Source organism: Cydia amplana, chromosome Z, assembly GCF_948474715.1.
Source record: "Cydia amplana chromosome Z, ilCydAmpl1.1, whole genome shotgun sequence".
Classification (NCBI taxonomy): Eukaryota; Metazoa; Arthropoda; class Insecta; order Lepidoptera; family Tortricidae; genus Cydia; species Cydia amplana.
In genome coordinates this window covers 21,375,796-21,519,974 of record NC_086096.1, presented here as the reverse complement: position 1 = coordinate 21,519,974, position 144,179 = coordinate 21,375,796, and the positions used below count along the sequence as shown (strand labels likewise).

Here is a 144,179-nt window from a genome sequence, read left to right as displayed (position 1 = left end):
GTCAGTTATTATCGACGGTTTTACAAAGTACGTTTTACTCGAATATACCCAGTCCCTAGATGCGACGTGTGCCGTGAGAGCCTTGCGGAAGGCTGTCTCATTATTTGGAGCACCGAAAAGAGTCATAGCTGATCAGGGGCGGTGCTACATTAGTTCGAGCTTTAAAGAATTTTGTAATGAGCACAACATTGAACTGCACCTGATAGCGACCGGCTCTTCTCGGGCTAATGGACAGGTCGAGCGTGTCATGCGCACCCTAAAAAGTCTCCTTACCATTATAGAAAACGATTCCAATAAGGTGTGGCGAGAGGAGCTTGACAACGTGCAACTAGCATTGAACAGTACACGTTCAAGAACAACAGGATATACCCCAACTGAACTCATGTTTGGCATAAGCGCCCAATCACTAGGCCTTTCTAAAACATGTCCCAATATAAAGCCTCCCCAACGCGCTAACTTAAACGAAATTCGAAATGAAGCCGCGCGTAGTATCCAAAAAGCAGCCCTAGCTGACGCCGACCGTTTCAACCGCGGTAGGGCACAAGTAAAAGCATTTTCGAAAGGAGATTACGTCTTCATTAAGTGTAGTGAGCGAAATCAAACTAAGTTATCCAGAAAATTCCGCGGACCCTTTGTTATCACGAAAGTGCTAGAAAACGACAGGTATGAGTTGAGGGCTATCACTGGCGGTAATCGTGTCTACAAATATTCGCACGAAAATCTGCGCTTAGTGCCGAAGGGTTTCGAGGGTTTGGTTGAAATTGCTAATAATTTAATAGACAACGAGGAGGCCGAGACGGCGGTTAATAGGGAACAAGTAGACCATGACGATAGCGACAGTGATACACTCTCGGTGGGTAGTGATCGCACCATGACCGCCGGCTCAGACACCCTTTCTGATTCAGATAATGAAGATCGATTAGTCATCCCTAATAAGGAAGGGCGCGCAAATGAAAGTAAGTCCGATAAAATTGAGTAGTCTTTATTAGGATCTTGTACATAACTTGCAGTCTGTATTAGTTATAGATATAGACAGGGATATTGAGGTTAGTCAGTAAATGAGCTGCCGAATATGGGCCATTAGTATTGGTACCGGCAGCAAAGGCCGTGTATGCCTGTGCCATAATCTTATCAGCGTTGGTGGGCGGTCGAAGAGGCTTTAGATGCCTGGTCCGCGTCACAAGTGTGTTTTCAAGGCTGGTCGGAAGGGCTTCACACGCCCGGTCCATGCTTCATGATGATGGTGGCTAGTCGAAGGGGCCTAGCATGCCCGGTCTACGCCGCAGGTAATGGCAGGCTGTTCGAAGGGGCCCAGTACGCCCGGTTCACGCCTTGTGTTGATGTGTGTCAGTCGAAAGGGCCTCAGCATGCCCGGGCTACTTAGTAAGTAAAAGTAGGTTGGTCGAAAGGGCCGTGAGCGCCCGGTCCACACCTAAGAGTTTAACTATGTGCTGGGATGATCATAAATGGGCGTAAGTAGGCTTACTATACCTGAGTTTGATATTAGCAACTTATGGACCACGCATTCGCATTATCAGTCAGGAGTGGTCGAGCGAACAAATATTGAAGCCATGTCTTTTCTTGCAGATGCTCCACTTGGTGACTAATCGCACGAGGGCGTGCGACGGTCAGGGTTGGCCGTGACGGCGCATCAAGAGAATTGGCTTGATGGCGCTAGTATCGCGTGTTTGATTTCGGAACGAAACGTGACAGCTGTCAAAGTGACGTAACACCGAGCGCTGGGGTGGCGGCCATGTTGATTAGAGTGACAGTTATGATTCGGAGGTCGCCATGTTGCGCTCGCGCCTCACGTGCTACGGTGGAACGCCATATTAATTCTAATCGAAAGTAATCTATGTCAAATACTGTGTTGCAAGTGTAATTTAATTCTAAATCCGATTATACGTTTGAGAAGCTATTCGGAACAACTTTTATTTCGACAAACCTGGTCTCCTGGCCCGAATACCCGCCAAAATGGATTCCTTGAATAAAGGTGTACAGAACGATCACAATTATGCTTCTTTATGTATAAATCGAATGTTATATTATTTTACTATAAAAAACAATGTTTTATTTCAATGACATTCTGTGCGTAGAGGTATGTATGTTTCGGTGATTATAAGAATTATGTCCACACAATAATCGTGCAAAGCAGAGACTGCATTATTTCTTTACGGTATAAGCGGTAAGGAAAAACTCATTGGTATCCTGGCTCGTACCAATGAGTTTTTCGGAACTTATGTACGAAATATCATTTGATATTTACCACTAGCTTTTCGGTGAAGGAGGAAACATCGTGAGGAAACCTGCATACTCGTAGTGCATACATTTGCGAAGAAATTCAAAGCTGTGTGTGAAGTCCCCAATCCGCATTGGGCTAGCGTTGAGATTATTGTCTATACAGGGTGGTCCAAACCGTGACGTCCAAAAATCGTGGGCTATCATAATGTACCCCATATGTATGTTAGCCGATTTTTCGTACTTTTCAAGTTATGATTTTTTAAGCTTTTAACTTTTCCTATGTAGGTAATATTCTCCGACCGTCCTTAGTCTGGGACCGGTCTGAAAACCAGCGCCGGGCACCTAGGCCCGGCACACGCTGAGACTGGAACCCTTTACCTAATACAAAGACTCGGAATAATAAACCAACAGGAACCGCCATTAACAGGCGTTCCCCTCTGCCAAAAGTCGGCGGCCGCCGGTCAAGGAGGTTATATAAAACTAGTTGCCATACGTCATACGCCATTCAGCAAACGTCAGTCTAAGCGGAATGTTAGGAGCAGAAAATGCCGAATTGTAGCGTTTTCTCCTGTAAAAACCGATCGGACGCATCTAACGTACTTAAAGAACACGTTTCTTTTCATATGTAAGTACTATTACATGTAAATATTATCAAATAGTGCACTAATTTAGCAAAAAACTAATAAACATTGTCAATCTGAAAGTGATACCACTTCATGGTACTAGATCAAATTTAGGGTAATATTTAAAGAAGACTTTCTAAATATTCATTAGGTATACCTAACTTCTAATTTGCGCTGCTTATTATTATATAATTTATATAACACATTATTTTTCTATAACACCTTATTTTTATATCAACATAATCCATTCAATGAAATAAATAGTATAAATCATAAATAACGTGATATTACCGATATAGGGTCATTGTGCTAGTTTCCGTCCATGCTCTAGTCTCTAGTTTTCGTCCACATGACAGATTAGCAAATAACATAATATTTGATATTTAATTTGCTACTTGCCTAATCCATTTTTTATGTAGATAGATACTCGTATATTGTCTCGACATTAAGGATTGCATTAAGTCCAAATTTGTGCAGCAATGTAGATTTATATTCAATTTCGTCAAGTGGACGAAAACTAGAGCTGGACGAAAACTAACGCACCTACCCTACTACTGTTTGAAAATTCATTTTTCTCTTAGTTTCTATCGTATATTTTTTATTTGACATGTCCAATATTTGTATTGCATTTTATTTATTTTAAGGTATTTACTGCCGTCATTTTCCATAAATAGGCACTTTTAATTTATTACTCTGGTATCACTCTACCATAGTTAGCGATGGGACACCATAAAAACCAATATCGATAAAATCTATATTGAACATTATAAATATATTGTTATTTTGATTTATTTTTTTAGATTTCCAAAAGATGCAATAAATTTTAAACATAAGTAATTTTCAGCTTATCAAGCCATCGAAAACCTAAAAATATTGCAATATTAGTCACGTTTTAAAGATCTAAGAACTAGCGTTATGTTCAATTAGAATTATTTTTAATAGGTGACGATGATCCTTATGTCATAATGCAGGCGTGCGATGGCCAAGTCATTATACGTATTACAAATTAAAGATAATTATCTTATTGATACGGTTTTAACACCCCCTGGCACTGATTAAAATAACCGACTTGGTTTCACATTAGCATTACATCTCAACACTTTTTTGTAGTAGAAGCGTTGCGAGATTTGCACTTTCTTACATGTAATGTTTTTGATGGTTATAATTGACTAAAGCAGACAGTTAAAATTCAGTCAATAAAATATCGACAATATTATCGACAAGTCCCTCGCACTTCTACGTTTACTTAGAACTGACATCATCTCGTTCACGGACAGGGTTGTCTGTGTTTGTTCTTGTATTTGTGTGAATATAGTTTATGCTAGTGTTTGATAATTTTGTCGTGTGCGTGTGTAGCGACGCGTGCAAAAAATGCATTAGTGTTTACATTATTTGTGTGCGTTCCTCGCCCCCCGCGCCGAAAACGGCAGAATTTTTCACATAGAAATTAGTGCGTGTCACCACTCCATATTGGATTATTCCTCCGAGTACAAAGATCTTCTCACTTTTGTTTTGTATATGATAACAACTGTTTTATTTTATTATGTAAGTAATTCTAACTCTGTCTCTGCCACTCATCTGACTCATCTGTCTGAGACATGGTGCCTCTACAAAACAGACATAAAGAAACTGGACACTTACCACCTGAGGTGTCTGCGGTCTATACTCAGGATCAGGTGGCAGGACCATGTTCCCAACTCCGAGGTCCTGCGTCGTTCCGGAATGTATGGCATGGAGGCCATTCTAATGCAGCGGCAGCTCGGATGGTGTGGGCACGTCCTTCGAATGGATGACCACCGCTTGCCTAAGGCTATCCTCTACTCTGAGTTGGCAGTGGGTAAGCGGAAGCACGGTGGTCAGCACCTGCGCTACAAGGACGTCCTCAAACGGCATCTGAGTGCTTGCGCCATCGACCCTGAGCGTTGGGAGGAGCTTGCTGGAAGAAGGTCATCTTGGCGTTCTACCATCCATAACGGTGTCAAAATGTTTGAGGATAACCGCCTCACAAGCCTAGACACAAAACGCCAGTCACGGAAAGAGAGACCTAAGCCCTCCTACGTGTACACGCTCAACGCAGCTGGCCAACTTTATTGTCACACGTGCAATAGAGTATTTAAGACCAAGTTCGGCCTGGCCAGCCACATAAGGGCTCACGCTAGACAACGTCCATGATGTTTATTTGGGGTCGCCGTCATCGAAAACGATGAGGAGGACTATATATAATTCTAACTCTATTTTATGTTCATGTATGTGGCAATAAACAATTCTTATTCTTATTCTATTCTTATTCTTATTCCTATGAAATTCCGGGGTTCCCATACAGAGTGGCTGAAAAATAACTGCATTCCGTTGCCAGGGAGGTGTTGGGATTATACTGAGCAACTTTTATTATGGGACCAACCCCGAAATCGCGAAAAAAAATTGGCTTTTTATACATTTTGGCTAGTCCATTTTCTATGGAAGGGTTGGCCCCATTGTAAAAGTTGCTCAGTATAATCCCAAAACCTCCCTGGCAACGGAAATGCAGTTATTTTTTAGCCACTCTGTATGGGAACCCCGGAATTTCATATGAAAAGTTAAAAGTAAAAAAAAATCATAACTCGATAACTACGAAAAATCGGCTAACATACATGGGGTATATTCTGATAGCCCACGACGTGAGGAATCTAAAAAAAAATTTTTGGACGTCAAGGTTTGGACCACCCTGTATATAGGCTGAATTATTATTATTATTTATAGGCGGTACGGTACCGTTATTATTTATCAATACCGCTTCGTTTTGAAGGTACTATACCTGTTGAAATATAAAGTACGGTACCGGTATAAAATTACAGCAGGTACAACAATTTTTTATAGGTGTACAGTCAGCTGCAGAGAAAAGGTACCACCCCTGCATACAATCTTCTATGCAGGGGTGACCTGCAGCTGACTGTACCTAAACCATCACTGACCGAGCGTAGGCGAAGGTCTCCGTTTCAGCTTGGGCAAAAATACTTTCGTTTGTTCGAATGTTCTCCTTTGCATATCACATTTCTCAAATATCTCGAGAAAATTTGTAAGCAGGTTCGGTAGTTGGATATAATTACTCGGTATCTTTTTTTTTATAAGTTCTAATAGGCAGAGATTGTCATAAAGGACTTAAGCGACAGTAGGGTCTGTGGTACTTAAGACCATTGTGATTATTCGTAGTGTCCGACCGAAGATTCGGTTTCGGTTTCGGTTTCGGCCAGTTTCGGCCATAAAATCATGTTTCGGCCGTAGTTTCGGTTTCGGTAAAAAACGGCCGAATCTTTCGGCCTGGCCGAAACATACGAAATAGTACTTCGTATTATGAAACTAAACTATGTGACAAAGACCAAAAGTTGGGGAGCAAGTAGGACAACAATATTTATATATACAGAAATTTGTGTTTCGGTCGGACACTAATTATTAGGTACTTACTGATTACGCTGCGCCGCGTGGAACGTGAGGTGCGTTGGGGTAAGTACATACAAATCATTCAAGAAAAAAATCCCTTTTAAGATCACTCGTGTGTCTGCCCCTAATAGACTAATTCATTTGAAATTTGGTACACATTTTTCACATATGACAAAGAGTCGGTGATCCAAAGATGGACTAGTAACGTAAATAAATAAACTTTTAACTTTGCGGCCATTTTTTTTGTATCGTGTGATATATCAGATATTAAATTGTAAGATATTTACTAATAATAAGCATTGGTCACGTAAATTATTTTTAGTCTTTTTTTGCAAGTATGAATGATATAGAACATTATTTCAATTATTTTTAAAATTAAGCCTATCCAAAGGCGACTTGGAAGATGTGTCATGGGGATCTATATTCGTTGGGTGAAAAACAAGTTTTTTTGTCTAATTATCGTTTAAAACACAATCGATCGGCAATAACGCGGGCACATAAAACAAAAAACTTCTTTTTTTCACTCATAAAACTCCTTAAACCTAATAAGAGCTAAACAAAAACAAGTGCGAGTCGGACTCGCATTCTAAGGGTTCCGTATATTAAGTCCGTCTCACGCTTGACTGAACATTTCTTATAGATTTTCCTGACATATATAGGTAAAGAACTACTTTGTGTATTTTTTTCAAAATTTTAGATCCAGTTGTTTCGGAGAAAGTGGGCGGAGAATGATCATTTTTTGCCTATTTTCATGAATAACTGCTGAACTATTAATCCTAAAATGATAAAAAAAATATATCTTTGAGATTCTTACAATGAGCTCTTTTATTTGATATGTAACACTATATAGTTTAAAAAACATATTTTTTAATTTTTTCATTTACCCCCCCCAAAAATGGCTACCGTATTTCAAATTCTCTAAAATACATTTTATTTACGTTACACGTCCATCTTTGGGTCACAAATTTACATTTGTGTGCCAAATTTACATATGTGTGCCAAATTTCAACTGAATTGGTCCAGTAGTTTCGGAGAAAATAGACTGTGACAGACGGACGGACAGACAGACAGACGCACGAAGAATTATATGTATATGCACTTATCCCAACGCACCTCTCGTTCTACGCTGCGCGGGGTTCATTGCCGCTCCTACCGCCGTAAGTGTAAGTACAACTACATCATCAAGGCTACGATCGAAGATAATCAGATCAGCACTGAAATAATAGCGGTGGAATGCCAGTATAATATTTAATTATTTATTTTAATTTTATAAATTTAATAGCAAAATAAATAGCGAATATACGATACTCGTACAAGTAAATCTGTAAAGATCTTAGGGGTACATCAGCCGACATATATTATTAAATTTTATTTTGTCGGCCTTAATTAAATTTCCACCCTGCCGAAACTTTATTTATTTAAATTTTTAATTGAATTGATTTTTCGCCTTATGAATAACCGTATAGAGTAGTAAATAACATTTTACATCTGACTTAATGACATCTGGGTTTATTCGGTTTAACTTTACAAAACGCGTATCTCGACAAAGCCATAATATGCAGAAAATAGTTAACAATCAAATGAATTAAATTAGAATTTAAATACGTCACGTGTGACATGAACAGACAAGGAGAGCAAGATTTAATGTATTGTTTCTCTTTCTTCTTTCAATGGAACGTTTTTACAGTTTCTGTTCCTCAAAAGAGGTCAGTGGTTAACACTAAACTCAAAACGCTATCTTAAAAAAACTTGATGGGTCAATGACCTGTCCCAGTAAAGTGAGGTAGTGTGCGTGAAGTGCGCTTGTGTGTGAAATGGGGTAAATTGACAGAATCTGAAAATTTACCCACCTCTACCGTCACCTTAAGAAATAGGGACAAACTCCACCAACGACTCAAAGGGGATCCAGAGAATTGTATTATTAGAATCACTTACAAAAGATACAGAAACACATGCAACCGTATGCTACAAAACCTAAAACGAGCGTATCATAGATCTTTGATTAAGGAACACAGTAGAAATGTAAAAAAACAGTGGGCTATAATAAAAGACATTTGCAATTTTAATAGGACTGATAGGAATGAGATGCATCTTTTAGCGTTGAAATCCTCACCACAAGAATCTCTAAATCATGTGAATAGTTACTTTACCAACATTGGCAAAGAGTTAGCGACTAATATTATAACAGGCTCTCGGATACCTGAGTCTAATCGAGTTAAGACTTTGCCGGCATATACTACTCCGTTAAGTTCAATGGCGTTATTACCAACTGATGTGCTAGAAGTAAAGGCTACAATTTTATCACTAAAAAATACTCACTCTTCTGGATGGGACGGAATATCTTCTTACTTTCTAAAATTGTCACTTAATACTCTTGCCCTTCCTATAACAATTATATGCAACCTTTGCTTTAAGACAGGCAACTTTCCAAAGGCTATGAAAAAGTCAATAGTTGTACCTATTTTTAAGTCTGGAGACAGAGACAGCATCGAAAACTACAGGCCTATTTCACTATTACCCACAATAGCTAAAATTTTGGAAAAAATCATTAACAAAAGACTAAAAAATTACCTTGAAAATAATGATCTATTAAGTTCTAACCAACATGGATTCAGAGAGCGTAAGTCGACTACTGATGCTGCACAACAACTAACATCATTTCTTGTAGACAAGCTTGATAGAAATAAAAAGGCAACAGGCATATTTTTAGACTTGAAAAAAGCCTTCGACACTGTCTCTGTCCCACTACTTATTAAAAAGCTAGAAAATAAAGGTATACGTGGTTTACCACTGCAACTTTTCCAGGACTACTTGACCGATCGGACTCAGGCAGTAAGAGTGGGAGACCGATATAGCACAGAAGAACCTATTAATTATGATGTGCCTCAGGGCAGTGTCCTTGGGCCAACGCTCTTTCTCGTATACATAGACGATCTCTGTAGACTTAAACTCACCAATGCACAAATAATAACTTTTGCTGACGATACTGTTATATTGTTTTACGGAGAATCGTGGCCAGAAGTTAATAATATTGCTCAAACTGGTTTCGATTTAGTCACACACTGGCTAAATCAAAACTTACTCACGCTTAACTTAAGTAAAACTAAGCTCATCAATTTCAGTATAAGAGACAAATATCGACCTGCAGAGGATACGATATCCATCAAGGCTCATGTAGACTGTGATAGGAATAGGATCTGTGACTGCCATGTGATCACTGAGACTACATCAATAAGGTATCTAGGCTTACAGGTAGATAAAAACCTACGCTGGCAAGAACATATTAACAGTCTTACTAACAGAGTACGAAAAATGATCTACATTTTTAAAACATTGAGACATGTGTGTGACCAGAGACTTTTAATCTCAATCTATTATGCACTGTGCCAGTCCGTCATATGTTATTGCATCAATATTTGGGGAGGTGCAACTAAAACAACCATGCTTAAGCTAGAGAGATCTCTCTAAATTGCGATCGCAAAGGGCGGTATTAAAAGTCATGTTATTTAAAAAATTTCTTTACCCAACTACATCTATTTACAATGACTCCTGTGTTCTAACAGTAAGGCAATTGTTTATTAAACACTTGCTTCTGACGCAAACAAAAATCAACCAGACTTCAACATCGCAAAGAAGAAATGACATTGTATACGCGGTTCCTAAATGCAAAACCATGTTTGCTAGGAGATTCATAACTGTTCTAGGTCCAACTATTTACAACAAAGTAGGTAAATAAAAAGATAAATTTACGACAACTTACAACATATTCCTGTAAATTGATGTTGGAAAAATACATGAAATCATTGAACTATGAAAACACGGAACAATTAATTACTAAGTAAATGGCCAGACAGACACACATACACACACCCAAACATGCACACAAAAACACACACACACACACACAAAACACACCCACATGTCCGGTTACGCACTCATGCACACATAAAACAGACAGACATACTCATACTAACAAACCTACACATACTCATTTAGTTAAATAATTGGAAGAGTCAATAATAGCAAATAAATAAATAATAGCATAATTATTATTAAGTTGTTATTAAAATAGTAAGTTAATACTATAATTTATCTTATAAGTTTAATCGGCTAACTTTGCATATACTACTTGTTTACTAGTTATCCGCACTGCTGCGTTGCGGCGAAGAGTCGTATGTTAGTGCTAGTCCTTAGTGACATGTGTCCTTCTGCCTCGTTGCGACTGTTGCGAGCGAATTAACTGTTCGTTACTTCCAACAGATTATTTTCTATTGTGTTTAACTTTAACTTACCCACATATCTAACGATAAGAAAAATCAGGTTATAATAGTTACCTACTCATAATAATTAAACATGTAAACAACGACAAGGGGAATCCTGTTCCACCGTGATACAGTTTTTACTAGTACGGGGATCAGAGGACGCTTACTCAATGTTTCATTGCATTTACCTTAAAAACTTATGTGCACAAGTTATTTACGTACAATGATAAGATCATCTTGTATCACTTATTATTTGTAAGCAGATATGAGCTAAATGATGCTAAATAAAGTTATTTTATTTTTTATTTTATTTTTATTCCATATTGTGACCAAAACTTGACCTAACTAGTTTTTTAGTTTCTATTTTAGCAATTGATCTATAAAAAACATTTTTAATTTTTAGTCATATTGCTTTTTTTGGACAATTTATTTCATTCGTTTCTATGAAAAGCTATCTTTATAATACCTACTATAAGACAATTTTATACTATTTATGTTGTACATATTTATACTGTAAGCTATTATTTACATCTACTGGTTTATCTATAGGACAACATTGTTAGGGGCCTATTTCTCGAACGATATTAGTCTAATATCGTCCGAAAAATAGGCCCTAGGAGGTGAGCGTCTGGTCAAATTGGCCTGTTCAGGCGCATATTATTTTTTTATAAAAATAGTTAAAATACTGAATAACAAGAAACTCGAATACATGCTGAATTATACAAAATTATAATAGGTAGGTACTTAAACGCGTTGTAACATATAGAAAAAATCTTAAGTTGCTTAACAGTTCATTTATTGGTGCCACTACCAGCGTTTTTATTATTTCACTAATTCATACGAACCAAGTAGGTTATAAGTAAAATGTGGTTTTCCATCACAGAAACTTATGCTTCAAGTGCAAAAATATCATTTTATCTGAAATTCCAGCAGAAATTCTGATAGAAAGGTCCTTACTGCACATAAAGCGTAAAGACCCTTCTCTAATGGAAAGCCACAAATACTTGTTAAAAGTCCAGGTATATATGAGTTTAATAATTTAAAAAATAATTAATTTAATAGCTGTTTAAAATAGTTTTACACAATTTTCAATTGTGGCTGAATGCTCTTCGATGCCTAACCGGTCAAAAGTTTGGTAAGAATCACGTTTTTTTTTCGGGCAATAATTAGTGTAAAAAATTAAGAGAATCAGATAAATTTAAAGTAAAACTTGTTTGTAGACTAATATATGCCAAACATCTGACACTATTATATTATATAGCTATATTAAAATCTATGAATAGATAATTACAATAATTTAGTAGTTACATATGACTAGATAAGTTTTGCAATACACAAATATGAAACAAAGAGTTGGCCTATTATTTAAACTTTTAAAACTATATTTCTATAGACAATGCTTGGCGGGAAAACATTTACTCTTTTTACATTTGCTTATTATAGTCTGGAGTTAAATGAAACACAAGTCGTCTCCTTCACGATTTTCGTAGACATCTCTTCTAAATACCTAAAACTGGTATGGATGTGTTCCTCGTGGTCTCTAGAATACGAATTGACCGGTTTTAGTTTATGGAGAGGGGGACGTGTCGATAAAAAGGGGGGGAATGTGGGCGGCCGACCAGCATTGATATTTGTTCACATCTTGAGTCCTATGGGACCGATCGGTTCGTTTCAGGTGTCGTTTGAAAGAGTATTAGAAGGGCGGCCAGGGGGCCTCCAACACTAATCGATGTGACTGGACAGTATACTACTGACAAGTGGTATGGTTGTGTTCGGTAGAGTGTACTGAGTACGAAATAGGGACTTGTCACTTTCTAAGACTGTGGGGGGGTTAACTGTGACGTCACAAAGATGGCGGTCCCGGGTTTCAAATTTTAGATAATTACTCGGCAAGTTATTATCCGAATTTGAAAAATGAGGTGTCCTATGAAAGCTGATGAAATGTAGAATAAAACATGCTATGTAACTAAAAGTATAATATCATTAATTATTTTTTTATTTACAAAAATCCGAAAACATAACATGTGTGTTTTTTTTGTAGCCCAAAAAACACAATGACAACGGCCACTTAGGTGAAAATTGTGTCATGTAAATCATTTAGGTACATTTATAAGCTATATGTTACTTCTTGATTTTTGTGAATCGGATAATAAATAAGCAAACTACGATGATTTTACCACGGGCGCGGCGTATCTCGCGGCGCGCGTTCGCGTACTTATAGGCGCGGGCGCGACTGAGGACGCTGACGACGCTGTACTGTATAGTGTAGGTATATCAAAAACTACCTACTTAACATTTTTAAACAAATGATATATCATATGAAAGATATTTAAATAACCAATAAAACGTGGTTATAAACTGGTGACTGTCATTTAAAAAAGAAGTATCTATATAGAATTAAACAAACAATAAAAATACAAAAAGTAGTCACTTCACTATAATTAGTAACAGTAATCTGTTATCGAAAATAATATACGAACCAAATAAATTTTATTATTTAAGCATAAATAGCCAGGCAAGCGACATCTCTATGACTTAGAATACCTACTGTTTGATAAGTTTTTACGCACTAGCAAATGTTTCTGTTATGCACTAGCAAAAATCATAATAATGTTTGTTTTTATTATTACCTACTTGGCTAAAATTAGTACAACTACTTGTATACATGTCATTAAAAGTCCACACTACAATGGTAATACTTAAAAAAACCTATCTATTTATTAACCACAACCATACCACAACTGAATAATGTTTGCGTTTGTTTTTTTTTTGTGTTTTTCCCAAATAACAGACATAAGTATTTTAGCTATTATTTAATAGTACATTATTGTTGAGGCTCGGAAGTAGCCGTCCGGTCGAGTCATATATACTGCTTTTCACAAAAATGGTGCAAGAAATATAGTTACCTACCTCTATAAATATAAGTATTAGAAATATTCTACAGAAGCAACGTTCTTACGTATATATATGTCGCAATCAAATTGTAAGATACGGCATTTTACAAATGGCGTCGTCATTTTACAAACGGGAAACGTTATACAAATTGCCGAAATCAACATTTTGTAAAATATCTTAGGACATGAACAGCACCGTTTGCAATTTACCGCGGCCTTTTGGTCGAATTAGTTCTTTAATTTACCACGCGTGGTGCTTCACATCAAAATTATGAAAAACGCTGCCCAGGGTGTCCATTAAATCTGGAGTTCGTCGAACTTATTCGCGGAGCGGGGGGTGTGGAAGCTTTTGGATCTGGGTGGCTTCGGCTTGCTGGTCGCCTTATTATGGCGACCAGCTTCAGTTGTTCGCCTCGCTCGTTCCCGCGCTCCGTCACAGGGGGCGAGGGCTGGTTTTCCTTCACGCTTTCGATTTCGCAATTGCTCTCTGGAGAAAAGGCAGACAAGACTACGTGGACAGTGGGGTGCTCTAATTCGGTTTTGGGTGACCTTGTGATTTTGGTGGACGTGATGGTGGTTTGGTATAAAAGTAAATATAAATTGATAAAACAACAAACCATGGTCACCCTCAGACAACCATCACGTTTACGTTGACACTTTTGAGCACATTAATAATTTGCCTTCGCCAATTTGCATAACGTTTCACGTTTGTAAAATGCCGAATCTTACAATTTGACTGCGACATATACCTACTTATGTAAGAACGTTTCTTCTGTAGAATATTTTTATTACTTATATTCAAGGCCTCTGCCCACTACACCGTATCATACCATGACCGTGCTGTGAACGTATCAGACACGGAATGTAACGCGATACGGACTACTATGCCCACTACACCGTGTCACATTTTTTCATATCCGTACATAACGGGTTTAGTGCCCGTAGTAACTGCGTATCATCCCCATAGCATCCGTCTATAATCGCCGTAGCATCCGCGTTTCATCCCGCGCGTTTTATTCGCGAGAGCCAGAGTCGTCAGAAAGAGCGAGCACCGTTCTGGCAACGTTGCGTGCCATGCACGTAGCGTTTCAGCACCGGCAAAATATCCTCGCCGACAATTTTTGACGCTGGTCGGTGACGGAACGGGCTAGTCGGCAAAGTCTCATACTTTTAAATACAAAGAATATTTTTTGCCTAACACGATCCTACTGTGGTCATGGTATGATACGGTGCAGTGGGCAGAGACCTTTATTAAGAATATCGGCCGGAAGACTTACTTATAGTTATGTACAACGCTTAATATTCACTTACCATCTAGTCGCTCAAATAAATCCCGTGATGACAAATCAAGTCACTTTTTGCGTCAAAACGCCGTACCTAAACTGTTTCGTCACATTACTTAGATTAGCTACCTTTTCTTGCTTGGCAAATAATACAACGAAATCAATCGACACTCATTCGTAAAAATAAACTTTTAAACAGTCTCAAACATCATTATGTCACATAAAAATCCTCAAATTTAGGAATAATACGATAAAACAAACGCAAACATTAGGTATTCAGTTGTGGTTATACTTACCGACATTTTGGGAATAGGTAAGTAGATAGGTTTTTTACGTATTACCAATGTAGTGTGGACTTTTTAGAACTGTATACAAGTCATTTTAGCCAAGTAATAATAAAAAGTAAGATTATTATGACAAAAACACTAGATAACAATCACTAGTTTATAACCACGTTTTATTGGTTATTTAAATATCTTTCATATGATATATCATTTGTTTAAAAATGTTAAGTAGTTTTTGATCTACCTACACTATACAGTACATCGTCCTCAGTCGCGCCCGCGCCTATAAGTACGCGAACGCGCGCCGCGAGATACGCCGCGCCGACGGTAAAATCATCGTAGTTTGCTTATTTATTATCCGATTCACAAAAATCAAGAAGTAACATATAGCTTATAAATGTACCTAAATGATTTACATGACACAATTTTCATCTAAGTGGCCGCTGTCATTGTGTTTTTTGGGCTACAAAAAAAAGACAAATGTTATGTTTTCGGATTTTTGTAAATAAAAAAATAATTAATGAAATTACACTTTTAGTTACATAGCATGTTTTATTCTATATTTCATCAGCTTTCATAGGACACCTCATTTTTCAAAATCGAATAACAACTTGCCGAGTAATTATCTAAAATTTGAAACCCGGGACCGCCATCTTTGTGACGTCACAGGTAACCCCTCCACAGTCTTAGAAAGTGACAAGTCCCTATTTTGTACTCAGTACACTCTACCGAACACAACCATACCACTTGTCAGTAGTATACTGTCCAGTCACATCGATTAGTGTTGGAGGCCCCCTGGCCGCCCTTCTAGTATTATATAACCAAGTAATGATGAATTTTGTTCAGCATGGGTCACTACGCACCGTCACGTAAATGGCGGGCGACCGACCTCAACTGTTCATTGTTTCTCGGGTTCTATTTTACTGATCAATTGGTGATGGATACCATTAGAAAGAATGTTAAATGTACAATAATTGGTTTCTAATAACCGTAATCATAACTGTAGTCATTTACAATATAATTGAAAATATATGATTTTTACCGTGCATGGACATAAGTACTGGTAAAACATGCTTCTAACTCAATAGATTATAACATTACCGCAATAAATATTTTCAAAATATACGGGAATTTTTATGAGCTATCCTAAAATATAAGTTTTATTGCTGTATAATGTTGTATAACTAAGTAATCATGAATTTTGTTCAGCATGGGTACTGTACACCGTCACGTAAATGGAGCCCGGCCATCGTTGAGTTTTCATTATATTTCGGGTTCTATTTTTCTGATACATGGTGGATACCATTTGCAAGCATATTAAATTTTCTGTGAATACTCGATTGTTTGAAATCTGAGGCCCAAAATAACCATTTTAAAAATATTAAAGAAAATGTTTAATTTTTACCTTAGAGATTTGCTTAGTGATTGAAATAATTTGAGAAAGAGATAATGTAGTAAATATAGCGTGATTTTTTTAGAATTAACTTTCCAAAAATATTGTTTAGTTATCGTACAACTATAAACATATATGTAGGTATGCCAGGACCAATTTCGCCAAGCAAGCAAACACACGGCGCGGCGAGCGCCTGGTAGACCAGCAGCATTCTATTATTGTTTGACAGTACATTTTATAATGTAGGTATCGAAAATGATACAATATCGATATAAATGATGGTTTGTTTGTTTTGTTTTTTTATCACAGGAAACTTAAGTATATTTTGACTCTTTTGACAAAAGCCCAGTTCTAGGTTCATAACATCGTTAAGTTCGTAGCTTTCATGTTTGTTAACCACTGCATATGAAGTACTTAATATCTGTGTTGTTATTTGACTCACGCGTCTACACGTAAAACGTTTTCAAACCCACTCCGTAGTTAATAATTTAAAATCACCTTTTTAGTGAGATCTGAGGCTTGTGGCGTTAAAGAGATATTTGTCGCCGCACGCTCCAGGATGCAAAATAAGTGACTACTATTTGAGTAGCAGCGTATGTCCACATAATAACTATCCGTGAAGTCCGGTTTTAAGTATAGTAATAGTAAGATAAGGTCAATATTGAGTAAACTATCTATATTATATTTATTTACTATTTTATTTTACGGTCTAATTTATAGTTTTTGCTTACCTATTGATTCATTGGCGTTTGGCATTGTAGTTTTAGCTTGTAAGTATGACTCTATTGACATTTATAAGATGTACTACGGTATTTAAATCACGCTCGTCTGTAACTACATGATCTTAGATCTATAATAGCGACACATAACTTCTCTGTTCGACTGTAAGTCATACAAGAGAGTTAAGTAGCGATTGCGATATAAAAAGCTATAAGTAGAAGGCTTTATCACACGTTTAGAACCTTAAGTGCAAATTGCAGATTATTACTCATATAGATGTTAAGGTTGTTCAATTCACTTTGAGCTATATAAGCTATAATACTAGCAGCTTAACATGCAATATAGCGCCCAAAACAGCTACTGTAGATCTTAAATCTTTAGATGAACCTTTTAAACACTTTTATCTCACCAGAGCCTGTAAACTGTAAACTAAGACTATAGATGTAGCTATTCTAGAGCCAGGCTGTCTTTAGGTAAGAAAATAGGTGCTAAGTGTCGCCTAATTGTTTGTTGGGATTTATATGACGGTGCGCAGTGACCCATGCTGAACAAAATTCATTATTACTTGGTTATATAATATCTTACACCAATAAATCTTATGTTTTTGGAAAGCTAATGAAATGTCTCGTATATTTTGTAAATACATTAATTGCGATAAAGTTATAATTTATTAAGTTGGCATGTTTTAGCAGTACTTATGTGCATGCACGGTAAAAAAATCATGTTTTCAATTATTTTGAAAATGACTAAAGTTATGACTACAGTTATTGAAAATCAATTATAGTACGTTTAATATTCTTTCAAATGGTATCTATCACGAACTGATCAATAAAATAAAACCCGAGAAATAATGAAAAGTTGACGCCGCCGATCGCCTGCCATTTACGTGACGGCGCTTAGTGACCCATGCTGAACAAAATTCGTAATTACTTGGTTATATAATATCATACACCAATAAAACTTATATTTTTGGAAAGCTAATGAAATTTCACGTACATTTTGTAAGAATATTATTGGAGTAAAGTTATAATTTATTGAGTTAGACGCATATTTTATCAGTACTTATGCCATCCATGCACGGTAAAAAAATCAAATATTTTGTAAATTACTAAAGTTATGACTACGGCTATTAGAAATCATTTATTGTACGTTTAATAACCTTTCAAATGGTACCTATCAGCAATTGATCAATAAAATAGAACCCGAGAAATAATGAAAAGTTTACGTCGGTCGCCCGCCATTTACGTGACGGTGCGTAGTGACCCATGCTGAACAAAATTCGTTATTAATTGGTTATATAATATCATACGCCAATAAAACTTATGTTTTTGGTAAGCTAATGAAATGTCTCGTATATTTTGTAATAAAATAATTGCGGTATTGTTGTAATTTATTGAGTTAGGCGCATATTTAATCAGTACTTATGCCATCCATGCACGGTATAAAATGAAATATTTTAAAATATTTTGTAAACGACTACAGTTATGACTACGGTTATTATGAAACAATAATAGCACGTTTAATACTCTTTCAAACGACACCTCACACGAACCGATCGGTCCCATAGGACTCAAGATGTGAACAAATATCAATAATAGGCCGGTTACTAAACTTTAAATTGTTCGAGAGCATCACATTATATCCTACAGTATATTTGTGTTTGGAATATAATAGAACACTATTTTGTGAATGTATGTGTAAAGTAATCTCTAAAAAATATATTGAGATTTTTGGAAAAAAAAATTTTAAAAATTTAGTTTTTAAAAAGATGTAAACATCAAATTCTACAGTAGCGATTTTTTGTTCAAAAGGCATAACTAAATATTTTACACTGTAAGTAAAATATGCACCACTTTTTTAGTGGTGCATACGTCACGAGCAATAAAAATGTTTGAAATAAATAATTACAATACAACATTAATTAAACACTTGGTGATTTTCCACTATATTGTTACGCCAATTATTCTACTCAATCTAATAAAATAAAAAACCAGGGGATTTTATTTTTACTATTTTTTAAACAATTATAACGTATTTTACCCCACGCGCATTAATTCTACAGTATATTTTTTTAATACACCATACAGCCTGTAATTAATGTTATCACAACGTCAAAGAATCTCCTATTAATACAATGAGCTTTTGTCACAATTGTAAAAATGGCTATCGTTAAATTATTTAAATGATCGGCGCGGGGCGGGAGGGGAAGCGATGGCGATACCTCAAGGCCGCACGGCCGCAAAGCAACGGATTGGATAGGATGAAGGTATCTTAGGGCGGTTACAGAGTAGCGTTTTATACGAGCGTACGCGTACAGTCACCAGCAATTAAATGTCTGCTAGTGCACGAAAATACTAACGACCTTTTTTCCTACGTCCAGTTGACCTAAGTTTAAAATGTATAAATTGCGAAACTTGTAACGACATGTGTCCCACGTTTAGCTGACCTAAGTTTAAAAAGTCTACCGTACCGCGAAGAAATTCAAAGGTGTATGTGAAGTCCCCAATCCGCATTGGGCTAGCGTGGGGACTACCGTACGAAACTGATAATTTTATTTAACATCACGATTTTTGGTCGTTCATGAACTGTCAAAAGTGACGTTTCTTCAAATAAAAACGTCACTTTTGACACTTGCATGGATGGGATATGTCAGTGTCAAACAAGTGACTAAAGTGACGTTTTTTTTAGAAACGTCACTTGACACTTGTATGGATGGGATATGTCAGGGTCAAACAAGTGAGAAAGGTGACGTGTTTTTAAGAAACGTCACTCTTCACACTTGTATGGATGGGATATGTCAGTGTCAAACAAGTGACAAAAGATACTTTTTTTTTTAAAGAAACGTCACTTTTGACATGTATGGATGGGCTATGGCAGTGTCAAACAAGTGACAAAAGTGACGTTTTTGAAGGAAGGTCACTCTTGACACTTGTATGGATGGGATATGTCAGTGTCAAACAAGTGACAAAAGTGACGTTTTTTATGAAACGCCACTATTGACACTTGTATGGATGGGATATATCGGTGTCAAACAAGTGACAAAAGTGACTTTTTTTTAAAGAAACGTCACTTTTACATGTATGGATGGGATATGTCAGTGTCAAACAAGTGACAAAAGTGACTTTTTTTAAAGAAACGTCACTTTTGACATGTATGGATGGGCTATGTCAGTGTCAAACAAGTGACAAAAGTGACGTTTTTAAAGAAACGTCACTCTTGACACTTGTATGGATGGGATATGTCAGGGTCAAACAAGTGAGAAAAGTGACGTTTGTTTTTAAGAAACGTCACTTTTGACACTTGTATTGATGGGATATGTCGGTGTCAAACAAGTGACAAAAGTGACTTTTTTTAAAGAAACGTCACTTTTGACATGTATGGATGGCATATGTCAGTGTCAAACAAGTGACAAAAGTGACGTTTTTGAAGAAACGTCACTCTTAACACTTGTATGGATGGGATATGTCAGTGTCAAACAAGTGACAAAAGTGACGTTTTTTATGAAACGCCACTATTGACGCTTATATGGATGGGATATGTCAGTGTCAAACAAGTGACTAAAGTGACGTTTTTTTAAGATACGTCACTTTTGACACTTGTATTGATGGGCTATGTCAGTGTCAAACAAGTGACAAAAGTGACGTTTTTTTTTAAGAATCGTCACTTTTGACACTTGTTGACACTGATATATCCGATCCATATCGTTTCTATAACTAATATTTGACGTATCTCAACTGACCTAAGTTTAAAATGTATAAATTGTGAAATTTCTAACGACATGTGTCCCACGTTTAGCTGACCTAAGTTTAAAAAGTCTACTGTACCGCGAAGACATTCAAAGGTGTATGTGGAGTCCCCAATCCGCACTAGGCTAGCGTGGGAACTACCGTACGAAACTGATAATTTTATTTAATATCACGATTTTTGGTCGTTCATGAACTGTCAAAAGTGACGTTTCTTCAAACAAAAACGTCACTTTTGACACTTGTATGGATGGGATATGTCAGTGTCAAATAAGTAACTAAAGTGACGTTTCTTCAAAAACGTTACTTTTGACATGTATGGATGGGCTATGTCAGTGTCAAACAAGTGACAAAAGTGACGTTTTTGAAGAAACGTCACTCTCGACATTGACACTTGTATGGATGGGATATGTCAGGTCAGGGTCAAACAAGTGACAAAAGTGACGTTTTTGAAGAAACGTCACTTAACACTTGTATGGATGGGATATGTCAGGGTCAAACAAGTGAGAAAGGTGACGTTTTTTTAAGAAACGTCACTTTTGACACTTGTATGGATGGGATATGTCGGTGTCAAACAAGTGACAAAATTGACGTTTTTTATGAAACGTCACTATTGACACTTGTATGGATGGGATATGTCAGGGTCAAACAAGTGAAAATGTGACGTTTTTTTACGAAACGTCACTCTTGACACTTGTATGGATGGGATATGTCAGTGTCAAAAAAGTGACAAAAGTGACTTTTTTTTAAAGAAACGTCACTTTTGACATGTATGGATGGGCTATGTTAGTGTCAAACAAGTGACAAAAGTGACGTTTTTGAAGAAACGTCACTCTTGACACTTGTATGGATGGGATATGTCAGGGTCAAACAAGTGAAAATGTGACGTTTTTTTAAGAAACGTCACTCTTGACACTTGTATGGATGGGATATGTCAGGGTCAAACAAGTGAGAAAGCTGAATTTTTTTTAAGAAACGTCACTAATACACTTGTATGGATGGGATTGTCGGTGTCAAACAAGTGACAAAAGTGACGTTTTTTATTAAACGTCACTATTGACACTTGTATGGATGGGATATGTCAGTGTCAAACAAATGACAAAAGTGACGTTTTTGAAGAAACGTCACTTTTGACATGTATGGATGGGCTATGGCAGTGTCAAACAAGTGACAAAAGTGACGTTTTTGAAGAAACGTCACTTTTGACATGTATGGATGGGCTATGTCAGGGTCAAACAAGTGAGAAAGGTGACGTTTTTTTTTATAAATATTGACTTTCAAAGTATTGTCATTAGGCTTTTTGAACGTAGCTATTTTGAGCGTAGCAATTTTAAAAGTATTGGTCTCAAATTAATTGTTATTTATTTTGATTTCTCGCAAAGCACTTGTTATTTTTCCAATATTTTTTTGATAACACGTGTTAAATAAATAGATAATTGTAGAAATATAAAATTTTCGAGTGTAGGATGAATAAACATATTTTTTAAGCATAAAATAAAAAATAAAAAATCATAATAAATAGATCTCACGGTATCCGAGTGGTGCAAATTTCCATATCAATTGAGATTAATATTATGACCTAATCATCAAATTTTCGAATTGTGTAGGAATTTTTAAGTTACATTTATATCGATTATTTAAAAAAAACTATAGATTGAGCTTACTGTACACAGCTCACAGGAAACCCTCGGGATTTCTTTGTTATTAATCATGAACTAACTTAAGACATATAATTGATACATTATCCCGACTGTATGACTTAGTCTGTATAGTGTTCTAGATATTGACCCTAGGGTCATTAATTTCATGAAGAGCTCAATTACGGTACTGGAGATAATCGTATCGTGGGCATCTGTAAACCCTAAATATTGATTAGAAAAAGCTTTCGAAACTGTACGAATTAATGCAAGCAAAATTTTTTCTTCCCCCGCCTATAATGGTCGGCCGCCATCTTTGCCCCCCTTTTTTTCGACCCGTCCCCCACTCCATAAACTAAAACCGGTCATTTCGTATTCTAGAGATCACGAGGAACACATCCATACCAGTTTTAGGTATTTAGAAGAGATGTCGACGACTTTTCTCAAAACAGGCCGATTTCCACCTGTCTATTAAATAATAGATAATACATATAGCTAGCTATACAACTCGTGCTAGAAACCAGTAGGGCTAAGATGGCCAGCTCTTTATCATTTGTCACCATGGCTGTCACGTTCTAACAAATACGTAGGTGCGAAAGTGACCCATGGCATGACAGGTGATAAAAATGCGACCATGATAGCTGGTCTGAAGGTGAATGTCCGACGCATTCGAAACATGTGCTAAATGTCACAAATGCTTCAATAATGAATTCAACCGTTTGATTTTCAGTACAAATTCAATTGCTTATAATACATTTTCATTCAATGAAGTAAAGTATTCGATTCGATTCGATCTGATTTCTACATAAAAAACTAAAAATACTGAAATTTCTGTTGCAATTTATGAGTCAAGACTTAATGCAAAACGCTTTGATAGTAATAGGGGAACAGTCTCTAGGTTTAGTAGTGGTTCACTACCTAAGTTATACTATTACCTACTTGTATATTAGTATACGGTGGAGCTAAAAAATTGAATTTATAAATCCTATTTGATGTCTAAGTAGCCAAGTAGCCAGTACATGAGCTACTTCAATACCAAATTATTCCGTCTTTTTTATTTTCGGAGTAAAGACTGAAATACCTACCTTTGTGTCCGCGGGTTTTATAGCCCCACCATTACTTACCTACACTAAATAAGAATAAATTAATTTAATTTCTACAGAAGACTAGCCATTGTTTTATATTATTCAAACTTAAAATCCAAGATAGTTTCCCGCCTACTTTCTTTTTCTTCTGGTTCTCACTACAGTCCGAACTGGCTCTTTCTCTTTATCCATTGATTCAGGTTCGGTGTTATAGTTTAATGACGATCCTTTGCCATTCAATGGTTTGCTTGAAAGGTAATCTTCATCGCTGCTGCTAGTAGTGTCATCATCCGGATTGCCGTGGCTCTATAAAAAGTAAAGTCTTTTGTCAAATATTTCACGTAATTGAGACGATTGTAATTATCCTTATTTAACTGAGGCTTTTTGTTTTATGGTCTAGTCTTCGGTCTATGGTACTTAACATTGTCTCTATTTGATATAGGTGACGTTATTTACTATTTTTATTTAGGGAGTTTATCATTTGTGTCATGAATGAACATACCTAATTATATTCATATATTTGTTAAATTGAAATATTGTTTAGAGCTACCAAGTCATAATAACTGGCAAGTATGATAAGGTATGGTTGTAGAAAACAATTATTCGTGTAATTTTCGCGTCCGATAAAATCAAGATGCCAAACTTCCATAGTACTTAAACCTTTTCACATGTGATAAAAACTATCTAATATCTGTATCATCAGATCATCACTATCATCTATATATGTAAATTATACTATCCTCATGGCAAATTTCATCCAAATCGGTCCAGCAGTTTAAGCGTGAATAGGTAACAGACTGACAGGCAGCGTTACGTTACTTTGGAATTTATTGCATGATAGTAGGGGATGAGATATACATATAATCATGTAAGGTTGTTCAATTTTACGTTAGTAATAAATTTAGGTGACCATATAATTTGATTTTTTGATTTAAATTCATGTGACATACAAGTATGATTAATGAAAAGATAATGGATCGCGGAATAAAATCTATGAATAAATAGTTAAACAATAATTTAGTACAGAGGTTATACTATACTTGGTCAACCAGATCTTGACAGTAGAAAAAGGCGGCAAATTTGAAAAATGTAGGCGCGAAGGGATATCGTCCCATAGAAAATTTGAATTTCGCGCCTTTTTTTACTGACAAGATTTGGTTGACCAGCTATAGATAAGTTTTGCAATAGACAAATATGAAACAAACAGTTGACCTATCATTTATACTCTTTAAAACTACTATATTTCCATAGACAATGTTTTGCGGGAAAACATTTATAGCTGGTCAAGCAGATCTTGTAAGTAAAAAAAGGCACGTAATTCAAATTTTCTACAGGACGATATCCCTTCGTACCTACATTTTTCAAATTTTCCGCCTTTTTCTACTGACAAGATCTGCTTGACCAGCTATATGTACGTTCTTTTTAACCCCTCCCCTCCCCTTGCACAATTAATGGACAACCATTACAATACTTAGTTATAATGAACCTTTTCTCACCTGTGGTGGAATAGATTTACTACAAGCTGGCTGATTTAGCCACTTTCGACAGGCAGGCATAGCAGCAACTCTTGCTTGCAGTTCCTCTTGTCTACCCTCTTTGAGCATTGCCAGGTATTGCAGGAGTAATGTCGCGACTTCTGTAATTATAGTATCAAGTTCTTCTATTACAAAGCTAAGTTTACAATGGAAATATGATTAGCCACTTTTTAATCTACCTGATGCCTAAACCCGCGCAGCAAGAAGATGTTACAATTCCTCGCCAGTCTGCCTGTGACCACGAACGTAACGTCACGTTCGAAACGTCAGGCCATATATATAAACGTAAGTCTTACGCGATTAAGTTCCGTGTTAGTTATAAAAGTATGAGTACCATGTTAGTTATATCAGTATATCTTTTATTTGTATGGCAATCTGGATTCCCCAAGTGGGATCCAAATTTGCAGATCATTGGTTATCATTTGTTTATTTATACATACTTTTCCTACTCTAGCATTGTAATCTGTCAGTTAAACTACAGTAAAACCCGCTTAATACGATCACGTTTAAAACGATTTCCCGCATAATACGCCAATTTACGCCGGTCCCTGCAACTTGAGGCCTTTTTTCATAAATTTTTTCACGGTTAATACGACTCGCGTCCCGCTTAATACGCCATCTAAAATTATATATTACTTATCCGTCCCGTTACGCACCATTTGCACGTTTGTGTTTTTGACATAACCGTCGTATTGTTATGCAATAAGTCGTTAGGCAAAATTTTTAATGTGTTTATTACCAACCTCAGGTTTTTTGTTTCGTCTAATATCTTTTGACCGAGTTTTATCTAAAGACCGAGAAAGGTAGAAAGATATGGAGGAGGCCTATACCCGACAGGGGTCCTTAATATAGTAAAATAAACAACAATATTATTAGAAAACTTATATTATGCAAACTCATCATCATCATCATCATCATCCTGGCGTCAATCCCAGCTGTGCCCCCGCGCGGGGCGCGAGGACCCAGGGTCCGCCTTCCGACTCCTTCATGTTATATTATGCAAACTATTTAAGGAAAAATAAAAGGCTTAAATAAAAAGAAAAAAAAAAAAATCTTTTGTCGGGTCCTTATCGGCGTGAGAATGCGATGCCATCTGCTTGACCGTTATGCACCACGGAGTGCAAGCTATCGCTCCTAAATTTATTTGCAGTCAGTTACTCCACGACTTTCTAGTTGAGCCTATCGTTAGTGTTCCTAGATTATTTAACCGCGTGTGAACTTATAAATACCTGTCTACACTTAGATTTTATTCGCTCATTATCACCGTTATCCTCCTGACACCTGGCGTCCTTCACAAAGTGCTAAATAAATCGTACTCTAAAGGCCGACCATTTTTGAACTTCTTATATCGACAATGGACCGACCTACAGGTATTTAGCCTCAATTCCCGAGTGTTTGTTTTTTCCCGCTAAAAAATTATTTATCACGTGATTGCTCGCAGCCAATGAAATTTAAGCAATGGCGATAGTTTGTCCTTGAAGTTCGATAGAGATATCCTACCTATTGGCCGCCATTTTTGTAACGCGTGTTCAGGAGTTTTGAACAATGGCGGCACGTGGCCGACGCAGTAAGTAAAACTTAAAATATTTTTGTTAAATTCACTTGTTTTAATGTAGGGTTGTTATAGAATAGCAAATTAGTAAACATTTTTTTGAAATTACGAACTTTTGTGTGGTAATAAAGAATAATAAAGTAAATAAATCGTCGTAAAAATATTAAACCTATAGAAAGGCACATCGTTCGTAGTTTATGTTTTAAGTTTGTGAAATTGATCTTACGTAAATCACTTTCGGTACTTATACCTAAAGTAGTGAATATATTATTTTCAGCGTTACGAGACCGCGATATTACAGAACTTCTTAATAACTCCGAATTGGAAGATTCGAGTGAAGATGAAGATTTCACTGAGGAGGTACACGCTTTCATAAATGACTCTCGATCTTCAGCTGAGGAAGACTTGAGCGACAGCGACAGTTACGACAGCGATGATGGCAATGTACCAAGAGGTCGAGGTCGTTCTCGTAGCCTCGGTAGAGCTACTGGTCGTCGAGGTCGGGGCAGACGACGTTCTGGATGTCGGGTTCGTACACGTGGTGGCACTCGCAGTCAAGGTCCAAGTCGGCCACAAGATGTTGCTTCATGGAAACGAGATAAGTTCGACGTTGATTTGCCAGGTTTGTCCTCACCAGCTTACTATCCATCAAACATCAACGAGTATGTGGAAGAATACCTGGATGATTATTTAATTACAAACATATTTTATTTAATGAAAATGTTAATTATAGTAAGGCACTTGCAATTACATTGCTCTTGTTCGCAATTAAAGATTTCAGCTAGATACCACTTAGAGATGTTAAGTTTTTGACTGACTATATTCATAAAAATAAAAAATATGATTGTTTATACTTAATGTGTAACATTACATTAAATTTTCTTAAAATGTTAAATAATTTGTTTCATTTTATACACGTAACCTACTTATGCCTTAATGACCTAAAGTCCTTTATAAAGGACAAAAAATACCAAAACAAAAATATGCTCAATGTCTTAATCCAATAATATTAAAACGCCTTTGTTTTAGTGAAAACTCGGGAAACACATTAGTTTAGGTTTTATTCAACATGCGAGGTCTCGGACTTTCCAACAGAAATAGTTTAATGCCTTGTAAAGTACATTCGGTCATAGTGACACGTTATTTCAGTTAAATGCTCGGTGTCAGGAGGTTATTATAGTTTTTTTTGTTCACGTTTAATACGATTTCCCGTTTAAGACGCTTTTTTGGCTAGGTCCCCTCAGAATCGTCTTAAGCGGGTTCTACTGTACTTATATTGAAAAGCCCCTTTAGTATATACAAAATGTTTCGCTTATGTATTGCCTTACAGCTGGCAGAAGCTTTGTGACCCCCCAAGCTCACAACCACAGCTTGAAAAATACTGCTGTACAGCCTGTACATAATCATGTATCCAGATTTTTATACAACTTTATGCCACAATTTTTTTATAGGAGGTATAGAATGTGAATTCTGCCACCATTTAAATATGAAAATTATGTTATTTCCAGGGGTCGGACAAAAAGTGCCGATGACGTAAAAATGACGTAATCTTGCACACAGGTGATGTTTGAGTTTGTATTTAAACTTCCGTGTGACATGTAGTAACAAAGTAGTATTAATGAAGTAACAAAATAATCGTAAATAAATCCATGGAATTGATAATACAGGTGGTAGGGTGATGTAGTGAATAAAATAAATTTCTTCGTTGGTATATCTTGATTACAGCAAGAGCAGTATACGTGTTTGTCACGTACCTCCAAAAACGGAAAATTGCCACAATATTCGAGTACAGATGACATTTTAGAGCGTTTTCTTATACATTAGTAAATATACATTTTAGCTAAATATAATCGTGAAGATACAATAGCTAAACAATAACGAAGTCAATTTATTGTTCATCTGATTGACAATGTGTCAGTCAAAAATGTACTTACTCATTTCAAGTGGCGATATCGTTTAAGGGGACGGTATATGACGTTTTCGATTTAGAGCTCACTTTGTGCAATCAATTTGTTCAAGAAATGTTTAATAACTGCATTAAATTATACGTAAATTTGTTCACGAAGAAGCCGTGTACCGGCTCTTTACGGCATAATATTTTTTATTTGCTGTAATTCTCTACAAATCGACACTAAAAGTATCCAAAAATCAAAATATGGAGTTCCGTTTGAGCAACACGCATTACAGTTTTGCCTTTAACAGTAATTGAGTTGTTGTGTGATTTTGAAAGCTAAATAACTAAACTAGCAAATTATTATCTACTTATATTTTTACTCACAAATACAACACAGAAATTCAATCCCAAATGTAAACTTTCGTACAATTTCCATACATTGACGACATCACTCAAAATTCTTCTTCGAGTCAGATGGCCGCTGGCCTTGGATCGAAGAAGACGTGTACATCGTCGTAGCTCGTTTTTGACATTATTTAGACATTTCATCATATACGCATACGAAAATGTATACCAGTAGATAAATTGTATTTCAAAAAATAGGGTAAATAAATTTATTTAAAATTTGATTTGTTGTTATTTACAGGTCGTAACGATCGAAAACAGCAGTAAACTATCCTAAAACAATACGATTACAATTGAATTTAAGTAACTTGTTCCTTCAAAACCCGCTTAAAATGAAAAAAGTTTAAAGACTCGTTTTACTGATTGGGATTGATTTTCATTATGCTGGTATCAATTTTGCGTCATTAAAAAAAAGTATATGACTTCTGTACGTCAATGACATTTGATGTCAATTGTAATCTTGTATTTACGTTAGAGAATATTATATATTCATTTAAATATTAGGTACTTACCTATTAATACGAAGCGTAATTCGTTTAATACCTGAAAGTCTTAGTGTCTACACCTACTTTGTTGCCGTTCGTTCCGTCTATATGTGTGCGATTACGTGCTGTTCTCAATAATCAAGAAACAAGCCATAATCTTCAAGAATAAAATAACAGCAAGACCAGCATTTAGTACTAACTAGTTTTTGCGGATTTGGAGACAAGAGATGAAGCTTACAGGCTAATACCGCTGCGGTCTGGTTATTGTTATGTGTATATATCGAGTATTATATAAATTTACTATAAAATAACAATGTTTTATTTCAATGACATTATGTGCGTAGGTATGTATGTTTCGGTGATTATAAGAATTTTGTCCACACAATAATTGTGCAAAGCAGAGACTGCATCATGCTTTCTTTACGGTATAAGCGGTATGGTACCGTTATTATTTATCAATACCGGTTCGTTTTGAAGGTAAAACTATACCGGTTGAAATACAAAGTACGGTACCGGTATAAAATTACAGCAGGGACAACCATTTTTATAGGTGTACAGTCAGCTGCAGAGAAAAGGTACGACCAGATAGATGCAGGGGTGGTACCTTTTCTCTGCAGCTAGCTGTACCTAAACCATCATTGACCGAGCGTTGGCGAAGGTCTCCGTTTCAACTTGGGCAAAAATGCTTTCGTATGTCCGAATTCTTCTCCTTTGCATATCACATTTCTCAACTGATTCTCGTGAAAATTCGGTAGTCCGATATAATTATTCGGTTTCTTTTTTTTTTGAAGAATTTAAAATAGGCAGAAATTGTCATAAAGGACTTACGCGCCAGTAGGGTCTGTGACACTTAAGACCACTGCGATTATTAGGTACTTACTGGCCCCTATTTCACCACGACCACGGTGACAGGTGCGACAGTTGTCGACATCACTGTTGCTGACGTCACAGGCCTCCATAGGCTACGGTAACCGCTTACCATCGGACGGGCGATGTGCTTGTTTGCCACCAACATTTTAATAAATAAATAAACTCCATTATATTGCCACTAAAAAATTCTTATTTTGCGAAGCTAATGACAATTGTCACAAGAAACACGGCAACTGTATCGAAATTGCGACACAGAACTCATTTCCTGTCAAGACTTACCGAAAATTCTTTGAAAAATCTTGTGACAATTGTCACAAGATTTTTTCGCGAGAGAAATGTCTGTTTTATCCGATATAATAAAGTTTTTTTTTTTAAATAATAGGTACAATGACGGTGGCAAACACGAATACGGCCCGCCCGATGGTAAGCGGTAACTGTATTATTAAATTGTACAACGGGACTTAATCGCGTATCTAAGTTTTAAGATTTACCTCCGACGTTTCGAGGACGGCGTTGTCCCCGTGGTCTCGGAGAAGACTGGCTTAAGTTGACATCAGCATCTTCTAACCGCGCGAGTTTTTCGAACTACCCGCACTTGGTCTTGTTTATCCGCTTGAACGTTTTGCGGTTCCGTTGTACAATTTAATAATGTGTAAAAATCGTGAAAGTTTAAATCAGTGTTAGCGGTAACTGTAGTCCATGGATGCCTATGGCGTCAATAACAGTGATGTTTTTGTCGTACCTGTCACCGTGGTGAAATAGGGGCCAGATTACGCCGCGCCGCGTGGAACGTGAGGTGCATTGGGGTAAATGCATACCATTCACTCAAGGAAAATAATCTCCCTTATAAGATCACTCGTGTGTCTGCCATTTTGTTAAAGCCAATTTTCACCGTAACTACTGGACTAGTTCAATTGAAATTTAGTACACATATGTCAAGTAAGGAAGTAGTAAGTCGGTGATCCGAAGATGAGTAACGTAAATAAATGAACTTTTAACTTTGCGGCGATTTTTGGTATCATGTGACATATCAGATATAATACATAATTATAAGTAGGTGAGCAAAAATGTACCATAACCTAACTCAGAATTGTATCACATAAATACATATACAATAATCTTTAATAGAAAAAAACCGACTTCTCTAACTACTAGCCTAACCCACTTAACGGCGCTTATACTTTATTTGGTAATATGTACCTATACATTTTATGGTAATCATAGTGTTTTTTTAGTTTAAGTATCATAGTGGTTTTCCGGATCAAGATCCGGGTCCGGGTCCGGATCCGAGTCCGGCTCCGAGTCCGAGTACAGGTCCGAGTCCGAAGTCCGGGGCCCAGTCCAAGTCAAAATCGAAATTCAAAATCACTAAACGTGTAGGTACTATGCGTCGTTGAAGAGTTCTGTTCTGATCATCATCAGCAGTTCCACTTCATCAAATCCCACAGTTTTTAATGTAAATGCTTGATTTTCTGATGAAAATATATAAAATTCTATACATATGCCTTTAAAATTTGAGGAGTTCCCTCGATTCCTCATGGATCCCATCATCAGAACCGGGTTTTGACAAAAACGGGACCAATCTGTATGCATATACATACAATCAAAAAAAAATTTTCAAAATCGGTCCAGTAATGACGGAGATATGGAGTAACAAACATAAAAAAAAAAAAAATAATAATAATAAAAAATAAAAAAACAACCGAATTAATAACCTCCTCCTTTTAGATTTGGAAGTCGGTTAAAAAATAGTTCAACGCCAAAAGATTAATGGAAGACCTATGTCCTATAATAGGTGAGTTGGTCTTAAACAAAAAATATGCAATAAAAATGTGTAACTGTGGAACCCATAGTGAATCCTACTCGTACATGATCGGTTTTTATATTATGTACCTATAAGATATTTTCTACTTTATACTTTATAAGTGTACCTACATAATATTTACTTATAAGCAGTTGTCACGTAAAATATTTGTAGATTTTTTTGGAAGTATGTGTCACATCATCATCATCTTCCTCGCGTTGTCCCGGCATTTTGACACGGCTCATGGGAGCCTGGGGTCCGCTTGGTAATTAATCCCATAAATTGGCGTGGGCACTAATTTTTATGAAAGCGACTGCCATCTGACCTTCCAACCCATAGGGGGTAAACTAGGCTCTTATTGGGATTAGTCCGGTTTTCTCACGATGTTTTCCTTCACCGAAAAGCGACTGGTAAATATCAAATGATATTTCGTACATAAGTTCCGAAAAACTCATTGGTACGAGCCGGAATTGCAATTCGCACGCTCTTACCGCTAGGCCTCCAGCGATTTTTTTGAAGTATGTATAGCACAAAAAAAAAGACATTTAAGGTAGGTAATTAAAATACGGTATAAACATTATTGGAGAAGACTTGGAGGAAGTGTCATAGGGATCTACATTCGATGCGTGGAAAACAAGTTCTTTTGTCTAATTATAATCCATCGGCAATCACGCGAGCGCATAAAACGAAAATCATTTTTTTTTCACTCCCTAAAACTCCCTTAACCTAATAACAGTAAAACAAAAAATAAAATATAGAGGGTTACCAACCAGCCAAAGAATTATAAGTAGATATATGCACTTATCCCAACGCACCTCACGTTCTACTCTGCACGGGGTTCATTGCCGCTCCTACCGCCGTAAGTAACTATCAACACCTACATTATCAAGGCTACGATCGAAGATAATCGCTTCAGCACTGAAATAATACCGGTGGAATACCGGTATAATATTTTTTATTTTAATTGTATTAATTTAATAGTGAAACAAAAGGCGAATATACCACATAAAAGTAAATCGGTAAAGATATTAGGGGTACATTAGTCAACACTGTTTCCATATATTTTCAAATTTTATTTTGTCCGCCTTAATTAAATTTTGCACCCTGCCGGAACTTTATTTATTTAAATTCTCATTTAATTGATTTTGAGCCTTATGAAAAGTCGTATAGAGTAGTAAATAAAATTTTACATCTGACTTAATGACATCTGGTTTTATTCGGTTTAACTTTAGAAAACGCGTATCTCGACAAAGCCATAATGTAGAAAATTGTCAACAACCAAATGAATTATTAGAATTTAAATACGTCACGTGTGACATGAACAGACAAGGAAAGCAAGATTAAATGTATTGTTTCTCTTTCTTCTTTCAATGGAACGCTTTTCCTAAAAGGAGGCCACTAAACTCAAAACGCTATGTTAAAAAAAAACTTGATGGGTCAGTGACCTGTCCCAGTAAAGTGAGGTGGTGTGCGTGAAGTGCGCTTGTGTGTGAAATGGGGTAAATTGACAGAATCTGAAAATTTACCCACCTCTACCGTCACCTTAATAAAGAGGTTGATAAATGATAAGTGATAATTGTTTATGAAAATCAAAAATACTATTTGAAATCATCCTATAAGTGGTTTGACGTCATCCGCACTTTATGTCCGACCCCTGGTTATTTCACTATGGTAGAAATCATATTATATGCACCTGTACGTGTCTAGGCATGATCCTACATGTCTATCTATTGGCTCCTCTACACGATGCATTTATGCGTTAGAGGGAGCAAGTGATATTGCTATCTCATTCTACCGCATGGCTGCATCCCTTGGAGTGGCCAGCGCTGGCCCATCGTGTAGAGGAGCCATATGTGATCTGATCTGCTTCAACAAAAATAAATAAAATCCACATTCTAAGGCCTCTCATTATGTTCCAGTTGCATAAACTACTATATTGCTCTGTACTTGCATTTTAGTAACAAGTTAGTTTAGTTCAAGAAGTCCAAGACAAGTATAGATGAATGAAACATTACAAATAAACTCAAGTGCTACCTTTGGGTGAATTATCATGACAGACAGTTTCGAACTCTTCGTCCATCAAGTCTTCCAACACTTCAGTAACATTTTCAATATCTACTATGTTTTCGACGCAGTACCGGGCGACATAAACTGACATGAGTTGGGCAGTCTGAAATAGAGAAGTCATAAACATTAATTCAATATTTTTTTCCAAAAATGATGTATAAATCACGTAATCAATTAAAAAACCTTTTCACCACCCGGTGCACCCATGCCCTGTTCTACTGCCAACTGTAATGCTGTCCAATTGTTCAATACGAGATCTACAAGTGGTTTAAACTGGTCATACAACATATTAGAAAAATTTAATAAGATTCATATAATAATAAATATTTTTATTAGAATGTATCTTATACTGTATTGTATTTTATTAATATAAACAAAATATAATAATAATAGAGAGATAAGACATCAATAACATGTATGTGAATGTGACTGACAGTAGTGACAGTGACACTGACGTCACTGACCATTCAGTGACAGTCTGAAAGTCGTAACACACTATCGCACTGCACCGCGACCTTTATACGTGAGAGCGAAAAAGAGATCTGGGGGCACGGGAGTGCCCCCGCCAAGTCGAGCTATCTATTTCTCGCTCTTACTTATGGGCGGGACATGGACGCGACCATAGATTAGTATATGTTATAGCTAGTCAACCAAATCTTGTCAGTAAAAAAAGGCGCGAAATTCAAATTTTCTATGGGACGATATCCCTTCGCGCCTACATTTTTCAAATTTGCCGCCTTTTTCTACTGTCGAGATCTGGTTGACCAAGTATATTACTGTAATAGATAAGAAACTCTCGGACATTTCACGTTCAAGTCTCTGCTAGTGCTGCCCCTAGCGGACCTGCTCTCAACTAATGAGACTGTATATACAGTAACACGCAAACATGTACACACAGATACGCACACATACATATACCTGTGGGCTCTTTACTTACAGGTAGAATCTGTGCGGAAAGAGAAGAGTCGTGGAATGTATGGGGCCATACATTCTACGACTCCTCTCTTTCCGCACAGCCTCTAACAATTTTATTATTGGAACTGATTTATGTAGTAATCTTTGTCGACCGTTGCATTTTCACAGGAAACTGACAAACCAAAGAAAGTCTGCAGCGCTAGATTAAAAGTAGTTTTTAAAAATCGGTATGCGACAACACCACAGAAAATGGATTAAATAGTCTTGATACTTGTGAAATTTCTACCATATTTACCGTCTATGAAAAAATTAAGCTGTGTGCACAGCTTAATTTTTATGGTAAAATAAATTTCATTCCAACAATAGATGTCACTATTAATATGTAGACATATACTAATATTGATAAATAATATTGGGAGAATGTGACATTTGGCTTCATCAAAATTAATAAGCTTTTGTAATATCCGCGACGGCGGTAAATAGGTACAGAGGGCCTACCGCGAACACCGAAGTTCTCAATATGCGAGCATCTTTCTCTTTTACTCCCATTAAGGCGTAATTAGATTGACAGAGAAATTGCCCGCAATTTGCGAACTAAAGTTTTCGGAAAAACGAAATAAACCATTAAAACAATAAACATATATTAAAAATTAATTTTAGCTTTAACTAGTAGGTACCCATGCCGTGAGCATAAGCATGGAGGTTGTGGGTTCGAGCTCAAAACCCGGCTAGTACCAATGAGTTTCTCGAAATGTTAGAGGAAGTTCATAAGTATGCCTATACCTATTAGGTGTGTTCAATTTGCTGTGAAACCTTTGTCTAAACCAATATTATATTATCTATCTTAATACTTCACCATATGTACCTACATATGGTGAAGTATTAAGATGTTTCATTCCACTTACCCGTCATCAACTCCAAATTTTGTAAACATTGTCGTTTTTTAGCTTGAATCGCCTCGTGCTGACTTTTTACAAGTGTAAAATTATTCGTCATGCGGAAAAGTAACTTCCGCACGCCGGTTTTGTAAGGTTTCACCATGTTTATTCCGTTCATCACAAAACACAATGAATATTTAAACGATTTTGACAAACACATACCATAGTGCATGACGTTTACTGACTGCTTATAGTCCGTCAACCAAATCTTGTCAGTAGCAATGTAAAGCAAACTAAAGTAGGGCAACACTCAAAGAGCAGTATTGCGCTAAGAAAAGCAGCAATGTACATCGAACCAACAGTTTTTTTTTCCGCTGAGCGCGCCCTGCGTACGTCAATTTAAATTGTCACTCGCGGTTTATTGAAAAAAATTGAAACATGGACGGACAATTTAAAAGCGATGTTAAAACAATGTTAATCAAAATGATGAACAAATTTGAAGATATCAAAAACAACTGCTTATATTCTCTTTGTTCCCTATCTATGTCTTCTAAGTTTACTAAAATAAAATCATATCAAAATGCAGATAATTAGATAGTGCATATATTTGTTATTTACAATATAATATGCCACTTGTTAATGTAAATTAGTGTACTGTTCTGGATGAATATGACATACCTGTGTAATTTTTTTGATTGGTATATATTGTACAATATACATATTAAAAATAAAACAACTGATATTTGGGTGTTTATTTAATTTAAAGGTAAATAAGATAAGGGTCACTTTTCGACTTGGTTGCGTTGTACACGTACATAAACCGCCATAGGTAAGTATTGTCTGAAAAGATACTACCTACTACGAACGCCTTATATTGGGCAAGATTTAATCCTGCAACAAACATGTATGGATTAGGTAGATATTGCGAAAGAACGGCGATATAATCAAGGCTCTTAATACTGTTTAAAAGGTTTACCTTTGTAAATAGTCACAACTGATTGCTGAAAATATTAGACATGTGGGCCTATGGACGGTTTCCAGGACACAATTTATGGTCTTGTTGGATAGATTTAGGCATACGTTTTAATTTTATTTATGCCTTTTAACCCTAAAACAAAAAAACTGAACATAATCTTAAAAGTTCGAAAGAGTTCTTCCAATACTTGTCATAACCTCAATTTTTAGTAATGTTTACCATCAACGCCAACAAGCATGATTGTACATTGTAGGCCCCTTAGCTTTGCTTATTCTTATTTAATGTATTGGTATTTAATGGTGACAGCAGAAATATCTCTTGAAACAGAAACGATTCAGAATGAAAACCAAATGAAAATAAATAAGGTGACGGCTGTCGTTCACGATCCACATTCCACAGATAAAACACAGATGACACGCGTTTTGGAATTATTTGAACACAGTGTTGCTAACCCGCGATTTTTCAAATTTGCCGCCTTTTACTACTGACAAGATTTGGTTGACGGACTTTAAAAACATTGCCATATGTAGTTTTTTAATTCGATGTCAAATTATTGCGCTGCAGACTTTCTTTGGTTTGTCTTCTATTTTCTATGCCTCAACGTTGGTAACAAGTACGTTCCTAAGTTATCATCTTTGAGTATATAGCCTAAGGAGATGTGATAACGTAAACTCTTCGAACAAATTTTTTCGCCACTTTTAGCGGGGGGCGAGGTAAACACCTACAGCACACGACCAAAAGATAAGTAACTCAACAGACACAGATTTTGCTGTTGCGACAAACGCACACTACAAAAAAGTTCAACACATCAAAAATTACACGCACACAAACAGAGTTTTCACATAACTATGCAGCATACATACGAACATGATAGTGATGGGACACATCTGAAGAATGAGTCAAATCAGTTTGATGAATGAACTGAATTGTCTTATATCTACTACTATTTATTATAAAATTGTAAAAGTGAAAATTCTGTACATTGAAGATATTAGGTAACCAATAAAATGATTGTTTGTATGTATGGCTGTCTGTATTTATGTGTCTTTGTGTCTTAGCCAGCACGCACAGCTAAACTGTGGAATGAACTGTCGCCCGCAGGTTTTCCGGGCTGATACCAGGGGGGTGTCACTCCGCAGTTTAGGTACATTTGGCCGGCGCGCCCATCGGACAGACGTATGGCAGTGGGCTGCCGCTCGGCGTGCACGATAGTCGTGTCACGTGGCGCTCGCGCAATATTGAAAATACACAATGGCTTCGAAACTTACTTCCGTGAGAATCAGACATACTATCTCCGGATAAAAAATGTATGTTTACATAATCAAAGCTTGTAATTCCGACATATTTATCTTAAAAATAATGAATCGGTGGGTATAAAGTCTATTTTTTTATTCGGTAGACTAAAATGACATTTCATAGTATGAACATCATGTGTCATTTCCATACCCCGCAACGGAGCTAGCAAAACCGTAGCATATGACAGTTTTGTGTCAGGGTTGGCGATTCTGATGAACCATTTTGCTCTAACTTTATTGTATGTAAGATTAATAAAATTGATCGAGAACCTTGTTGACCCTCTTCCGATATAACCCGGTTTAATTTACTGTCAAAATAATATAAATTAACAGGTCAATGTCAATATTAGATGCGTTTCAATGTATCTGTTATTTTGTTTATAAAATCACGTTTTTTACGCATTTCTTTCAAATATTACCATGGAATTTTCACTGCTTAAAAATATTGGTGTGTTTGAAAACAAAGAAAAAATATTTTTTGTACTTTAGTTTATGCGTAGTAGTGATAACCCTGACGTACAACTGCTACAGATTTGCTAGCTCGGTTGCGAGGTATGGTCATTTCATACTATGAAATGTCATTTTAGTCTACCGAATAAAAAAATAGACTTTAGGTATAAAAACTTGTCAAGTGATAACCCCGTGCCGACACTCACAGCTCGGTCATAAAACTGCGGCGCGGAAAGGAGATTCACGGTTCGTGCGCGGTTATAAGTTTCAATTTTGCTTGCAGGCAGCGATATAGGTGTAATTTTATACCTAAATCTGACTTTTGTGAAAGAGTGAATTTTCTGTACGGTAGTACTATTAGTTATTCTGTGCTGATACATAGGTAAAGATATCGTCCCATAGAAAATTTGAATTTCGCGTCTTTTTTTACTGACATTATTTGCTTGATCAGCTATATTAAACAAACTGCAGTGATTGAATGAATGAATGATTCATTCAATCATTCAAATGTTGAGTCGCTTTTTTGACTTTGTCACATCCCTTAAGACCGATTCGTCCCCGTACCACTGTATTCATGTTTACATTTTTCTGTCGTTTATGTATCGCAACGGTTTTTTCTTTAAATGGAGATTGTACTTCAATATACATTTTCTCAAAAATGGACGGCAAAGTCGACGTTGCCGGTTAAAAAATAGGTCGCGAAATGCGTAGTTTATGGTCATTCAAAAAATTAAAAAGTTAAAAACATTGCAGTCTCGATTTCGGGACTGCAATGTCGCATACAAATTCCATTATTTAACAAGTTCCAAACTTTTTAAAACTTTAAATGGCCATATCAAATGAAGGCATAGGTCCCTTAAACAGCCAAACAGATGATCAGCACTTATTATTATAAAGCCTATAACAGACTATCGCACCGCACCGCAGAAACAGAAACAGATATCTCTTTCTCGCTCTCGCTTATGGGTGCGACGCTCCAAGGTCGCGGTGCGGTGCGATAGTCTGTTATAGGCTTAATGTTGGTGCCGCGACTATTTAGGCGTCTCAAATAGGTTGGCGTACTTTCAGCAGAAAAATACACTTCTTTTTTTTTTAAAGGCGGCAAGCAAATTTTTTTAATGGTTGTATTTTTTTCTGTGAAAATTAGAACGTTGCTTCTGTAAGTTCTGTAAAATATTTCTATTTCTTGCACCATTTTTGAGAAAAGCACTATATATGACTCGGCTGGAAGGCTACTTGCTGGCTTCGGATTCAATTAAACGGACTCCCAAGGTCGTCCGTTTAAAACGAATCCTCAGCCTGCAAGTAGCTACTTCCGAACCTCGACAATAATGTACTATTAATAGTTAGTATAAATACTTATATATGATAGGAAACGCGATCTTGTTGCGAATTTGAGCTATCAGATCGCCTTTTACACGATAATACTGCACAAGTCATCATTTTTTAAGAGAAACGTCTCGCGACACGGAACGATGTAAAATGGCGGTGAAGCGACTTCAAGTAGTTTTATATAACGTGTTTGAACAGTTGACCAATGTACTTTGCCGGAGGGGGTCGCCCGTGTATCACATCTCCTTAGGCTATATACTCAAAGGTTATCATATAATCATAGATAGTATGGGATGTCGATGGGCTGACCAAAGAGTATTAAATCACTACGTTTTAAGAGTCGGCACTCTCGAACAAGCCTTAAACCGAATTAAGAACGTACATTGTGCCAATACACCAAATACATGTCAATACTGCCAACACAAAAAAAAAACAACGCTAGGGCTCGACACTTCCGGTACCTACTGTTTATCGATATCGATAAATGTGCGATACGTGCTGTTGTACTGTACTACTGTAAAAGTAAATTTTGAGAATCAGGTGGATTAATAAAATAAATGCAATATATAAAAATAATTTTATTTTACATAATAAAGATAAGATACAGATAGTTTTATATTTACGTAGGCATATTACAATACGCTTATAAACGTAAATAAAGCTACAATCTACTTTTAGAGCACTCCTGCAAACACTGAGTCTTGCCTGTGAAGGCTGTGAACTCCAACTTCCCACAAAGGGAAAAAGCTGTCAGGCTTATTTACATTCACTTGTAGATATTCAGAGGTTGGAGTTTCATTCAGCCTTTGTATAGGTAAATATTCCAAATCCTTATTGCCTGTTACCTTTACCCATAATCGACATCTGAAATAAAGGGATTATCGATAAGTTGTTCGCACACTATTCGTGTCTTAGGTTACCTAGTTTTTTATAAGAAGAATCTATTCACAGAATATTTTCGTTTTAATCAAGGATTGTAAACGATAAAAACTACTCCAAACTAATTAAATTAGTATCTGGTAACGACTCAAAATGAAAATATCGCATAAAAAAATCAGTTTACCGACCTGTTCGGATCAAGTGGAAATCTGGCCAAAATATTTCAGAAGTAAGTTTCCTTACACGCCTGACCCCACAAACTTCACATTTTCTTAAAGATTTGCCCCCCCATTTAAATAAAAGCTAAAGTTATTTAGTCTAAACACAAAAATAAACACGTAACATAACCGCTTTCACGACAATTTAAAATGACGGTAGACATTTTACCGATCATACCAACCTAAAGAAAAGTAGGTATAATACCTCTATGTTTGAAAGCAAGTATGGTATGTGCTACCAAAATGCAACAGCAGTCATTTTAATTCGATAAGATTATTTTCTATGCCTCAACGTTGGTGACAAGTACGTTCCTAAGTTATCATAGTATGGGGTGTCGATGGCAGTGTTGCCAGATCTACTGATTAAGCAGTAAATCTATCTGATTTTAAAAATATCTACTGATCTACTGCTTTTTACTGGTGAGCTACTGATTTTTCGAAAACGAGGGGTAAAATTTATAAAACCATCATAAGACCTGTCGTCATGTATGGATGGAGTGTTGGGCTCTAAAGGTGACGGATGAGAAGAGATTGCATGTAGCGGAAATGAGAATGTTAAGATGGATGTGTGGTGTGACAAGAATGGATAGGATATAAGGAATGGTATATAAGAGGAAGCCTGAAAGTTGCACCCATAGTAGAAAAAGTAAAAGCGAATCGCCTAGCGTGGTATGGGTATGTGATGCGGAGGGATGAAAGTCATGTGACGAGAAAGGTATTACCATGGTATTACGAATGAATGTGGAGAAAATTAACGGGAGAGGAAAACCGAGGAAAAGATGGATGGACTGAGTCATGTGACGAGAAAGGTATTACGAATGAATGTGGAGGGAATTAACGGGAGAGGAAAACCGAGGAAAAGGTGGCTGGACTGTGTGAGAGATGATATGAAACGAACGCAAGTGAATGATGAAATGACGATGACGGGCGAGAGAGAGGTATGGAAGAAAAAAACATGCTGCGCCGACCCCAAATGAATGGGATAAGGGCAAGCGAATGATGAGTAGAAAAAAAACTTGTGCTCATTTATTAATTATAATAACAAAAGTAAGAGACAGAATGATACTTTTCATTTTACTGTTACTGACAATTTGATTTGCCAGCTATACTCAATTACTCAATCACGCCCAGTTTGTCAGCAGAAAAAGGAAAAATAAAACAAATTTTCTATGGGAGGTTGGTGTCTGAGGGTCTACCGCAAATCACGTTCGACGTGTTACCTCCCTGTCACACTTACGTACGAATTTACAAGTGCGACAGAGAGGCAACACGTCGAACGTGGTTCGCGGTAGGCCGTCAGGTCAGAGCATTTTTTTTTTCAATTTTACCTATTGCAGACATCACTTTTTAAATCTACTGCTTTTTTCCCCTATCTACTGCTAAAACGATTTTTTTTCTACTGAATATTGTAGATTTCATCTGGCAACACTTGTCGATGGGCTGGGGCTGACTGTCAGCTTCTGCTAAACTATCATGTGCTAATTGTGCTAGTTATAAAATACATACGGAGGATTTTTTTTACGTTTAATCTTATGATTAAGATGAGTTTTGGTTGCTAAAAAATCAGTACAGTTGGTATTTGTCAGTAATTTCTAATTAATTCAATGCCATTATCCGTACGGCAACGAAGTATTCTCAATAAAAATGGCGCTAAAAGAACCACTAGTTTTAAAGGAAAGAGCTCGTCAAAAGTCAGTGAGGGGTATGTTTTCGACTTATATAATAGAAATAGAAAATAGAAATAGAAAAACTTTATTTGGTGTAAAACATAAAACTTAACCTATAATACATCTTATTCTAATATATTTTAACACCAAAATGGATGCCACTCAGCATATGCCGATGTCTAAGATACTTAGCCATGGCGCTGGTTTTCAGGGCAACCAGGGAATTATACTACAATCAGCGTCTAATGTTACAATAAGTATATTAGGCCGAACTTGTTTGCCGTGCAGGCTCTACCAGGAAACAACTAGGAAAAAAGTCTGATAATGAGTTATCAAAGACTTTTTGCAGATGATGGCAGCTCTTGCTACATGCGGCAAAATATATTGCCACCTCCCTTATACTATAATATACTATAGTATCTAAGCCTTAGATACTATAGTGTGTGGCAATGTATAGGAACTGTGTGCATGAAATGGTCTATCACGTAGTTGCCCAAATAGGGAACTTAAACTTCATGTTAACACTCCGCGCCCAGTGTATCCCATTGTGTTTCTAAGTTTGGTTTTTGTTTATGGTTTTACAGAGATGTGCTAGTTGTAAATGCTCCCTCAGATCTAAGAAGTATTGCATATCCTGGAGGTGCTGTCGTTTTAGTATTGTTACTCTCAGCTCGTTTACTCTCATCATATTATGGCCATATAGCAGACTGTGATGAAACATACAATTATTGGGAACCTTTGCATTATCTTGGTAAGTGATTTCATGGAACAACTTTTGTGTACTCATATTAAAACTGTATCAAATTCATTAATTTCATGTCTTAGTTTCATTTGAGTGAAATTTAGCAATAGATTGAAAAGTGTTGCACCCATATGGACAAAAAGCATAAAAATTGTACATGGGTAGGTTAGGTTAGGTTAGCATTAATTGAGTCTTAATTTATCCACAGTTCTGTGATTCCACTGTGTTACGAAAATTAACCATATGTATTTTATTGTATTTATTTAATTCAGTGTTTTTCAAAGTGTGGGTTGCGACCCCCAGGGGGGTCGCGGCACTTGCCCAAGGGGGTCGCGAAGTTCAGCTTTGAGAGAAACCTATGGAAAGCAATTTCATTTTTTAAACTTAAAAATAATGCAATCCTTTAAAATTTAAATTTAAAGTTTAAAGGTTGTTAATGTTCATATTAATAAAACAAATCATTATTAGATAGGTAAACTGTATTTTAACAGTAAAGGTTTAACTGTATTCAGTGTAAAGTATGAGGTTGTTTCATTCTGACTCTTAATTTGTCAAACCGCGGTTCCTGCCGCGACACGCAGACGATTAAATCATTTTCCAAATACAATCTATTTATTCCTTTTTTTGGTTTTGATATCAACCATTGATGAAAACGTCTGCTCGCATAAATATGAAGTAGCAAATGGGATCTAAACTTTAAGGGCTTTTTTTGCTCGATGGGGATATTTAGCCAAAACGCATATGTAACTGAGTGAATGATAGAAAGGTGTGTTCCAAACACTGGTCTGTGTTTCCAAATTTGTTATAGGTACTAGATAGAAAAACGTAGAAACGGGGTTTGGGGGTCGCGAAAAAATTTTAGTGGTCATAAAGGGCCGTGACACCATAAAGTTTGGAAAACACTGATTTAATTAATCTGCAAGTTTTAGCAAATGATGCATATAACTTAAATCTAGTTTATTTTCATAACACAATAGAATCAATTTATTGGCTAATTACAGTTGATATTTAAAAAAATATGGTAAATTGAAGTAAGAGACTGGTGGAGGTTAAAGAATTGGCTACAGGGACTCCACACGAAATACTGCAGCCTTATTAAGTCTAAAGCGAGGCAAGACTAGCAAGAACTTGCATGCAATTTATGTTACACTGCCAACTACTAAGGTAAAACTGCATTCAAAAGTTAAGTCAGATACCACAATGTAAAGAAAATTGCATGCATATTCTTACTAGTCTAAACCTTGCTTAAGTGGCAAAAAAATTGTTTAAATGATTAGAAGATCACAGTCTTAACAAAAGTGCAGTTAGTAGTAAAAGCTTGTAACTAAAATGAAATTTCAACATAAACTTACTGTTTTTACCCTACCATTGGCCACATAAACTCCATTATCAATGTTGCATATCATTGAAAATCAGGGTTAGCACAGCATCTACAACTTCTTCTTCCTCAATTCCTCATACTGAGGGTCTCGAACACATGAGGTCTTTATTTCATGCACCAAGGCTCTCCATTCTGCACAATTTTCCGCCTTCCAGATAATAGGCCCCTGTGTAGATCCCTGGCAGGCCTTCTTTAGTGTCCACCCAGCGGGTTGGAGGATGTTCACTACCCGGTCCTCCATCCACCATGTCAAACATCATGCCAATCTACTACTACTGAAGGGGAATATGTTTTTAATGAACTGTTAATATTGGTAACGGGGTTTGTTTACTGTGCAAAGATAGATAGAAAACAGTAATAACATATACTAATCTATGGATAGATGTGTAATTCTGCAATATTTTTTTTACAGTTTATGGAAATGGATTGCAGACGTGGGAATACAGTCCAGCCTTTGCGATCAGATCATATATGCCATTGTGGTTATTTGCCATACCTGCAAAAATACTAGCTGTATTTATGAGTCCTGTAAAAATATTTTATGTGTTACGAGCAGTACTTGCTAGCTTGAGTGCCGTTGCAGAGCTGATGTTTTACAAGTGAGTACCTGTACTCTTCATATTAACCTCTTTATTTTATTTTTAAATATATTTTTAGGGTTTTGGGTACGGGAATTATATTGTGCATTTATAACTTTGTTCATTGTGAAATAGTTACCAAACTATGGATGTATGGATATAAACATGCCCAATTTTCAAAGTCAGCGTTTTTTAACAAAGAAATAGGGTGCAACTTAAGGTGACATAGGTTCAGTTCAGAGTAGGTACAGTAAAATGTAGTTTAAGTGGAAACTTCAACTCTGTTTCGCAATACATATCTTTACTTTTTATTTATTTTTAACGTTATTCTCTATGGTTCTATCCTTAGGGGCTCGATACACTATTTAACACATTCATTACCACCCAGCCAAACAAGACATCCGCGCCAGGCCTCAAAAATTTCTTCATAGTACCACGATCCCGATTATCGGGTCGTCCGGCTTGGGAACGAACCGGATCCACCGAAATTTCAAATTTTATGATTTTATCATATCTTTTATTATATTGAAAAGAAATTTCGAAATCATAAAATACCCGATAGTCGGGTTTTCGGCACTGAATGTGAAAAAAAAACTAAATGAAATAATTTTCAAAATTGCTTTCTTGGGGTTGGATATGAGGATATCCCGTATCATTCGTAATATATTGTACAAAAAAAATCAGCCATATTGTATCTGGAGGAGCCCAAACTTGGTATGTTTTGAAAATTATTTTTGTTTTTTTTTTAATGGCTGAAATGTAATGATGTGGTAACACGACATGGTCATAATATGTTGCAGAGCGATATGCCACGAGTACGGCGTGCACGTGGGGCGGGTGTGGCTGGGCCTCACGCTGCCGGCGGCGGGCTGCTTCGCCAGCTGCGCCGCCATGCTGCCGTCGGCGTGGAGCTCCGCGCTCACGGCGGCCGCGCTCGCCTGCTGGTGGCGGCGGCGGTACCCTGCCGCAGTCATGTTCACGGCTGCCACTTCCTTACTAAGTGAGTGCTATATATGGGCCGGAATAAGAGTCGATATATTACTAGGTCGCTGGTCGCACTCAAATGGCTTCATTACGATACTTATTTTTAGGGTTTTTTATATTAGAAAGAACTATGCAGTAGTAGTGTAGTTCTATATCAGGTACAGTCACCACACGGGAATGTTGAGCCACTTGTCACTGTTCTTAATATAGTCGCGTAATGCAAATCGGGACCCGAATTCGTACGATGAGGACATCGGGATAACTCTGCAGTTACGACTTTTGTCGAACGCTGTTGACCAATGACGCTGACGTTGCTACAGTTACGTTATAAATTTGAAAATTATTTTTATCAATATTCTCGATTATTGTAATCTTAAAAAAAACATCAAAACGATTACATCGTTTTATTTCTCTATATCTTATCTTATAACTTTAAACGAGTAATTCTTGTATATGTATTTATTTATTTATATGATATATATTTCGGGAATCTCGGAAACGGTTCTGATTTCGATGAAATTTGCTATATGGGGGTTTTTGGGGGCGAAAAATCAATCTAGCTAGGTTTTATCTCTGGGAAAACGCGCATTTCATCAGTTTTTATATGTTTTCAGAGCAAAGCTCGGTCTTCCAGATATTATGACACAAAGCTAAAAACTTATTGCGAAAAAACTCTACCTAATAACTAGTATATGCACCATCGCTGTCTATCACAGCTTGAAGACGCGAAGGCATGGATGCGACCAATTGACCGCAATATTTAGTCCCCAGAAAGCTTTCCCAAACTTGTTGACAATGATTTTGAACAGCCTTTCTTGATCGCTCATTGCGGTTTTCCCATCTTTGGATTTGGATCATTAAGCCCCATAGATTCTCAATGGGGTTAAGATGTGCAGATTTAGCAGGCCATGGTATGACGGTTATTTCGTGTCGACGTTGATCGAACCAATATTTTACAATTCGAGCCCTGTGTATCGTGCAGTTGTCGTGTACGAACTCAAAATGGGATAGTTCTTCCTCGGGATACACTGTTCTAAGTTCTAACGCAGGGAAGCATGTTTTCCTGTAATGGAAGGTAAAGCAACTAGCTCGCCAACACTGTCAGCGTCAGCACTCATCCATCCCCAAAAATTAGCACTGATGCGACCTGACTCCCAGATTGTTAAAACGTGGTTTTCCGTATAACGTGTATTATCATACCGCCATAGATGTAATCGACCTTGGTCGCACGATTTAAACGATTTCTCATCGCAAAATATTGTTGAACTCAAATCAAAATGTCGATACTGTCGGGCAAAATTTAATTGTGCAACTCTAGGAGCTGCCGTTGAAGCAATTTTATATGCGGGACGTCTTTGGTGAAGATTCATAGAATGTATATGCTTTCGTATGGTATTGGGGTGACAATTTAAGCGGTCTGCGAAATAGTTGGTAGATAAAACCTCATTTTCTTCGTAGCTCTGTCGCATCTCATTAGGTACGTCGTTCGTTTGAGATGGTCAAAACACCATGATTCCCTTGACGTTGATCAATTACGACTCTTTCTACGGCATTATTTCGCTGAAACAAACCCACAAATTGACAGTATTTCGCTGAAAAGGAATTTGGAGTCTGTGCGGAAAGAGAAGAGTCGTGGAATGTATGGAGCCCAATACATTCCACGACTCTTCTCTTTCCGAACAGACTATAAAAGTTAGACACGGAGTAATAAAGGAAAGTGGTTAGAAATTATTAGGTGTTTTGTAGATTAACATTATACATGCACATTTAACTCTTGCTGATGCAAAAAATATAATTTGATGCCTAGTTTCGTCGCTTATCGCCGGCGGCATATTGTTTATTATTTTGCTAGTAGTTATCTACTTATTTCAGTAATACATTTTATAGTGACACAACATTGACCATTGTCGGATTCTTTTTTCAATCTTAGAATTTCAGTCATAAACTCTCAATCTCAAGTATTTAATAAAGATCTCATAGCTCTGACAGATTTTAAGATAATCTATAGAAAATATTGTAAGTTAGTAATAAAGGTTATCTATCGCAATATTTACACAAAGGTTATATAGTTGGTTAAACCATTTATCAGTTAATAACAACCAAAAAAACTATACTCATCCTTTTCTTTTGGGTGCTATTTAATTAAGAACAGTGATAACTGTGGGGGATAATCCTATCACTATTTAGCAGAGATATTTAGCACAGTTAAACCACGAAAGTGTATATCAAAAGTATATTCAGACTTTACATGAGGACTGTTATTGATCGATATTCGTGCTGGGCCCATACCATAACCACTGTGAGGGATAATCCTATCACTATTTAGCAGAGATATATAGCACAGTTAAACTACGAAAGTGTATATTGACTGTTATTGATCGACTGACATACAAAAAGTAAACAAATAATTCGTAGAACCGTTGCTATACAAATTATGAAATTGACAGAGTTGCATCTACTGCCAGTACTAATGACCCTTAAAATAGGCGCAACTACATTCTATAAATATCGCATTAACATACAATTTCAATAACAAGTGGCTCAATAATCCCGTGTGGTGGCTGTACTATAAGTAAAATTTTGAAGTAAATTGGGAGAATTAATGATGCTACTTTTGATTATACTAGTATTATTTGTATCTCCGTTTTAAAACTCTTGGGTCTTTCGAGCCCGGATATAAATGATCGAGGCGAATGAGGCGTGCGTGGGGATATAGATCCAACACGTAGAGGCTATTTGGAGAGATTTGATGTCATGTAGAACGCCTGCTGGAACCCATTCACGGGTACATCAACGTGAACCGGTTTCAGCAGGCATTGGAAGCTATTGTAGAGAATATGGACAGAGTACTGGTCTATGGTTTAAGTTTGGGTGGAAAAAAGACTGGGCTATTGCAATGAAGTCCGGACACCTGCCATAACATTGCTCGCACAAGTTATCGAGGCAGGCGATGACTCGCCACTCGTTCGATGGGCACCTAAGTAATGCGCCATCGTAAAGCCGGCCAGGCGCAACTCCGGCGTGAGCGGCTCAGGGGTGTCGAGAGATGTGTTGCGCTTTCTCCGAAGTTACTCGCGGCGTTATGCCCTTTAACACTTCCCCCACCCCTAGAGCATATAGCTCTAACGACTCCTCTCTGGACGGCCAATTAACGCAAGCCAGGCCGGAGACGGAGACCCTGACTGACTCTCTGGAGCACTCGGGTCCGTGGGGTCGTTACTCCCCAACATCTCGCCACAAGCTGCCCTGCAGACCAAGTGTTATTATTATTATACCGCGTAGAAGGTACAATAAATCCTCATGCTTACTTCTGAGAAAATGTCTTTCAAATTTTACTAATAATGGTTTTTGAAATGCAATGCGAATTATGGTAAAACTTATATTTGTATGGAGTGAGCATTCTAGGCTTACTTGTTTTTCTGTCCAGGTAAGACAGGTCATTTTTGCGCTTTTAATTTGGGACTTTCATTTTTATCTATAGGAGTTCAAAACACGAATTGGCTTTGTATTCAAGTGTAAAAAATATGGGTGCATACAACTAACTCAAAAATATGTCCCGTCTTAATTCGCTGACATTAAGAGCTACCTACGGGACATATTTTTAGGGTTCCGTAGCCAAATGGCAAAAAAGGGAACCCTTATAGATTCGTCATGTCTGTCTGTCTGTCTGTCCGTCTGTCTGTCCGTCCGTATGTCACAGCCACTTTTCTCCGAAACTATAAGAACTATACTGTTGAAACTTGGTAAGTAGATGTATTCTGTAAACCGCATTAAGATTTTCACACAAAAATATAAAAAAAACAATAAATTTTTGGGGTTCCGCATACTTCGAACTGAAACTCAAAAATTTTTTTTTCATCAAACCCATACGTGTGGGGTATCTATGGATAGGTCTTCAAAAATGATATTGAGGTTTCTAATATCATTTTTTTCTAAACTGAATAGTTTGCGCGAGAGACACTTCCAAAGTGGTAAAATGTGTGTCCCCCCCCCTGTAACTTCTAAAATAAGAGAATGATAAAACTAAAAAAAATATATGATGTACATTACCATGTAAACTTCCACCGAAAATTGGTTTGAACGAGATCTAGTAAGTAGTTTTTTTTTATACGTCATAAATCGCCTAAATACGGAACCCTTCATGGGCGAGTCCGACTCGCACTTGGCCGCTTTTTGAGTATGATAAGTGCACCCATATTTTTACACTTGACTGTACTTGTACAAGTAAGCTATACGTATGCAGAATGAAATTTGGACTAAGTTCAATGTCAAATTAAATTAAAATAAAACGTGGTTGTTTTTTATACTTACATATTTATAATTCATATTTTTTTAACCCCCGACGTAAAAAGAGGGGTGTTATATGTTTGACGCCAATGTCTGTCTGTCTGTGTGTCTGTCTGTTTGTCTTTGGCATCGTAGCTCTCCAACGGGTGGGCCGATTTCGATGCGTTTTTTTACGTGTAAGCGAATTTTCTTGCGGTGGTTCTTAGCGATGTTTCATAGAAATCGATCCAGCAGTTTAAAGAGTATAATCTCTTTTCCCAAATTGTGGAAGACATTTTTGGCATAAAATGGAATTGGATTTTGTTGGCATATAGTGTATGGGTTTTTATTTTATTTTTTATTTAATAGTTATACTCGTAAATAACAACAAAATGCAAAAACAATTTCACTGCAATGCGATGTGCTTATGCTTATGGCTGTTTTTGGTACTTTTTCCATCCCTGTCGTAAACACAGATATTACATGGCATTTTATTTAGTTTTAGTTCCAAGTTTATCTTACTTAGGATTGTTTTTAGGAAATTTCGTATGCTGGACATGTTTTACGTTCTCGTCAGTTGGACCTTCGGTGTTCTCAAAATAGTAGTTGCCACCAATTTTCATTGGCCACCATTTTCATTTTATAATGGGTTTTTAAAATTTATTACATATATGTGGATGCCGAAAAAAAAATGTACAGCGCAAACACAGTCATCAACGGCACTTCGACCCACTAAGTTCAAAGAATGGGCTGCACAAGGAACGTATATGGCCAACGGATTAACTTCTTTAATTTTTTGTTGCATACCATTGTAGCGACCAGACATATTAGCAGCATTGTCGTAAGATTACCCTCTGCACTTAGCAAAATCTTAATTACACTGTTTTGTGAGATACTCCAGAGTTTGTTTTGCTAACTCTATGCCAGTATGCCTTTTTTGCAGATTAATGAACGTTAAAAAACGGTCAATTGGTTGGCCGTTATATAAATAACGAATAACGACGCTAAGTTGGTCAGTGTGCGTTAGATCTGGCGTAGACTCAACGGATATACTATACTATCCGGATTTTTTAATTTGTGATATAATTTAGCTGTGAACTGTCTCAACCATTGTGTTAATTAATTCTTCGCAAATGGTTTTTGACAAATATGAAACGTTGCCTTTACCTGCGTTCCCATATTTGTGTGTTTAGCCAAAAATGGGTAGAATTGGCTAATTAGTTCCAGTAAACCCAGAAATTGCCGGTATGAGGTGAGCCGAATTTTTCTTCTGTCTGTACCTCGGTACGCTAAACCACGTTCAGCCAAGGTACATATAACGGCGACCACTCGCTCCAGTACAAGCTCCCAGTAGTGAATCCCTTCGTTTAATTGGTTTTCAAACCCTTTTTTAGGGTTCCGTAGCCAAATGGCAAAAAACGGAACCCTTATAGATTCGTCATGTCTGTCTGTCTGTCCGTCTGTCCGTCTGTCTGTCCGTCCGTATGTCACAGCCACTTTTCTCCGAAACTATAAGAACTATACTGTTGAAACTTGGTAAGTAGATGTATTCTGTGAACCGCATTAAGATTTTCACACAAAAATAGAAAAAAAACAATAATTTTTTGGGGTTCCCCATACTTCGAACTGAAACTCAAAATTTTTTTTTTCATCAAACCCATACTTGTGGGGTATCTATGGATAGGTCTTCAAAAATGATATTGAGGTTCCTAATATCATTTTTTTCTAAACTGAATAGTTTGCGCGAGAGACACTTCCAAAGTGGTAAAATGTGTGCCCCCCCCCCTGTAACTTCTAAAATAAGAGAATGATAAAACTAAAAAAAATATATGATGTACATTATCATGTAAACTTCCACCGAAAATTGGTTTGAACGAGATCTAGTAAGTAGTTTTTTTTTATACGTTATAAATCGCCTAAATACGGAACCCTTCATGGGCGAGTCCGACTCGCACTTGGCCGCTTTTTTAAACCTACATTTTGCCTACTATGGGAATATAGTTCAGATCCGGAAACCGCTACCAACTTTTTATGTTGTTGGGCATGGTATTGGATCTCCAAAACTGCCGGGAGACAGCGGCGCCGGCCATGACGTCATCAAAATGACTCCCACCTCCTTGCGAATATTGCATATATATATATATATATATATATATAATATATATAATATATATATGTATGTATATATATTCGCGAATTTCTTCTCGATTTACGATAACTTTAAAAGAAAGAATCTAATACCCACGAAACTTACAATGTTGATTGACAGATATATGAACGTTAAATCAACTACTTAAATATATTTTAGCATTATACTTACATAAAACTTTGTCTACATTTTAATCCGCAAACGTTCTGGAGGATGATGCTTCATCCTTAGGTACTTTATTTGTTAAGTTACTCTTCTCTTACTGAATTACGAGTTATTACTGTTAGTAGTAGTTTATGCAACTGATACATAATGAGATGAGAGGTATTAAAACACGAGTGGGGTTTTAATGCCTAATTATGTACAGTTGCATACACTACTTTATCTACACACATATCATAAGTACTCTAAGATGGGTTCAGAAGCTGTAGGGAAATGACCTATTATCTATAGATTATAGATATTAAAATAATACAATAAAAAATAAATGTTAACAAATACAGAAACTAATTAATTATTGTAATATTTGTAATTGATATTTACATTGGAACAATGGGATATATTTAATGGTCGTGGTTGTATTTCAGTTTGAAGTTGTAGAGCTTGATGGCATGTTTATATTTATGATTTCTTTATTTTGAATTGAATTTAGTATCTGGTTTGACACGTTACCCTTATTTTTCATTGAATCGTCAATATACCCTTCGGCAACTCCAGTGGACCTCCAGCCCCCGTGGCGTTTTAAACTTGTTATGTCACCGCCTGCATCTACCAGCAAAGTGGCCGATGTCCTGCGGAAGCAGTGTACATACATATCAGGATCTGGAAGAATCAAATAATTTGCTATGGTTTTTCCCAACGCTTTAAACTTATTGATGCCAATATTTTGGTTAGTGCATTTTCCATCTGAGTAATTTATAAAACAATTGGATGTTGAGCAAGTTTTCGGACGCAATTCCATGTATTTTTTACACAGGTCACAGTAATTTCCAGTTACTGTGAAAGTACGGTCCGTTTTTGTTTTTGTATTGCGGACAGTTACTAAAATGGTTTTATCAAAAATTTGGACATCACTAAACTGTAGATTATAAAGTTCTTGTCGGCGGCAAGCACCCATAACTCCAAATATTAGTGCCACCTGAAACAATATCAAAGTGTCATTAAATCTCAATGTGCTATGGTGACCAAAAAAGTTCGTGCGGTTTTTATGGTAAAAATCAAAGTCTTGTAGATTTATTTATAAAACAATTTATTCATTTATATAAGCACCCTCGCATTCTACAATTCTTTCCCAACGAGATACAAGTTTATATATCCCGTCCTTGTAAAAGCTTTTATTTTTTGAAGCGAAAAAATTGGCAACCTCCTCTTCGATCTCAACTTGATTTCGAAATTTTTTATCTATCATATGATTATCTAAAGCCAAGAAAAGGTGAAAATCCGTTGGAGACATATCAGGAGAATACGGAGGGTGGGGTAGTAACTCCCATTTTAAATCATTAATTTTTTCCAGAGTGAGCTTGGCAACGTGTGGCCTAGCGTTATCTTGCAAAAATATTACTTTACTCCGGTTAACTAGTCCAGGCTGCTTCTGAAGTAACGATTTGTGTACTTGCTCAAGCTGCATCGAGTAGAGTTTAGCAGTAATAGTTTGACCCTCGGGAAGAAACTCGTAATGTATTATACCCGCAGCAGTCCACCATAGCATGATCTTCCGGAATGAATTGGGGTCTTCGATATATGTGGTACTGGTTGGTTTGGGGACAACCAATGGTGGGTTCGTTTTGTATTATTGTACATAATCCATTTTTCATCAGCTGTAAGCAGACTCCAAAAACGGCTCAGTTTTATAGCGCGAAAGCATTGCTGAACAAACTGATACTCGATGACACCTGTGTTCGTTTGATAATTCATGAGGGACCCATTTACTTAACTTCCATGATTTACATGGAATGGATTACAATGAAGTGCAACCGAATTGTTTCATTACTAACACCAAACATTTGCGAAAGTTCCTGGCAAGTTAACTAAGTGTTGTTTTCAATGGCAGCCCGTAATTCTTGATTGTCAATAACAGAGGGTCTTCCCGAACGAGGTAAATCTTCAAGCGACTCGTCACCAGACAAGAACTTTTTAAACCACTTATGTGCAGTACGTTCTGATACTGCATCTTCACCGAATGCCGTACATAATTTACGAGATGCCTCTGCAGCCTTGGTGCCGAGTTTAAATTCGTAGAGCAAACAAGTCTGAATCACATTAGTATTAACTGACATTTTAGACAAAAATAATTTACTTATGAAAAGCGTGTTAACCTTTTGGCCGCCGGACCTAGTCTGCAAAGACGCTCACTCACACGCCAGAGTAAATTTTAAGTAAACAATTAATAAAAAGTTTAGGGATTGCAAATAGTGATATCGATATTTACAATTTATGGTAAAAATCTTCTCAAATTGGCTTTGTTCTTAACCAACTTTAATTTATTTCGAAAATGCCAAAAAATTACATATTTTTTACACACGACAATGTTAAAAATAAAGGTCTTTATTATTAAAAACAACCACTAAACAATATCGATTCATGACGTAATATCACCGCACTAGGCTATACGAGAAGTCTTGAATACAAGACAACGGCGCGCATGGACTGCCCGCAGTGCTGACCGACGAGGACTGTTTCCGCGCGGATTAAGTAATAATAGTCTCTAGGTCAACGGCGTAAGCGCTTGTCGTTACGTAAACTTTATAAGCGTAAGGTTAGAGCCGCGCATCGTGTGTCGATAATATAAATGTACCGGAACTGCATTGGGGAAAATTACATGTGGGTTGAATTGTCAATGAGTGAAGAACATTTATTTAATATTGAAAAAGGGTGGGGATCGGAAAATGTTCGGGAATGCATGTGTCACATTCGACATGTTCCTTAGATGAGCTTCTCAGTTCCCGTATTACATCCTCCCTACCATGTAAATTTTTCGTCAATTTCAAATATATAACATTCTCATAGTTAGGCGACACTGACCAGTCAAAGGGTTAACAAACTAGAGCGCATCAATATACTGACGAGTCTGTGCATGTTATATTGACACTAAATATTGGGCGCTAGGAATCGCAACAAGTTCTTAACATGTCTCTATAGTGAGCGCCGCCTAAAACCGCACGAACTTTTTTGGTCACCATGTACTTATATAGGAAACTTCGAACATACCCGTAATTGGCTCAGGAGGTAGGGGAATGGACGGATATTTTGCCTTAAAAAGGCGTACACGCTCTGGAGATTTTAGGAATATCTTTTTGACATTCGATATCAAGACATCCACACCTTTGAAATTATCTCGCACCTCTTCGGCAACCCGGTGCAGACCATGAGCTAAACACGTAATGTGTTTCATGTATTGAGGCAATACCTGTCATATACTCTAGTAATACTCGATATCAATAAAATAATATTTCAAGCACTGGCTTACACTAGTGTTTTGTTTTGCCGTGAAAAATCCGAGCTCTGGTTATGTACATTAACGTACAAATTTATCTACTACCACAGATAAGAAAGTTCTCATACTAAAATTGGTTGTCATAAATAGTCATAATGCTGGTCATTTCCTACGGTTTTTGAACGCATTTTAGAGCACTAATGATATGAGCGTAGATAAAAGTGTTAAAGATCGTATACGTAGCCTTACCTACATATTTAATGTCTATAGTAATATTTATACAAGATCCCCAGGCAAAAATGTAATGTTCGATTTTGAATTTTGTTCATTTTATTTGTATTTAAAACCATCATTTATATAGTACAACTTTTTAGTCTGTACGATCAGTATCAAAAATAGTGGAGGTACGAGTATGTTAGCATTAAGGTGTTCAGGTCTAATTATTAATCTTAAATCTTTTCAACAGGTTGGCCCTTTACAGCTTTAATTGGAGTGCCCATTGCTATAGATATGATTTTCATGAAACAACAATATGTAGCCTTCTTCAAGTGGTCGGTTATATCGCTCGTCACAATTTTGTTACCTATGATAATAGTGGACTCTTGGCTTTACGGGCGGCTAGTAATTGCGCCGTGGAATATAGTAGCTTACAACATATTTACTGAACATGGACCAGATTTATATGGAGTCGAGCCTTGGACCTACTATTTTGTTAACGGATTTCTTAATTTTAATATTGTATGGGTGAGTGAATTGTATAAAAATGTTACACCTAATACACATATAGGACATAACTAAGATATAACATCATATAACAGATTGTATTGCAAGGGAAAAAATGCGTTAGTTTGCTGCATGCTTTTGGCCGTATAATAATAGCCGTATACTAAAGCGGGCATTACATTATACAATTTGCAGAGCACTAATTAAGTGTTGCTAGGCGAGATGAAAAAGAGCTTGTTCATTACACAACACTAGCTAGCGACGCTAGTGTCTTATTTTCATTTCGGCAGTGATCATCGTTCGAATCGAACCGCATCTTCGGAACAGAGCTAGTATATCATGGCACCATCAAAACATCAAACAGTTGGTATTGTTTTAACACTTTTGTCTAGTTCAATTTTCACGAGTAAAAAGAGTTGTTTTTGTTGTTTTTATTTTTTTTATCCCATAAAAATGGCATGTCTTTATTAAGTTCAATCATGTTTAGCAGTACTTCCTTTTCCCTAGTCTGTGGCTGCGTTATTTTGAACTGAAATGCAATAACTAAAACATCCATACGTTCGAGTGCGTCGGTGACGTGCCTACAACTGACCTTGCACAGTAAGCGCTAAGCGCGCTAAAACCATTTACACTATGCGTGCTAGTGCGCTAGGTAGCGCTAGTGTGGCAGAGCACATGCGATCGCACTAGATTGGGTCACTAACTGGCTAGCTGTCTTTACACTATACAAAATTAGTGCGCTAACTCAGCTAGCGTTCTGCAAATTGTATAATGTAATGCCCGCTTAAAATGACAGTTCTAATAGCCACTCTACTACGGAATGTGCCCAATCCAACTGTCATTTGGTCGAAAATCAGGCAGATCAAGCAATCGAACTGTCAGTTTAGTGTTTGGGATATAAAAACGAGAGTTATTTCAGATTCTAGCTTTATCGAGTCCACTGCTGTTGTTGGCGTGCACCGCAATCTCGGCTCGCTCGACTGCCCGGGCCCCGTTCTGCTCCCCTTACTGGCTGGGGCTGATGCCGCTCACGCTGTGGCTGATAGTATTCATGCTACAGCCTCATAAAGAGGAACGGTTGGTTTTTCCATTTGGTAAACATTTTATTTATTCGTTTATTTAACACATTCACCACTAGATAACCTGTAGTCTTAGCGCTACGTATAATATAGGTTTCCCGGTAAGGTATGTTGGGAAAAGTTCGGGTCTGGGGCCCGTTTCTCAAAAGCTTGTAACTTGTAATACAAGTGGAAGTCCCTTTCTATTTTCAGTTATCTACCTACTTATTTATAACAGTAATCGTTATATTCGTTTGAAAGTCACACATACCATTCCAACACCATTTTCTTGGCTTCCATATCACGAGTATTACGACAGGCAGTTCCTAATAGTTGTATATGTAAAGACAGGTTATTCAGGAGTGCCTGAGACCCGCACGTTTCCCTGGTCGTCTATTGACATAAATAAATATCGGACATGACTCAAATCATCACAAAACTGTCAGTCAATGACAAACCTCATACAGTTTGTAGGGAAACTGACATTTAGATGTTACTTAAATATAGTCTCGTTTTAAAGTACAAGTTTAAGGCACAAGTTTAAGGCAGGGCTTGTTAACGTTACCAATTCACATTATAAAGTAACGTTACTTAACGTTAAAATCATAAAAATACCTTATTACCGGTAGTAAATGGTAACGATACTTGATAACTTAACATTATTATAACGTTAGCTAGTTAACGTTAATTTTACCGGTAATTTTACTTTTTATTGCAGGGCTTGTTAACGTTACCCAATTCACATTATAAACTAACGTTACCAAACTAACGTTAACACTATCATTCTTTAAGCTGATATTTGCTTGTAATTTCATACACAATTTTAAGGCCAGTAGACCTTATTGACCATAAATACGGCAGGGCTTCTGTCAAATTGAAATAGAATCAGTCAAAATACATTAAAGATAATTATGTACGTTAGTAAAACTCAACATTAATTCTAGTAGTTAGAGTTCATAGTATCTTGTCATTATTCTTTATGTTTATCAAATGAAAGAGGTGGTATTCTACTTGTTTAAGATCTTTGTCCAATATGCATTGCGTCTCACTCTCTCATTAAGCAAAATGTGAGACGTAAATACACATTGGACCGAGATTGGACAGATAGAATACCACCCGGCTGTGTCGGAATATATTTGCCAAAATAAGAAGGTTGCAAAACGTCATAAATTACTTTGTTAAATATGATGGTATAGCTAATTCGTTACTTGGTCGGTTTATATTAGGTACAGGCGTCTTTGATATAATATACGTCAAGATTATATAGGTTGGATAATGTCTTGATTTATTTTGTGAAATATGGAGGTGTTGCTGAAATGTAATTTAGTCGGATTATATTAAATGAGACACCTATTTATTGATGTTACTGCTTGCTTGTAAAAATGATTCAATTAAAGATAATTATGTAGGTACGTTAGTAAAACTAAACTTTAATTCTAGTCGTTAGAGTTTATAGTCTTATGTCATTATTCTTTATGTTAATCTAGAATGGTGAAACTTAAATTCTTATTTGAGACATTATTACATGCAATGTGAAATAATAATAATGTCCTAATGTGATAGGTTGTTCGGCGTGTGATTCTGAAGAGGAACGAAATTTTCATTATTTTTGCGCTACGACGCACGGTTTAGGAGATCCAGCCCTATAAAGATTTTTCTTTCCTTTTTTTTCTTCTATTTATTAGTTTTTTTCTTTTCTTGTGTTTTTTAAATGTTATTAAGGGGTTTCCTAAAGGGGAACGAAAGTTTGATTACTTTTGCGCTACAACGTACGGTTTAGGACACTTTAAGAGATACAGCATTATAAAGTTTTTTTTCTTCTTTTTTTATATTAATTAGGGGTTTCGTACAGAGGAACGAACATTTTATTATTTTTGCGCAACGACGCACGGTTTAGGAGATACAGCCCTATAAATATTTTTCTTTCTTTTTTTATCTTTTTTTGTGTTTTTTAAATATGACTTAGAGGAGTTTCATAAAGGGGAATGAATATTTGATTATTTTTGCGCTACGACGTACGGTTTAGGATATACAGCCCTATAAAGATGAAAAAAAAAGAAATCATACCATAAACCAAATACTGCCTTTAATATTTTTTAAAGTGGTAACACACCATCGCACCGCACCGCGACCCTAGACCGTCGCACCCATAAGTGAGAGCGAGAAAGAGAAACAGATATCTCTTTCTCGATCTCACCCATGGGTGCGACGCTCCGAGGCCGCGGCGCGGTGCGACAGTGTGTTACCACTTTAATGGCTGAATGCCACGAAGGTGTGTCACAAATATCTGTGAAATGGAAATTAAAAAAAGCAGCCAAGTGCGAGTCGGACTCGCCCATGAAGGGTTCCGTAGCAGCAAGTAACATAATAAAATTGCGGTTTACGATTTATGACGTATTAAAAAATACTACTTACTAGATCTCGTTCAAACCAATTTTCGGTGGAAATTTGCATGGTAATGTAATTTTTTTTAGTTTTAACATTCTTTTATTTTAGAAGTTACAGGGGGGAGGGGGGACACACATTTTACCACTTTGGAAGTGTCTCTCGCGCAAACTATTATATCAGTTTAGAAAAAAATAATATTAGAAACCTCATTATCATTTTTGAAAACCTATCCATAGATACCGCACACGTACATGGGTTTGATGAAAAAAAAATTTTTGAGTGCAGTTCTAAGACTTCTAAGTATGGGGAACCTCAAAATTTATTGTTTTTTTTTTCTATTTTTGTGTGAAAATCTTAATGCGGTTCTCAGAATACATCTACTTACCAAGTTTCAACAGTATAGTTCTTATAGTTTCGGAAAAAAGTGGCTGTGACGTACGGACGGACAGACAGACATGACGAATCCATAAGGGTTCCGTTTTTTGCCATTTGGCTACGGAACCCTAAAAACGAATAAAAAGAAGAAAAAGAGAGAAAAATCTTTATAGGGCTGCATCTCCTAAACAGTGCTTCGTAGCGCAAAAATAATAAAATTTTCGTTCATCTTCAGAACCACACACACTGAACAACTTATCGTATCACTCCCTGAAACGTATAAAACGACATCCATGACGACTTTTATGACATACTGCATGGTCGCCATCTTGGATTCCAAAATGGTCATTTTCGAAATCTGCACACCTGATTCAAATAAGGTGCATCTATATCTATTAAGCCAATGATTTATAACTCAAGATAGGTTATAGGCGTTCCAAAATTGAAGCGCTTACCTTGTGACAAATTGGACAAGTTGCCTTTAGTCGCGACTGGACAAGCGAGAAATGTGCACGTGCTAACGCGCTCCCACACACCGAAATAGAAAGAGACGAGCTTATGTTTAACAACGAGTATGACAAAGATGGATGGAATGAGAAAATTAATCAAAAATAACAGATTTCTTCGTAGGCTCAGAAATAAATATGGAAGTATTTTTTGTGCTCCTCAAGTATGAGTATAACCTATCTATGGTTATATAATATCATTGTATTAAGCCAACATCAACAACATATCTACTATCGAAATGTACTTTTGATAGTAGTAGTACGAAATGTAATCTGAAAGGAATCAAGTAATGCATTCCTGTAATGAGGAATCGACATTTATTCCAATTACTAGTAATTGTAATATTAGAAAAGGTGATTCCTGATTCCTTAATTGGAAGTGTAAGTACTTAGTAATTCGGTATTGTTAGATTACAAAGTAATCTGGGAATCGGTAATCAGATTACAAAGTAATTTCGAGTAATCGTGGAACCAGGAATCAATTTAAGAAATGCCCATCTCTGCTTGAGAGTGAATGAACATTCGCTCGATTGTCAACGATGATGGCATCTATCAGTGAATCAAACGGTAAATAAGCAGCTGTTAACGTTACCTACTAACGTTAAAAATGGTGTATCGATACCTTTGTGAGGTATATGCAAGTACTTAAGTGAAACAAGTGAAACAACCGGCTCTGATAGATGCTCGTTTATTACTGGTAATTGTACATTACAAGTAGCCGCGCCTGTGTGCGTGCGGGCGCACACATGCAAATACACCACATTTCTCCACCGTTAATTGTAAGACCTGCCAATATAATAAACAATACATCAGTATTTAATACTACCTAATAAGTATAATAACTAACACACACAAAATAATAACATTAACTCTTATAACTAATCTTTTTATCTCTAGGCCTTAAATTCGGTCTAGTAATTGTCGGAAGCGGCGGCGGCAACCGCGCGTCGGCAGTGACGGCGGGCGCGGGCGCCTCCTCCGCGGCAGGTGCCACCGCGCACTCCGGCACCTCCGCGGCCGGCGCGCGCGGCCCCTCACGCTCCTCTACTTCCTCCTCCTCCCCAGAGAGCCCTGTATCGTAATACTCATCGGCCTCATCGCTCACTACGTCATGCGGCTGTACATCCGCCCGTAAAGGACTGTCTGCCCGTGGGGAGGGGGGCGGAGGGAGCGCGCACGCCGCCGGGGGCGCGGGGGCAGCCGGAGCCGGCGGCGGCTCGACTGGTGGTGACCACGAGTCCTCGTCAGCCCCGGCATCCTCGCTTACATTAATCACGTCAGATGGACCACCTGTATACGATAGCATTTGATCTACGTGGCGTCTACATACAGTATTTTTAGTGTGCACATAAATCAAAAACATTCTGTTACCAATTTTATTTTGAATGGTGCCTAGAACCCAGATCTCTTTTTTTTCAGTAAACCATTTAACCCATACTTGATCCCCGACATTAAATTTTCTACAATCGTCTATAACAGTTTTATCTATACTTTCATTAACATCTGGTATCACGAGATCCAACCGTGATCTTAAATTACGGCCCATCATCAAACTCGCTGGAGTTTGACCCGTAGAACAATGGGGAGTATTACGGTACTCGAATAATAAACCCATCAGTTTATCCTCTACTTGTGACTTATCTGTTTTATCTATACATTTAATCATCTTTTTACATGTTTTCACAGAATTCTCGGCCTGGCCATTGCTGGCCGGGTGATAAACTGGAGAAGTGACGTAACGAATGCCGTTTATTGCGCAAAATGAATTAAATTCGGCGGAATTAATTTTAATATCATTGTCGGATACAATGACATTCGGTACGCCATATCTGGAAAATATTTCCTTAAGTTTACATATCAGCGCTCGAGTAGTAGTACCTTTGTCCATCAATAGACACTCTAACCATTTACTATAGGCGTCTATGACAATTAAATACATTTTCTGATGAATAGACATGTAATCGATATGCACCCGGTACCAGGCAGAGGGAGGACGCGGCCAGGGCGCGGGAGCGGCGCGGGGCGGGGCGGCGCGCACGGCCACGCACGCGGCGCATGAGCCGATCCAGCGCTCGATATCGCCGTCAATGTTAGGCCACCACATCTTACCGCGCGCGATACTTTTTGTCTTGACAATACCTAAATGTCCGGTGTGCAATTCACGTAACAGCTGATCTCGAAATACTGTCGGAATAACCACCCGGTGACCGCGGAAAAGAATACCATTATCTATTTGTAAGTCTGCTTTGCATCTAAAATAAGGTAGAATAGATGCACAGCTTATCTTTCGCGGCCAACCGAGACTCATATACTTAAAAACTTTTTTTAATGTGGTGTCATTTCCGGTAGCCTGTCTTATTTTATCAGCTGTCACGGGAGTCACACTTTCATCTAAAAAATTTAAATAAGACACGTCATCGTTATCTTCGTTATGGCCATCATTTTCCATGTTAGGCAACGGCGCACGAGAAAAATAATCAGCTACGAGGTTATTCGCACTACTTATGTACTGAACCTTATAATTGTACGCTGATAAAATAATTGCATAACGCTGTAGCCGGGAAGCGGTCATGACAGGAATGCCGTTATTTTTGCCGAAAATTGACAACAAAGGCCTATGGTCGGTTTTTAAAACGAACGGATCTTGCCTTCCATACAGATACTGGTGGAACTTTTTAACACCAAATATTATTGCCGCCGCTTCTTTCTGAAGTTGACTGTAATTCCTCTCGCTAGCGTTGAGCGAGCGCGAGGCGAACGCGAGAGGGCGCTCGGCGCCGGTTGCCGGGTCGCGTTGTGCCAGAAGGGCACCTAACCCGCCAGGTCCTGCATCCACACTAAGCACTGGCTGAGCCTCCGGGTCAAAATGAGCCAGCACGCGCTCGGAGCCCAGCTCCTTTTTTACTGCCTGAAACGCCTCTTCTTGTGAACGTCCCCACTCCCACTTGGCCTCCGCGCGCAGTAGCTCGTGTAAAGGACTTAACATGTTCGACGCGTTCGGTATGAAACTACGGTAATAATTTACGAGTCCTAAAAAACTCTTTACCTCCGTTACATTAGTCGGCCTTGGTGCTTTGTGAATAGCTTCCACCTTTTTTTGAGACGTTTGTAAGCCATTTTTATTGATAACGTAGCCTAAATAAGTTACACTATCACCTAAGAAAACACATTTCTCTTTCTGTAACTTTAAACCTGCATCGCTAAACCTAGTCAAAACCTCTCGCAATCGCGCCAAATGGATTTCGTTCGTCGGTCCCGTTACGCACACGTCGTCCAACCAACAGCTGACTCCGTCAATACCTACCAACAACGACTCCATAGCGCGTTGAAAAATAGCAGGGCCGTTGGCGAGACCATATACTAGCCTAGTATATTTATAAAGACCCTTCGTGGTGCTAATGGTCGTAAGCGCCTGAGAGCTATCAGACAAAACGAACTGATTGTACGCGTTGCTAAGGTCTAATTTCGTGTAACTTTCACCACCGCCTATTTTAGCAAACACCTCCTCTATACGCGGCATCGGGTACTTATCGATAACCATGTCTTTATTTAACGTGACCGAGAAATCTCCTGCAATTTTGACTTTGCCATTTTCCTTCAAAACAGGCACGATAGGCGTTGCGTATTCAGAAAAATTAACCGGTACGAGTATACCTAAATCTACCAGCCGGTCGATTTCTTCCTCTACCCGTTTTTTTAGAGCAAACGGAACTGACCGCGGTTTGAAAAACTTAGGTTTAACGTTCTCTTTCAATTGCAAGTGGACTTTGAACTTATTAAATTTGCCCAACCCTTCTTCGAATAAACTCCTAAATTGATTTAACAACCTTGTTACCTCACTCGAGCTCTGATTAATGTTTACATCTGTAACAAATTTGTTATCTACAGTGAATGACAAATTAAACTTTGTCATAAAATCACGGCCTAATATTGGCGGACCGCCGTTTTTTATAACGTAAATTTTCAAAAGTCTTTCTTTTAACATAAATTTTACTTTTGCAACGAAAAAACCTATTGGCGTTATTTTATGATAATTGTATAGACACATTTTTAAATCACTTTTATATAATGAAACATTAGGGAACATTTCTTTGTATAATTTGTCATTAATAATGGTAGCACCGGAGCCCGAGTCCAGTTCCATGTTCAATTCAAGGTCATTAATAGATACATTAAGTAATATTGGCTTATAGTTAACGTACCTTAAGCTTAGAAGTTTACATTCCTGGCAATTATCACAGTCTCCACCTTCTGCCGAGAACTCTGTCGCTTCAACATTGTTCACGCGACACTTGGACTGCTTTTTGGAAGTACACACTTTCTTGAGGTGTCCTTTTTCACCACACAGCTGGCACCGGTAGGACTTGTATCGGCACCTACTCTCGTCGTGGCTCCTCATACCGCACACCGAGCAGGTCCTCGCCTCGGGGTCCCGGCGGCCGGCGGACGGCTGCGCGCCCGCCCGGTACACCGGCTCCTGCTTCACGGTCACGGCCACCGCGTCTGCGCGCGCCTTCTGCGCACACTCCGTCTGCTGTGCCAGCTCCATCGCCTTCGCCAGCGTGAGCGTGGTGACGTCCTGCTCGAAGAGTCGCTCGCGCTCCTTGCCGGCGCGTAGCCCCAGCACGAACTTGTCCAGCAGCAGCATGTCCAGCGAGGTTCCAAACTCGCAGTGCACGGCGAGTCCTCTGATCCTAGCCGCCCACTTCTCGACACTCTCCCCCACGTCACGCGTTGCCTCGTAGAATTTGCTCTTATCAGCGAAGGTACACCTCTTCGGAGTAAAATGACCGTCGAGCACCTTCAACAGCTCGTCGTACCCAACGACTTCTACCTTTTTTGGGTACACAAGGTTCTTCAATAGCCGGTATGTATCGTCATGCAGGTGTGTCAGTAGCACTGCCTGCTTCATCTCATCTTTAATTTCGTTTAAAACGATGAACTGCTTCAAACGACTACTGAAAATTTCCCATTCTTGGGTATTATGGTCAAACTGACTTAAATTTCCGATAGAAGTTTTAGTAGCCATTATAACGGTTATTTCTAAATACACACGCGGGTAAGACGCGGATCGTCGCCAGTGAGGTATATGCAAGTACTTAAGTGAAACAAGTGAAACAACCGGCTCTGATAGATGCTCGTTTATTACTGGTAATTGTACATTACAAGTAGCCGCGCCTGTGTGCGTGCGGGCGCACACATGCAAATACACCACACTTTGACTTAACGTTAGCTCAAATTGACAACTGCTAACGTTACCATTTTGTTACCGGTAAAGAGTAGTATAACTAACGGTACCTGGTCTAACGTTAGTTAGAACTTAACGTTAGATATGTCACCTTGTGGTAACGATACCAACTTTTTAACGGTATTTAAAGCCCTGGTTTAAGGTGAAGTGAGTTCAGAAAACGGAGTTTTAAAATATTCGTAGCGCTTTTTTGGATCACCGTATCTGCTGCTGCTGCCGGCTGCCATGAATGGTATAAGCAATCTTGAGGCCTTTTTCTAGGGAACTCAACGATTCGAATCCTAAGTTTTTGACTTTCGCTCGATAGAAAACAATCACGAACATAGGTCTAAAACGGACTTGAAATATTCGTAACAATTTTGGCACAAAAGATAAAGATATGAAATTTGCTTCTAATAACGCGCAATCTTATTCTTGATGGAACTCAGTGATTCCTTTTTTTTTTTATTGAACATTAAATAAATATATTCAAAGACATGATATCAGCGGTCCCGTGCACGCAACTTCTTTGATTCAGATGGCCGCTGGCCTCGGGCGAAGGCGGACGCATCGCGCTTTGGAGCTCCATGACAGCTTACTCTTGACAAATAAATCATGTACGTATACGAAAAAGTATACCAGTAGACAGTTTGTATTAAAAGAAATAGGGTAAATAATTATTATCACGTAGAGCTCGAGTTTCATTTTAAATTTGATTTGCTGTTATTTACGGGGCATAATGGTTGAAAAACGCAGTAAACTATCTTAAAACAATACGATTACAATATCATTTAAGTAATTTGCTCCTTGAAATCCCGCTTAAAATGAAAAAAGTTTGAAGACTCATTTTTACTAATTGGAATTAATTTTCATTATGCTGGTATTAATATAGCGTCATTTTAAAAACGTTCCTACGTGACTTCTGTACGTCAATGAACTGTGATGACAGATGACAATTTTGTAATTTTGTATTTATGTTAGAGAACTTTTGTTCTTCAAATATTACCTATTAACATTCAGTGCCGATAACCCGACTATCGGGTATTTTATGATTTCGTTCCCAGGCCGGACCACCCGATAGTCGGGAACGTGGTACTACAGCTTTATATGACGACATTTTTGCGGCCTATTTTGTTGCGGTTACATGCTGTTCTGCAAACCTTCATGAAATCAAGAAAAAATAAGCGGCTATGGTCTAGCCTCAGTCCTAGCGAGTTTTTGCGGCTTTTGAGACCGAGATATACTTACCTACGAGGCTTACAGGCTGGTTTGTGTTTGTGGTTGTTTGGATACATATAAACAGTATTATACAAATTTACTAGGTACCAAATAAACAAAGTTCAAGTTCAATGACATCCTGAGCATATTTAATTTTTATACCACGTCGACTTCTGTATTCTGTATTCTGTGTTCTGTAGACTTCTGTATTTATTCGGTTTATTTAGTATGCGCAATGCGCATCTCAACAACAATCAAATGAATTAGATTATTTATATTTAAGTACGTCACGTTTGACATTAACAGACAAGGAAAGCAAGATAAAATGTATTGTTTCTCTTTCTTCTTTCAATGGAACGCTTTTACAGTTCCTGTTCCTCTAAAAAGGTCAATGGTTAACACTAAACTCAAAATGCTCTCATCTGCATCTTAAAAAAACAGCTTGGGTCACTGACCTGTCCCAGTAAAGTGAGGTAGTGTGCGTGAAGTGTGCTTGTGTGTGAAATGGGGTAATTTGACAGAATCTGAAAATTTTCCCCGGGCATACCTCGCCTTAAATGAAAATGCCCCTACACAAATCGACCTAGTCCCATAGTTAGCTCAATAAGGCTTCATGTGGGTACTAGACGACGATATAATACAACGTGCTCACGAGGACCCCGAAAGGTTTTAACAGTAAAATAATACAAATATTATTTTGACGAAATTGTCATTAACCTTAGCGTCTATTGCAGACGATTTATGGTGTAAAACCGTAAGGAAACGCAGGGATGCCCAGCACCTGCATTACCCTCTCGGCTTCACTGTCTTATCCCACAGGAAAGGCGAGCCAATACGTGTGGAGACAGGTCGGCTGCATCCTGCCTGAAATAAGCAATCTGCCGCTTATTTCAGGTTAGACCCTACTCGCGCCTTACGGAAACTACATTCCGGGTTTTATTTTGGAGTATCCTTCTCCTAGATGGATTGCAAACCAATGCTAAGAGGACCATCTCCCCTGTAACGAAATAGCTTCTTGCTTCGTTTGTGGACTTATGTAGACGGAGAAATGTGTGGTTAAAATCTTTCGGGTTCCTCGTGTGCACCTTGTATAAATACTTATAAATATACATAAAAAACAGTCCCTAACACGTTTGGCAATAAAATATTGAGAGAAAAATTGTATAAATGCGTTTCATGATTTATTTTCAGATTTTTGTACCCAGTCTACAACATGATCGTGCTAGCCGGAGCTATCGGTGTCGATTGTTTGCAAAAGATGACATTTGCGGTCGGCACTGAACTGTTTAGATGGCGGAAAATGAGGGAAAAACGTCACTACCTCGTGTACACCGGTGCACTCATGGCAATATCTGTTTCCGTAGCCGGGATAGTCAGTGAGTAATTTTTTCTTTGTTTTTTGTACAACAAGAAAGTTACAAGTAGGGTTTTACGAGTACCTACTGACAATATTGAAAATGACTGTAACTAAAATCTGTTTTTTTATTCCGTAGACTAAAATGACATTTCATGTGTTGCTAGTTTTTTACGTCTTAAAAATAGTAATGTGCTACAACCGGTACTAACCGAAAATAAACTATTGGGAGGTACTTATATTTGTTGGTAAAGATTAGAAATTACACATTCTTCTTTTTTGGCACTTCATATTCACATTTGTTTTTTGCCTCTGTGTGCCTCTTGGCTGAGGGGTTTAACTTTTCGTTTTCTCCGAGGCGATATCACTTCTTCGCCGCGTCCATGCGACGAAGTAGATGGGCGATTAGGATCCATGTATATGGAAACTAAACTTAACAAGAATGCAACAAAAAAAGTCAACAAAAACGAGAAAAAACGCACTGAATACATCCGATCACTATACGAGTAAAGTAACGAATGTCGAATACGTAAACCAAAAATACGAAAATGGCGTTGCGTCAGGTCGGCGATACGTCAATGTCATTTTTAAATGTTTGAGTAGATTAATAGTGAGTGGATTTTATTTATTGTTTATTTCCTGTCATGTATTAGCGGGTAGATTTCATTTATTTCGACGTAAACAATATATGGAGGAGACAGTAGGAGTTAGGTACATAAAGAATATAAATATATTCTCTCTTCATCTTCACTCTTATAATTTTCAGTAGAGGATTCCTGCCCCGTCTTCGCATTCAAAAGCTTTGATAAGTCGTCTCGTACCTCTGACTCTTATGGAGATAGCTCTTATCACAGAAATTTGGACTTTAACTTTCAGCCAGAAAATTATTAGTGAATATGCCTTTCCCCATTTATCATTCAATTTTGAAGCTGTTTTCTTTAAGAAACTATTGTATTGGCTCCGTCGCATGAAATGACTAGTGATGTAAAAGAGGCTCTTAGGTCCTCTGTTGCTCTGTCGTATTTTAGATGTTTCTCTCGGCTGTGTCTTTGTGCAGTTTTTTGCCAGGTGAGGTTGCTGTAAGAGGAAGCGTCAGCATTTACTATGCGAACGTCAAAGAACGCTTGCTTGCAGGTCCCCTCACACTGTTTAGTAATAAATCCCCTATGAGGGTTGGTTGTTTTTGCCGGTCCCCCAGGCTAGTTCGGCCCAGTGCTTAAGGTCATCTCTGTGATGGTCGTGGCCTTGTTTTATTAAACCGCCTTTTTTACAATAGGGATGTTGACATGAATCGCGAATATATAACATGTTATGTTTTTACCATAGCAGGTAATATTAGAACCCGGAAAATCATATTTTAAGTGTAAATATGCGTAATAAATTAATTAAAAATAATCAAAAGTATTTAAAATAATACCCAGTATCACGTGACTGCAAACGCCAATCGGAGCGCGTGACGTAATCACAGTGGAATCACTAAAGACAAGTTATAAAACCTGCCTAAGTGTCTACAGATTATCGTACCGAAACGCGATCTTGGTGCGGTGCGGCGCACGAATCGATAGTGTGTAAGGTGGTGCGTTAAGGACGCAGCTATAAGTTAGAGCGAGAAAGAAGGTCGCTGTCCGATGCGGTAGTGTGTTAAGGCTTTAAAAAAAAGTTTGTCAGTTGTCATATAAAGAATTTAAAAAAATGACTGACCGCAGTTTGTTTAAAACGCCGTTACGTCATCAAGGTCACGTGACAGTTTGGAGCGTTTAGGCGCGAAATTTAAACACGAAACTTATTATACATGTTTTTTTATTCAAAATTAATGAATATCTTCTTCTTCTTCTTCCTGTGGGGTCGGCTCTCCTAATTATTTTGCGCCACGAGACTCTGTCGAGGGTTGTCGGGTCGGGTAAATCGTTTTTCTTAAGTAATTGGGCCATGCTGGTCCACCATGTTGTCGGCGGGCGTCCCTTGCCTCTCTCTTTCTCCGGCAGGTTCAGAGCTTTCTTGGCAACGTACTCATCGCCTCTCCGCATCACGTGCCCGTACCATCTGAGTCGGTTTTCTGTGAGTTTTTCAGGTATGGGGGCTACCTTGAAGCTGCCGCGAATGTACTCGTTTCTGACTTTATCAAGTCGTGTAACCCCTCCGGACCACCTAAGCATCTTATTATAGTAAAATTAATGAATATATATTTTTTATATTTTTTTCTGTAATTATTACGCTGCCGTCCTCAAGCTAAAAGGCCGTTAAAGGCTCTTACGACGTTTTTGAGTTAATATCACAGCGCGATACAGTAAACAATTCTCTATCTACCTATCTAGGTGTCATAGCTCTATGTGAAAAAACCGCGAAGTTACGGCCGTCCCGCGAGCGGCTAAATACACCATTTTGCCACTTTTACCAGCAAAAAGGCAGTTTTTAATTAGAAAATTCACTAAAAGGCTGTTAAAGGCCAATAACTGCTTCTTACTATTTGACATCGGGTATTTAGTACAACTCTTAAAAACAGTTATTGCAACTTCCACGACTAAAAGGTGGCTACTGTACTTTAACTGCTCCCTAGCGTAACAAATATTACGGCCAAATGATGATTACTCCCAAACTAAATAGCAGCTAAGCTATAAATACACAATTAAAAAGCCGTTAAAGTCGCTTAGCCGCCTTGTCGTTAGTATAGGCGTAAAAGGTATACATGCAAATGCATCGGTTTAAGGCCGTCACGGCTTTTTAATTTGGCAATGATAGAACAAAATAGTAGACAGTTCCAGAAATATATCGCGGTAACTAGGTATTCCATATCAATAAGGCGGTTACTTGATCCTCGCTCGAAGCAACGAAATCAGTTGCGCGGGCGCTCCCGTCGAGTGAGGGTGTGGCACGTGAAGACCGGGCGCAGTTTCCCGCCAATTCCAGTATGCAGCCGCGCAAACTCACGAGGTAAAGTATTTTTACGTATTCATTTGGGATAAGTATTATGTACCTACCGTTTAACGACCTTCTTATAGATAGTTTAACACCTGTTTTGGCGCGTTATTTCTTTAGTCAAGTTTAGTACTCTACTCAATGTACATTTTACTTCATCATTTTCAATTGGGAACTAATTTGATGTGTAGGTATATCTTGTGAAGATATGTTTAATAGCATTGTATGTACTATGAAGCTTGCCTGGTGATGGAGAGACAAAACAATCATGAGAACTCATAAAACAATCTTTAAATTGTCTGTCTGCCTGTAGTGTGTTGCATAAGTTGTATTAATAGTATAATCGGAAACATAATCTTACTTTTTTGACCAAAACGTTTTTATGGACGTCTTCTCACAGTTAAGTACACTTCACATACCTACGCGGGACAAAAAAACTACTTTTTTAGGATAAGGTAGGCACCTAGAACTTATAGAAATATGTTTAATTGCTCCAGGTATGAACCGAAGACCTCTCGGTTGAAAACCATTTTAGACAGATGTAGAAATCCATCAAACCAAAACAGTGAAGACATCCATCATTCGGTCGATTGTCATAACATCCAGTTGCCTGATCATTATGTGGAACCCACGTCATCACACGAAAAACCTGTGGAAAAAGGATTACCTAAACATTGTGTCCAAGAGATGGTAAATGAAGTCAATCGCAGGAATTATTCACTCACATCTGATATATTTAATAATTTTAACGAGTACGCTACCACACAATCTAAATCTTCTGTCTTTTTGTCGAATGCCGTAGATCTTCTCCAACAAGCGTTCCCAGCGACCAATACTGAAAAACAACTTGATTTAAGGTGTGATGAAGAGCTAAGCATAAGCAGCCGAAGTTCTTCATCGTCACACAGAGATGATGATTTTTCATCCGATGATTCCGTGCGCGACAAAAATTATATTCCAGAAACGAGTAGTAGTGATGATTCTGAAAATAAAATTGCGGCCCCAGTCTTGAATAAACATCCGAATAAGCACTCCCATATGTCTATGTTTAATACAACCAATATTATTAAGCGAAGAAATACCATTAACATAGAAATCATACCCGATACCCAAACTAATAAAATCGGTGAAAGAATTCTAAAACGAAGGAATACTACGGAGTTAAATTATATACCCACAATTAACAATAGCGAAGAGATTAGTATTGATTTATCTGGAGAAAATGGTCAAAGTTCACCTGCACCTAAGCGAAAAAAATACGATACAAGTCTAAGTGAAAGAAACGCCGACAAGAAAGAAGACAAGCGATTGGAATATCTGGTTAAGCCAGGGTGCGATTCAAAATGTCATAAAAAATGCACTACCTTATTGACAGATGAAGAGAGAGAGGATGTTAACGACAGTTACTGGAATTTAACATGGAAAGAAAGAAGATTATTCATACAAAATAATGTGCCTGTAGTTGTACCTAAGAGGCAAAAGACTGGACCAAATCTTCGAGCCCCAAGGAGAACGTTTTTCCTAAGAAAACATGATGATACAAAAGTGGCAGTTTGTAAAATATTTTTTTTGACTACACTCGGATTTAATAAAACGAATGACAAGGTTTTGTACAACTCTTTAGCTGATGACGATTTGACCGATTCACGTGGAAAACATACTAAGACATTAGCTTACGATAGAGAAATACTTCGTCAACACGTTGAATCGTTCCATCCTTTAGAACCACATTACCGAAGAGCGCATGCTCCTAACCGTAGATATTTGCCGAGCGACGTAACTATCACGTTTATGCATGACCACTTTTGCAAAAAATATCCTCAAGATCCAGTTTCTTACGAATTATATAGGCAGGTCGTTAAAGAAATGAATATATCTTTTACTAATTTAGGAAATGAAGAATGTGAGGTTTGCGAAAGCTACCAAATACACAAAAAAGAAAGTTCTCATAATATCGAGGAAAATATTCTAGATAACTGCGAGGACTGCACATCATTTGCGATTCATCATGACAAATATGTTGCAGCTAGAAAATTGTATGAAGAACACAAGACTGAACAAGACCCGGATAATATATATTTTAGTGCTGATTTGCAAAAGGTTATAATGCTTCCAAGATTGGACACATTTAAGAAAATAATATTCTGTTTACGTCTTGCTACATATAATCAAACCTTTGCACCATTGGGAAAAATAACATCTAGTATTAAACCTTACGCTGTTCTTTGGCACGACGCTATAGCTGGAAGAAAGCAAGAAGACATAATGAGTGCATTTTTTTCATTCTTTTTGCAATATCGTGACACCAAACATGTAAATATATGGCTTGATAACTGCAGTGCACAGAACAAGAACTGGCTTTTATATTCCATGCTAGTTCATATGGTTAATAGCGATTATATAGGCACGGAATCCATAACGTTGTACTACTTCGAACCTGGTCACACTTTCATGAGCTGTGACCAGTTTCATCATCAAGTCGAATTGTCCATGAAACACAAAGGCAAAATTTACGACTTTGCTGATTTTACGGAATCAGTGGGATCAGCGAACAAGGGAAAAGTAACAGTGAAATCCATGGTAATTGAAGATTTTATTAACGTGCCTAACTTTACTTCAGAGCGTAGAATTCAAAATTCGAATCCACGTGTTTACCTTCGTGATATTACACAAGCATGTTTTACTAGAGGGTGCTATGATTTATCATACAAAACTGAATTCAAAAATGATTACCAGCAACTCCGCTTTCTAAATGACAAATACTTGAAGAATCCAAGCCCTATTACTTTTCCCAAACGAGTCGATCCCAAAGGTACCGACGTTGGTAGAAAAAAGGAAATTATAAACAAATGCTCACAAGTAATACCTACACATAAGTTGAAATTTTGGCGCGATTTGCCAGAATCGCGGTAGTATGTCGCTATTAGTTTTAATGAACATATTATTTGAGTTAAGAACCTAATTACTTTAATTATCGGGCATGTATTACGCCTGTAGTATTCTCTACCTCACTATTCTTAAAAATCATGTAAGACTGATCACTGACTTATATGTTATATTTAATTTTTAAGTAGAAATAAAGTTGATTGATCTCCATAAGTACAAATACGAATTTGTTATCTACTTGTTTAAGTAATTGTGATCATTGTCATTAGTTGTGTAAGATTTGTGACTGACTATCTACCTTTTCGTTAAAAACGATTATGGATAATTCTGTAAGATGATTAAAACATATTTAGCTGTATTAAAAAGTTATAGTAGTTATAGTACAATTACAAACAATATGGGTAAGCCATTTTACTATTAAAATAATTGCTCGTACTGAAGACTGAGGGGTGTTTTTAATTAGGAATTACATTAAACTGACGTAACTGTGATTTTAAGCATGTAAGAAGATCGCAAAGCGAATTAAATTAAGATGTGCTTACTCCTACGTTGTCCCACAGTAATATTATGATTAGCAGAGTTTATTACTAACTTGAACTTCAAATAAATATTATTTTGAGAATGATTGAACGCTAATTTCTTGGATTACATTTGATTTTTAGTATCTTATGTCTTTTATTTATTTTCTTCCTGCTCTGAATAAAGTAACTTCTTAAATTTGTTTATGGTAATTTGAAATGATTGTAAACTAAAAAGCAGTTATTACATTTTGTTCTGAAGATAGCTGCCTTTTTATCTAGCTGAATTCACAAAATCTTTTAAACGATACAATTACAAATGGTTTTGTTAAATTAAAAGGCGTTTAAACATTTTTAATCACCTTTTAGTCTTTGATGTATTAGATGAGTTGACTTATTATTCATACCTAAAAGGCGGTTAGATCTACTAGTCACCTTTTAGCTATGTTCTACTTTTTAACTTCATATGACTTGTACAACGTATTCAATTTTAGATAAAATTACAAAGTTAAAAGACCGCTAAATATACTTTAGCTGCCTTATAGTCGTTTAATTAGCGTAATTTTGTTAAACAGGTACAAACCAAGAACGGAAATTTAATGATTTAGAGCACTTTTTAAGAATTATTACTAAATTAAATTGACTTAAAAAATAGTACTAATTAAATACTATATTATAACGTTTAATGTATATGCTTATATCCTACTAATTTCAAGAAAAATGTTTTCGCGCGTTTTTTGCTCATTTCTCAAAATGGCACTGCTGCATTTTGCGGCCTTTTAGCTTGAGGACGGCAGTACGTGTCTATCTACAAAATGAAACCAGTTCCAAAAATTGTCAACATCCCTATTTAGTGCGTGGTTTAAGTCAAAGTTGTCTTCACCGCATCCATCGCAAGTTTGAGGGAGACTGGCAGGTTCATGCGCGTAACGAATGGCCAAGGTATCTTTAAATTGAGTTGCTGTGAGATCAGTGTTGTAGATTTCATTTACCTATTGAGTATTTTGAATCTAAAATTAATTTAATTTTTATCGGTTATTCACAAACCGAAATCAAAGATCAGCACTGTTTGTTTTAAGCTGGTCACATTATTTCTACGTTTCACATTTGTGGTTGTCATTTTAGTCTACGGAATATAAAAAATATTAGCAATATTAAATAGGGTGACTGCTATAGTTATTGGCCACTACATAGTAATTGGCCGCTCTTAATAATAAGGTTTCTAGTGGCTTGTTTCTTTCTGATTTGTTAGCAGTGGCCAATTACTAATTGCAAAAATGGTAGTGAACGAATGAATGATTAAATATGATTTAAGTGCATGATATTAAGCTTTATATTTTGAAGAAACTTTTTGGTCAATGTAGCACTTGGCTGTTGAACTTGCTATAGTTTAAATTAACTTTAACAATAAAAAAATAATCACAAATCTGTTTGAAGTCGGTTAAAACTAATACTAATATAAACATCTCGCTTTCAACTCTGGTGACTTACTACTTCTGGTGATTTTTAGGCCAATGTAAAAGAATCTGCGAAATAAATACATATAAGAATTTCCAACTATGCAGTGTGCTAAATGCGGCTTTGTTTACAGATTTCTAGCAACAAAGTACACTCGGCGTCACGGAAATCGCACACCCACTGATTTTTGTTTCAAACGAATATAGCTATTATCATATGTATTATACCCTATCAATATTAATATCATTTAAAAGCACAATTAATAAGCTTTAAAACATGAATAAAGCATTTTCGGAAAAAATAATAATAATCACGAAATTATGCCGTTCTGAAAGAACACCTAGAATACGCGTTGTAAGGGTCGCTAGTTGCGTTACCTTGGATAGGTTTAAAAGGGGGGGTAAAAGTGTGATATGGGTCATTCGGCATCCAGAGTTCACAGGGGTCATCCCGGAACAGCTGGAGAAAGAAGACACTCCAAGAAAATGGATACCACGGAAGCAGTAGCAGCTCAAGCAGTAGCCCTGGTGGATTTAGGAATGACGCAGTCTGCGGTTGCTCGGCAGCTCAACATAAGCCGTTTCCGAGTTCTACGAGCAGTTCAGCGATTCCAGAGGACTAGAAACTTCACCAGCAAGCCTGGACCCGGAGGACAACGCTGCACTTCCGAGAGATACGACCGCTTTATTGTGTCGACGTGTTTGCGGGACTGTTTCTCCGACGCTGTCCAGCTGCAGCAGGAGCGACGAGCAGTTCGGAGAACGGTGGTGAGCGTCTCTACAGTAAGGAGAAGGTTGCGGGAGAAGAAGATCATGCCCCATAGAGCGGCTACGGGTCCCAAATTGACGGCAGAGCTTCGGCGAATCAGACGTTAATTTGCTCGCGAACACAAGGATTGGACGGTCGACCAATGAAAGGATATCCTCTTCTCCGGTGAGACCAGGGTGTGTCTTTTCTGCAACGATAGGCGCAGAAGAGGGTACAGGAGGCAAGGGAAATGTTATTCACAGACCTGTCTTGAAGAAACCGTCGGATACGGAGGAGGATCCTGTATGTTTTGGGGTGGCATTTCCCTCGCCGGCAAAACCGAGCTCGTTTGTGTTTCCGGCACCGGTGGTGGTCGAGGCCAGGAATCCATGACTGCTCATCGGTACATCACAGAGATCCTGGAGGATCATGTGGTTCCATACGCCGAATTTGTCGGTCCTGGGTTCACATTCATGCAGGATAACGCCCGCTCCCACACAGCGTTGATTGTTCGGGACCACCTTGATCAGGTTGGGATCACCGTTATGCAGTGGCCAGCAAGGAGTCTGGACCTGGATCCCATAAAACACCTTTGGGATCAGCTAAAACGGAAGGCGCGGTCACGTGATCCTGCACCTGCGACCCCTGGAACACCTTCGAGATGCCGTCATTGAGGAGTGGGATGTTATTCCTCAAGAGCACATCGTGACTCTCGTGAGGTCCATGAAGGCTCACATGGAGGCAGTAATTAAGGCCACAAGAGGCAACACTAGGTTTTAAGTTTAGTTTTAAGCATTTGTATTGCAATATTTGTTGATTTTATTGTGTTTTAATTTGTTGATTTTTTTGCATGAATATACCATTTTTATTTCTTATTAAAAAATATGCCTTTTTTTTACTTTTTACGAACTTTTGCATTGTTTTTAAATGAAGGATTAAATTCTCTTTAAAATGAACCCACACACTCATACTTTACCTTCAACAACATAAGGTTTATAACGGCTTGAAACAAAAATCCGTGGGTGTGCGATTTCCGTGACGCCGAGTGTATTTATGTATGCCTGTTTGGGTTACTAAGGTTAAAGTGTTTTTAGGCTTCAATACCTCAAAAGGAAAAGGCGGCATCCTTGTAAGATCACTCTTGTGTCTGTCTGTATGTCCTTCTATCACAACCAATTTGTTCCGAAACTATACTGGACGGATCGAGTTGAAATTCGGTACACATTTATGTAAGTCGATGTTCCCTTCCCCTTGTATTCGAAACTACAGGGCCTAAAATTTAGAAAAAAAAACATTAAAAACAGGTCTGCACCTGTAGATCACAGGAAAACCTATAATAAGGCCAAGCATGAATTGATCTTGACGACAAAAAATAAATGCTTTAATTCTGAGTCCCACTCACACTTTGCCGAGTTTTTTTAGATTGCTGTGATCAAGATGGCCCCATTTCTAAGGCTCTAATGGTTGTACTTCATTCATGAAACTTAATACAAAAAAAAGTTGCTGTGTATGTTTTGCTATTTCCGTGCCTGGTTTATTTCTTAGCTTTGTTGGTGTTATATGTATATAACTAATAAAATTATATAATAATAAAATAACATTGCAAAGGAGATTGCCGACATTTGATCTATAAAAAGTAGAACATTGTTGATAAAACAGTCAGTAAAGAGCGTAACAGTGTTTACATGGAAAAGCGCTTTCACCAAATGTTTACTGTATTTTTTTTACTAAGAGCCCTTAAGACAAGTATTATTTCCTGTAAGTTTCAGCTTTCTATCTTTGTTATTTTGTGAGATATGATTTTTTTAATTTTTTCAATAAAATGCTTTTTTTTCACATTGGCTAATGCAATTTACGCAAACTTTTGGTACCTACAGTATTCTATATATAGAGACTTACAAATACTATAAATAATATTTAATATTACCAACAAAATTCTTGGATAAATGTAGGAAACAAAACTTCAATCTTTTTTTTTCTTGTGTTCTAGAAGAGCGACACAGCGAAGAGCTCATATAAAGGCCTGCAATATATATATTTTTCAAAATAATCCAGTTGGTACTTCATACTAGAAAATTTAAAAATAAAAAATACGGTATACCCACACCCGCAAACGAATTACACAATAAATAATAGGTGAATGACAGATAATTTAGTCGCAAAAGAGAATATGCACATTGAAACCTTTTTATCATTTTTTGCATTCTTAAGAGTATTATATATGTCAATGTCAAGTTTTAATTATAGAAGCTAAAGAAAACGAACTGTTAAATAGTTATTTGTACAACAAGAGATCAAAGTTTGACATTTCTTCGAGTGCTTATTTTGAGTCCCGTGCAAGCGAAAGATTCTATAATAGATTCACTCGCTACGCTCGTGAATCTTGAGCGTAGTAAGGGCCTCGAAAGCGCACGAGATGTAAATAACTTTGATCTCGTGTAGTACACAACATTTTTCACCTCAGCAGTGAGAACATATTAGAGAACCCGAAAAATGTATTCCTTCTTCATCACTTACCTCTATTCACTCATGTTTTCTTAAGATATACCAACAATTAAATTTTCACCTCAGCAGCTCGAACAAGGGTACTTTGCTACTTAAAAACAGTGAGCAAAATCGCATTTTGCTCATTTTGTCCCACTCAGTGAGCAAAATGCGATTTTGCTCACTGTTTTTAAGTAGCAAAGTACCCTTGTTCGAGCTGCTGAGGTGAAAAATTAATTTCTTTATTAATTCTAACTAAGTAACATATAACATGTATACTTGGTCAACCAGATCGTGACAGTAGAAAAAGGCGGCAAATTTGAAAAATGTAGGCGCAAAGGGATATCGTCCCATAGAAAATTTGAATTTCGCGCCTTTTTTTACTGACAAGATTTGATTGACCAGCTATATAAATAAATCAGCACCACACATGCTGCAATAGATATCATTTATACGTCTTAAATATGGGTTATCCTAAAATAAATATTCTTCCCCACATGTTTGGCATCTATCAATCGGCACCACTTCTTCGTCATTCTTATTGATATCCCAATCCGGAATGATATTATAAAAGAATTCTACGTAAATGGCACCTGGTAGGCCCAGCGACCAAATCTTTGTTTTTATGTTATGACTCTGAAAAAGAAATATGTATTAGATACGTACGTATACATATTGTATATTATAGACATTATAGTAAATTAATGTAGTCGGGGGACAGACTATATTATGATATTATATGGACGTACGCTGATCAGCCACGGTGTGTCGTCATCAAATTTTTCTTCAAAGTTTGGCAAAGTTTCAAGTACTATGGCGAATGCCATAGAAGCATGAGATTTTGGTTGGTTGTTGGTTATTCAGAAATAATCTCGCAAATGAAGCACTACCTACTTTTCTTCTAAGTAAATAATTTTGACGAGTAATCAATCGTCTTTTGTCAAAGCATTTTTAACCGACTTTCAAATCTAAAAGGAGGAGGTTATCAATTCGGTTGTATGTTTTTTTTTATTTTTTTTTTATTTTTTTTTTATTTTTTTTTTATTTTTTTTTATGTTTGTTACTCCATATCTCCCGTCATTACTGGACCGATTTTGAAATTTTTTTTTTTTTTTATTGTATGTATATGCATACAGATTGGTCCCGTTTTTGTCAAAACCCAGTTCTGATGATGGGATCCATGAGGAATCGAGGGAACTCCTCAAATCTTAAAGGCATACATATAGTGATTTTTGTGTTTTTATCAACAAATCAAGCATATACATTTAAAAAAGTGACATTTGATGAAGTGGAACTGCTGATGATGATCAGAACGGAACTCTTCAACGACGCATAGTACACGTTTGACGATTTGTCCTCTTCGTTATATTTGTTAAGCAAGTTAAGTTTTTAAGCCACATTTTTGTCAAGCTCGAGTTCTGATGATGGGATCCATGAGGAATCGAGGGAACTCCTCAAATCTTAAAGGCATGTATATAGAGATTTTTGTATTTTCATCAAAAAATTAAGCATTTTCATTAAAAACTGTCGCATTTGATGCAGTGGAACTGCTGATGATGATCATAACGGAACTCTTCAACGACGCATAGCTCGCATTTGGCGATTTGTCCTTTTCGTTATGTTTGTTAAGCAAGTTAGGTTTTTAGGCACATTTATGTCAATCTCAAGTCCTGAACATGGGATCCATGAGGAATTGAGGGAACTCCTCAAATCTTAAAGGCATACGTATATAATTTTATATATTTTCATCAGAAAATCAAGCATTTACATTACAAACTGTGGCATTTGATGAAGCGGAACTGCTGATGATGATCAGAACAGAACTCTTCAACGACGCATAGTACACGTTTTGTGATTCTGAATTTCGATTTTGACTTGGACTGGGCCCGCCTCGGCCGGACTCGGACCCGTACTCGGACTCGGACCCGGATCCGGACACGGACCCGGACCTTGATCCGGAAAACCACTATGATACCTAAACTAAACAAACCACTATGATTACCATAAAATGTATACATATTACCAAATAAAGTATAAGCGCCGTTAAGTGGGCCCAGGCTAGTAGTTAGAGAAGTCGGTTTTTTTCTATTAAAGATTATTTTAATAGTCAAATAACTTATAAAAATACCTGACTGAAAATGAAGACTGGTGTCTTCATCGCTATCGGCAATAATAACGACCTTCAATCAATTTTTGAATAAAGCCATTAATTTATCAGCTTGTCGTGGAATCTTGGACAGAAATCTGCCGTGGGATAAATAATATACAACTGCTGCTACGTGCGAGCAACAGCTAACCGTACGCAGTCCGTTCGCACATTCACAATAATATTGTACGATACTGTTTATTTCATTAATGTTTGGTGTATACTGAATAAAGCATCTGTAATTTTTTTTTTTGAGAAATGGCGAGACGGAACTTGTATTTTTAATATATTTGAATTATCTTTCACGTATTACTTTTTTAAAGTATCGTCTTCATTAAGCATCTCAGCTAAATAGGAAACTGCCTGTCCAGTTGGTACGTACTAGTGTAAAGTTTTTTTAAGTCAGTTTCGGATAGTTCAGGAAAATCTAAAATTGACTCCGAATCAACGCTTTCAAAAGAAAGTCTCTTACGAAGCCAACCCTTTTCTTTGACTTGTAATGCCAATGCATTTTCTTCATTTTTTTTTCAAAAACATCTTTTCTAATATTTCTGCCGTCATAGTTTCGTCTGATATTAATCTTTTACCGAATTCATTCAAAAGATAGGAAGATATCATGTAATAAATTTTAATTTTTGGAATAATTTTATTATCTAAAACATTTGAGAGGAGGTTGCTCTTTTCTTTTAACATCCCGTCTCTACAACCCATCGTACTTTGGTAACATATCTGGATTCGTTTGCTTCTTGAGAAGTAACGACATCACGGAAACCCCTGTCGAGGACAAACACATCTCCCGCTTTCAATAGACAAGATAAGCCGTTTGGCTCATTTATGACTGTACGCCATGAATCTAGTATTAAACTGGATTGGGCATGAGTGGTGGGGATAACTGACAGAACGGGATAGTCTTATGTATCTTTCAGTAGGAGTAGCAGCGAAAGCGCTATTATTGTTTGTCCTTGTCACAGTCTCACTTTTTTTTTATTCCCCACCATAAATTAGTATGGATGATTGGTCGAATTTATATGTTTTGTCCCTCACGGAGGCACGCGTAGACCACTTCTATAGGACTACCTTCTATGCTGTACGCATAATTTCTGCATCATTGATATTTGCAAGATACGGGCCAAGCATGTCAACAATACCACTGAATAAGTAATAGTATTATCATACAGAACGGACACGCACCGCCCCGCCCCGACTCGGATTACCTCGCCCCTCGACAGCAGTTAGCCGAGTTTTAACCGCGCGCTCAGTTCGGTTAGCGACGCGATGACGGACGGAACGTTCAAAATGCCGGTCTATTGTGCTGTGTACGAGTACCGAGTGTACTCTGTGTGTGTTATTTTAGAAATAAGTAATCAAGTTTTTCAATTTAAAGTACATGAAATGTGTATAACGCTAAACTTTTGTATAATAACAGGTAATAATATCGTACGTCACATACATACACGCCTACCGATTTTTTGTTCGTTGAATTTAGGAATGCTAAGTTAACATTTTAATGTAAATACCTAGGTACACAGATATTACTTGTAAATGTTTTATTTTTAGTTTTACACTCTTTTCACATAAAAGAATTTATGCTCGGAATATTCGCGTTTTTATAGATTTTTTTATTTATATTTTGGAGATCCAACAGCTATCTATATAGAGTATCCCAAATTAATAAGAGATTAAGAAGAGATGGTTTTTTTTAATTGTAATATAATTAATTAGGTATTTTGCCCAAAAACTCAGCCTCACTGTGCAGAGGGGGAACGCGGCCAGTATCCTGGGATCTGCCTCAGGCAGGCGTGTCTCACTCCGCGATTTCGTCGCTTTGCTACTGGTAGGCAGGTAGTACATCCGTTCGGCCCCAATTTTGGGGAAAGCCATAAGCCGCGCGTGGCGCTGTCGCCACCTAGCGGCCATATCTGTGCTGATCGTAACAGACGCGTTTTGTTAGAGAGTGAGTCTTCTGTACTTAGTACTATTATTTATTCTGTGCCTCAGGCTAATTTAGGGTTAGATATTTGATTTATTTTGTTATTCAATCTCTGTTATTAATCAGTGGCGTGCCTAGGGTTTTGGAGTAAGGCAAGCCGAAAGATATGTTTTCTTAATAACTGTCCAATCTAAGACACAAATGCATTCTGCTAGCGTATCGAGGCGAGCTAATCATAACGCACTAAGGGCATACGGCATACACTATTACTAGATAGGATTTATCCACGAAATTAATTTAACGACTTTACCTTGCCTTCGTTGAGTAATACGTGGACGCATTTCATACCGTCACAAGCAACAACTTCATCCATTGTTAACGAATTAGACACTTATAAACGCCACAACAAACGAACAAATCCACATTCACTAATTCAACTTTTGTTTTTACTAAATAATAATACACTTGAAGTCAACGCGCATCAACTCGCGCTCGTGCAAACTTATGCAGCTAACTTCACACCAAAAGCCAGGCTTAAATCGCCGTACAAAAGTGCTATATATGTCGCAGGGAAATGATCAATAGCGAATCCATATCATCATTTCCCTAGAAAAAATCAGTCATTTGACCAAATCACTGACTCTGTTTAGTGAAAAGACAAAATCGGCCAATAAACGAAAAACGCTTTTTCATTTCACTAGATTTGTTTAGGAATTTGACATTATCCCTAACCACGACAGTAAGTTGACGAAACGAACTCGAAAAGTCAACTAGTTTTATCATTTCGTTAAACAGGTTTAGTGAAATGATAAAGTGGTTATTTGATTAAATATCTGAACGGTTTAGTGAAATGACGAAAGCAAGTACAGAATACAACAGTTTACTCTCTACAGTTAAGCGATTTGATCAAATCTCTGACTAGATTAAGTGAAATTTTTTGAAAATATCGGCGGAAAAAATGTTTAAAAAATAACTGCTGTCTATTTATAGGCTATATATAAGGCAAACTGTCTCCGCTATTTCTGCAACTTTCAACCTCCTGTCATTCATAATCATATCTAGTATTGTATTGACATTTTCGTCTGTAGAAGCCGTTATTGGTCTACCACACCTAGGTTCATCTTCAACTGCTTCTCTGCCGCGTTTAAAATCTGCTACCCATCGTTTTACAGTGGCATATGATGGAGCGGATTCTCCTAAAGTCTGGCACAGATCTTCAAAAATTTGCTTTTGGCGTTAAGCCCTTTTTTAGGGTTCCGTAGCCAAATGGAAAAAAAACGGAACCCTTATAGATTCGTCATGTCTGTCTGTCTGTCCGTCTGTCCGTATGTCAGAGCCACTTTATTCCGAAACTATAAGACCTATACTGTTGAAACTTATTAAGTAGATGTATTCTGTGAAACGCATTAAGATTTTCACACAAAAATTGAAAAAAAAATATTTGGCGGTTCCCCATACTTAGAACTGAAACTCAAAAAAAAATTTTTCAGCAAGCTCATTCGTGTGGGGTATCTATGGATAGGTCTTCAAAAATTATATTGAGGTTTCTAATATCATTTTTTTCTAAACTGAATAGTTTGCGCGAGAGACACTTCCAAAGTGGTAAAATGTGTCCCCCCCCCCCCCTGGAACTTCTAAAATAAGAGAATCCCATCAAAAACATTACATGTAAAAAGGTGCCAGCCTCGCACCGCTTTTACTACAAAAAAGTTTTGAGATATAATGTGAAACCAAGTCGGTTATTTTAATCAGTGCCAGGGGGTGTTAAAACCGTATCAATAAGATATGTTTAATTTGTAATACGTATAATGACTTGGCCATCGCACGGCTGCATAATGACATAAGGATCATCGACACCTAATTGAACATAACGCTAGCGCTAATTGCAGTTTGAGCATTACACATATTTAAGAGTACGGTACGAGTAAAGCATTATGTGCGATTGCCAAGTCATTATATGTATTACAAATTAAAGATATCTTATTGATACGGTTTTAACACCCCCTGGCACTGATTAAAATAACCGACTTGGTTTTACATTATATCTCAAAACTTTTTTGTAGTAAAAGCGGTGCGAGAATGGCACCTTTTTACATGTAATGTTTTTGATGGGATCTCATCTCTTTTTGTAGACAGTCCTTCTTTTCGGGTACTCATACCCATACTATGTATACACATGTCATATTTAATCACATCTTCATTCATACTCACATCGTACATCGTTGTGTACCTTTACCTACTATTTGTAGGAACTGCAACAGTAACTTTGTAATATTATATATTTATATGGGATTACAAACTTACTTCTGCAGTTCTTAGATCTTTAAAACGTGACTGATATTGCAATTATTTTCTGATATTCAAGTAGGTGTGGTGTTTCAGGTTGGTAACAGGAAATAAGAAAACCCAGAGATGTTACTTATTTGAAATAATTGTATTTAAAATGCAAATACAAAATGCAAAATACCTATTTTCTATTTAAATACCTTTTGAAGAAAACTATTTTGTATTTTATTTGAAATAGTTTTTGGGACCTATTTTCAAAATACAAAATACTTTATAGTAGGTAATTTAGGTAGGAGTTACAATCTCTCCTGATGTTACAATCCTGGTTATCCTGGCAACTCTCTCTTTCTTTTAACATGGAACTGTTGAATATGTTTAGTAACGTCGCACATGACCACAAGAGTAGCGCAGTGGTTAAAACAGGAATCTTGAGTGTTGCGAGGGTTTCAAGGCACGAGAGGAGAACAAACTTTTCTGCCCTGGTGAAACACAAACGTGACGTTTTCATTACACTAACGAGAGGTATTACCTATACTGGCTGTAAAACATTACATATCTAAATTAATGCTTTTAAAAATTGGCTGTTAAAAACCATCATCCATCCATCCTTCCGGTTAATATGAGCAAACAACTAGAAATTTGCACTTTAGATAGAGGACTGATTGGCACACTGTTTTCAAAGAATAAAGAGAGTCTTTTCAACTCGGAAATTCCGAGTAATACTTTTTAATTCAGACTAGGTATTCACTATTTAGAGTACATTTTATCGCAAAGTATTTGTATTTAAAAAAAGTATTTTGATAATACCTATTTCGTATTTTGTATTTTAAATATAAATTCAAAAACTAATTTGTATTTTGCATTTGAAATAGTATATCAAGGAAGTATTTGCATTTTGTATTTAAATACTTTTTATAAAGTATTTTTCACATCTCTGAGAAAACCACACCTCTTCAAAAACTTTGCTGGTGGTTCACATCTGTAAGTTTAAAAAATATGATAAAAACACTTAAATTAAAAACTTATAAATGAATTATTTGCCCTAAATCCTGGTAGTGACCTACCGAGTGCGGTGGGTGCCCAGAAAGGCTGCAGACTGGCCCCGCTGGATAACAATGCTGAACAGATATAAAGCGCTTTGACAGCTCCACATAGAGGCAACGCGCGCTAGGCCGTCGTGTCCTTCGGCCGGCCTCAGCAAGCCTCGGCTTCGCCTTCCCCGCGCGCCGCACGAGTGTCAGCCCTAAGCCACTTACACAATGATGCGTGTACAGACGTGCCGTGCACACATATAAACGCAAATGATTTTCGATGTATGGCGTGTCCGTCCTGTGATATAACTACAATACTAACTTTTCGCTCTGCGGTGATTTCCCCAAAGGAAGGTGGCAACAGAGGAGTTAACGCTTCCACTAAGTTGCGCACCTCCTCTTTGGGTAATCTGTACGTTGACATATATTCCCTATCAAGTATACTGCTTGATAGGGAAAATCGCCGCAGGTCGCTCATTTCTCGCCGCCGCCGCTGGACCGCGGTGATTTCCCCAAAGGAAGGTGGCAACAGAGGAGTTAACGCTTCCACTAAGTTGCGCACCTCCTGTTTGGGTAATCTGTACGTTGACATATATTCCCTATCAAGTATACTGCTTGATAGGGAAAATCGCCGCAGGTCGCTCATTTCTCGCCGCCGCCGCTGGACATCTGCGGCGTGTGCTCGACGTAGCAGTTGTAATTTCAATGCCAACATCTGCATGAAATTAACCAAATTTTTAAATACGAGTACCTACTAACATTTTGCAACTAAGCTCTACCTACTATACTTACTTTCAACCCAAAAATCCACACGACTAGACCACCAGCTAGTTTTCGAAAGAACCTATTACCTCTTCTAATTACGTCTACTTTGACTGCCGACTTCAATTTTAGTTCGCCTTTTTTTTTATTAGTACACAGTTTGGTCGACATTGTGACCAACGACTGCTATTTTTTGTGAGAAGATTGGTGACGTGGCCGAAAGGGCCACGTCACCACCAAGGACGAAAGGGAAAGGAAATTTACAGAAATAAGAATAGAGAAGAGAAGTTAATTTGCAGCAAAACAATAACGCTATTAGGTACAGAATGTTTTGAGTTGTACGTACAAAAGTTGTAAGGTACAAAAAGAATTCTTATTTAAGGTTGGCTGGTGAGATGACTTGGTAGTCGGAGGGCTTGGTACGTACTCAAAATATCCTTTACTACTCATTATTTTATTTTGACATGTCCTACTTAACTTATAATTGGAACTTAATATGAGTTCAATACAATTTTTTGGTGCTTTGATAATTTCCACAACTCTAGGTTGATCAAGCCTATCGTTTGCGGGTACATCTGTCGCTAAGTTACCTTGATCGCAAGTTTGTTGCGCGCGCTGTTTCCGTGATTGGGCTCTGGTCATGACTGATACAACGTTTGTTCTAATATTTTTTAAATCTTCACTATTCATCGGTAAGCGACTCAATGCGTCTGCAGCTGCATTGTTTCGCCCCGGAATGTACTCGATATCAAAATTAAATTCTTCTAAATACAACCTAAATTTGGTTATACTCGAAGGATCAGTCATTCCAAAAAGATAAATCAATGGTTTATGGTCGGTGACAATTTTAAACTTTTTCCCGAAGAGATAGGGTCTAAAATGTCTTGTCGACCAAACTATGGCAAATAATTCCAAATCTATGATTGGGTATCGCGTTTCGGCTGGCTTAAGATTTCGACTTGCGTACGCGACTACCTTTCCGCTAGCATTCGATAATACTGCCCCTAATCCTATTTTTGATGCATCTGTATGTAACGTAAATGTGTTATTTTCCGAAAAATCTGGATAATCTAAGACTTGTGGACTGGTAAGAATATTTTTTAATTTTAAAAATGCTGCTTCACACTCTGTAGACCAATTAAAAACTGCGTTTTTCTTGGAAAGTTGATTTAAAGGATAAGCTATGTTCGCGAAATTTGGAATAAACCGTCTATAGTAATTGGCAAATGCTACGAATCTTTTGACCTCGTCTGTATTCGTTGGTCTTGGGTATTTGGTTAATGCATCTACTTTCGCTGGGTCGGGCTCTACTCCTTTTGAAGTTATTTTGTGCCCTAAATACATTATCTCTTTACGTAAAAATTCGCATTTTAATGGATTTAGTTTAAGATTCGCGCTCCTCAAACGTTCTAAAACTTGAGTAAGGTTATGGTTATGTGACGTCATGGATTTTCCTATGACAATACAATCGTCTAAGTATATAAAACATTGTTTGTAATTTAATCCGGACATGGCTATGGTCATAAGCCTTGAGAAAACACTACCGCTTGTTCGGAGCCCCATGGGACATCTCTTCATTGAATACATTTTATCGGTTGTAAACGCGGTGTATTTCCGGGATTCCTTGTCTAAAGCTAGTTAGTAATAACCTTGGGAAAGATCGAGCTTCGAAAAATATATGCTACCTGCTAGGGAATCTAATATTTCTGTTATGTTGGGCAATGGGAATTTATCATCCTGTATTTTATTATTTAATTGCCTATAGTCGACAACCAATCTCCATTTCTTTTCTCCTAACTTATCACTCTTTTTGGGAACAAGCAAAACTGGACTGGACCACTCGGAAGTAGTCTCTTCAATTATGTCGTTGTCTAGCATATCTTGGATCTGAGTTTGGAGTTCTTTGCGTAAGGCATGTGGTATCCTGTAAGGTTTTACGTATACTGGGCTTGCATTTTCTTTTAAGTTAATTTTGCGCTCCAGTAAGTTTGTTGTAGTAAGCTTGTCGCCTGGCAGATGGAAAACATCTGCGTATTTTGCGCAAATTTGTTCTATACTTAACTGTTCCTCTGTGTTTAAATAAGTGTGTAAATTTAAAAGATCTAATAAGGTTTTTACTCAATTGACGCTAATTTTCCTTGAGTCAAAATTGCAAATATCAAAATTACATAATCTGTTTACTTTTAACTTTGATAAATCTAAAGTAACTGGCTTATCAGTCGTGTTCAATATCCGTACGGGTATTTGACCTTTGTCTGGTCTTGAAATAACACCTGCTACAAAAACGCCTTCTTGCATTTCCTCGGCTAGTACTACGCAATCATCGTCTAGTTGTGACGTAATGTGAGTCATAACTTCGCATCGCGGCGGTATGTTATGGACATACATATCCTTTGAATGTACTTGCATAGGTATCGATACGGACTGACCTCGGTCCTCTAAAATTAATGCATTGCGTTTATAACTTATGTCTGCATCGTAACGTTTGAAAAATTCTTCTCCTAAAATTGCTTGGGCTGAGCATTGCAAATTCTTAAAAACATGAAACTTTTCTTCGCAAATGAAACCGTTAAAGTCTAATTATAAATATATATATCCCTCTGAAGTTAAATCTCCACATACTCCATTAATGGTAATGCTATATCCTTGTATTTGTTTAAAAAGATCGGGTTTGTTTTGTAAATATTCGTATCTAATAGCACCTAGGGCTGCTCCGCTGTCGGCCAGGAGCTTTAACTTATATCCATTACCTACACTACAAGTTACTGTGCTATAATTATCTTTATTATAACTAAATATTGCGCTATTCATATTAGTCACGAAAAAACTGCCTGTTAGGTTTTTCATCATCGTGTGACGGTTGTATGTGCTGCGCACGCGTATTCGGGCGAGCGGGCGCGCGCGCAGGTCGGCGAACTGTAGCTGCACTGTCAGCGAAATTGTCATGTCGTTTAACTCTATTTGGCGGGACGTGTTGCGAAACACCTATGTTACGGTTATTACTAGAGTAATACCGTGTCCCGAATGTATTTTTATTACCTGCGTTAAAATTTCTACCCCTATTCCTATTGTAACGCGCAGAGTGGGCGTTCCTGTTCCCGTAATTATTACGGGAATGTCCGCCCCAATAATGTAGGACCAGATCCTGTCGTGGTGATGAACTGTGCTCGTCAATGGCCGTCCTGATCGCTTCGGGCAGTGACGTAAATTGCCTAGATGATATTATGGTACTTAACTTGGGATCTGCTAAACCGTCTGCAAACCGTTTAATGGCTGATTTCTCGTTCAGTGGACGAAGTACATCGTACCTGCTATCGTTACCGTCGGCCTGGGATATGGTCAGATTGACAAAAAGATCCTCGATCTCGGCTCCGAATGCCTCTATAGTTCTCCTACCTTGCCTAGCTCTGTACAGTTGAGCCTGAATCGATTCGGACGATTTTTTAGGTAGTAAGAATGTACGCATATCCGCGATAAGTAATTCTACGCTAGTATATGACGTCTTTAATCTGAGCTTAGCGCTAGATGAGAGTCTTGTTTTCAGGACGAACTCTATTAAAACCTGTTGAGTTTCGCTATTAATAATGGAACTGTACATTAGAATGCCGTCTATCAACTGCTTAGTGGTATCCTCCTGCCCCGTCATGACGGGCAACAAGGCGATGGCCGTCTTGACATCAAAACTGGGCTTAGCCATTTTTACCTCTGTTTGAGATTCCGTATCGAAAAATTGTAATGCTATTTTTATCCTACTGTAAGTCTCGATAATATCGTTTATATGCTTATTAGCTAACTCTATTTCCGAAGGCACAAAGTTTGCCTTTTGCTCCTGTAACTGAGACACAATATCCGCCGCACGGTTATGCAGTTCGTTCGATTCGTCTAATTTCTTCCTACCTATTTCTTTCCGTCGCCTCTCTGGACCTAACTTTACAATATCTTCTCTTAATTTATTTAATCTGACGCGTATGGACTGTAATTCGGCTAGCATAATAAATTCGCGGCTACAATTAATTACATATAATGGCTAAAATTAGGATACCTATCATTCGCTAAATATCGTGACGAAATAATAAAACATAATAATTAAGTTATATCTAACTTACATTATAGCCCGAGCAAGGAACGGTTGCGCTAAACATTAATTAGTAATAGTTTTTTTTTTATATTCCCGTTCTTTAGATCATTTTAAGATACTTTATTTTCGAATCCAACAAACTTTCTCTCCGGAAGTAGGTAAAAAAAAATAGTAAAAAAAAGAGCCGATCTTGTTTGTTAAAAATAGTAATAGCATTTTTATTTTGTAAACGTGACAAATATAATATATATAATGAGTCGACAATGGAATCAGTCAAAATATTTACACGGAAAATAACTAATTCAATAAATGGCGGGGCCTTACGGATATACGTCGTAAGTTGATAGATAAAAATAGTAATAACTACGTCTTTGATTGAATTGCCATAAAACTACCTCATTAAGCTATTTATCCGAAAATCGTACATAAATAATATTTGTATTACTTGTATATATATTTACGCCTTAAACATGCTAGAAAAAATGGTTATAGATATAATTTCTGGCAGACTTTGTTCTGATAACGTTCAAAGTGATATCAATTACATAATCACACAGAAATATGGTCAAAGTAATAAATAAGTGCATTTTAACAAATTCGCTAAATGACACCACCAAATTTGAACTCTTTGCGCAAATGCTAAAGATTAAATTTCCTTGCGGCGCGCGGGGACAGTTTTGATGCGGGCGGTGGCGGGAGTTCGTGCCAAGGACGCGTGGACAGTAGGTATATAGGTATGTACCTACAAGTGACGTGCGCGGGCGTCTCGCTCGCACCAAATACTTGTGCGGCCAAGTCTGAGCGAAATGAACGCGCGCGTGAATGATAGCTAATTAAAAATAACTGATATAATTTCCAATATTATTCTAATATTGGTTGATGTTCAAATTATATTCGTAATTATATACCTACGTCGATTATGAACCACTGCAAAAATAAAAATTGCGACTGACTATCGTTCTTATTTAATTTCAGAATGGTATAGTGTGGAGTGGCATTATAAAAGGAATACTTATTATCAGGGGTCGGACAAAAAGTGCGGATGACGTAAAAATGACGTAATCTTGCACACAGGATGATGTTTGAGTTTGTATTTAAACTTCCGTGTGACATGTAGTAACAAAGTAGTATTAATGAAGTAACAAAATAATCGTAAATAAATCCATGGAATTAATAATACAGGTGGTAGGGTGATGTAGTGAATAAAATAAATTTCACGAAACTTGTTACCATAAGGTATAATTATTTGAAATTAGTTAGAACACTTAGAACAAGTCTGTGGGATCCTCAGATAAATAGGTTTAATAGTCAAAAGTGGGAACAGTAGGTAAGATTAGTAAAAGTAAAAAAGCGGCCAAGTGCGAGTCGGACTCGCCCATGAAGGGTTCCGTATTTAGGCGATTTATGACGTATAAAAAAAAACTACTTAGTAGATCTCGTTCAAACCAATTTTCGGTGGAAGTTTACATGGTAATGTACATCATATATTTTTTTTAGTGTTATCATTCTCTTATTTTAGAAGTTACAGGGGGGGGGGGACACACATTTTACCACTTTGGAAGTGTCTCTCGCGCAAACTATTCAGTTTAAAAAAAAATGATATTAGAAACCTCAATATCATTTTTGAAGACCTATCCATAGATACCCCACACGTATGGGTTTGATGAAAAAAAAATTTTTGAGTTTCAGTTCGAAGTGTGGGGAACCCCAAAAATTTATTGTTTTTTTCTATTTTTGTGTGAAAATCTTAATGCGGTTCACAGAATACATCTTCTTACCAAGTTTCATGAGTATAGTTCTTATAGTTTCGGAGAAAAGTGGCTGTGACATACGGACGGACAGACAGACGGACAGACGGACAGACAGACAGACAGACATGACGAATCTATAAGGGTTCCGTTTTTTGCCATTTGGCTACGGAACCCTAAAAAAGATCATTTGATGTTATTATACTTTTATAGCTAAATTTTAGCTAAATATAATCGTGAAGATACAATAGCTAAACAATAACGAAGTCAATTTATTGTTCATCTGATTGACAATGCGTCAGTCAAAAACGTACTTACTCATTTCAAGTGGCGATATCGTTTAATAAAGAGGTTGATAAATGATAAGTGATAATTGTTTATGAAAATCAAAAATACTATTTGAAATCATCCTATAAGTGGTTTGACGTCATCCGCACTTTTTGTCCGACCCCTGCTTATTATCGTAGTCATTTGACACTTTTGGTAACACTTTCACATTCTGTCACAGCGAAGTGTGTGTAGGCCCACTCTAGGAATTTATATTATAGTCTATCCAACAACTTTGTCAGTAGAAAAAGGCGCGAAATACAAATTTTCTATGAGACAATAACTCTTGGCGCCTACATTTTTAAATTTGCCGTTTTTTTCTACTGACGGAAATGGCTCGACAGACTTTATATTTCAAGAAACGCATTATATTGATTTATTTCTATTCATAGTCTACGTTCCTAAGTTCCGTGATAAGTATAAAATAAGAACGTTAACCAACACAACAAATTTTCTATTATAGTACGAGATCCTTCTGCAAATTGCAGACTTCATTATTTTTGTAGGAATAAAAAACGTGCATGGCAGATAAGAATTTTATTTTAACCATGTATGTTAAAATAAATGTTATTTGTTATTATATTACTGTAGTCGCAAACAAGCACACAACTAAAGTTTTGACAAACGGACGTCCATTAGGCATCTAGATAATTATGTACGTGCACTTGGCCTGTTTTGTAAACATAGGGCCTATCGCGAAATGTCGTTATCTATGTCACTTGTATATTTGACAGACAGATAACGAAACTTGGATTTTCGATGCTCGTGGTAGATCTTCAATTTTTGATTATTTATGGGCAATTCAAGTAGTTGGAAATTGTTTTGGTTTAAAAGAGGCTAAAACAATTACGTGATTAACAAGGGAGGTGTTTAAACCACGAGCATAGCGGGTGCTTTAAATAATGGAACATTGAGAGTTGCGAGACTTGCGAGGGTTTCAAAGTACGAAAGAAGAGCAGCTGCCGAGTGAAACTCAAAATTTCTAGCGCACTATGTGTGGATATAGGTATGATACATTATCTAGACACGCACACCAAGTGTTAAGCTAAGTTCAAAAGAAGAGAACTGGCGACGCAGCTGCCCTATGTTGTATTACATGGAGCCGCTTTTGACCCCTACCATAGAGAAATAAGTAAGACAAGAGTGCTCACTCCATACATCAGTTCAGACTATTAATTTCAGTGTCTACATCTAGCATCGAGTAGCGGAACTATCAGTACTGCTACTTGACAATAGATGTAGCACCGACCGGAAAGTCTTATGCTATTGAGATAAGACTTTCCGGTCGGTGCTACATCTATTGTCAAGTAGCAGTACTGATAGTTCCGCTACTCGATGCTAGATGCCTTTCTTTTTGGTACTAAAACTGATGTATGGAGTGAGCACTCTATGTATTTTTTCTCTATGCCCCTACGTACCTCAAAGTCTATTAAACATAAACATTATGTATATGAAATTTTGTTGATTTCTTAAAACCTTTAATGCTAACTATTTTTATGAATATAACTCAATCGGTTATTAAGATACAAATACCTAAAATCTGGATTTTTTTCACTGACTGACTAACCTAACATCAAAAAAATAACCCATATCCAGATGGCCTAGCAAGTTGAAATTTGTACAAGATGATGTTGAACTAATAATTTCTGTACAAAAAGTAATGACATCCCAACAAAAACAAAAAACAACGGGTTGCACTCAGGGAGTGCCGGCAGAAGTGAAAACTCAATGACTAGTGCAAAATGCACTATGTATAATTGAGGTTAACGCCATCTAGCGTTATTTCGTCGCATTACTTGAAATCCCTAAGCACGTCACTGTTAGTACTCGAGTTATATTAATACCAGATAGGGCGAAACTCACTAGATGGCATTTAAATCAATAGAGGAAAACTCTGTAACATTATTAAATTGTACAACGGGACTTAATCGCCTATCTAAGTTTTGAGATTTACCTCTGACGTTCTCCGAGACCACGGAGACAACGCCGTCCTCGAAACGTCGGAGGTAAATCTTAAAACTTAGATACGCGATTGAGTCCCGTAGTACAATTTAATAATGTGTAAAAATCGTGAAAGTTTAAATCAGTATTATTACATGTAACAGTTTTTCGAACAGGTCACGTGATCGTCTTACGGTCACGTCATCTCTCGCTAGTTTAACATTTTTTCCCCACCTCAAAAAGTGCACAGCGCCGCTAAAGAAGTTTTCACTTCAAAAATGTGAAATGAGAGCCAAGTTCAATATTAAGAATATGCGTGGTCGTTGACTTACGACGGTCATTGACGTTGATATGCGGCAAAAGAATTGAGATACGTATATATGGCTGCCATGTTCTAATTCACTTGATATGTAATTGAAGGGATGTTTACAAAAACAACATAACTGACTACACTGGTTGACACCTGAAACGATTAACAATGTTCTTAAAAAAACCGGCCAAGTGCGTCTACTATCGTACGCACCGTTATGACGGATTTAATTGTAGACAGTATCTCAAATACTACGAAATACAAGGCCTTATTATGGCTCCTCTACACGATGGCCCAACGCCGGCCACTCCAAGGGACGCATTTATGCGTTAGAGGGAGCAAGTGATATTGGTATATCATTCTACCGCATGGCTGCGTCCCTTGGAGTGGCCGGCGCTGGCCCATCGTGTAGAGGAGCCATTAGCTATAAAGCGTTTATCATTGCGGAAAGGTATTTCGGACAGGTTTAAGACGATAGTGGACGACGGGCGTCACTGTGGTGTGGTTAACATACAGTCGAAAATTTTAATTTATGACCCATTTTGTACCTTGTCACAGTGACAATAGTATGAGATATCTAGCATACATTAAGAGGATAGAGGACGATCGATTTTCCACACAAACATATACCTAGTCCTATTTCCCTTCCTAGAGACTTATTGACATTATGGATTTCTTTTTACACAATTTGATATATTTTAATTATAGCTATGGCTGAACAATAAAATAAAAACGCCCCCCCCCCCCGTGTCCGTCTGTTTGTGTGTATGTATGTTTGCGATAAACTGAAAAAATTCCGGCTAGAAAAGCCACAAACCGAGGTAAACTTTTCCCATACAATTTGTATGAAAATGAAAACTTATTTTTCATGCTATTTTTGTATGCCAATCGATTCCATTCCTATCTAGTATCAATAGTTTCTTTGGGGTCAACTTACGGTAATGTACTAAAAAGCCACAAATTAATAAAAACTTTTTCCATACATTTACTATGGAGATAATGTGAAATTTAATTCACTATTTTCTATCTCTTCCATCAGTCCTACAGCAATGTCTTCATAGTCCTTAAATGTAACGAGTAACGACTGATTGGCCAGATAGAAAAATATGAATTAAATTTCACGTTTTGTCCATAGTAAATGTATGGAAAAGATATATTTAATTTGTGGCTTTTTAGTACATTACCTACCGTAAGTTGACCCCAAAGAAACTATTGATACTGGATAGGAATGGAATCGATTGGCATACAAAAATAGCATGTGAAAAATTAAAAGTTATCATTTTAATACAAATTGTATGGGAAAAGTTTTCCTCGATTTGTGGCTTTTCTAGCCGGAATTTTTTTTTGGTTCCATACAAGCTTTTGATCCTTAATAGGAATGGGACCGATTGGCATCAAAAAAAAGTTTGTTAAAACTTACCTTTTTCCCGCACCCTGTATGTTTTTTCCAAAATCTGTAAAAGCCAATCTTCATTAATTTGAAATCGAGGGAAGGTCTTCTAAGACCGTTTTCTTGTCGCAGCACCAGATCCCTAGCTGCCCTCACTGACCCAAAAAGAAAATCCACCCTGTATATATTTATGTATTGTCCAAATATTTATAAATAAACATGTCCCGGTCTTTGGTAAATAAATTACCGTGTCAACTGCACATTCTGTTGTATTCTGCTTCGGTTTTGTTTTTATGTTCTGTGTTGTTTTGTGTTTGTTTTAAGTGTCAATGGGTACACTGAAAATCAGCGTCGTAACACAACTCATTTGCTGAGTGTTATCCTTTTCTGGAACCCCTCGCAGGCCTCGCAGCACTGTTACTTACCTACTAATTTACCTAGATTTAAGCCTATTTTAGTGTTGTTGTGTATGTGTTTCGAATAAAGCATCATTCATTCATTCATTCATTCATATTGCTTGATAGCTGTCCGGTCCCTTATTGAAATCTATACGTAAACTACCTACTTGATTACTTTGTAGTTGGATCTCAAACTATATATTTCAAGTGCTAGGTATGCAAATTAGTAAATTGTGCCAATTCTTTTTGAAATATTTTATTTAAAAATATCAGCAGTCATCATTCATTTTTTTTAAATAATCATTGAAAAATCACTTAAATCCGAACTGATTTATTACACGTTACGTTTTGTCACCGCTATCACACTATGTGAAAGATTTTTTGGTAATTCTTATAAATCATTAATTCATCATCATCATCATCATCCTGTCCTAGCCGATTTCGGCCTCGGCGACTGGATATTCACTGGCTATTGAGAGCGACGATCGTGAGCTCTCAGGTGGCTGACGTAGCCTATTTTTGCGGCGAATGTACGACCACACTCACCGCAGGTCAGCACCCCTCCGACAAAATTGCAGTTTATGACCGCAGGTGGTCGGGCCTTTAACTCGTCACGCTTCGCGTCGAGTTCCACTCGCCTCTGTTCTTCAAAGGCTCGCACTTTTGTACTCACTATATGCCTCCACTTCGGCCGATCTTGTGCCGAATTCTCCCAGTGCGATGGTTCAATGTCACATCTCCGCATGTGACGCTTCAGCACATCTTTGTTGTGCTACAAATCATTAATTAATGTAATCTCTACTACTACCACTACTAAACTCAGTCTAGGTACGCACTAATTCACAATTAAATTAAAGGATAAACAAGTATTAAGTAGTGTTAACTCTTACTTAGTTTGCCGGCTGCCGCGAACCGCGAAAGTTAATCAAACAATCTAACATTTCATTTCACAACAATAATAAAAAATGGTTTTGTTTTCGTCAAATTCAAAATCTCTAACAAAATACTTGATTTGGCCGAGTCCTTCTCGTATTATTTAAAAAAAAAAAACATTATAAGCTTTACAGGGACGCATTAGAGTTTTAAATCTATTGCAGATGCAGAAAATCATATTCGTAAAAATAGGTATTAGTGATAAATTTTCGACAACTTAAATGCAACCGCGGCGATCGGCCACGCGGAGCGATCCGAATTGTTCCGAAGATAGCCGAAAGCATCGCAGAGCGAGAGCGAGCGAGCATTGAGTGCGAGTGCGAGCGAAATAACAACACAATGATGGCGTGACTACCTGGCGGGCGAATAAACATGACACTATCACAAGCTGTATTACACATTACGCGCTGTGAGTAGACTTGAACTGATCATTCATATCGGCGCGTCAATCTATGTGGAATTGAATACATTATGCGCACTTCGGCCGGTGGTTGGCGGACGCGCGCTCGCGTAATGAATGATTTTTGAAGAGATTATTACGAGCATTACTTACACATGTCTACAGTTGACAGTAGAAAAAGGGCGCCAAAATTAAAACATGTAGGCGCGAAGAGTTGACATCCTATAGAAAATTTTATTTTCGCGTTTGTGTATAGCCCGGACTTTCAGTAAGACGGAAAGTCTGCAATTACATAAAATTTACTTTCTTATTAACAGCACTCTTGCCCAGTTTAAAGCTGATAATTTGTTCCAATCTAGTCTTCCATGTTTTTTGCGTTCACTGGTACATATGTCTTGAGCGAGTAAATATATGTGATGTTATCTATGAAAAGGGACGTTATTGTCGATGGCGGTTACGCCATTATTAACGATGCTCCGATGTAAATACAATGCCGCGCGACGCTGTGCGGCGTAAGCGCCATCGACAATAAGGTCCCTTTTCATAAATAATGCCCCCTATTAAGATTAAGGTTTTAGGTAGTTTATTATAACTGCACTACCACGATACTTTTTAGGGTTCCGTAGCCAAATGGCAAAAAACGGAACCCTTATAGATTCGTCATGTCTGTCTGTCTGTCTGTCCGTCTGTCCGTCTGTCCGTCTGTCCGTCTGTCTGTCCGTCCGTATGTCACAGCCACTTTTCTCCGAAATTATAAGAACTATACTGTTGAAACTTGGTAAGTAGATGTATTCTGTGAACCGCATTAAGATTTTCACACAAAAATAGAAAAAAAACAATAAATTTTTGGGGTTCCCCATACTTCGAACTGAAACTCAGAAATTTTTTTTTCATCAAACCCATACGTGTGGGGTATCTATGGATAGGTCTTCAAAAATGATATTAAGGTTTCTAATATAATTTTTTTCTAAACTGAATAGTTTGCGCGAGAGACACTTCCAAAGTGGTAAAATGTGTGTCCCCCCCCCTGTAACTTCTAAAATAAGAGAATGATAAAACTAAAAAAAATATATGATGTACATTACCATGTAAACTTCCACCGAAAATTGGTTTGAACGAGATCTAGTAAGTAGTTTTTTTTTTATACGTCATAAATCGCCTAAATACGGAACCCTTCATGGGCGAGTCCGACTCGCACTTGGCCGCTTTTTTAAATATTCGCGCTCGGGGCGATGGAAGTGTCATCGTTCCGTTCCGTCGCCCCGCTCCATGCAACGACCAATCGCGTTAGCTCGCTGGCTCGTGCGCGGCAACTTTAAAGCAACGATAACGTTTTTTGATAGTTTTTTGTGTTACGCATCATATTACAAGGCGATTTTTACAGTATTCGACGACAGAGAACTCATAATGAAAATCCCATATGATATTGATCTATTACCATTTTTAACCAGGCAATTAATTCATAACCCCATAAAACCCACCATACGGTATGATTATTATATAAAGCCGCAACCCGACTGACTGATTGACATGATTGTTCTCCCAGAAGGAGGTTTGTGGGGTGTTTGACTTTGGTACTGTCGTATAGACGTCGGTCTGATGACCTCCAGAAAAATCCGACTTTTGGTCTACCGCTCTCGGTCAGAAAAATGTTTGACGGCCTCGCTAAACGGTGAGACCTAGGTGGGGGGTGCTCGACCAAATGTCATAGAGAACCCTGGTCAGTTTTTGAAGCCGCCATTTTTTTTTCAAATGGGCCGACTTTTTTTTTTTAATTTTTTCAAGTTTGTCCTAGCGCGCTCAAATTTTGGTCACGGAAGCTCGGGGTCCCCTAGATTCCTATGAAACAAAAAAATTTTGAAAAATGTTTCAATTGCGGAAAATCTGGCCACTTTTATTTTGTATGGCAACTTTTAAACGGTGCCAGATAGGTGGGGGGTGCTCGACCAAATGTCATAGAGGGCCCCGAAACAAAACAAACTGCATTTAAAAAAATTCAAAATGGCCGACTTTTTTTTCTTAATTTTTTGAAGTTGGTCCGAGCGCGCCGAGATTTGGCACGGCGGGAGATAGAGGCCTCTAGATTCCTATGAAAAAAATTTTTTTTCGAAAATGCCAAAGATGGCGGAAAAAAATGGCAATTTTAATTTTGTATGGCAGCTTTTAAACGGTGCGAGAAGGGTGGGGGGTGCTCGACCAAATGTCATAGAGGGCTCCGAGACAAAACAAACTGCATTTAAAATTTTTCAAAATGGCCGACTTTTTTTTTTAAATTTTTTCAAGTTGGGCCGAGAGCGCTGAGATTTGGCATGAGGTGAGCCTGGGGGCCCAAGATTACTATGTAAAAAAAAATTTTTGGAAGAAATCCAAAACGGCGCGGACAGGGGAAAAAGTCAAATTTCCAAGTAGGTTAAGCGAGCCCGAAGGGCGAGCTTCAGGCCGGGAGGCCGAAGGCCGACCCCGCGGAGGGCCGTCAGGCCCGGAGCTTCACCCCGAATGTCCAAGCGTCACCCACCCCCAGTAATTTTGGGCGAGGCCGAAGGCCGAGCTGCGGGAATGACGCACAAAGCAAAATCCTATACAAAAAGTGTGTTAGCGAGCCCGAAGGGCGAGCTTCAGGCCGGGAGGCTGAACGCCGACCCCGGCGGAGGGCCGAAGGCCCGGAGCCTTCACCCCGACTCCCAAGCGTGCAACCCCAAGTAATTTAAAGCGAGGCCGAAGGCCGAGCTGCGTGAATGCAGTGTTCCCAAGCGTTCTAACAAGTCAACTGTCTTGATAAGCGAGCCGGCGGGCCGAAGGCCCGGCGGCGAAGCGTCGAGCCTCGCGAAGGCCGAAGGCCGAGCTCCGCGTAGGGCCGAAGGCCCGAAGCGTCACACGAGAGGGGGAAGTTGGAGCTTAAACACGACACAATAGTAAAAGTGGCTTAGACAAGCGAAACGGCGGGCCGAAGGCCGAAGGCCGTAGGCCCGACGTGAGCTTGTCAAGACACTTTTACTATTGGGTCGTGTTTAAGCTCCAACTTCCCGCTTACGCTCCAAAGCAAAAACAACACTCCTAAGTGTTTTAAATAAGCGAAGCGGCGGGCCGAAGGCCCGACGCTGAGCTTCGAGGCCCAGCGAAGGCCGAAGGCCGAGCTCCGCGTAGGGCCGAAGGCCCGGAGCGTCCCTTACGGTTTCCCAAGCACGCGAGGCCGAAGGCCGAGCTGCGGGAATGAAATGCTCGCATACGGATCTTTTCCTTCGAGCAAAAGTACAATTTCATTTTTTTTCCCTTTGGAAAACAAAACTACAGCACAAACAACAACACATCAACAACAGCACCAACAACAACAATACAACAAACAACACGCACATCGCGGGGCCCTCGGGCCCCGCGCACAGGGCAAAATCTAGTTGTTTAGTGTAAGATTAAATTGCAACGCTTGTACTTATTATAATTTGGAAATAATGAGAGAAAAAATAGCCTATTACCATTTTTGGGGACGGGAATATACTGAATTCAATAAAAACCGTAGGTTACTTACTTTAAATGTAGGATACATAATTATGTTTTGTGTGATTCATGCTCAATGTTATAAAGCAAATATTTCTCTATGTGTATAAATTTAAAAAAAGTTATTAATATTTTTTACAAATTTTCTGTGAATTTTTATATTTTTACATTTTTTTTTAAATATCTTAATGTAATATTTCTATTTGGATTATGTGTCGACGTAATCACTAGATTTATTATCTGTCCCTTACATCGAAAAGTTCAGCTATTACTAATTATTTCCATTGCGCCATACTAGCCGACCGTACCTTGCTCGGGCTATTAGTAGCGGGCAATGTACTCCCGTAAGTAGGTTATGTTGACGCTGCATTCCGCGCTGGCACGGGCGGGCGGTCGCGTGACGCCGCTGGCGAGCTGGCACCTCCATGTGGCACTCGCTGACGCTGCATGTGGCTGCCTCTGCTCTGACGACGATGACGGGCCGGGCTAACCCTGGACTCCCTCGAGCATGGGCCGGGATAACCCTGGACACCTCTTGATGTGGGCCGGGATAACCCTGGACACCTCTTGAATTGCGAGCCGGGATAACCCTGGACAACGCTCTTCTTTCTTCCTTCTTCGTCTCTTCTTAATTTGAGTTATGTTTCTTGGTCATCTTTTTCTTTCTTCTCTTTCGTTTCCTAAATGTGTGGGAGGGTTCTGTTTTAATAGGAAGGTTCTTTCTTGAAAAAGCGCAGGAAGTTTCTTTCTTGAAAAATAAGTTCTTCAACTTGAATCTTCATTAGGGTGATCTTCTTGCCTTGACTTCTATCTTCATTCTCGTATGCGGTGCGCTGTGGTATTCTTCACTTTCCTGGTTCTCTTCTGGTATGGGTCGCCATGTGATGACTTGGTAGTCGGAGGGTCGAAATGGAGTTTAGGTAAAGCCGAAACATTACCGAAGTTGTGTTGTATTCTCGGTATCCAAGTATAGAGAGCGAAATCTAAACATAACACATATTTATAGGCTATTATTGCTTACATGCTAGTGATGAGTCAAACCGCTAAATTTTCAAACCGGACAAGTCGACTCCGATTTAGACCCAACCCGGTTTGCATACCGGTTTGGCCAAATCGAATTAACTTCTATAGTTTTTAAGTATCATTAGTTCAAACCGCACCGTGTATGGCGTGTAGTCACTAAAGTCACTTGGTTTTGAGCCGACCAAATCGATTTGTCAATTTTACGGTTTGTTCGATCCTTGTCCATCCTAACGTCCCTACGTTAGGATGGACAATCAGAACTTAAAATTTTTTGGTTAATGCTATTCCATTATCCCTTCTTCCGGTCTGGCATCTGTCAAATAAGAACCGTTCTAAGTGTCGTCAGAAGACTTTCGATAAAAAACCAGTGTAAAAACAAGAGTCGCAGTGCAAAACCTCTAAATACATCTAGCCCAAAGCCTAAAGTCTGTGATTCACTAAAAATCCGCGTAAAACAGTGCATTTTAAAGGAAAATAGTGCCAAGAAGCTAATCGGGAACCATATATAACAATAACTATACAGTATAACCTAACATAGACGCACTGAAGTTACATCCGTTTTAGTGACAGTGACAGCTGACGGCTAATATAGTGTTGCCAGCAAAATAAACTGAATTACCCCAAAAAAAGTGATACCAACCTCAAATCGGTGATACCAGAATATTTTTTTCTACCAATTTAGTAGTAAATCAGAACATCATGCCATTAGAAACGAAACTCGAATCACTAATGAAGAAAATGGAAGAAAACATGGATATAATAAGAAAAGACTTTGAAAAACATACTAACTCGTTAAAAGAAAGCTTCAACGCAAGCATGTCAACCACCATAGAAGAAAAATTAGCCCCACTAATGGAAGAGAACTCAAAACTGAAAAATGATGTAACAGTGCTCAAAAACAAAGTACATAACTTAGAAAGAGAAGTAAGAAAAAACAATCTAATACTTCATGGTGTGGAAGAATCAGAGCGAAATGACACCGAATTACTAGAACTGGTTCAGAAAACCCTAAACAACGTAGTAAAAGATGGAGAAAGCGAAAGCTTTGATAAGTGGGAAATAAGTGAAGTTCGCCGACTAGGTATAAAGAAGGACAAGAAACACAGACCCATACTAGTTAAACTGACCCTAGCATGGAGAAGATTGCAAGTACTAAAGAATAGCAAGAAGCTACCAGCAAACACCTACGTCTCCGAGGACTACCCCAAGGATGTCATTCAAATAAGAAAAGAGCTGAACATTAAAAGACAAGAAGAAATCAAAAAGGGCAATATTGCTATGATCAGATACGACAAACTCATAATAAAAGAAAAAACAAATCAAGACAAAACCAACGAGAAAAGGAAACGATCTCCAACAAAATCACCAACACTGGATAATACCAACAAGCAGAACGAAGAGGCAAAGCAGTTAGCCCCCGCAAAAATAAATAAAACAAATGCTTTCGCCATTATGAACCGTTCAAGATCAAATTCCTTATCATCTTCGAGCAAACAATAGCAATTACAGAATAACAGAACCCGGAAGCAAAACAGCAAAATAGAAACAACAGCAAACAAACAAGAACAAAACCACCAAAATGAAAACCAAACAAGACCAACACAACATAATTGTCTCCCAACACGGCCGGTCACCGCGGGAGTACTAGACCAATACCCTCCAACAAAAGAAACTAAAAAAAGCGAATCCGTCAAAATTGCAACACTGAATACTAGAACATTAAGACAGCAAGAAAGCCTGATCGAACTACAAAACGCGCTTGAAAACATAAACCTTGATATACTTGGCATAAGCGAAATGAGGAGACTGGGGGAGAAAATAGTAGAGATTAATGACTATATACTGTACCAAAAAGGGGAAACGGCAGGACAAAGAGGAGTGGGCTTTCTTATCAAAAAAACATTAAAAAACTACATACAGGAGCTGATAGGAATCTCTGACAGACTCGCAATACTTAACATTTGTTTCCCCAATTACAAGAAGCCAGGGTCAATTGTACAAGTTTATTCACCCACAGAGGCAGCGTCTAAACAGGACATTGAGAATTTCTACATCAATCTATCGGAAATTGTAAAGAAATACCAAAACAACCACCTCATATTGATGGGTGACTTCAACGCCCAGGTGGGCACCAGAGAAGCTGGTGAAGAATTAGTAATGGGGAAGTACGGCCATGGAGAGAGAAGCAACAATGGACAAAAACTTATAGACTTCTTATTGCAAAATAACCTAGTACTCCTCAATTCAATGTTCAGAAAAAAACCAAACACCAAATGGACTTGGCTGTCACCAGATGGGAATCACAAAAACGAAATTGACTTCATAATAACCAACAAGCCAAAATCCTTCGATGATACACACGTGATACAGAACTTAAACTTTAATACAGACCATCGAATGGTGCGCTGCTACTTAAAATCACATCCGGTAAAACATTCAAGAAACAGCATTAAAAACTCATTAAAAACAACAGAGCTTTGCGATAACAGGATTGACCCATCCCATATCAAGAAACTGCAAGAAGCAATAAACTCTGATACAAGCATAGTAGAAAAATACAGATACATAGAAAAAACCCTTTCATCATCATCTATGAAGAAAGCGAATACAGTTAGAAACACAAAATTTTGCGAAAAGACAATAGAACTTCTAGAGAAAAGAAAGGTACTAATAGCAGACAAAGTGAACAGTAAGGACAATCGAAAGATAATATCAAGCATAAGCAAACAAATAAAAGAAAGCATAAGGAAAGATAGAAAAACTCAAAGACTGAAAAAATTAGAAGATACAATTCAAAGAACGGGTGGAGCCAAGAAAGCTTTTAAAGAACTTAAGGAACAGGGCATGGAATGGATCCCGGGACTAATAAAAGACAAAAACAGCAGATCAAAACAAGTGACAAAACGAATGGATATCCAGAAGCTTGCTACGGAGTACTACAGAGCCCTTTACTCCAACAAAGATGAGAACCTAAACAAAGGTGCCTATCAAATATCACCCGACAGCCTTGAAGAAATACCACCAATACTTAAACGAGAAGTGGAGAAAGCCATCATGTCTCAAAAACTGGATAAAGCGCCCGGACCAGACAATATATACAATGAGATGATGAGGGGCACGTTAGAGGAAGTATGCCCAATCCTAACTGATTTTTTTAACAGCATTCTAACCTCGGGCATAGTTCCAGATCAGTGGGGGGACTCGTACATAATTCTTCTCCATAAAAAAGGAAACAAGGACGATATTGGAAATTACAGACCAATAAGCCTTATATCAAACGTCTACAAGGTCTTTGCAAAAATAATCCTAGAAAGAATCACACAAACATTGGACGAAAATCAGCCACTAGAGCAGGCAGGATTCAGGAAGAACTTCAGCACCATTGATCACATCCACACAATCAAACAAGTAATGGAAAAATACAATGAATATCAGAAGCCCCTATACATTGCTTTCATTGATTACTCCAAAGCATTTGATAGCCTGAATCACGATTACATATGGCACAGTCTAAGCGAACAAGGAGTGCACAGCACGTACATTGAACTAATCAAAAACATTTACAAAAAGAGCAAAAGCCGAATAAAACTCGAATCGAAAGGAGCCCCTTTTCCAATAAACCGAGGAGTCAGACAAGGCGACCCATTATCGCCTAAATTGTTCAATGCCGTACTGGAACATATCTTCAGACAACTGGACTGGGAAGCTTATGGCCTCAAGATCAACGGAAACAGTCTTAATCACTTAAGATTCGCGGACGACATAATCCTTTTAGAAGAATGCCCAATTAAACTAAAATACATGATGGAGACGCTAGCAGTTATCAGCAGTAGAGTAGGGCTAGAAATGAATGCAAGCAAAACAAAACTGATGACCAATACCAAAGAGATAAACATAGAAGCAAATGGAAACACCTATGAATATGTGAGCGAATATGTCTACCTGGGACAAATTATCTCCCCTAACGACTCAATGGCCAAGGAAGTCAACAAAAGAATAGCTTGTGGATGGAAAACGTACTGGTCTTTAAAAGAAATAATGAAAAACACAGATATCAGTATGCACATTAAGAGAAAGACTTTCAACACTTGTATTCTACCATGTATAACTTACGGATGTGAGACATGGTCACTTACTATCAAGGATAGAGAAAAATTGGCAAAATGTCAAAGGGCAATGGAGAGAAGTATCCTAGGAATTAAGCTTAAGGACAAAATCTCAAACTCGGCGATAAGAAGAAAAACCAAGGTTATGGACATATTAAGTCGGATAGACCATCTAAAGTGGGGGTGGACAGGACACATGCTGAGATGCAAATTAAATAAATGGAGCAAACAAGTCACCCTATGGCACCCAAGAGACGGAAGTAGAAAACAAAAACATCCAAAAACAAGATGGGTAGATGAAATCCGCTTAACCCTGGGGCCTTACTGGTCCAGAGTTGCAGAGGACAGAGTACAGTGGAGAAGGTTGGAGGAGGCCTATGCCAAGAGGCACACCGAACTGCGGGACATATTGTAGTAAAAATAATAAAATCGACTTAATAACCGTTGTACCCAAGGATCGGAATAAAAGGCTATATAGATAGATAGATAGATTCCATTATCGTTGTGAAAAGGAGATTTAAAAGCGAATGGTACCTACAAGTTTTTTTTAATGGTCCGTAATGTCTGGAAAACCAGTTTGTTTGTCAGTAAAAAATGGCGAGAAACCTAAGTCGCGCCTAGAATTTCTATACAGACAATTATACGAAAAAGCACATCTTTTACACGACAACAAAAACTTTGACTCAAAATAATTCTTAGAAACATTTGTACCTAATAATTTAGTTGCGTTGCGCGGTAGATCACAATTTCATTCATTGCTAAAGCTAAAACGGGAAAGCAGTATAACAGTAAGCAAGAAAGAGCGTGAGGTCTCGTGCGGTTCTGTCAGTTATCGGCGCGAATTCGTACATTTCCGTAAGCCGCGCGCAAAGCGACGCGGCGCGAAACCGCCAAACCGAACCGAAGTTTACCGCCAAGTCGATCTCTTTAATTAAGCCCATGCGAAAGTGAACCTTAAAACTTATGTAATAAGTTTCAATTTACTTTACCTGTTCGTACCAAGTTTTGACTTAACTCTATGAGAGTTAGACTCGACTCAATAATGGCGGCAATGTGCATGGCAACATTTTTCTTAGGGGTTTGGAATTGATTCGCGTTAGTACAATACAAACATCTCTTTCCTCAATATGTCAAACGAAAGTGACGCAGCAACAAATCGAAAAATCGACTTACGGTACACTCACGTCGGTTTAGTCGACTTCAGGCCTAACTCGGTTTGAACCGGTTTGTGAAGTCGAACCGTAACATCGCTATTACATGCTATTTATACAATTACGTGCGTCGCATATTTATGTCGCAGGCAGTAACGTATAGTTACTGTTAATATGTTGACTTGGGCATATAGTACACTGGCGCGAACTATGCTCGCCGAGCAACGTTGCCGAGGCGAATCTTGGGCGAATCGATCGCAATAATTCGCTTTCGACCAACTTTCGACATATACATTTACTATGAAACTGCGTTTATTGACAAGGATATTCGAGCGATAGAGAGGCAGATAAAGAAACTTCGATCTTCGTTTTCACGGTAGAGCATTATTATTATTATTGGGGTTTTGTGGGCCTTTGAGTGTCGCTTCGACCAAGCTATGATCTATTGTGACAGCCCTTTAAAGTTCACTTTGAATCCAGCCCGTTGAATCCAGGAAGCTCCAGATTCTTTGGGCCGTAATGCTCTGTACCTCATAGGGTTCCAGTATGTGTCGCCCTAGGTAGGTACTTCTTTTGGACATTAGTGGTCCGCAGGAACAGAGAATGTGCATAGCAGTCTCCTCTGACTCCTGACGGAACCTGCATGTCGCATCTTGTTTTTTCCCTATTCGGAACATGTGTTTGTTCAACTTGCAGTGTCCAGTCAAAATTCTAGTCACCGCGCAAGTTTTGTGTCTTTTGAGCCCTAGAAGCTCCTTAGCAGTTTTGCTGTTGAACCCTTTGATTAGAGCTTTCGAGTGTTCTTGTCCTCTGACGAACTTCCACCAATCGATTGCTCTCGCTTTTTCCATGTTGTTGAGCAGAGAATATGCGTCCCGTTTTGTGATTCCACAAAACGGTTCTGGGCCGACCAGGGGTGTGTCTGCGCCCTTCCTAGCAAGTTCATCCGCTTCTTCGTTTCCGTTAATGTCGGAGTGCCCTGGTACCCATCTAAGTATGACTTTGTTGGAGTTAGCCAGTGCATTTAGGTTTGATTTACAGTTCTGGAGCACAGGTAGCACGGTAGAGCATAGGTTATATGAGATTCAGTATCTGTAGAGTTGCAGCCTGCCTCTGGCATGAGCTGTCAGATGTATTTATCAAGTGCATTGTCAGATGCATAGATGGTAGTATTTCTATAGATGTGGCCTACCGCGTGCCCCCGTACGGGATAGACATAGATGACGTCACAAACCCGGGGATACCATATAGGTAAAAATTACCCCAATATTATCAAATATTGGGGTAATTTTAATCACGTTCGCGAGTTGTTCGCCTACGTAAGACGCAACGATAAATAAAATATAAATGGGCCAATTTTCTTTTTTTTTTTTTTTTTTTTAGAAAACAAACAGCCTTTTACAAATAAGTCTTACAAAAATGACTAAAAATAGGCCTAAAGTTTCATACATTACTAAGTTGACTATTACAATGAAAAGTAAATAGGTTACTTAATTATAAATTACCCGTAGGTATAGTTGTGAGTACAATACGCAAATAAAGTAAGAAAACATTAAGCGATTCATTATACATATAGCTGGTCAACCAAATCTTGTCAGTAAAAAAAGGCGCGAAATTCAAATTTTCTATGCGACGATATCCCTTCGCGCCTACATTTTTCAAATTTGCCGCCTTTTTCTACTGTCAAGATCTGGTTGACCAAGTATATTACAAGTACGCCTAAAGAAAGATTTTTTAGCATACTGTGTGCCACAGGAAGAAATAGAAAAGGTAGGTTTTCGTAATATGCTTTGAGCATATCCGGCAGTTTTGCGTCGGTGCCCAGTTTCTCCTTCCGGTTGCTAAAACTATCCATTGTACTTTTTCCCTTTCTGAAACCAAATTGAGATCCTCCTAACAAATTATGGCTTTCCACATACCACTCAAGTCTATTTTTAATCAGGTGTTCAAAAATCTTTGTTAAGACTGAGGATAAAGCTATGGGGCGGTAAGATCGAGGGTCATTAGGATCTTTATTTGGCTTCAGAATAGGCATAATTAGTTGAGCTTTCCAGGATGAGGGCGGATGGCCCGAAAGAAAGATGCAGTTAATCAAATCTAGAAAATATTTGCTTTGGCTATAAAAGAATATGGGATTCCGTCATGTCCAGGGGCGGAGTCTTTAACCGCTTTGAGAACATTTCTGAGCTCCAACATAGTAAAAAGTTGATCTAGAGCGTCACTAGAGTGATTATTTAGCAGACCAATCGGAGAATCAAGGACCCCTGGGACATAAGGAAGTGCAATTCTATCAATGAAAGATTCAGCCCATTGTAACGAATTGGGGAAAGGACAGTTATTAGGGTTATACGATTTTCTAAATTTTCGAATATTGTTCCAAACTATCGTATCCGGAGTAGTGGGACTTAATGCCGAACAAAAAGATTTCCAACCCTCAGATTTCTTATTATTAAGTAATTTTCTTGTGTCTGCCATAGTTTTAGTCAAAGCCTCAAAATTCTCGGTCGACATATTCGAGGCATATGTCATTTCCGCTTCTTTTCTACTCTTAACGGCTCTAGTACAATCCTTGTCCCACCATGGAGGGGAAGCTAATTTACCCACGACTGTATTTTTAAGAGGGAAAACCCTATCGGCGGATGCATGTAGAATGTTTTTATAAGTATCCCAATCTGCCCCGTTAATATTGTACATTAATAATGGTATATGGTAATGGTATATGGCTATATCCGATATGGCTAAAATCATGGGACTAAATTTGTTGATCAGGAAAAGTAATTCGTGTTTTTTATTGGAAATGCTGCGGCAATTCCACTGGAGAACTACTTGATCCATTATATGATGTGAGCAAGGATGAAATAAATGGCGCAACGTGGGATAGCAGAGAGGGACTTAAAGGAGTGGCCGGAGAAAATACTTTTACAAAAGCAGTAATCAGATTTATTATTTCTGAAATTTTATTATATTCTTTGCGTTGATGTTGATCGGGATGAACCGGCCTGGACTCAATCACCGGGTCCCTTGTTAAAGCCTCATGGGCCTTTCTGTCGTAACCTTTAGCCAGTTGAGGGGGTGAGCGAGGTTGCCGAAATACAGTTTTTACATACGATTGGGTTTGGTGTGATTGAGGGGAGGAAGCCGTTATATTCGCGTAAGACTTATGGCTGACTTTGGAATGATGATTGGATGCCTCACTGTACAAAATATTTTCATCAGCCATAGTCTTCTTTATATTTAGTTGTCTGATGTATTCGGGATATGACTTGCTGTTTGCCCGGTGTCCTGCTCCCAATCCCTGCGGGCAATTAACACAAAAAGTAACACACAATTGACCACGAAACACAATTACACGCAGCAGGTTTGGAATCTACCCGCCATGGTTTTTTCTGAATTTTCTTGTAAAGTTCTCAGCGACTGTGATGGCGTATGAAAACTTTGTTTCTTTTAACATTGTATAACCGAAAGTATTTTTATTTATCTGAATTATGTTCTAGTACAATAAAAAAGGTGTTATAATATTTTGAGCTTTATTTGACAAAGATGTCTTTTATTGTGACAATCGCCTCCATGGCAACGATGGCCATAAAATAATCTGTTCTATTAAATGTTTTTTGTTTGTTTCATGTCCTAAATACGAGACTTAAGACGTTCTGACGAAATAAAGTGTAGCCATATTTAAAAGAAAGTGTAGTATTCAATGATATAGATGGCGCTATTTTTTTTAGAATAAAGGGCTTTATATATGAGTATATGACTGTCCCCCCCTGGTAAATATTGGTCGCATTATTGGTTGTAATAATGCTGGTCATTTCCTACGGTTTCTGAACGAATTTTAGAGCACTAGAGTCTGTTCGGAAATGGTATTGGTAATGTTCGGTATTGGGCCCCATACATTCCACGACTCTTCTATTTCCGCACAGACTCTAATGATATGTGCGTAGATAAACTAATTAACTTAAAACTTTGACAGGTGTTTCGCGGATAATGGCGCTGTTTAATAACTACCACGCACCGATGAACATTCTGCATCACCTGCCGGTCACGAATGACACAGGCCTTTACCAAAACAAGTATGTTTGTTTTGGTAAAGACTGGTACCGATCGCCATCCAGTTTTCACCTGCCTCCTGAGTACCGGATTCGTTTTGTAGCCAGCGAGTTTAATGGACAGCTACCGGCACCTTATGCTTCATCACCGAATGGTATTATTTCTACTCTTTATCACTAGGGATAGCGATAGGGATCGATGTCGGCCCTCGCTTCCGCTCGGACCCATAAATTTTAAGATAAATAAATAAAAAATTAAATTAATTACTTTATGCCTTTGTACCTTGTATGTACTATTCCATTAAATGCTCCTAGCATTGGCAAAACAAATGTCCACAATTTTGATTTGATTCCAGACCAACGTTGCAGGCAGGGTTTCATAATTTAAAGGTTCAATCCGAAATTAGCCTTCAGTACCTATCTTTAACTTTCGGAAAAAGAAAGAGACAACCTTTGTATTTTTGTGTTTATATGACCCATTCACAAAACAAGATAGGTACCTATGTTAAAATCGAAACATTCCCTCCAGTCAGTGTTGTGAAAAACTAATATGCCTCTTGTTTTCAGCCACCCGTTTCGTTCAACCACATTTCAACGATTTGAATAAAGGTGACAACCGCACGTACCTCAGGCCTTCGGAATGCCATTATTTGGTTGATACGGACATTGGACAGCCTAGTGCTATGCAGCCAGCGTACCATCGTAACTCAACGTCCTGGGAAATCGTTGCAAGCCTTCCTATATTGGATGCTGAGAGATCTCATACAATTTTTAGGGCATTCTATGTTCCATTTCTATCAAATAAACACAACGTTTACTCGTCATTATACTTGTTAAAAAATAAGATTATTGACAGTTTAAACTAGTCATGATATTTAAGTAATCTTTAGTTATGGGTACTAAGAGTTATCAAGTGAAACGGTTTATTGTGACCCATCCATCTGCATTTTTTTAGTTATCTTTTCTACTTTGCTAACAGAAAAAATTTAATATCAATTGTATATTATGTATTGGTACTTCTGCTGTTATTTTAAAAGCTACTTTTTAATACAGGTGCCCAAAAAGTTGTATTTTTTTAACTGTTTAGCGTTTGCTTTTTCGTTCGTTCGTTTCTGCACTTTCTGCGAACTAGTGCTTTTTACTATTACATTTTTTAATTTATTTCTGACCTTATACATAAAGGTACATCAACACCAAAGAGTTTGAATGTTCAAAAACGTTAGGTAGGTACATTATGATTTATTTCGTCATTTGACAATTGTTACGTGTAGGTATACAAAAATCAATTTTACATGACAAACTTTTCATGTATTTGTTATTATTGAAATAAAAAGTTATAAGTACCATTATATATTATATTATATTTCAATAAACCAGTTTTTGATTATTTGGTTAAACGAGATTACCACTGCCAAGTTGGCTGTCGTGAATCGAAATAAAGAAAAATTAAAAGGTAAGTATAATAGGTACATCGGCCCAGAGTGTCCACCCCTTCCCAGAAAAAAGTCTTAATTAAAAAAAAGATATACGAGGGGTGTTCAATAAGTAATGAGAATGATAAGGACGCAAATATCTTCTAACTTATTTTATTTTTCAATATAGTCACCTTTTAAGAGGTTTGTTCCTGGTTCGTCGTATTCCTGTTTCGTATACCTGATTCGTCGTAATTAGGGCTTGCAATATCCGCCCATTTTTCGTATCCGGATATTTCGAATATTTATTATTTTACTATCCGGATATCCGGATAAAACGGATAATTCGAATACTTACTTTTTATTTAATAAAACTCACATGAACTTAATAAAAAGTGTAATATAATACAATTTTACGTACACAAGGCTCCGTAGCAGCAAGTATTAAGCAATTTTTTGGCATTTACCATTTTATCGATGCTTTTAAGTTGATGTGCAGTGCAAGTGCAAATATATAGCTGGTGTAACTGTGAGGTTAGGTTAGTTCAGTTAAGAGCCCATCAACGTGCACACTAGCGCCACTGCTAAATAATCGTGATTATTTCAATTTAACGAAAGATATTTAGAAAAAGGGGGCCGCTACGTACTGTATCTTGTATTAACCCATGGAGCGCCCTAACCAGACACGTGTGCCAGTAACTAGTATAGGAGTTCCATACTACGGTAATTTTGGGGCGCTCCACGGGTTAAAGTACCTTTTGAATACATCAAACTAGTTTCTATGTTGCTGGATTCGTCAATCTATAAACTCATAACAAAAACGGCCGTTTTAACTTTGGACGCATAGATTGACGAATCCAGCAACATAGAAACTAGTTTGATGTATTCAAAAGGTACTTTAATACAAGATACAGTACGTAGCGGCCCCCTTTTTTTAAATATCTTTCGTTAAATTGAAATAATCACGATTATTTAGCAGTGGCGCTAGTGTGCACGTTGATGGGCTCCTAATACCTACGAATGACTGTGTTGAGTTGCCACGTGACGTGATAATGGCAAAATGAAATTATACTCACCAAAAACTAAAAATTATTTTCGGCAAAGATTTCTTTCTTACACAACCGTTAAGTTTAATTGCTTGATTAGATTAGATATGTTCTTCGAACTGGTCGTGTAGCCAACGTGCCAATCGCTTACGCTCCGTAGCGATCGAAACGCAACTGTCACTGTCGCACTAATATGTAAGAGTGATAGAGACACAAACCGTTTCGTTGTCGAAGCGATAGCGATTGTCACCTTGGCTAGGTCGGCAGGTGACACAAACTATATTTGTAATAATTTACTAGGGCAGTGTTTTTCAAACTTTATGGTGTCACGGCCCTTTCTGACCACTAAATTTTTTTCGCGACCCCCAAACCCCGTTTCTACGTTTTTCTATATATATAGAAAGTCGTAGTGTCTGTGCGGTCTGTGCGGAAAGAGAACAGTCGTGAAATGTATGGGATCCCACACATTCTACGGTTCTTCTCTTTCCGCACAGTCCATCAATGGTCGATATCAAAACAAAAAAAAAGCGGCCAAGTGCGAGTCGGACTCGCCCATGAAGGGTTCCGTATTTAGGCGATTTATGACGTATTAAAAAAAACTACTTACTAGATCTCGTTCAAACCAATTTTCGTTGGAAGTTTACATGGTAATGTACATCATATATTTTTTTTAGTTTTATCATTCTCTTATTTTATTTTAGAAGTTACGAAGGGGGGGACACACATTTTACCACTTTGGAAGTGTCTCTCGCGCAAACTATTTAGTTTAGAAAAAAATGATATTAGAAACCTCAATATCATTTTTGAAGATCTATCCATAAATACCCCACACGTATGGGTTTGATGAAAAAAAAATTTTGAGTTTCAGTTCGAAGTATGGGGAACCCCAAAAATTTATTGTTTTTTTTTCTATTTTTGTGTGAAAATCTTAATGCGGTTCACAGAATACATCTACTTACCAAGTTTCAACAGTATAGTTCTTATAGTTTCGGAGAAAAGTGGCTGTGACATACGGACGGACAGACAGACATGACGAATCTATAAGGGTTCCGTTTTTTGCCATTTGGCTACGGAACCCTAAAAACCGGCCAAGTGCGAGTCGGACTGGAAAAAAAATCACGTTGGTTGTATGGGAGCCCACTTAAATATTTATTAAGTATATTCTGTTTTTAGTATTTGTTGTTATAGCGGCAACATAAATACATCATCTGTGAAAATTCACGTCTACATCTATCACGGTTCATAACATCCAAAAAAGCGTTTTGAGGAATTAATTCCCAGCAAGCTGGAAATCATTTTAATACCTTAATTTGGTCCTAAATGCGAATAATCTGAGTTTGCTCCATCCCAGGAGGTGTGGAAAAAGGTGTACATTTTACCTTGGATTGACAAAACCACTCGAAATAAAGGAACTCACCGTCAAAATTAATGTCACTACCAGCAAGGTTGTTGTGGATCAGACATTGGTAAAAATAATTCGGATTTTAACACGATTTTACAAAAAAAAAACAAATTCAAAGTGGCGGCCATTTTTTACAATGTTTGACTAGGTACTAATTCATATTAAGGTACTTTTCGAATCCTCAGATATCAATTTTTATCATGATTAGAGCAAATTTTCCGTCGGACGTACCGTTTTTGAACTACAAGCAAAAAACTGAAAAAGAGCAGCAATTTTTCCACAACTCCTGGAATGGATCAAACTCGGATTATACTAATTTAGAACCAAATGAAGGTATTAAGATGATTTCCAGCTTGCTGGGAATTAATTCCTGGAAAAAATCTAATTTGACTGGCCTAACAGATCTTTACTTATTTAACTGTTTAACAAATACAGTTTACCTATCTAATAATGTTTTGTTTTATTGATACGTACGTTAACGACCATTTAATTTTAAAGGATTGGATTATTTTTAAGTTAAAAAAAATGTAATCTGCTTTCCATAAGTTTCTTTCAAAGCTGAGCTTCGCGACCCCCTTGGATAAGTGCCGCGACCCCCCTGGGGGTCGCGACCCACACTTTGAAAAACACTACTAGGGTATGGCGATACTTCAACTTCCATTTAATATTGGCAGTCTGCACTGTGAAATTAATTTCATGGACTGCCAAGGTTTTGATAATATTTAGAGAATCGAATATCTTCTAACTGTTGGAACAGTCTTTTCTTGTTGAGATTTTACATTGCATTTAAAGTCAATCAAGGTTTTCATTACAGATTTATTCAAATAGAAAATGCTAAAACCTTCTTCATCATATCTGCTAAACCCTACTGCATTTCGTTCGGCAGTTCAATACCTATAAATCTAAATCCTCCTCCGTTGGACTCATTTTGGTTCTGTTCGCTCTTTGTTAATAATGTATTCGGACTATTTCGGACGCTAACAATAATGACAGCGCATCACGTTTAACAAGAACACGGTACAAGTACACTCAAAGTTACTTTTACGAGGCTAGGTCGATCTGCATAAGAATATCTTAAATATCAAAAAAATAAGGGAGTAGTCGACAATAATATTGAAATAAACAGTTTTTTATAACGTAAAAATGTATCCAAATAATTAAAATCAACCGAAAACGTGATTACCATTATAACTTTAAACGTTTTAAAAATAGTTTTCTTTAAAATTTTAGTATTTGAATTATTCGTTTTATCCGGATACCAACTTCATCTAAATCCGGATAGTAAATAGGACGGGTATCCGGACAAAACGGATATCCGGATATCCGGATTGCAAGCCCTAGTCGTAATGTCAATATGAAATGAAACTATGCAATTACCGTGACTTCACCTTTGTTTTTAATATCAATTCAAAACATATTTACAAACGAAAAATTCAAACAAAACTTAACAGCAAACTTACATAAGTACACAAACGCTAATCAAATCAATATACAGAGCCTATTCAAGCAATCTAAAATTGTAATTCTTTTTTCAACTAAGTCGTTGACGATTGCTCTTTCTTGCTGATACTTCTGCATGTCTATTGCTTTGCGTATTTTTTTAACATTTGAAGAATGTAGTTGCATTTTACGAATGGTTATATCTTGATACTGAGCTTCGGTCCTCAGTAACTGAATGAATAAAAAAAGGGATGGCTTCTTGCAGATTCTGTGGTTTAATCGGTTATGCCATCCCTCAATGGCATTATTAGTCCGGTATTCGTCTTCGCTTACTGAAATCATTGAACCGGTAATTTGCCTCATCCAGAAATTTAAAAAATAGTTGTGAAACTGAGTCATTGCCGGATCGTCAGGTAACGTTTCGGAAATTTCTAAATATGCCGCAGGTATTTCTTCTTTAGGCAGTAAAGCCAGCCTAGTACATAATTTTGTGTAAATTCTGCCTTCTTCAGTATCAACCAAGCGTAACTTTTTCGACTTTTCCCATAAGGCTTTCTGGTAATGAAAGTAACAACCAGTAACTACGACATTCGTATGTTCAGCTTTTAGACCGTTGATAGTAGCAATTTCGAAATCTCATTTATATTTTTTAATTTCTTGGCCGAATTCATTTTTCAATAGTGAAAACATCCGTCTATACGTATTTTCTTCCTTATTAGGCAAAAGGGCGTAAACAACAGGAACAAAACAAGTGCTATCTGACGTTTCGCTTAAGTTTACTTGTATCGTGTACAGTTGCAAAAACGGAGGCGGTGCCACCTTAAACGAAATATTCAGTATGTACCGATAAAATTTGCAAAGCAGATGGTGTACTAAATATTAAAATTGACCGTAGTTATGCAGAAAACGACCAACTTTTTATTTTTGTCAAAGTGACTTACACCCTAACTCAGTGGCTATGGTCGCTTTCTGCATTGATAAAAAAATTGAGTTGGTCGTTTTCTGCATAACTACGGTCAATTTTATCGACGTCTCCATCGTTACATATAAGAAAACTGTCAGACAATTTTTCAGGAATTACCACATCACTTAAATTATTAAATGTACACTTTTTTACACCGAGACCTTTGTTTCGTGCATTATATAGAGCCGTTTTTAGGGTTCCGTAGCCAAATGGCAAAAAACGGAACCCTTATAGATTCGTCATGTCTGTCTGTCTGTCTGTCCGTCTGTCCGTCTGTCTGTCCGTCCGTATGTCACAGCCACTTTTCTCCGAAACTATAAGAACTATACTGTTGAAACTTGGTAAGTAGATGTATTCTGTGAACCGCATTAAGATTTTCACACAAAAATAGAAAAAAAAAACAATTTTTGGGGTTCCCCATAATTCGAACTGAAACTCAAATTTTTTTTTCATCAAACCCATACGTGTGGGGTATCTATGGATAGGTCTTCAAAAATGATATTGAGGTTTCTAATATCATTTTTTTCTAAACTGAATAGTTTGCGCGAGAGACACTTCCAAAGTGGTAAAATGTGTGTCCCCCCCTTCGTAACTTCTAAAATAAGAGAATGATAAAACTAAAAAAAAATATATGATGTACATTACCATGTAAACTTCCACCGAAAATTGGTTTGAACGAGATCTAGTAAGTAGTTTTTTTAATACGTCATAAATCGCCTAAATACGGAACCCTTCATGGGCGAGTCCGACTCGCACTTGGCCGCTTTTTTGGTCTTCCAGTCACAAGCGAAAAATCAAAATCTCCACCACACTTTTCAGCAAAATCGTGGACACAATTTTCTAAAATCGCCGGTATTGGTTTCATACTTTCACATACTTTGCGTTTCAATATGTTTAGATGACCCTCGACCTCTCTCTTTATGAATTCTGGTTTGCACATATGATTTGACTCCCTGATCACCTTCTCATCTTTGTTCAAAGAAATAGAAGTTGAGCAGATCGTTCTGTTAGAGCACCTCCAGTTAGTTGAACCACCTTTGCTTTGTTTATCGAAATTATACTTGTAACCGCCCCGCAACAAGACTCTTCTGCTTCCCCTTTTACTGTCTATAAAAACTAGTTTTTCAGTTTCGTCAGTATCCATTTTTATGAAATTAGATCAAAACACACTCGCACACTTCTCGCAGCGCGAGCGCAAAAATGACAAGTCTGTGCTTCTCGCAATTATAGCCTGACCAGTAATATATGATAATTGTCAAGAGGGCGCTGTTATTCTCATGTATAGTGTAGTATGAAAAAATTAGTTCCAGTGAAATTCCGCAACATGGCGCACCCTCAATAGATCCTGGTTTACCTATAGTATTATTGACAATCAAATGACATTATAAACAAAATAATTAATAGCTGATAAAATGTTCACATACAAGTGGCCAGTATTAGTGTGGTACTATACAGCACGTCCACGGATGATTTTATTATTTCTTTTGCGGTACATAGTCATGAAGAGAAATGTACTTTTATGTACTTATGTTTTTAAAAAATGTACTCGCACGGTTTTGGCATAGCGACATACAGGTCGTGGTCGTGCTGAGTAGATACTCCCTGGCACGACCACACTATATTTATGGTTAATTTAATGGTCAAATGAATACAAAACAAATGTACTCAAATTGTACTATCTATAATTATACAAGCACATCAAAATGTGACAGTGGTACTGCAAAAATCGCTGTCATGATTAAAAAAGGTGAACCTAAGGGCTGATTTAGACGGCGCGCGAACTCGCATGCGACTTTCATTACATTGCGGGTTTTGATCGGCTGGTTGAAATGCACGTAACCTACAGTTCGTTGGTAACTAAAATCGCATGAGAGTTCGCGCGCGCGTGATGTCTAAATGTGGGATCATCTATGTAAAACAAATTATTTTTAATCAATAATTTATTTGTAGGTATTGTAAAAATAACAACACCTTGAAGATATTTATCCATTTATTTTCTTGTCTTCTTCCAATTCACAATAATCTCTTCTCTTGACAACCGCCTGCTAGCACGACTCAACAACCAAAGAGGGCTGTCCGCCAAGTGTCTTTCTTTTTATACCCAACCAATAACAGTCTTCAATTTCAAACTACCCTTAACTTTAAAAACGTATTAAGTAGGTATGCTAGGTCTTATTTCAAACTACCCGTAACTTTAAAAACGAATTAAATAGGTATGCTAAATACCAAAAACCCTACACTCGTCCATCCTGACTCGTGTATGTCCTCATACACGTGCCAGGTGGAAACCCTACACAGGGTTAGCAGGATCCCTAAATATATAAGTACCTGGATTTTCTGAATAACCGACGAAAATCGCTTCCTGTGCCTTGACATCTAATTTCCTTCTGTGACACGAGGGTATATGGACAAGTGCTCTACAGCCGAACACTTTCAGGTGACTAAGATCACCTCTACGTCCATACCACCTGTCATAAGGAATTTGTCCACCTAAGGCTCGATGAGGAGACCTATTCTTCAGGTACACGGCAACTTGGAATGCGTCTTCCCAGAATGCTTTCGACAGTGAGCTTTCAGCTAGCAATGTCCGCGCCTTCTCTGTAACCGAACGGTGTGTTCGTTCCGCGACTCCAACTTGTTGAGGACTATAGGGCGTCGTCGTTTGATGCTCGATGCCTTTCGAAGCAAGATAATCAACAAACTCCTTATTAACGAACTCCTTACCTCCGTCAGTCCTAACTGATTTTATTTTATTATCGAATTGATTTTCAACAAAAGTTTGAAACAGACAGAACTTATTTTTTACCTCTGTTTTGGAAGAAATAAAATAAGCAAACACCTTTCGCGTATAATCGTCTACTATGGTTAACTTATACCTATTTCCTTGAAAAGAGGTTGTAGACACCGGTCCCATGAGATCCATATGGATCAGCTCTAACGGGGAAGTAGCCCTATTAAACGCTACCTTCTTGAAAGGTTTCCTCGCTTGTTTACCTTCTACGCAAGCGATGCAACTATTTTTATCTACTACTGAATATTTTACGCCTACCTCGTGATTCTTCAGTTGGTTCATGCCTATGCGACACAAATGTCCTAGTCTCTTATGCCAAAGTTGATAACTATCCTTACAGTCAGAGTGCACATCCTGCGTCATATAATTATCTGCCACATTCTCGGTACCGTCTAGAACGTACAGTCCACTACAGGGCGAGGCATGAGCAACAGATTCACCTGTAAAACGAAAATTATCAGATTTATAAAAGTTACATCCATTAATATCAAAAACACATATAAAACCCTTCTCAACAGTTTTGTACACAGATAACAAATTAGCCTTTAAATCTGGTACAAAATCAACATCACTGATCTTGTTGACCACGTTCTCGGGTGTGTTTATTGATATATTACCAATTCCGCAGCACTTAATCTGTTCTCCGTTTGCGACAGTAACGGTACCTTGATTCTGTATCGTAAGATTCTGAAAACAATCTTGTCTAGAAGTCATGTGTCTAGTACAGCCCGAATCTACATAAAACTTATCATTACGTGAGCTGGCAGAAGTATTAAGAGCTGTAAGTGTAGTATCATTAACAGTTACCGCATTGGCTTTCTCCTTCTTGCCTCTCATCGGACAGTCTGGTCGCTTATGCCCAGGCATCTTGCACTCGTAACAAACTATGTCCTTCTTCTTTGCTTTCGGCTTCTTTTTCGCATGAAAAACAGATTCTGTTGGTGTAGCCGCATCCTTGGACATTTCATTTAGCAATTTTGTCTTAACTAAGTCAGTAGTCACGTCGACATTACAGTTTTCTAAAGCCATAATAAGAGGTTCGTATTTTGGAGTGAGACCTCCCAAAAGTATCGCAGCAATAGACTTATCCTCTAAGACTACCTCTATATCCGCCAGATCCTGTGCGGTTGACATAACTGTATTAATGTACAGTTCCATATTCGAAAAGTCCGACAGACTCAACCTGTACAGTTTTCGCTCTAAAGCAAGTCTTCGTCCCATTCCCTTATCCTCAAAAGCTTTCTGCAAAGACTTCCACGCTTCGGCTGCGGTTTTCGCACATCTAACATGAGTGATTGCCGCACCATCTACTGTCAAACATATCTTTGCTAAGGCTTTCGAATCTTTTCGTACCTGTGTCGAGGCAGGGGTCGTGTCACCTTCAGGGTATCCACCGATTGTCTCCCATAGTTCCTCGTGCAGTAGGTAATTGCGAATCTTAAATTTCCACGCAGGATATCCATCTTTGCTCCTCAAGCAAAAAGATGGAATAGATGAGCTCGAATGGGAATTAGAAACACTCGAAGCATCTCCGGATTCGTGTGACATGTTTACGATTTTTATTATTTTCATCACACAATCACTATAACTCAGTATTTTTTACGAAATACGCTTTACACTAAACTTTTCATTATAAATATTAGCATTCGTGCTGATAACGTGTTGTAAAATTAGGTATTTGTAAAAATTAAAGTTAAAAGAGATGTTACTGATATGAGTGTTTTATTCGAAGTAAGGTAACTAGGCAAATTTAAAATATACATTAAAATAGAATAAGAAAACTTAAAAAACATTTGTCAGCACAAATAAGGTTACAAACTACAACAGAATCCAAAAGCTATAAAAGTTACTCCACTAATTACATAGTAAAGCTACTAAGACTATAATGCTCTCCAACTATCTTGTAGGCTGTTTAAAAATTGTCGCCATTTTACAATGAATAAAAACGTATTTAAAAATGTAACTAAAGAAATACTTGCAAATATTTAGCAAAAACTAAAGCCGTTTTAAGATTACCAGCTTAAAATAAATTGACTATAATGACTATAGCAAAAGAAATTATATTTAATAAAAAAAAAATACATTCTAACCTTAAACGCAAACACTAACTGATAAGATTGTCGTAGACTTTTAGAATTTTGATACGGGAAATTCCGGGAGCTGGAGCCGATACTGCGAGGCGGTTCTAAAAGGAAATTTATACTCGCAGATGACTTACCCCGTTCGTCCGTAGTCCTTGTCCACTAAATCTTGGCGGTTTCTTGTTATGAGTATCAATATGCGGCGGGAGCGATATTTAGCGGGTTATAATTATATTTATATGCGGAAAGGCGGAATAATAAATTAAATCGTTTCTGTGTATCTTTGCGGTAATTATTTTAAGAATGAAGTCTGTTGTCAGTATGGCAATATGTCAGCGTCATGTCTAGGTGGCCAGTCACCGTAGAGTTTTCATTTTAAAAAAGGTCGAAAGGGAATTTTGGCGCAGTAGCGCCACCATGCTCCCGGCCTTGAAATGCGGAGAATTTCAAAAAATGAAATGATATGATGCGGAAAACGAATTTATAATTTTAATGACACAAAAAGGAAGAGAAAGGAACAGATTATTGCGAAGGCAGCGGGTATAATTTTACAATAGGGCGTTTAAATAGCCCACCAGCGGTTTTAACAGTAGCGACCCGAACTACACCATCGAGTCCAGGATGTATGGCAGTAATAATGCCTAGCGGCCAATGTAAGGGCGGTATGTCATCATCACCCATCAGAACCACAGTGCCTTGGACAACCGGACGGTCTGGAGTACACCATTTGTTCCGAACTTGCAGTGTGTGCAAATACTCCAAATGCCATTTTTTCCAATAGGAGTGCACAATCGATTCCAGCATCCAGCAATCTTTTCCGATTGTTGAGGTTACGACACTCGGTAGACAGGTCAGTCGCGGGTAGGTATTGGAGCGGTGTAGACATCAAAAAATGAGCGGGAGTTAATACTTCGGGATGCGGATCCGAAGATAAAACACTGAGCGGACGAGTGTTAAGTATACATTCAATTTGAACGAGCACGGTTGACAGTTCTTCATATGTCAGAATCTGTGATCCAATGACACGGTACAAATGCGTTTTTACACTCTTAATATTTGATTCCCATATGCCACCGAAATGAGGCGCACGAGGGGGAATCATTTTCCATTCAATGCGGTGATTATTACATTCGCGGTTAAGTTTACATTTGAAATCAGACGTGCGAAAAAGATTATACATCTCATCCAGTTGAGATTTGGCACCGACGAAGTTTGTCCCGTTGTCTGAGTAAAGACAAGAGACGGGACCACGTCGAGATATGAATCGTTTGAACGCTGCTAGGAAGGCGTCAGACGTTAAATCAGAGACTAGCTCGATATGCACTGCCTTCGTAACTAGACACACAAACAAGCACGCCTTTTGTGCGTGTTGACCACGACGGCGACAAAGCGTAATGCGAAGGGGGCCAGCATAATCAACCCCAGTGTGCACAAAGGCTTTGGCTTCTTGTATGCGGCAAGATGGGAGGTCAGCCATCTTCGGTGTAGGATGTGTTGGCTTGACAATTTTTTTTATTTTTCTTGTGTTTCTCTTGATTATTTTGCAAGCGCGTGAATATTTTGCCGGTAAATATACACAGGTTCACAATAAATATTAATCGGCACTTAGGTACCCATATAATATCCGCTCCCAAGGTCCTTTATTAATATTTAAAGTCCCTTACTTATCTATATTATATAAAGCTGCAACACGACTGACTGATGATCAATTGATCTCCCGGAAGGGGGTTCGGCGGGTATTTGACTATGGTACGGTCGTATAGAGGGCGGCTCGGTGACCTCCAGAAAAATCTGACATTTGGTCTACCGCTCTCGTTCAGAAAAATGTTTGACGGCCCGGCCAAACGGTGAGATCTAGGTGGGGGGTGCTCGACCAAATGTCATAGAGGGACCCTGGCAGTTTTTGAAGCCGCCATTTTTTTTTCAAACGGGCCGACTTTTTTTTTTTAATTTTTTCAAGTTTGTCCTAGCGCGCTGAAATTTTGCTCCCGGAAACTCGGGGTCCCCTAGATTCCTATGAAGAAAAATTTTTTTGAAAAATGTTTCAATTGCGGAAAATCTGGTCACTTTTATTTTGTATGGCAACTTTTAAACGGTGCCAGATAGGTGGGGGGTGCTCGACCAAATGTCATAGAGGGCCCCGAGACAAAACAAACTGCATTAAAAAAAATTGAAAATGGCCGACTTTTTTTTTGAATTTTTTCAAGTTGGTCCGAGCGCGCTGAGATTTGGCATGGCGGGAGATAGAGGCCTAAAGATTCGTTTGAAAAAAAAAAATTTTTGGAAAAGTCCCAAGATGGCGGAGAAAATAGCAATTTTATTTTTGTATGGCAGCTCTAAAACGGTGCGAGATGGGTGGGGGGTGCTCGACCAAATGTCATAGAGGGCCCCGAGACAAAACAAACTGCATTTAAAAAAATTTAAAATGGCCGACTTTTTTTTTTTTTTTTTCAAGTTGGTCGGAGCGCGCTGAGATTTGGCACGCGGCGAGGCTGGGGGCCCAAGATTACTATGTAAAAAAAATTTTTTGGAAAAGTCCAAAACGGCGCGGGCAGGGGCAAAAGTCAAATTTCCAAGTAGGTTAAGCGAGCCCGAAGGGCGAGCATCAGGCTGGGAGGCCGAAGGCCGACCCCGCGACGGGCCGTCAGGCCCGGAGCTTCACCCCGGTCGTCCAAGCGTGTCCTACCCCCAGTAATTTTAGGCGAGGCCGAAGGCCTCGCCGCGGGAATGACGAACAAAGCAAAATCCTACAAAAAAAGTGTGTTAAGCGAGCCCGAAGGGCGAGCTTCAGGCCGGGAGGCCGAAGGCCGACCCCGGCGGAGGGCCGAAGGCCCGGAGCCTTCACCCCGACTCCCAAGCGTGCAACCCTCAGTAATTTAAAGCGAGGCCGAAGGCCGAGCTGCGTGAATGCAGTGCTTCCAAGCGTTCTACCAAGTCAACTGTCTTGATAAGCGAGCCGTCGGGCCGAAGGCCCGGCGGCGAAGCGTCGAGGCTCGCGAAGGCCGAAGGCCGAGCTCCGCGTAGGGCCGAAGGCCCGAAGCGTCACACGAGAGGGGGAAGTTGGAGCTTAAACACGACCCAATAGTAAAAGTGGCTTAGACAAGCGAAACGGCGGGCCGAAGGCCGTAGGCCGTAGGCCCGACGTGAGCTTGTCAAGACACTTTTACTATTGGGTCGTGTTTAAGCTTCAACTTCCCGCTTACGCTCCCAAGCAAAACCAACCCTCCCCAAGTGTTTTAATAAGCGAAGCGGCGGGCCGAAGGCCCGACGCTGAGCTTCGAAACCCAGCGAAGGCCGAAGGCCGAGCTCCGCGTAGGGCCGAAGGCCCGGAGCGTCCCTTACGGTTTCCCAAGCACGCGAGGCCGAAGGCCGAGCTGCGGGAATGAAGTGCTCGCATGCGGATCTTTTCTTTCTAGCAAAAGTACAACTTTATTTCTTTTTCCCTTTGGAAAACAAATTACTACAGCACCAACAACAGCACCAACTACACAACAACAACAACAACAAACAACACGCACACCGCGGGGCCCTCGGGCCCCGCGCACAGGGCAAAATCTAGTTAATAATATATATAGCTACATTACGACTCATTTCTCATATATATGTTTTATTTGACAACTGTAAGGGTTAGGTGAAAAAAAAAAAAAGATTCGTATAGAGCTCGGAAAATGTAGGTCCAGAAAAATATGGATTTTTGGATTGTATGGAAGACCAAAAAAATGTTTGACGGCCCGGCCAAACGGTGAGACCTAGGTAGTAGGTGCTCGACCAAATGTCATAGAGGACCCTGGGCAGTTTTTGAAGCCGCCATTTTTTTTTCAAACGGGCCGACTTTTTTTTTTTAATTTTTTCAAGTTTGTCCTAGCGCGTTGAAATTTTAGTCACGGAATCTCTGGGTCCCCTAGATTCCTATGGTAAAAAAATTTTTCGAAAAATGTTTCAATTGCGGAAAAACTGGCCACTTTTATTTTGTATGGCAACTCTTAAACGGCGCGAGATGGGCGGGGGGTGCTCGACCAAATGTCATAGAGGGCCTCGAGAGAAGTGCAACTGCATTCAAAAAAATTCAAAATGGCCGACTTTTTTTTTTTTTTTTTTTCAAGTCGGTCCGAGCGCGCTGAGATTTGGCACGCGGCGAGCCTGGGGGCCCAAGATTACCATGTAAAAAAAATTTTTTGGAAAAGTCCAAAACGGCGCGGGCGGGGGCAAAAGTCAAATTTCCAAGTAGGTTAAGCGAGCCCGAAGGGCGAGCTTCAGGCCGGGAGGCCGAAGGCCGACCCCGGCGACGGGCCGAAGGCCCGGAGCCTTCACCCCGACCCCCAAGCGTGCGACCCCCAGTAATTTAAAGCGAGGCCGAAGGCCGAGCTGCGTGAATGAAGTGCTCCCAAGCGTTCTACCGAGTTAACTGTGTTGATGAGCGAGCCGGCGGGCCGAAGGCCCGGCGGCGAAGCGTCGAGGCTCGCGAAGGCCGAAGGCCGAGCTCCGCGTAGGGCCGAAGGCCCGAAGCGTCACACGAGAGGGGGAAGTTGGAGCTCAAACACGACCCAATAGTAAAAGTGGCTTAGACAAGCGAAACGGCGGGCCGAAGGCCGAAGGCCGTAGGCCCGACGTGAGCTTGTCAAGACACTTTTACTATTGGGTCGTGTTTGAGCTCCAACTTCCCGCTTACGCTCCCAAGCGGAAACTAACCCTCCCCGAGTGTTTTAATAAGCGAAGCGGCGGGCCGAAGGCCCGACGCTGAGCTTCGAAACCCAGCGAAGGCCGAAGGCCGAGCTCCGCGTAGGGCCGAAGGCCCGGAGCGTCCCTTACCTGTCCCCAAGCACGCGAGGCCGAAGGCCGAGCTGCGGGAATGAAGTGCTTTCAAGCGTTCTACCAAGTCAACTGTGTTGATGAGCGAGCCGGCGGGCCGAAGGCCCGGCGGCGAAGCGTCGAGGCTCGCGAAGGCCGAAGGCCGAGCTCCGCGTAGGGCCGAAGGCCCGAAGCGTCACACGAGAGGGGGAAGTTGGAGCTCAAACACGACCCAATAGTAAAAGTGGCTTAGACAAGCGAAACGGCGGGCCGAAGGCCGAAGGCCGTAGGCCCGACGTGAGCTTGTCAAGACACTTTTACTATTGGGTCGTGTTTGAGCTCCAACTTCCCGCTTACGCTCCCAAGCGGAAACCAACCCTCCCCGAGTGTTTTAATAAGCGAAGCGGCGGGCCGAAGGCCCGACGCTGAGCTTCGAAACCCGGCGAAGGCCGAAGGCCGAGCTCCGCGTAGGGCCGAAGGCCCGGAGCGTCCCTTACCAGTCCCCAAGCACGCGAGGCCGAAGGCCGAGCTGCGTGAATGAAGTGCTTCCAAGCGTCCTACCGAGTCAACTGTGTTGATGAGCCGGCGGGCCGAAGGCCCGGCGGCGAAGCGTCGAGGCTCGCGAAGGCCGAAGGCCGAGCTCCGCGTAGGGCCGAAGGCCCGAAGCGTCACACGAGAGGGGGAAGTTGGAGCTCAAACACGACCCAATAGTAAAAGTGGCTTAGACAAGCGAAACGGCGGGCCGAAGGCCCGACGTGAGCTTGTCAAGACACTTTTACTATTGGGTCGTGTTTGAGCTCCAACTTCCCGCTTACGCTCCCAAGCGGAAACCAACCCTCCCCGAGTGTTTTAATAAGCGAAGCGGCGGGCCGAAGGCCCGACGCTGAGCTTCGAAACCCAGCGAAGGCCGAAGGCCGAGCTCCGCGTAGGGCCGAAGGCCCGGAGCGTCCCTTACCAGTCCCCAAGCACGCGAGGCCGAAGGCCGAGCTGCGGGAATGAAATGCTCGCATGCGGACCTTTTCTTTCGAGCAAAAGTACAATTTCATTTCTTTTTCCCTTTGGAAAACAAAACTACAGCAACAACAACAGCAACAACTACACAACAACAACAACAACAACAACAATACAACAAACAACAACAACACGCACACCGCGGGGCCCTCGGGCCCCGCGCACAAAGCAAAAAACTAGTTAATATTATATATAGCTACATCCCCACTGATTTCTCATATATATGTTTTATTTGACAACTGTGAGGGTTAGGTTAAAAAAAAAAAAAGTTTCGTATAGAGCTCGGAATTTGTAGGTCCAGAAAAATATGGATTTTTGGATTGTATGGAAGACCAAAAAAATGTTTGACGGCCCGGCTAAACGGTGAGACCTAGGTAGTAGGTGCTCGACCAAATGTCATAGAGGACCCTGGGCAGTTTTTGAAGCCGCCATTTTTTTTTCAAACGGGCCGACTTTTTTTTTTTAATTTTTTCAAGTTTGTCCCAGCGCGCTGAGATTTCGGTCACGGAATCTCGGGGTCCCCTAGATTCCTATGAAAAAAAATTTTTTCCAAAAATGTTTCAATTGCGGAAAAACTGGCCACTTTTATTTTGTATGGCAACTCTTAAACGGCGCGAGATGGGCGGGGGGTGCTCGACCAAATGTCATAGAGGGCCTCGAGAGAAGTGCAACTGCATTTAAAATTTTTCAAAATGGCCGACTTTTTTTTTTTTTTTTTTTCAAGTCGGTCCGAGCGCGCTGAGATTTGGCACGCGGCGAGCCCGGGGGCCCAAGATTACCATGTAAAAAAAATTTTTTGGAAAAGTCCAAAACGGCGCGGGCGGGGGCAAAAGTCAAATTTCCAAGTAGGTTAAGCGAGCCCGAAGGGCGAGCTTCAGGCCGGGAGGCCGAAGGCCGACCCCGGCGACGGGCCGAAGGCCCGGAGCCTTCACCCCGACCCCCAAGCGTGCGACCCCCAGTAATTTAAAGCGAGGCCGAAGGCCGAGCTGCGTGAATGAAGTGCTTCCAAGCGTTCTACCGAGTCGACTGTGTTGATGAGCGAGCCGGCGGGCCGAAGGCCCGGCGGCGAAGCGTCGAGGCTCGCGAAGGCCGAAGGCCGAGCTCCGCGTAGGGCCGAAGGCCCGAAGCGTCACACGAGAGGGGGAAGTTGGAGCTCAAACACGACCCAATAGTAAAAGTGGCTTAGACAAGCGAAACGGCGGGCCGAAGGCCGAAGGCCGTAGGCCCGACGTGAGCTTGTCAAGACACTTTTACTATTGGGTCGTGTTTGAGCTCCAACTTCCCGCTTACGCTCCCAAGCGGAAACCAACCCTCCCCGAGTGTTTTAATAAGCGAAGCGGCGGGCCGAAGGCCCGACGCTGAGCTTCGAAACCCAGCGAAGGCCGAAGGCCGAGCTCCGCGTAGGGCCGAAGGCCCGGAGCGTCCCTTACCAGTCCCCAAGCACGCGAGGCCGAAGGCCGAGCTGCGGGAATGAAATGCTCGCATGCGGACCTTTTCTTTCGAGCAAAAGTACAATTTCATTTCTTTTTCCCTTTGGAAAACAAAACTACAGCAACAACAACAGCAACAACTACACAACAACAACAACAACAACAACAATACAACAAACAACAACAACACGCACACCGCGGGGCCCTCGGGCCCCGCGCACAAAGCAAAAAACTAGTCTATATTATATAAAGCTGCAACACGACTGACTGATGATCAATTGATCTCCCGGAAGGGGGTTCGGGGGGTATTTGACTATGGTACGGTCGTATAGAGGGCGGCTCGGTGACCTCCAGAAAAATCTGACATTTGGTCTACCGCTCTCGGTCAGAAAAATGTTTGACGGCCCGGCCCAACGGTGAGACCTAGGTGGGGGGTGCTCGACCAAATGTCATAGAGGGACCCTGGCAGTTTTTCAAGCCGCCATTTTTTTTTCAAACGGGCCGACTTTTTTTTTTTAATTTTTTCAAGTTTGTCCTAGCGCGCTGAAATTTTGCTCCCGGAAACTCGGGGTCCCCTAGATTCCTATGAAGAAAAATTTTTTTGAAAAATGTTTCAATTGCGGAAAATCTGGTCACTTTTATTTTGTATGGCAACTTTTAAACGGTGCCAGATAGGTGGGGGGTGCTCGACCAAATGTCATAGAGGGCCCCGAGACAAAACAAACTGCATTAAAAAAAATTGAAAATGGCCGACTTTTTTTTTTTAATTTTTTCAAGTTGGTCCGAGCGCGCTGAGATTTGGCATGGCGGGAGATAGAGGCCTAAAGATTCGTTTGAAAAAAAAAATTTTTGGAAAAGTCCCAAGATGGCGGAGAAAATAGCAATTTTATTTTTGTATGGCAGCTCTAAAACGGTGCGAGATGGGTGGGGGGTGCTCGACCAAATGTCATAGAGGGCCCCGAGACAAAACAAACTGCATTAAAAAAAATTTAAAATGGCCGACTTTTTTTTTTTTTTTTTTCAAGTTGGTCCGAGCGCGCTGAGATTTGGCACGCGGCGAGCCTGGGGGCCCAAGATTACAATGTAAAAAAAATTTTTTGGATAAGTCCAAAACGGCGCGGGCAGGGGCAAAAGTCAAATTTCCAAGTAGGTTAAGCGAGCCCGAAGGGCGAGCTTCAGGCTGGGAGGCCGAAGGCCGACCCCGCGACGGGCCGTCAGGCCCGGAGCTTCACCCCGGACGTCCAAGCGTGTCTTACCCCCAGTAATTTTGGGCGAGGCCGAAGGCCTCGCCGCGGGAATGACGAACAAAGCAAAATCCTATAAAAAAAGTGTGTTAAGCGAGCCCGAAGGGCGAGCTTCAGGCCGGGAGGCCGAAGGCCGACCCCGGCGGAGGGCCGAAGGCCCGGAGCCTTCACCCCGACTCCCAAGCGTGCAACCCTCAGTAATTTAAAGCGAGGCCGAAGGCCGAGCTGCGTGAATGCAGTGCTTCCAAGCGTTCTACCAAGTCAACTGTCTTGATAAGCGAGCCGTCGGGCCGAAGGCCCGGCGGCGAAGCGTCGAGGCTCGCGAAGGCCGAAGGCCGAGCTCCGCGTAGGGCCGAAGGCCCGAAGCGTCAAACGAGAGGGGGAAGTTGGATCTTAAACAGGACCCAATAGTAAAAGTGGCTTAGACAAGCGAAACGGCGGGCCGAAGGCCGTAGGCCGTAGGCCCGACGTGAGCTTGTCAAGACACTTTTACTATTGGGTCGTGTTTAAGCTTCAACTTCCCGCTTACGCTCCCAAGCAAAACCAACCCTCCCCAAGTGTTTTAATAAGCGAAGCTGAGCTTCGAAACCCAGCGAAGGCCGAAGGCCGAGCTCCGCGTAGGGCCGAAGGCCCGGAGCGTCCCTTACGGTTTCCCAAGCACGCGAGGCCGTAGGCCGAGCTGCGGGAATGAAGTGCTCGCATGCGGATCTTTTCTTTCTAGCAAAAGTACAACTTTATTTCTTTTTCCCTTTGGAAAACAAATTACTACAGCACCAACAACAGCACCAACTACACAACAACAACAACAACAAACAGTACGCACACCGCGGGGCCCTCGGGCCCCGCGCACAGGGCAAAATCTAGTCATCCACTTATAACATTTGTCGCCATTACAAATATTACGAATGAACAAGAAGACATCTTAGTTTCTTAAATTATTTTTATTCTTTTGTATTTCTTTTATAAACTTATTTACAACTTATATTCTTAAATCATACTTATAAGATATTATCTGTAGTGTTAAGGTTTCCTTTACACCAAATTACAGCTATAATACAGCTATTATTCAATTTATACAGCTTATATACAGCTACTCTACAGCTTCAATAACGCGAAAAGCTGTATAATTTGGGCCTTTTTTTAACTTATAAGGGCTGTATAAGCGCTTATACAGACTTTGTACAGCCTAAGTGTACAGCTTATAGTATACAAATAAACTTATATACAGCTTTTATACAGCTTGAAATGCTACTTGGGCACGATCATCATAATTCTAAGGTACTTCTAGCATACCCACAAACTTCAAATTTGAAACATAAGTAGTTTTCAGCTTATCAAGCCATAGAAAACCTAAAAATATTGCCATACCAGTCACGTTTTAAGGATCTAAGAACTGCATAAGTAAGTTTGTAATCCCATATAAATATATGCTATTACAAAGTTACTGTGGCAGTTCCTACAAAATGTAGGTAAAGTAAAGGTACACTACGATGTACGATGTGAGTATGAATGAAGATGTGTTTAGTTATGATGTGTATACATAGTATGGGTATGAGTACCCGAAAAGAACGACTGCCTACCAAAAGAGATGAGATCCCATCAAAAACATTACATGTAAAAAAATAATTAATTAAAAATTAAAAAACACGACTGCAGTTTAAAAACGAACTGAAAAGCTAAAAATAAATTTAGTTATGTTAGTTACTCAACTTAATGAATGTAAATTAGAATATAAGTATTCAGTCAGGGTCATAAACAGCAAATGCAAAAGTTTAGGCTCATTTAGGATCGTGACTGTACCTGTATATTTTATTTCAAATGCAGTCGGGGACCTTGATGTATTAAAATTTTCCCATTTAAAAGGTCCCCGACTGCAATCAAAATAAAATATACAGGTACAGTCACGATCCTAAATGAGCCTAAACTTTTGCATTTGCTGTTTATGACCCTGACTGAATACTTATATTCTAATTTACATTCATTAAGTTGAGTAACTAACATAACTAAATTTATTTTTAGCTTTTCAGTTCGTTTTTAAACTGCAGTCGTGTTTTTTAATTTTTAATTAATTATTTTTATTTTATACATTTTAGTGATCATACAAACTAACTATATTTTTATGATTTAAGGCAATGTAGTTCCTTCAAGGAGATTTCATCATGCTGATTTTTGAAATGTTACCATGAAACGTGCTTGAAAACCTAAATAGGTCGGACCAAAAACCAGACGTATTGAAAAGTGCTAGAGCTTACTATCTCTGCAGCTACATATTTCCTATAATATCTTTAATACCGCATAATTATAATACCGATATTTAGATAATAATATATGTAGGTACATGGTAGCCATTACTCAGAATTGCATGTACCTAATGCTGATACACATCACGCTGATTTATTCGGATCTAAAGTAACACTCGTGGAGGTTACGTGATTACCTCCTCATCAGTTAATCTACGGAATTGAGCGAAAAATGTGGCATCTGATAGATATTACTGCGATTTAGGTTAATAGTACCAGCATAAAATATGTGAGCTTATAGCGAGCTGTAAATGTTCCTTCGACCCTTTGTGGAGCTCCGTCTTCGGCCTTTATCATTTAGATACTTGTAATATTTTTCTGTGTTTGAAGAACTAGTAAGCATGGACGCAAGCTTGCGTGGAAACGATCCTCTCTCGGTCGCTTCGAGCCGTCGGCCCCTAATTGGAGCTTTGGCCTTCGCCTTCGCTATTAAGGAACTTGGGGAAGTTCCAAAAAGCACGCACCTGCTTTACGCTCCGGGCCTTCGGCCCTACGCGGAGCTCGGCCTTCGGCCTTCGCAATTAAGAAACTTGGGGAACTTACAAAAAGCACGCACCTGGCTTACGCTCCGGGCCTTACGGCCCTACGCGGATCTCGGCCTTCGGAATTGAAATGCTTAGGGAAGTTGGAAGCGCGCACTGAGCCTGGCTAAGGGCCTTCGGCCCTACGCGGAGCTCGGCCTTCGGCCTTCGCAATTAAGAAACTTGGGGAAGATACAAAAAGCGGCCAAGTGCGAGTCGGACTCGCCCATGAAGGGTTCCGTATTTAGGCGATTTATGACGTATTAAAAAAAAACTACTTACTAGATTTCGTTCAAACCAATTTTCGGTGGTTTACATGGTAATGTACATCATATATTTTTTTTAGTTTTATCATTCTCTTATTTTAGAAGTTACAGGGGGGGGGGACACACATTTTACCACTTTGGAAGTGTCTCTCGCGCAAACTATTTAGTTTAGAAAAAAATGATATTAGAAACCTCAATATCATTTTTGAAGACCTATCCATAGATACCCCACACGTATGGGTTTGATGAAAAAAAAAATTTTGAGTTTCAGTTCGACCCCAAAAAATTATTGTTTTTTTTCTATTTTTGTGTGAAAATCTTAATGCGGTTCACAGAATACATCTACTTACCAAGTTTCAACAGTATAGTTCTTATAGTTTCGGAGAAAAGTGGCTGTGACATACGGACGGACAGACAGACGGACAGACAGACAGACATGACGAATCTATAAGTTTTTTGCCATTTGGCTACGGAACCCTAAAAAGCACGTACCTGCCTTACGCTCCAGTCCTTCGGCCCTGCGAGGAGCTCGGCTTTCGGCCTTTGCAATTAGAATACTTGGGGATGTTGTATAAAGCGCGCACCGGCTCTGTCTTACGCCCCGGGCCTTCGTGTAGGGTATGCAGTTCGGCCTTTGGCCTTTGAAGAAATGTAGATTTTTACAAAAAAAAAAATAGGTTATTAATGACACTTTCACACTTTTTTCTGTCAAAGTCGGTGCAGAGTTAGCTTAGACGGACTCTACAATCGTATTGATTAATAAATATAAGTTATATGTACACATTTCGATTCCATTAGCGCAATTTGGAACAAAGACCTATTTGGCTGCTTTTAAAACATGTGTTAAAAACTTTCAGTAATATAATGTAATATGTACTATATTATGTTTTTTTTATGATCAGCTATGAAAACCTTCCTTTTATTATCCGATTCAATAATAATAAATGGTTTAATGGGATTTGCTTTTCTTAACATATTTTGAAAGTTCTTACTTTCTCAAAATTAGACTTAAACCAACATGTTGCATATATATTATTACTCGTCTTTCAAGACCCTACATTTTGATACCCTACCCGATAGGTTTGGAAGATATTTTTTTCTTAAGGTTGCGTAATATGGCGTATTAAGTCCGCCATATTGATTTTGTAATGACGTCACATAGCCTATGTCACCCGGGATGACGTAAGGATTCTAATGATGTATCATACACCTAAATCGGTTAAGGCATTCTGAAGTTATCGTGGAATAAAGAAACTCACATAAATACTTAAATATATACATACAAACATGAACGCTGAAAACAATACACTCTTTTTGTTTGGGCAGTCGTGTAAATAAAAAGGTGCAAGTCTCGCAACGCTCCTACTACAAAAAAGTTTTGAGATGTAATGTGAAACCAAGTCGGTTATTTTAATCTGTGCCAGGAGGTGTTAAAACAGTATCAATAAGATATCTTTAATTTGTAATACATATAATGACTTGGTAATCGTACATAATGCTTTACCCGTACCGTACTCGTAAATATGTGTAATGCTCAAACTGCAATTAGTGCTAGCGTTACGTTCAATTAGAATTTTTTTTTTCTACTCGTCGACTGCAATACTTGAATTAAGACTTCGTATACCAAAGTGAAATCACATACTTTTTTCACTATGGGACCCCAACTCAACTATAATATTCATTTCGATACAGTTTAGTCAACTATAATGAAATTGACGAATCGAAAGCGCGGAGCAAGTACCAGGGCCTCATGAGTTACGAGAAGGTGTCGTTGACCAACCGCCCGGGGGTCGGGGGGCGGGGCCGGGTCGCGTACGAGTATGAAGGTATAGTACGGCTCTTCTGAGGTGAACTTTTCGCTTCAAACCGTAATCTTTCAAACAAAGGCCATTGTCTCTATTATCGCAAAAGCGCTTGCTCCCGACTTGGCACGTGCCAGTACAACATTCATATTGAAAAACAACCGGTATCGTCATAGTATTAAGGTTCAAATTTAATGTCACTGATATTCTGTATATTACGTTTTGGTAGTGTAGGACGATAGACCGCCCCGAAGCGATACGGCACTCATATTATTTTGATACTTAGTGTGGTGTTAAAAATGAAACACGGTTATTTATGATAAAGCGTTGTATATTTGTTATATAACAAAATCTAAGGTAACAATGTAAATTTAAGATTAATAAGTTTAACATAGGTATAATCAAAATTTTCAACTGCACGTAGCAGAAATGAAAATGCTGCGATGGTCAGGAGGCGTTACTCTGCTCGACAAAGTAAGAAACGAGTACATACGCGGTACCTTCCGAGTAAGACCAATTCCGGAGAAAATATGTGAGTCTAGATTGAGGTGGTACGGCCATGTAATGAGACGCCCAAAAGAGCACACGACGAGAACAGTGCTTGACATTGAAACCGGACCGAGAGGACGAGGCAGGCCCCGAGACACGTGGACATCTAAAATAAACCAAGATCTAGAGTCAGCCCAATTAGATCCACAGACGACCCAGGATAGAATGGCCTGGCGAAGATTGAATAGGAGAGCCGACCCCAACTGAAATGGGACAAGGCGAGGACAAAGAAGAGGTGATTTTTTTTAATAATTTCCAAAATTATTTAGATGGTTTAATATCTAAGTGTGCTCGTGAGTGCACATAATTACTGACATTGTTTGTTATAGGTAAGTGTGATTTCAACATTTGTTTACTGTGTTGATGACCAGTGATTAGTGGTATTGGAGAGTGATTTAGTTTATAGGTACATACGTTGAGAAAATTCGGATAGACGTCAGACGTCAAGAGGGTTCGCCTTGGAAAAGAAGGAAGGAACATTCCCGTTCGCAATTGATGGAAGTATTAAAATGTAGTGATGTTCGAAATCAAAGATAACTAACAACAATTATCTACGAATCTACGATAGCTTCTATAATTAAGTTGTAAGTTTATTTGACTCAGCATTGTTGGTGTAACACACAGGAACACAGATTTTTTGTTGTCGGGCAGGCAAGGGAAAAAAGCACAGACCGGGTAGCGATGTTACGGTTCGACTTCACAAACCGGTTCAAACCGAGTTAGGCCTGAAGTCGACTAAACCGACGTGAGTGTACCGTAAGTCGACTTTTCGATTTGTTGCTGCGTCACTTTCGTTTGACATATTGAGGAAAGAGATGTTTGTATTGTACTAACGCGAATCAATTCCAAACCCCTAAGAAAAATGTTGCCATGCACATTGCCGCCATTATTGAGTCGAGTCTCTCATAGAGTTAAGTCAAAACTTGGTACGAACAGGTAAAGTAAAATGAAACTTATTACATGAGTTTTAAGGTTCACTTTCGCATGGGCTTAATTAAAGAGATCGACTTGGCGATAAACTTCGGTTCGGTTTGGCGGTTTCGCGCCGCGTCGCTTTGCGCGCGGCTTACGGAAATGTACGAATTCGCGCCGATAACTGACAGAACCGCACGAGACCTCACGCTCTTTCTTGCTTACTGCATGAAGTTATATTTTTTAAACTGGAGCGAGTTGTCACTTTTTTTGCCATACTAATTTGAACCTTATCACTGAGACAGAAAGTTGTTCGTACCAGACTAGAGAAAACGGTCCACTTGAGATAGAAAAACCCGAGCCCTGTGTCTCACTCGCACATGTTGCCAATGTTAAAAAGATACCATTGTGGTAGAAATTATATCATTAAACTACTGAATTTAATTACCTTCTTATACAATTTTAGTGTTATATTCAGATTACAGTTCTGATATATTTTAAGTAATTTGTAAATAATTATGATGCCAATATTATTAACTGATTAAACCAAGCGCATACACAGCAAAAAAAAACCTAAATTTTAGTATGGTAGGATTTGTAGTAACTTTAAATATTAATTGGTATCCCCAACTTGATGACATTTCTTCAAAACACGTGAATGCGAAATTTCTTAAAAATTGTGAAGAAATGTTATGTTAAAGGTTGTTGGAGTGAAATAATTGCTAATTGTGGAATATTGTTTCACAAGAAAGCCACAATTATTACATTTTACTATAAAAATACAAGACAACATTGTCAAACTCATTAGGGTGACTATGATGTCGGCACGTTGTGAATCGGTCTCACAGAATTCTTATTATTAACGTAGGTAATGTAAAAGTAAGTTTAACTTAATAGGTATGTCTTTATTTCGGCATGTTTAATTTAAGATTTGTTATAGAATACCTAATTGAAGGGATGTTTACAAAAACAACATAACTGATTAGAGCGGTTGTCATTTTTTTTAAGAACATGTTAATCGTTTCAGGTGTCAACCAGTGTAGTCAGTTATGTTGTTTTTGTAAACATCCCTTCAATTGCCAAAATTAAAAACCAACGTGCTTAACTCCTTAAACATTACAGACTCTCATTTATACATAATATTTTGTTACGGAAAAGGTGTGTCAAACTGTTTATATATATGCAATCGATTCTTTATAGGTAGGACACATTTCCGTCAATAGAAAAAAGGCACCAACTTTAAAAAAAAACGTCATATTTGCTAAACAGATCTTCAATGACGCTTACACTTAAAAAAAGCTAAGTGGACAAAAGGGAAGCCTACCTTTATGAACATACCATGAGTGAGTGCTAAAGAGGCCGACTACAAATGAAAGAAAAAACCCGACTACTTAAAATTTCACTTTATTTAGAAAATGTCACACCCTACTGATATATTTCATGTTATCCTAATATCCCACATACAGATGTCTTATGGTCACCCTAATTAGAACGAGATGCAGGGCTCTAGTTTGACTTCTCATGTGGACACAATTTTTGGTCAATGTACTCGATCCAGTTTATTAACTCTAAATCCGTGACCATGAGTGAGTGCTAAAGAGGCCGACTACAAATGAAAGAAAAAACCCGACTACTTAAAATTTCACTTTATTTAGAAAATGTCACACGCTACTGATATATTTCATGTTATCCTAATATCCCACATACAGATGTCTTATGGTCACCCTAATTAGAACGAGATGCAGGGCTCTAGTTTGACTTCTCATGTGGACACAATTTTTGGTCAATGTACTCGATCCAGTTTATTAACTCTAAATCCGTGGCTTACTGTTATACTGCTTTCCCGTTTTAGCTTTAGCAATGAATGAAATTGTGATCTACCGCGCAACGCAACTAAATTATTAGGTACAAATGTTTCTAAGAATTATTTTGAGTCAAAGTTTTTGTTGTCGTGTAAAAGATGTGCTTTTTCGTATAATTGTCTGTATAGAAATTCTAGGCGCGACTTAGGTTTCTCGCCATTTTTTACTGACAAACAAACTGGTTTTCCAGACATTACGGACCATTAAAAAAAACTTGTAGGTACCATTCGCTTTTAAATCTCCTTTTCACAACGATAATGGAATAGCATTAACCAAAAATTTTTAAGTTCTGATTGTCCATCCTAACGTAGGGACGTTAGGATTAGGGCTTGCAAATATTCGAAACTTTCAGATATTCGAATATTCGACTTTTTCTGACGACGTATTCGAATATTATAAAAAATAAGAAAACTTGCGTTACTTTACTCTGTAAAACTCAGTAGGTATAAACAATTCCTGCATAGAGTCGGACCAAGAAAAATCTGCAGCGGATTTGATAGGCCACCATAGAATTAATATGACTAGAACAACTGTCAATCTTCAAAAGTGCGACCAAAAATGAAATGCAAGTGTGTGCGTAAATTGTCTATGTGAGATCAAAAATAGTGATGTCATGTTACAACATATTAATAATCTGTCGATGTTTGATTGCTTTATCAACTACTTTTTCAAATGTGATATTTTAAACGTTAAAATTCTACGACATTATGACGTATAAATAACACTTGCACTGCGTGTGCTATCAAAATCGTTGCAGACTTATCTTAATGTAACTCTTACTGTGTTGGAAAGTGAAGTTTAAATTTATCGCTAAACATGAGCACCTTCAAAAAGGTATAACAATCGTTATTATTTGAAGTCGGTTATAAAAGCTAATATCTTAATGATGTCTTGTGAAGAAATAATTACATAGCTATTAATATACCGACAAGTTATCGATACTGTCATATGAACATTTTGTCAAGCCCTAGCGTAAAGTAACAGGTTATGTTTTTACACAAAATATTTTAAATTATAGACTAATATGATAAAATATTAGCACACAAAGGAAGAAAAACTTATAATGAACTTTATAAACCGGCTTCTTACACATTTTACGCTGTTAATTTGACAAAATATCGTTATGAAAATTTCGCTCGGAATATCATAAATCCTCTGAAATGAGGGTTTGCTTGGATTATTTGGCACTATAACACTGAAATCCGGCACACTACAAGACGCCATCTTCACTGAATTACTTTATTTAATACTTTTCGTGCTAATCCGTGTATATTTTTCAATTTGAAAATTACCGTGATACGCTCTTGGCCGTCAGCGGCCGTCGTCAAACTCAAAAGTGGTTACGTTTTCTCATTGGTAGTCTGACTTTTTCGCACTCATGGGATGTTCATATACGTGATGGCTTCCCTTTCGCACACTTAAGCTGTCTGTCAAGCGCGAGCGGGAATTGTATGTCTGTGTAGGCCACGCAGTGTAAACTCCGTAGTGTTATTTATACGTCATAATTGCATGGAAATTTGACGTTTAAAATAACACGTGCACTGCGTGGGCTATCAAATCCGCTGCAGACTTTTCTTGGTCTGATACTATTACGTTTTTACAGGATTATTGAAAGAAAAGATAGTTGTGTAGTTGAAAGATATATATCTTTCTAATACAACTATCTTTTCTTTCATTAATGAAAAAAACCGATATTCGATTTAACCCGTGTGGCGTCCTAGGGACCTACGTGGTCCGTAACTTATTTTACACTCACAATAAAAATGTGAAATAGTTATTTTCACCTCAGCAGGTCGAACAAGGGTACTTTGCTACTTAAAAACAGTGAGCAAAATCGCATTTTGCTCACTGAGCGAGACAAAATGAGCAAAATGCCATTTTGCTCACTGTTTTTAAGTAGCAAAGTACCCTTGTTCGAGCTGCTGAGGTGAAAACTTAATTGTTGGTATATCTTAAGAAAACATGAGTGAATAGAGGTAAGTGATGAAGGAGGAATACATTTCTCGGGTTGTCTAATATGTTTTCACTGCTGAGGTGAAAATTTGTGTGTACAACACGAGATAAAGTTATTTACATCTCGTTGTGCTTTTGAGTCCCTTCCTACACTCAAGATACTAAATTACACTATAGAATCTTTCGGTTGCACGGGACTCAAAATAAGAACTCGAACAAAAATCAAACTTTGATCTGTTGTTGTACAAATAACTATTGTTTAAACTCAAATAATTTGTACACTTTAAATGCATAGTATATTTCTTTCCTTATTTTGAGTATCGTATAATTTTAATTGTAAAGATTTTTCGATAAATAAAAAAGTGATTTCGAATAAAAATATAACTAAGTTTAAGTGTGTCATTTAGGAGCCCACGGTGCGGTGGTAGTTTTGTTTCATTCGTGTGACTCTGTTTTTTTTTGTTTTTTATTATATCTATACAATCTACTATCTAAAATAATTTGTACACTTATAATGCAACGTATATTTCTTTACTATTTTTCTTGTGTCATTTAGGAGTTACTACTTTACTATTTTTCTTTTCGAGTATCGTATAATTTTAATTGTTAAGAATTTTTAAGAAATATTTTAAGAAATGTGAAAAACTGATTTATTTTAATTCATTTTCAATGTACCCGAAGGTCGTGAGAGGCACGAGATCTGTGAATTTTT

The 144,179-nt window shown here is 38.4% G+C and overlaps 4 protein-coding genes and 1 long non-coding RNA gene across 7 annotated transcripts; 2 read left to right on the top strand and 3 right to left on the bottom strand.

The window, feature by feature from the left end:
* Positions 1 to 23,617: 23,617 nt before the first annotated feature.
* LOC134660843 (pre-rRNA-processing protein TSR2 homolog) lies at positions 23,618 to 34,561 on the bottom strand. Its single transcript, XM_063516689.1, has 4 exons — positions 34,378 to 34,561; positions 34,162 to 34,297; positions 25,079 to 25,218; positions 23,618 to 23,888 (listed from the first exon to the last, which is right to left on the bottom strand). The coding sequence occupies exons 1-4, from the start codon at positions 34,480 to 34,482 to the stop codon at positions 23,715 to 23,717; spliced, it is 555 nt and encodes a 184-aa protein (XP_063372759.1). The 5' UTR covers positions 34,483 to 34,561; the 3' UTR covers positions 23,618 to 23,714.
* An 8,065-nt stretch (positions 34,562 to 42,626) lies between these two features.
* On the top strand, positions 42,627 to 114,624 carry LOC134660810 (alpha-1,2-mannosyltransferase ALG9). Its single transcript, XM_063516613.1, has 9 exons — positions 42,627 to 42,839; positions 43,389 to 43,555; positions 45,340 to 45,526; positions 46,306 to 46,505; positions 56,804 to 57,081; positions 57,980 to 58,137; positions 69,024 to 69,208; positions 113,618 to 113,848; positions 114,261 to 114,624. Exons 1-9 carry the CDS (start codon positions 42,742 to 42,744, stop codon positions 114,557 to 114,559), a joined length of 1,803 nt encoding a protein of 600 aa, XP_063372683.1. The 5' UTR covers positions 42,627 to 42,741; the 3' UTR covers positions 114,560 to 114,624.
* On the bottom strand, positions 54,139 to 56,075 carry LOC134661859 (uncharacterized). The gene is made up of 2 exons (XR_010097994.1): positions 55,942 to 56,075; positions 54,139 to 55,219 (listed from the first exon to the last, which is right to left on the bottom strand). It is a non-coding gene; the product is annotated as an uncharacterized LOC134661859 (long non-coding RNA).
* LOC134660797 (uncharacterized protein K02A2.6-like) lies at positions 62,060 to 66,517 on the bottom strand. Of its 3 annotated transcripts, none has more exons than XM_063516590.1 (2): positions 63,360 to 66,517; positions 62,060 to 62,173 (listed from the first exon to the last, which is right to left on the bottom strand). In XM_063516590.1, exons 1-2 carry the CDS (start codon positions 66,414 to 66,416, stop codon positions 62,096 to 62,098), a joined length of 3,135 nt encoding a protein of 1,044 aa, XP_063372660.1. In that variant the 5' UTR covers positions 66,417 to 66,517; the 3' UTR covers positions 62,060 to 62,095. The 3 variants fall into 3 exon arrangements, with proteins under 3 accessions (XP_063372660.1, XP_063372661.1, XP_063372662.1); XM_063516591.1 differs by having other exon boundaries at positions 65,590 to 66,517; XM_063516592.1 differs by lacking the exon at positions 62,060 to 62,173 and having other exon boundaries at positions 65,101 to 65,251; positions 65,590 to 66,517.
* On the top strand, positions 71,485 to 76,162 carry LOC134660802 (uncharacterized). The gene is made up of 2 exons (XM_063516599.1): positions 71,485 to 72,117; positions 72,600 to 76,162. The coding sequence occupies exons 1-2, from the start codon at positions 72,095 to 72,097 to the stop codon at positions 75,013 to 75,015; spliced, it is 2,439 nt and encodes an 812-aa protein (XP_063372669.1). The 5' UTR covers positions 71,485 to 72,094; the 3' UTR covers positions 75,016 to 76,162.
* Positions 114,625 to 144,179: the final 29,555 nt, after the last annotated feature.

Bases quoted from the DNA above. Each gene is read 5' to 3' on its own strand.
- LOC134660843 (XM_063516689.1), bottom strand. From the start codon at position 34,482: ATGTTGTATGACCAGTTTAAACCACTTGTAGATCTCGTATTGAACAAT. The intron at 34,298-34,377 runs GTTTTTTAATTG...TCTCTATTTCAG, and splicing joins GTGCACCGGGTGGTGAAAAG to ACTGCCCAACTCATGTCAGT. The intron at 23,889-25,078 runs GTGAGAAAAGGT...TACTTTTTATAG, and splicing joins GTAAATCTATTCCACCACAG to AGCCACGGCAATCCGGATGA.
- LOC134660810 (XM_063516613.1), top strand. From the start codon at position 42,742: ATGCCATTATCCGTACGGCAACGAAGTATTCTCAATAAAAATGGCGCT. The intron at 42,840-43,388 runs GTATGTTTTCGA...ATGGTTTTACAG, and splicing joins TCGTCAAAAGTCAGTGAGGG to AGATGTGCTAGTTGTAAATG. The intron at 69,209-113,617 runs GTGAGTAATTTT...AAACTTTGACAG, and splicing joins TTCCGTAGCCGGGATAGTCA to GTGTTTCGCGGATAATGGCG.
- LOC134660797 (XM_063516590.1), bottom strand. From the start codon at position 66,416: ATGGCTACTAAAACTTCTATCGGAAATTTAAGTCAGTTTGACCATAAT. The intron at 62,174-63,359 runs GTGCATATCGAT...TTATATTGGCAG, and splicing joins CTCCCTCTGCCTGGTACCGG to GTCTTACAATTAACGGTGGA.
- LOC134660802 (XM_063516599.1), top strand. From the start codon at position 72,095: ATGCAGCCGCGCAAACTCACGAG. The intron at 72,118-72,599 runs GTAAAGTATTTT...TAATTGCTCCAG, and splicing joins CAGCCGCGCAAACTCACGAG to GTATGAACCGAAGACCTCTC.